Source organism: Acanthopagrus latus, chromosome 11 (genome assembly GCF_904848185.1).
Source record: "Acanthopagrus latus isolate v.2019 chromosome 11, fAcaLat1.1, whole genome shotgun sequence".
NCBI lineage: Eukaryota > Metazoa > Chordata > Actinopteri > Spariformes > Sparidae > Acanthopagrus > Acanthopagrus latus.
This window is the reverse complement of record NC_051049.1, coordinates 17,306,697-17,428,199: the sequence shown is the minus strand read 5'-3', so window position 1 is coordinate 17,428,199 and position 121,503 is coordinate 17,306,697. Positions and strand designations below refer to the sequence as shown.

The following is a 121,503-nucleotide window of genomic DNA, read 5'->3' as shown; positions in this document are numbered from 1 at the left end:
AAGCTGCACTATAAGACTGTAGAGTCATGGATAAACCCACCACTTCAAAAAGAACAATTTAAAACTATTTGCACACTTGAATTACCCACTCACAGCAGGCTAAGGAGACACAAACCACACCAGAAAACACACATGTAACATTTATTGAAAAAAAAAAAAGTTTTGTTTTCAAGTCTGTTTGCTAGAATACTGTTAAAATACAGTTGTGGGATTCAGCACACAACAACACTTTACATCATTACACACAGCGTAACATATAGTAAGTGGTACGGTAATACTCTGATAGCCTGTTGCAAGTTCTCAAGATTACAGTACATGAAGATCTATGTTATTAAAACTCTTAGGGAATGTAAGGGGAACATGTCTTTATGTGTACATTTTAATTTTCATTTAATTTCCATTACATTTGTTTGCTCAAGTTTAATGACAACATGTTCCAGTAATTGGATCTTCATCAGGTTATCAGGCTTTAGTCTTCTCCTATGCACCTGTGGATCTTAACGTGTGCAAAAGCTGAACTCTCAGAAAAATGAAGAATAAAAGCACTATTCAAATAACAGAATAAAAAAAACCTCTGGACTTGAACAGACTCAAAATTAATAGTTTAGGGTGGTAAAAAGTAGCAGGAGTGCCCTGCTACAACAATATACTGTAAAGTCGGTATGCCTCTCTTGTTTTTCTGTTAATAGATTACACAACATTCATCTACATTTCTTCATTTAGAGTTCATTTGTGTTCCCACTTGTGCAAGAAAAAACTAATCATCACAACTTGTGGGCCTTGAACCTTAACAAGTGAGCCACTGTTTACTCTGAACCAAGACTGAACACAAAAAACATGTGACAGCTTCAGACTTTAAAAAGGCCAAATGCAAATTAGCAGACCTCTGTAAAACTTTCAAAGAACATTTCAAATTGTTGCACTGCTCCTTCAACACAGTGTGAAAATGGTGGGTAGTCCTTTTGTTCCTTAATGAAAGGCAGAGCGTAGAGTTGACGTAGGACTGTGCTGGGGTCGGGCCACGTTTCCAACCTAGGTCACAAATAAAACTGTTTTAGCACTGTGTTGTATTGCTGTGTAATGTCTCTTTCAGATAAGAAGTTTATAGCTACATTTGAATTTGTGACTATTCAAGGCACGTGTAGTGAAAACAGGGTGTTACATGTCTACAGACGCTGAGATGACTTTCTTCTTTCTGGGTTACAATGTAGACTGAGAAACTGACACTGTGTGATTTCTGCTATGATTTTTGCATATTTTTTCTGTCTCTAAAAAGTCATTTGAGACTTTTTTTTTTTTTTTTTTTTTACATTTTTTAACCTATTTTGTCCTCATTTCTTGCACAATGAATATATTTTCCTATTAATATAATTTGAATGAATCTCAGCTTATCTACTGGATAAAGAGACTCTTTCAAAGGTTGATCAATTTCTGTGATCGAATGATTTACATTTCATAGCCTTTTTTTCATTTGTTGTGAGATACCACTTTGCAGAGTTTTGTGCATTCACAAACCCTCCCCACTCAGCTCCTGCCGCCCTCTCAACAATGACTTTGCTTCTGGAGAAACACCACACACTCACTTCCCTATCCAACCAGAGCGCCACAGAGGAGCCAAACAGACGGAGGACGGATGTCCTGACCATGAGAGTCCTCATCTGCTTCGAGGGCTCCTGTGAGCCTTTTGACGTCCCTCCTGATCTGACTGTGGGGGCCGTAAAGCAGATGGTAAAGGTAATTAAAAAAGCAGCAACATGTTTTGGACCAGGACCATCGCTGTTAATGGACGTTGATTCCTTGACAAGTTTTTACAGCGTTTTGAAAAAAGAGACAGGTTGATGGATTTATCACATCTTTGGCATCTTGTTTGGTATTTGGAATTGCAAAATAATTTGTCATGCTGTATGTATTTGTGTGTGCATGCACTAAAAATAGAAGTGATCAGTTATATGTTAGATATTATCTTACATGTCCAGAAATGATTGCAGATGACAGACACTGAACATCATTTATCCCTGCTTAGCCGCTTGGTCAGAACTCGGCTCCATACTGTCACCTCTGCAGGAAACTTTTCTTGTGCAACTCTCTGAAGACAAGCAGATCTGGCAGTACCTGGAGCTGAGCTACGGGGGTGCAGCGCTGCAGGACCACTGGGCTCTGTGCGACGTGGGCATCACAAGGGGTAGTGCCATCCGATGCCTGATAAAGGTATTATAACATCAAAGGGGTTTGGAGATTTGGAGCTGAGTTGGGATTTGCAGAAAAACACAATCAGCTTACAACGATGCATATTGAGAGAGGATGCTGAAGTGCATCCTTGCTTAAGGCCTAAAACAATGGAAGCAATCTTTTTAAAATGCTTTACATAAACAGATGATCGCATTGCAGTATTGGCAATAAAATATACTTTTATTTGCAAAAAAAACCCAAAATGTTACAGAGTAGATTTTAAAGACAACTTCTCCCTCCTGAAATGGTACAAACATTTGCTGTGACAGGAATGTATGCTGGGACTATATGGTGTAATCCAGTCACTCACCACGTAAAGTACATCAGTGACAATTCACTTCCAAAATACATCATCTTTTATCTCTCCACTTCAGGGCAGCTAAAATGAGTCTTTTACTGCATGCATATTCATTACTTGGGATTATTTCTCATCAAAGACATCCTTTTTACAGTGAGGGAATTTTGTCTCAGACTGCTGCGATAATAGAGAACAAGATGTTCCCATGCGAGCGGCAGCTTGGAGGGAAATGAGTTTATGGCAGCCTGAGATCTTTAGTTTGTCCCCATTACTCAGTTTTTAGTATTGGGACACATTCCAGCGTCATCACCAGGCAACCTTGTGTAAAAGTTGACAGTGGTAAGTGTGTGTGTGTGTGTGTGTGTGTGTGTGTGTGTGTGTGTGTGTGTGTGTGTGTGTGTGTGTGTGTGTGTCCCTTTCCAGCTTTTGTTATCATTTAACACCCTCTCATAAAAATAGTTGTGTTTTAAAGGCTGTATAGTGTTTTGGCCCACTTTCACTCGGTGGACTTTTGTCTTCAATCTGAGCCACTTTGACATTTCACATCTTTTAGACATGTTTTTGTCCACCTTAACAGGTCACCATTGGTTCTCAAATGTGTTCTTATAAACAAGTATTCAGTCAAAAATCATGGTAAATTAAGTACAGACTTTTTGCTGATATCCGCATTGCAAAAATCTCTCCAGGCTCTGGATTTTCCCCAGCAGTTATCTCCACAATTCACTGCATTCGCCTCATTTCAGTCATTTCAACAATAAAATGTGGCACTTGATTTTATGTGATAAATAATGTCAACCACGAGATGGCAGCAAAGTCCTCTTTGCTCTTTGCTTGTGTAGTGCTTACTTTTGCTATATTTCCATTACAGAAAAGCAGAGATTATTGTTATAAAGTGAAATTTTAAAAAAACCCAACTTTTTATTGCAAAATGATTTTATTGTGAGTTAATTGTTACTACAAATCTTGGTGCTAGTTAACAAATTAAATGCATTTAATGAACTAAAATGTCAAATGTGAAATTGACTTGTACTTCTGACTTGATCATAGCATTTTAAAGTTGTTTTTAAGATGATGTCACAGACTCTGGTTGGTCAATGCTCCTTCAGCAGGATGTGATCCTTTCTTTGTTAAAGAAAGCACACATCTCAGCTCAGCTCGTGTGACCTCAGTTGGTCTTTTATCATTTCAACAGCTACACCATTGTGCCATCATAACTATTTTTCAGACGGAACGAAGGCCTGTGATGTGTGTGTTCAATGCTGTGACCGGAGAAACCTTACCGATCATGGGAAGTAAAGCTCTTCTGCATACATCCGTTGCTCGATTAAAAACTTTGGTGTCGTTACAAAGTGGCTTCCCTGTCAGCGCCTTCAGACTGAGCACATCCACCGGTGTGCAGCTCTATGACTGCAACCAACTACAAGACTATGACATCAAAATAGGTATGATCTGCTTTGTCTCTTTTACTGCTATATGATTGATGTATGAAACGCAACAGTAAGTGCTGTGTGGTTAATGGCTCCAAAAAAATCTAGTAATACTTTGATATTTTGGTTCAGTGAAAGCTTTAATATCATGTTTTTCTATTTTTGCTTCAAAATGACTAAATAACTTGAAGTTGTATAAAGTATACCTCATCTAATGTGTGCTGAATGGTGTTGGTACAAACATGGTATTAGAGAGTTTCGTATATCTGTCTCTGTTCCACTTGCCTCTGTAACTCAGAGGGTTTTCTCAGAGTTGGTGTCTCTAATAAGACTTTTTTTTCAAAGTCTGAACCCAGTCAAAGTCTTTTTAAATGGCCAAATTTGAGCATCTTGTCAAGCTACAGTCATGGTCGACATGCTTCATCTGCTGCACAGCCAGTCTTAATGACGTATAAACCTAAAAGCTTCAATATGACAGACAAACCACTTTTCACATGAACAAAGTAAGAAGTTGTGGTTTTGCATTTCAACACGATTCTTAGTTTTTGCCTCATCTAAAGCCATGCACAGACAAATCTGATAAATAAATAAAATAGAACCCATTTTTTTTGAAATACCAACCTTTTCCTTGTATTCTTTTTTAAACAAAGGCATCACTCTCCGTTTGGACACGTGGGACGGGTGGGTGGAGTTCCTCCAGGGTTGCCTCCGGGGCCACAGATACACAGTCCAGAGCCACCTATCAGAGAAGAAGGCAGTGATGAGGTCAGATATTCCCTTCATGAATAACACTCTGACTCAGAATCCTGCTCTTAAATGTGACTCTTTCCTGTCCTGCTTTCCAGGTTTCAGCTGCAGGTCGCTCTGTACATTGCTGCCTCGTTAGGCCACCTTGATCTCGCAGACTGGCTGATAGAGAGGGGGATGCATGCTGAGGAACCAGTGGGAGTCCATCCATACCGCCAGTGGTGCCACCAAACCGCCCACCCAGACACTGGAAAGTGTCCCATCCACATAGCTGCAGAGAGCAGTCAGCTCCTCATCCTCAAACTCTTCATCACTAAAAACCCTCTGATGCTGGCTTGTCGGGACCCTGCAGGTCGTGACCCTTTGAAAGTTGCTCTTCAGCATGGTCACAGGGACTGTGTGCGCTACTTAGCCAACAAGCTGTGCTCGGTAGTATCCCTGCCAAACGTGTCCCTGCCCATGCGTATCTACCTCCAGGTTAAACTCTGGGTGAGTTTGGCCCAGAGAAGGGCAGCTTCCATTCGATGCCAGGGCACCTGCGCTGCATTCAAAGCCACGGTGGGAGATACTCTGCTGGTGGATGGCTTCGACCAGCCAAACATGTCTTCAAAATTGAGGAGGGCTGCGACCAAACATAGCAGAGGGCCCAAGGCTAAAGCTTTGCAGCCCTTACCTCCCATCAGCAACTTACTTTCACCACCATACCTCCCCTTCAAAACAGCATCACCACGAATACCCCGCCTGCAGTCTGTGAAACCTGGTTACTTTAAAGAGATGATGGAAAAGAGGAATCAAGACTTAAAACGTGGAGAGGATGCCCTCATGGAGGAAAACAGCAGGGGAAAGCTTACACTTCCACCAATCACTGGTAGAAAAACTATTCCCAGGCCGGCATTTGTTGATGTGTCACCAAAACCTCCCCATATTCCGGAGTCCGACTTTCTCCACTGTGGCCGGACACCGAGAGAAAACGCAGTACACTGCTTGACTATTGCCAGGTCTCTAAGCTTTTTGTACAGGCTTATTCATCACGCCTGCTAAGCAGGGTAGATGCATTTACTTTTGAACTTTGTGGCTCAACAGAAGATTTCTTTACCTTACAAAACAGGAAGATGTAGCTCTGAGGTAATGCGTATGACAGAAACACCTGCGCTAACTAAACTACTGACTTGAAACAGTCAATGTGTCATTGCTTCATCTGTTTCTGTAGTTATATCCATAGACTGTTAATAAGTATCATAATTAACTGATTAATGATTGATAAGGACTTATAGATGTTGATCAATGTTATAAATGACAGCTTTAGTTTACTGTGTATGATACATGTTTCTCTTACACAGTGCCTTCACAGAGAAGCCCTGGTTGAAGCAGCTGAGCATAGCACGGACCATGATCAGGAAGCATGTCCACACCATAGCCTGATACTCACAGCTCCTGGTGTCAGAGGCAAGTCCCTCCCAGATCCGTCGCCACTCACCCCAGCTGCACATGGATCTCGCATCAGCCACCTGAAATTGACAACGAAGAATCCTTCAGACTGACAACTGAGGAGTGTATCTCAGGCTTAGTGTGTCACTGAAAACTAAACCTGTCTGCCTTTATGTGCTCAGACTAATTTCTGCCTTTTATCACTCTTCACTGAATGAGAGAGACATAGGAAGATGTTGCGGATATATAGTTTTAGTTTTGGGAAATGACAGGATTAAAGAATGCAATTTTGTGTTTGACAAAGGTCCAATTATGGACTGGCCTTATAGCTGAAATTTGAGGCTGAGAGCATTAACATAGTCCCCTGCTCTGAATATGTGTTGGTGCAAAGCTATGCAGCAAAACAAACTTCCAATAAAGGTTGAAGACAAGAGATGACCTTTGAGGTTTGTACTGTGAAACTGTGTAGACAATTTCTGGATAACAAATTAAATGATAGTGCTTTGAAATCAGAAAACGACAAGAGTTCAGAAACATGAGTGAGATCAAAAGCATTGTAAAAAATAATTGAGGGGAGACAAGAAAGCTGTCCAACACAGGCTGCTTGTAATGTTCTCATTGGGCTGTTTACTACTGAATTAGTCAGCTCAGGTCACTCAAGACACGATGTACATAATGCAATTTATAGATTAAGGTACTGGCACCAAAAACTTACAGGATAGATATAGAGTGATGGCCTGGATGTACTCTATACTCTGCTACTCACCCAGATGTTCTTTTCCTGGGAAAAAAAAAATCTGTCATGGAAGTGCCCTTAAGCTAAGCAGACACTGTGATGCAAGGGGAATTCAATTAACATTAATTAGGCTGATGTTCTACCCTCCAACTCATCTGTCTGCTCATTCAGTTTTATGATGCCTTCTGTAGGAGATATAAAGCCACGATGAGTGCAAATAAATGGTCAAACAATATCTAACTGCAAGGTTGCATAGATATGACCAGGTTTAGAGCATAAAATGAAAGATGGCATACAAAGGATGAATTGCAGTATATACTTTAAAGGGACAGTTAAAAGTGATACAGTCCCATTCATGCAGACTTTTGGGGATGGACACAGTGGAGGGAGGGACACAGCAGTGAGATCAGAACAAAAGAAAAACAGGCATGAAAAAAAGACATTTTTTGAGAAGGCAGTCTACATGAAGTACCCTTTTCACCAAGAAACCTAACCAAGTAGTTCTGGTGCCCAAACCTAACTGTGGTAGACGTGTCCTTGTTGCTGTGAGGCTGTAGATAGGCCCACTAAAAAACTTTGAATGATAGTTAATAGAGCAAGACAAATAACGTTTTGATCCCATTTGATTTGTGAACTAAAAGATCATTTTTCAAGTCAAGAAAGTCACAGTCTGTCGTGATTAAAGTAAAATAACATCTAGCTTTATGTTCAGTGTGACTGAATGTGACTCATGACCATTCAAGCAGGTTCATAAAATAATAAGGTCCCAACAAAATCAGAAAGTATAAAGATTACAATGACAACATATCTGATAAAGGTAGATTATTAACTTTATGTAAAAAAAAGAAGAAGAAGAAGAAGAAGAATCCAGGAAATATGCTACTGTTTCGCAGTCTATACTACAGAAAGCGAATGGTGTCCGAGATTTCTGAGCACTGAAAGGCAGCATTTGCAAATCTCACAGGACCGCATGAACTCACGTTTTAGAACCTCGCGATGTTTTGTGAGCCGTAGCCGACCCGCGAGGAGTGCTGTTCCCTCGCCAGTCGGTGAACAAGCAGAGAGCAGACATGCTGGACTGCGGCTGCACGTAGGATTCTGCCCGGGTTTCTCCTGACTTCATGGATCCGCACTGAGTTATGACGGGAAGCATGTTTAAAACCGAACCTGGGTTTTGGTAACCGAGTCGCGGAAATCACAGCATCAGAATACCAGCGGAATAGAAATAGTTGAGGCAGCCCGGTGTGACAGTCTGACAGCGTGTGGGAATGGCAGCTCCCCGGCCGATAAAAGGCATCCTGAAAAACAAGAACAGCGGGACAAATGTCAAATCTCTGCCCGACGACGTGCAGGCAGAGATCCCCGAACAAGCCCCTGGACTCTCGGAGGATGACCAACAGTAAGTTCTCTGTTACACTAGCTGTCGTTAGGGTGGTAGCCGGGTAATGTTAGCTAGCTAAACACTTGTTAGCCTCTAACGATACTCCCGGTTACTCCCCAGTCAGGCTGTCACGTAAAAAAGTCGCCTCCTTGGCTGTCAGGGCTAGTCTCTATGGAAACTTTCTGCTTCTGTGTCCTCGCCGATAACATCTTGATGATATGTGTAAATAGAGGCTAACGTTTACACCCAAGAGCCGCTTGGCAGGTTAGCTTGTTCGCTAGCCAATAATGTCAGCGTCACGACAGGTAGTGCGGTTGTAATGGTTGTTAAAGATGTTCACAGTGTTAGTTTTAGACACCTTGTCACAGAAAACTCGAAGCACCGATTTACTTAAGTCAATTTAGTGATAAGTACTAAAAAACATGGATACCAATAACCGTTAAACAGTGGCAACCCGAAGCCAACTATGCCCATATTAGGACAAATTTACAAACAGAAGTCGTGCTATAATCCATTTATTGTACGTATTGTTTACACTGTTGTTATATCCTCTAATAACCAAAGTCAGCTGTCTTTCTGGTTGGCACCAAGTTGAGTTAAAAGGGCAGTTAAGGTAAACACCAATTTATTTGAATGATAAGCTCAATAATACAAAATAAAGACTCTTAATTGCAGAGCTCCCGTTTGTCACAGCTCAATAAACGGCCCGACAAAATCCTAAACACACTGGAGGTACTGAATGGCTAAAATGTACTAATAGTTTTGATTTTGCTTTTATAAGAAAGTATTTGAAATTTGTAACGAGACGTAAGAGGGTACATGGTCTGCTACATGTTACATTAGTAATAAAGATGTAAGTTATTTCCAAAGCACACATATTGGTATACTTGCTGTGTATTGGTTATACTTTAGATTAAAGCTGTATATTGTGTGTGTGTGTGTGTGTGTGTGTGTGTGTGTGTGTGTGTGTGTGTGTGTGTGTGTGTGTTATGTGTTGCTTCTAAGCTTGGAGACTTGAAACCAGTCTAAACCAGAGGGTGGACAGAGCAGGGCTGGGTGAACCTCAAGTTGTGTTTCTGGCAACAAACACCTGATATTACATCTGACACTGACAGTTGTGTAACAGACCCACTCTGGGTCAAAAGCGACAGAAATCCATGTGAAACAGCACTATTCTGGTCTGATAATCTTACACCCACCTCTGCTCAGGCTGCTGTTGAATAATCAACATTATCATTGTAACTGCTGTCGAGCCCCTTGTTTCCTGTACACTGATGTCCAGGCACCTATTAGGTGTATTGTCAGAGGGCATCTCATATTGCCCTACATGACTTCCACCCTGATGTTGGCTGGGATGGTCTTCTGGCTCTTTCATACTCTCACTTTAGAGGACGCCTGACTAAAATATCAAGTGTATTTGATAGCAACGAGGACACCTCAGATGAGGCCAAGAACATTGTAGGGCAAATCTAAAAGGTTTAGGGTCACGCTCCAGGTGAAAACTCATCTGAAACCCTGTTTGCATAGGACTAGTGTTGCCGGCGGACCTCATGTGAAGTAGAAATGACCACCCTAAGCTCCTTTTCACATCAACTTTTCCGTTCTTCAGCCAACAAATTGTTATATAGGATTCAGCTGTCAACGGTTCAAATGTAAAATGATTCTCAATGCATCTTGCCACATTTCAGTGTATGGCATCCTCAATAATCTATGTTACTACACATGGCTTATTTTTCATTATTTAACTTCCCCTTTTATTCAGAAAGTCCTTTCAATAATCATACTGCAGCAGTCTACCAAATAAAAGCTGGGTTTTTTCAATACAGAAACATTACATAAACAAAACTTCTCTATCTGCAGTGCCTTCTACATTTGTTCTAATCTATGATAATACTGTTTTTATATGGCAGCTTTAAAATAAGGCTTTTATTGACTCTGCTGCACACACCTCTCCCAGTGTTGGATGGCAAAGTTGCCAGCACCTCCTCAGATCTTGGCTGATTAGCTTGGCTTGCTGTAACACTTATTATTTATGGCCACAGATGCTATCTTCAGGTGAAAATGGCTAACAGTAATTGTAATTGTTGTGAAGCAGAAATCACTTAGCCTGGGTTGTGTCCCGGCCCGTTCTTAATCACATAGTTCATCTTTTTATCACTGGCTGCTGATCTCTGCCTCCCTCCGACATACCTCCTACATAAGTGCTTCGGAGCAACGTTGCAACATAACGTAGTTGTCCAGCTGAGGCTGGACAATCAACAATCAACATAAGCTGCAGAATTTTGATTGTGCTCCTTCTCTACATTGTTGCAGAATCTTCCATGTCTGCATTGTGATGTTTCTTATAATTGAGAAATGTCTACAGCACTTATTATTGATATAGTTAAGAGTTGATTTGCCCACTTTCTGTATGGGTTCTATTTACAGCTCATTTAGTTCAATTAAAAGATTCTTTGAGACTGTTCCTTAATTTGATAAGCTTTTGTTGCCCCAGATCTCTCTGTCATCACTTTTGAATGTTGATATAGCTGATCTTACATAAGTGGCTTACTGATGAGATAGAATTCCCTACTTATTCAGTTGTGTGACAACAGAAAACAGATTTGTAAAAGAAATACAACTCCAAATTAAGGACATGTCAATTTGCATGGGAGCAATTATGACCTCATTATTTGGTGAAATATGGTAGATATGCAATGGAATTTTACTTCACAAATTATGGACATGGCAGAATAGCTCAGGAGTAAGATCACAGCTGTCCTCCACAGTTACAAATTACTACTATTAAGTCCCTAGGTAATACTAGTCCTGTGCAAAAAGGTCTCAGGACTGCTAAATCAGATGTTGTCTACTAGGTGCTTGGCCTCAGGGTCAGGTTGGCAAGAGTTGGTTTTTCCTCTCGGGAGACTTGGCTTCTCCTATGCATTGATATCATTGACACTGACATTTTCACTGTGGCAGCGAGACATAACGGCCCAGATCACCAGCCCCTGTTAAGTCACTTCACTGCTCTGCTTTTCTGCAGCCACCCCCCAGTCTTTTCTTCGCCTGCAGGAAATTGTGGGCATGCAGAATTCCGTGATTGATGCTCTTAAATTGGGCTGTATTATTTCCGGTGAAGGTGGCATTATAATTGAAATAATTAAATTTCAAAGCAGCCACTGCCACGTCAGGGTACAAACAAGTGCCCTTGAGCAAGACTTGGCGTACCTCACTGCAGAGCACAGCTGACATTCTGCTTCAAAACACACCCTGAAAAAGAAAGCATCATTGTAAATGCATTGCCAGTAAACTGGGCTTAAAATATGTTCATGTGATTAAGTGTAGAAAATAAAAACACAAACATATGAGGTCTTTGCCTTTGCATTACTTTAATTCTGTGTGATTTACTGTCAATGCGATGAAATAACACCACCCACATTCCAAATGCTACTAAATTTCTGGCACTAGAGAGTCTGCCCACTGTCACAGTAGGGTTTGACGGTGTCATCAGTTGAGTCATTCATTAGAGTCAAAATGAGATTTTGATCCCTTTAAAATGTTTTCTAATTCAAATTAGGAGTCATTAGAGGAAATACATGGGAGTAATGCTACTGATTATTTAGATCGACTTGCGCGATACAGCAAATATTAAGATGTATTATCTTCAGGGTTATTTTCTCTTGGGTACTGTTGTGCCCAGTCATTCCTAAATTAAAGTTGAATGTTGAATATGTAATTCACATTCCTCCTGCTTCTTCCATGCAGGCGGCAGGTCTAGACATTAGTACCAGTCCTCTCTGAGCTGCAGCATGAGAAATTAGGCCATCGAAGGATAGCAGTTATTAGTGAATTCCATTCCCAGCTGTGAACCAAGCCTTTTCTGTGTTGATACAAAAATAGTCCCTTTTTGACTGATGAGGAAGTAGAGGAAAAATACTTTTTCTGGAAGGATCCTGTGTGCAGCCATGCACCAAATCCGCAGAGAAGAACAAGAGCTGACCGAGCTGTACCATGCTGCCAATGTCAGCTCCGACATTAAAGCAAACTGATTTTTATTTGATCAGATGATTTAATAATTTCTTGCTGTAATGTTTTATTTACTTTTTTTTTCTCCTATCATACTTTTGTTCTTTAGTCAGAGTAAGTTGGCATTTTCTTGACCACTCAGGCTCTGTGCATACTAATGATCTTTTCTGAAGTGGTCTTTTTTGACAGAAAACTAAAGATTGGCAAGCTTTATTTATCTGCCATTGTTCAGGACAGCAGTGCTAACTTGACACCTGACAGCCTGACAACAGCGCAAACATGTTTCCTTCTTATCTCCTTCAATTGTGTGGAAAGTATCGCTTTGCCTTTCTCACCAATTCTACAGCACCTACAGAGGATATCCTCAACTAGCTCTACAAATACCTACCACCCAGCACTGATTCGTTCGACCACCTGTTCATGTTTAAACAATTCGGCTTCCCTCCATAGATTTGTAGGAAGAACGAGGACTCAAATGAGGTAACAATCAGTTGTTGCTGTTGGTAACTATCACTGTTTTTAAAAAATGAATTTTATCGCTTGTTGGTCGAGACCGCCACAGTCTGTAGAAGTCAACTTAACTACAGACATTGAAAGTGTGGATTAAATAGGAACCAACTTGTTCCATTTATTTATTTCCTTTGTACCTCTGGTTAATTTGCTTGAGCTACTTTTTAGAGTCACTTTTGTCATCCCATCAATCACCCACTATTATTTAGTTAATAGTGATGTATGTGCCTCACATGCAGTCATGTATAATTCATGGATGCTTCCATGAAACTTAATCTCCCCTTCACTGTCTTGTGAGCCTCATCCTGACTGTGTGACGGACAGTTTAACTGGCAGGCAAGTGAATAACTGACTTTGCATAAACTACCACTCACACCACTGAGACATTTTACCCTCCTGTGTGCAGGCCAGTGGAGGTAAACTGTGGGGATAGAAAATTAATACAGTTTCTGTGCTGGTATGAAATGTCTGGAGCTGATCAAGTCTGAATCGACAGGTGTCTGAACATCTCTGGTCTACAGTGATATTGAGCAAAAATGGCTTTGGGACGAGGATACAACTGAGGAAAAATAACTTATCTCTCTTTATTACAATCCTGTATTCTTGGTATGGCGATGGGTGATATATTTAGTTTAACAGCACCTCAAGATCTATATTTATTAAAAAGAAATCAAATGCTTAAAATCCTAGAAATCGTAAAGTGTTGTTGGTGCACTTATTGTGGCCTTGTTTCAGTTTAGTGTCATTTAGTGTCATTCCACCCAACACTTACTTTGTTTTCTCGTCAGTATAACAATGAAAATCCTGTTGCGCATTTTGTAGAGAACATGGCCTGTCTCCACACCATGACCTTAATGTGACCACCCACTGATGTGCAAGTGAATTCATTACTTTGCTTCTCCTCTGAGGCAATTTTTTTCTTGTCTGGATAGATGCCGCTTAAGAGACTGTTTTAGTCCTAAATCTAGTTGGCAATCCATCAAACTTTCTGTAATCTTTAATTGTGCTTACTGCTGCCTGAGGAAGGATCCAAAGGAGAAGCACTAGTGTTGAGTGTACCCTGGAAACAACCATAGAAAAGGGCAGAAACGCACGCCATACTTTCCAAAATAATCATGCTGTTATACCAAAATATATAGCCCATCACTACATTGTTACTCTCAGGGCTCTGAAATAGATTGTTTGTCAAATTATGGATCAATGAAGGTGTCACTAACAATGTCTGTGTTGTAGCGAAGGTGGGCTACAGTATTTTGAAAGAGAATTGTAAAAGCACATGGAGTCGTTTTAAAAATGAATCATTTAGATTTGGTGAAATCCATGTCATTCAACCGATGCTATTTAAATGAAGAGAAACATATATTGTCAACTTTTACGTGCTGGTGCACCTAAATGGAAAAATCAGGCAGTGTGAAAAATATGTCCAGCCCTTGAGCTGGATCTTTTCCGTTGTTTCTACTGTATCCCAGCATTGAACAAATCAAACATTTATTTTAGAGAGAGCGTTTTATATGCAACAACACTGCTAGAGGCCAATACACACTGGACCTTTAATTTAGTCATGTCAATAATCAGATGACGTTTGTTTGTTGGCTGGGAAATGGAAACAGATAACATTGATGAATTCTTCCGCCATTACTGCTTCTCTTGTCACGAAACAGTATTTGTAAGCGTCATATTCTGAACACTTTGACCAGCTACTTGTCTTCACTGTGTAGCAAACGACTGCTATTGTTACTATTGGTGGGTTCAGTGAGTAGCAGAGGGCACAGGGCTGGACCTTTCCTCACTACCCTCTGCTACCTGATAGCACAGCTCAGCTCTCCATGATGACTCACTCTATTTAATGAGTTTTCCTGAAGCATTATGTCGCCAGCTGTTGGCCACCCTCGAGAGATAGTCATCATCACATAAGAGATACAGCTCTATATTTAGTGTGTGCTAGTAGTCGGTGCGGTCGTTCTGTTTTTTTTTTTTTTTTTCCCCTCTTGCAGAAGCAGGTGCATCATCGTTGTATTACATTTGTTTTGATGAATGAGTGAGTAGACTGGAGTGGATTTAAGAGCTGCAGTGGTTTGATGGGAATAGAACTTGGTTGGCTGCTTCTGGGATGTGTTGCGTAACTCTGTGCACTCTCTCCCCAGATTTGGAGCTTTTTTGCGTGGTGCTCACTTTTCAGATCTGAAATCTCCCTGTCATGAGGTGATGATGATGATGATGTTACCTCTTCCCAAAAGATTGTTGCTGGCTTGTCAAGTAACAGAATGTGAAAATTGTCATCATTTTAATGGTATCATGATCCTTAGAATTTAGATATTCTCTCAAAGAATCTGATTGTTAATTCCTGACTTTACTTTATATAGACACAGCTCTGGACACATATTCAAATATATAAATAAAAAATATATATATAGGATATATGTATGTAGCGATTGTTGAGGTCTTCAGGCTTCCTACTTTGGCATGCTTTACAGGAACAAAAACCCATCCAACAAAGTAGCTACAGGGTAGGTACAGAGTGGAGTGGTAGGCCTAGTCATTCATATAAATTTGGTGGAAAATGTAGACAAGTAACAGTTGTCAGTGTAGTGCTATACAGTTCAACAGCGCCACAAACGGCAGCCTCCAAAATGATCGTAGAGTTGAAACAGGTTCAAAACAGGACAGTTAAGCTGCATTAGTTTAAGCTAGGTCTACCTAATGAAGGCAGCTTATGGTAAGTCTGCATTTCCATCCACTCATTTAGATCTTAAGGCACAGGATGGCTTGTTAAGTAAGGCTGAGCACCAAAGCAGTGAGAACTGAGAATTAGAGCTAGTGCAGCATCCAGGGAAAAAGTGACTGGGCTCGGTGTCCACAAACAAATTGATTTCCTTTTTGACAAACAACTGTGTGTGTCCTTTCAGTCCACAGCACCCCTATACATCATTGTTTTACTGCATTGGTTGATTTCTGTGGATTGTAAAAAAAAAAAACTCTGTGATGTGCCGATGAGATGCTGGGTTTGCCACATATACTAAATGGGAAAGAATATAAAAATTGATTTCTTACAACTCCTCTGATTTGCAGCTCATCTTAGGAGAACTCTTCTTCTCTTATTTTCTCTTTAGGGTTTTGAGATTGAGAATATGATGTGGTGCAACTGCACAGCCTGCTTGGCTCGGGTCTGTTTTTGAGTGAAAGTCATAGGGGAGCTGTGCAGCAGCAGGGAGCAGATTTAGCATCTCTCTGTCTCTGCCTGTCTCCCATGATAGCTGACCTTTTGTTCCATGAACAAGGTCGGGACTGATGTACAGTTCCCTGACAGGAGAGGTGAGGGGGAGCAAAGGTGGTTTCACCCGAGCTGGATAGTTCCTAGAGGCGCCTGTATTTATTAGCTGTAGGTTGCATCTTAGTTTGTTTAGAAATTAAAGGGATTAACAATAAATGTGAAAGAAGAAGTAAACATTGTGCGAAGGACAATAAAAAGTGCACAGGCTTTTCTGGAAACCGAAAAGAGGCCCTCAAGTGTGAGCTGCAGAAATGGATGACATCAATGACTGAAAAGATGTCAAATGCTGTATAACAAAGTACATAATAAAGCACTAATTGGCTGTAGAATAATGCATTTTTATCTGAGCGAAACAAATGTTTGAACTTTCTCTCTCCTTGACTACAATGGCAGGTGTTCTCTCTTTATCCTCTTGGGCAAAATTTCTCATTTTGGGCATATTTGGTCTTTGTTTCTGTTCATTTCCCTTAAGGATTTGAAAGGGAAGCAAGGATTAAAGTAATTTTGAACAAAAAGCCCCAATGGCGCATGCAGAGGTGACATCCTTTATTCCCCAGATGAGAATGGAACTATTGTGGGGATTAGGAACAGGTGGGTTTCAGGGTAGGTGGAACAGAAATCAACTCCAGAAAAAACAATTGTATCAAATGAGACTGCTGTTTCACTTTTGACCCTGTTGACTCAGTTTATATCAGCCGTAGCGCTCACTCAGACCTGGATTACCTTGACACAAAAGCAAAAGATGCCATGTCACTTCCTGACAGTCATCAGCCACAAATTGGGGCGATGACATTCAGGGGCCTTTTTGTCGATGCAGTCCCAAAATATGCAGTCTGAGAGAGAACTGGGGCACATTCAGTCCTAGATTAAATCTGGTCACTCTTCTCCCAGTGGAGGAGTCTGTGCGCTGCAATGGTGGGTGGGTTGACGGTGCGTGTCCGTCATTTTCTTCTCACTGTTTTTTTTTTTCCCTTACAGGAAGAAATCCCAGAAATGGGATGAGATGAACATCCTGGCCACGTACCATCCGGCTGACAAAGACTATGGCCTGATGAAGATAGACGAACCCAGCACACCTTACAACAGGTCAGAGGCTCCTGAGAAACTTTGACTTTTTCTGTTTCTATCAGTAACACTGTTAATTTTTGTTTTGGTCGATCCTTAGTGTTTTTTTGAAAGCATTTTAATTGCTTCATTTGAAATAAGCCATGCTTTTAGAAATGCATATCAGTGTAGTGCTCTAACCAGGGCGACTGGAGGGAATTGATTTGTTCTGTGTGTTGGTGTTACGGGGATGTCTCAGCAGGTTTGTAATCCAACACGTCAGACTGCTGCAGGGAAGGTCACCCTTGTCACAGACCTTTCCTCTTTCTCTCCTCATGGTCTTTCTGTGCTCCTCTTCCTCTACCCCTTATCCCCTCTGTCAGCTCTTCTCTGTGGCGTCTGCCTGTCTTTGTGTCTGCCCACCCTCTTCCTCCTCAGTCCTCCCTCCCTCCCTCCCTCCCTCGTCTCATTTTTGGCTTATCTTTACTCAGTTAATTTCCCTCTTTCAGGATGGTGGGGGACGACGAAGACGAGGGGGCGCTGAGTGACTCGGAAGGCCACAGTGGACTCGCAGCCGATGACCTGGCATCAAAGTAAGAATTGCATGAGTTTGGAGGCGAGTGCAGACCGAGTGGGAGAAAGCAGGCGGTGAAAGGGGGGATGATGAAGTTGGCGGCTGTAATGGCTCCACTACCTTTGATTTACTGTATATTTGTTTGCTCTTTGATAAGCCACACCTAAAAGCACTCACCAGTGTCCTTGTCGTCCTACTAGAATGTAGAATTAACTGATAAGAGTGCATTTACTGTACAGCCTCTGACGTCTTTAAGACACTAAGTGACCACTTTACTGCAGCATTACACACCTAAACATTTTGGACAACACATTAAAAGACAACAGTGCCAAAGAACTTACAACTCTTTTGTTGTGGACACATTTTCCTCCCCTGAAATCATGTGAATGTGAGCATCAGGTCGTAACCTTCCGGTTAGTGGTGTTGTAATAGAGCAGCTGCTCAGGTGCAGCCTTCAGGACAGAAGTGTACAGGTAGAAAGTCGGGCAGTGTAGTTTATACAAACACATACAGCATGCAGACACATGAGGCTGTACACTCACTCCCAGACTGCACTGCTGCCTTTGACAGCACTCCAGGCTGGGTTTACTAAATGCACCTTGACAAACGTCCTCCTTTTTCCACCAAAGGAGGACAGAGCAGTGACAACGATAGTAAAGGTCAGTGTACCCCAGACTGAGTCCTCGGACTGCTCACTGAGCCGAGAGAAGTATATTTCACTGCAGGTCTGTTCAGTGACTTGACATACTCAGTGGAAGAAGAAGTAAACATAAACTTGTGTTGCAAATCTTCTATCCTTTGACAACAAATATATGTAATCTTGAATTACTGCCCCATTAAAGAGGTCGTGTCAGACTGTTGGGACACAATATGATTGTTCTAGTTTGTACTAATATGTTGAAAAAGTTTTCATACAGAAATAATCTGTATGTTAATATGTTAACATAACTGTAATAGCACATCTACAAGATATGTTCTGCTTAATACACACAAACATTGGAACAAATCATAAACCAAACACAATAACTGATGTTACTGTGTTGATGTTAGCACTGTGCTGTTGGTTTAACATCAAACAACAGAGTTTCTTTGTGTTCATAGAACTGCTTCCAACATTTTTATCCTCAAGCTGCTCATCAATAAACAATGGGCCTACGGGTGTTTCCCATCAGCCTTGAAGTTTACAGGATAAAAACGTTATGCATTGAAAGAAATGCCTCTAAATCACACCAGTTGTTAGTTCTAAAACACGAGACAGTTTTGTGTGATACAGTTATCACGGTCTTATAATGAAACAATGCCTTTGAAAGAGTCAAAAGCTGACAAAAAAATACTTTACTCTATGCCAGCTGTGTTTAAACATATTTATTTTTAATAGTGTTTTCTTTTTAGTCCAGAGCCTCTTGGAAAGAATTTGAGTTCATCAGTTTGTGTCAATTGAGTGCAAAGGATCAGAGCCACAAAACGTTAGAAATACATGGAACAAATAAAAATGACAGCATTGCAAAAATATTATTGTTAACAGCAATTTTAGTTTGTCTTTACCAAGAAATGTTTGTGTGACAATTCATCAATAACCAATAAGATTTTGGTGTTCATGCCTCAGACTTGGAGGGCAAAAACCACTTTCTAATGCTGCCAAGATACGTAGCACCAGCAGGCCAGAATATTGCTCCAACTATTTTGTGCTTTGCACATTATCTGCAGAATCCTTTCATGAATATTTTTTTGTATAAATGTCTGAAATGACGTCTTCGAATGGCTTCTTCTGGTCAATCAACAATCCAGAACACTCCAAAAGATTTTTCATTCATGGTCATAAATGATAAATAATTAACAAATCCTTAGCTGGAAAGAGCAAAAGCCATAAACCCACAATCATATCTGTATAACCCCAAAAAACTCAATGTATGTTTGTACTGTATGTAGGACTATATGTATGTAAAATTGAGTTTTTGATTGAGAAATTCTGGACTAAAACTTGAGGGATCTTGGAGGATCTCCTCGACGAGCAGAAGCTAACCGGAAACATAAAGGCGATGAACAATGTGTCCAATGGGGGGCAACTTGACCCTAAAAAAAGCCCTCCTTTCTTAAGAAGTGTATATCTGCCACTCAGAGCTTCTTCTCCTGGATGGCTTGAGAAGTGTATGTGCTGTGGGCCATCGCGCTTACATAAGTGCATCGATGCAGGGACGGGATGAGCTAGTTTGTGCGTGTGCCACAAAGAGGAAAGTGATTAGCTGCAGGCTTGCAAGTCAGTTAGCCGCCTTTGTTTACTTCCACACAAGAGTGCCTTCCATTGCTTTACGCTAAACCCTCCAGATAGTACAACAGCTGCTCTTTTCCTCCGTTCTCTTGTTGTTTCATCTCTCCAACATCCACTCTCCATCTCTTCTCTCATCCATCACGTATCCAACCGGGCTTTTCTTAACTGACAACCCTCATCTCCAATTCACACCACCACCTACTTCTCTCTTCCTTCCTGTCTCTGTCTTTATCTCCCACCCGCTTTGGAGATCTACTGCCATTGTTGATGCATTTTGCAAACTCTAGGGACATTGACTGTCTTCTTTCTGGCTTATTCAGGTCAGTTTGTTTGAGAACAGTAGTACAGTAAATGGTTAGCTTCCCCGGGGCAGTAGCCCTGATTCACCACCATCCGTTGAGCCGTGAACCATTATTCATTTTGTCCTCCGCATTAAAGCTCTCTGTAAGTGTGAGAGACGAGGATAGTTTCTCTTGTTATTTCTGTCTCATGCTCGAGTACTCAAACACGCTCACATCTCTTCGCTCACTTCACTGTGCCTACTCTCTCCTCCCCCTCGCCTAGCATCTCTCCATCCAGTTCATCCCGTGTCTCTCCATAGAAAGCCTCTTCAGAAGTTTTTTAATCTATCCACACTGACTTTAGTGGAAGGGATTGATGGTTTGCTCTTTGTTACTGTTTAATATGATCAGAAAACAACAGAGGAATGGCAAAATGGGAATGAAAACACTCTAATTGAATTGTCTTTTTATCTATTTTTTTAAGGCTGGTGGCGGCAGAGGGCACAGAGCCTCGCTTCATGAAGGAGGAAGAAGAAGAAGAAGAAGAAGAAGAGAGCAGCGAGGAGGAGGAAGAGGAGCTCAGTCCTGAAGAACAAGGTAAACATGGACAGTCTTTATGTTTTTTTATTTGGTCACATACACACCTTCATTTATCAAGTTTAAGTGGAACATATGATGATAAAATTATCATGTTGCGTGTTATGTGCAGCACAGTCATAACTTGATAGCAGAATGACAGAGCTGTATTTCAGTATCCATGGTAATGGCTGTTTATTGCTGAAGATTGGTGAGGGCATCGCACAGTTCACCTGTTTATTTATACCCCCCACCTTAATACAAAGTGTCCTCTGCAGCTGACAGGGAGACTAAATGCAGAGTGACAGCGGAGGGGGATCAGTTTGGGAGAAGACTCGAATGTTCTGTGTGTTACTGACCTTTAGCTTACTTCCCTCAAGACACACACACAGAGGCACAAACTCTGTATCTGTGTGCTTTTGACCGTTGCCTGTCCTTGGCCTCTTGCGTGCATCTCCAATACAGAGTTGAGCTGCACACACTTACACATGCGCAGTAGAACAACAACAGAGTAGATTCTGGAATCTCTCCATTCTTGACTGTCGTTCTACATTTATGTTGGATGTTTGTAGGTAAAAGCAAGAGAAGGGTCTGGAAACTGCAAACCTAATCGATTTAAATACGACCGCATAGCTGTAGACTCAGCAGTTTTTGACACACAGTTGTAGACGTGCCAACTTGTGCCACCTAGAGGAAAGGTCTGTGTTAGAGCTGCAGATGAAAACATGCTGATTCAGGCTGAAGAAGATGCAGGGGTTATTATAGTTTTGTGTTTTTCATTCATCATTGTTTTCCTGTTAAAGTCAGATTTTATTTTAGCTAAAATGTTATTTTGTTTGTCTTTACTTTTAGTTAAATTTTAAATAATATAACCTTCGGAGGGATGAAAATATGTTTTTTTTAAAAATATTTAGTTCTGTGAGCAGATGCATGTTAGTACAACAATTTACAGATAAACACGGACAAAAACAGATATGTTTCTTGACTGAAGTCTGTTTATGTGTTTAACTTCCTTCCAAAGAGCTGCACTGCAGCACTGGGATAAAATGACCTCCACACCACCTTCACTATTTGCTTTGCATCTCCACCTGTCACGGGTGTACGCACATTTAAATGCTAGTTGCCTAATTTGACCATTGCACATCACTTTCACTTACACACAGAGCCTGAGCACAATATAAAGTCTGTGTTGCACCTTTCTTTTGAACTTATTTCTGTGCAGTCACCATCTACCTCAAGTTTGCAGTGAACACTTGAATGTTTAATAAAATAAGTTGCTTCACTGTGTCCTATATGAAATTTAACCTCTATTAAGATTAAAACAATAGAGACACACCAAGATTTCACTGAGCAACCATGTGTGAATGCTCAAAAATGTTTTTGTGGATAATGTTTGTACTGTGGCCCATGTGCTGTGCCAGCAGTCTAATTCATCTCCCTGAATTCTGCAGCCAAAAAGAAGCATTTTCAGATGATGAGGAAGATGCACTACAACGAGGGCATGAACATCAAACTGGCTCGCCAGCTCATCGCCAGCGAGCTAGAAGATGATGATGAAGACGCGGACGAAGAGATGAGGGACGACACAGAAGAGGCGAGGGAGGACGCGGAGGAGATCAGTGTTGACCCACCACAGGAAGGTAAGGAGATAGAGGAGGCGTAGCGGTTTAGTGCACCTTGCAAAATGTAGCCCAAGTGAAGAGGTTCAGAAATGATGGCTTTGCCAGTGATGCACGCTGTCACTGTGGCCATCATTAGATCAGACTGCTGGCTGCTGTTTGTTTGTGCCACCCTGTGGTTCATTGACCCCCAAAGCTGCGCATCAGGGTTGGAACTTACAAAAAAAAACAGACCTCCCAGCTCCTAAATGACTGCATGAGATCGTTTTTTCCATCATTCTATTTCAATCGATCAGAAACATTAGGGTTAGGGTTAGGGCGAAAAAAATAGAAATTTAATATAGGCACTGCTGGACCATGTCTGAGGTTTAGGTGAAGTGCCATTTCAACCCACTGTTGGAGGTTGGGCTTTATTAACCACATGATAATCTGATTCCCCCGCGCCCACCCCTACTGTAGTGAAAATCACTTGAGGATAGGGATGTAACGATGCATCGTGACGCGATTAAGAATCGGTAAAAATGCGTGACGATTTGCACTGGTTGACAGAAAAAATGAATCGCGAATCAAGTCACGTGACACACGTCGCTACTTAGGTACGGGGCACAGAATGAGGGAAGACATGGCGACGGTAGGCAACAACTTTGAAATTGAGGATGCGGTTTTAAATCACCTGTGGCGGCATTTTGGATTCCCCATATACACAAATACAACCAGTGAGAAACGGACAGACAAAACCAAAACAGGATGTAAATATTGCAAGAGACTGCTAACATATACCGGCAACATGAGCAACATGCAGCAGCATATAAGCCGCCACCACAGTGAGAAACAAAGTAACGTTACGCCACCTCCTGAGCGAAAATTGCCGAAGGGGCAAACCACCCTGACGAGAGGCTTTGCATCTCCTCTCCCCCATAACAACGCAAGGGCGCAAGCAATTACCGTCATAGAAAATGAGGGCTTTCGGCTGTTGATGAACACGCTGGAGCCAAGATAGAGCCAGATATATATATATATATATATATATATATATATATATATATATATATATATATATATATATATATATATATATATATATATATATAATATTTAGAATGTTGACATGTTGAAAGTTTCAAGCTACACAAGCCAGTCTTACTTTATTTGAAGAGATTTTATGTTTTGATATTATTTTGATGTGGATTTGTTTTTAAAAATCCAGTTTTTCTTTGTTATTTAAGTTAATAACTACTTCAGTTGCACTTTTTTATAAGACAAAAATAGTGTGTAATAATTCTGTAAAGAAAGGACCTCTTTTTTTGGTCAAGATTTTATATTCTTTTGTTTTTGGAGGTACTGAATTACACCAGTTTACTTGTGAGAAGAAAGGATATTTTTTTCATATTTTGTTGTTTAAGGTGACCATTTAAGTTGCACTTTTTATAAGAGGACACAAACTGTTTTACAGAGTTCCTGTAAAGAAAGCACCTCTAAGATTTTTTTTCTCCTAAGAATAAAAGATCATTTTATTTGGTCATAATTTGTCTGTAGCTCATTTTGATTAAAAATAAAATAAAATCGTGAGAAAATCGTATCGTGAACAAAAAATCGTGAACCGTATCGAATCGTGAGTTGAGTGTATCGTTACATCCCTACTTGAGGATAAAAACAAACTGCAGACTAATTAAACTGAAGATATGAAACAAGATGTGGAGTTTTTTGTGGGAGAGATTTGACCCATTTTTTATCATGAATCAATTTCCGCTGGCGGTTCTGTTCCAAGGATCAAAGTACGAGGAGCAGAAAACTAAATCTTCTAGCTCTGTCCGTCTATTTTCTTGTTCTCATGTCTGTCTGCCTGTTTGTCTCTCATTCGTTCTCCAGCTGAATCTCTGGACTCCTAGACGAGGCCTCTCTCCCACCTTGTGTGTCGGCTGAAGATCCAGACGAACATTGCCACTGCGCTCTGTGTTTTAATGCTGGGCCGTACAGCAGACACCGCTTCACCACCAATATAACAACTGTTAACAGCCAATAACCTCCCGGTCACCTGTCTGTCTCTACTGTTCCTTAGAACTGTGCAATACAACATTCAAACACTCTGTTTTGAACTCCCAGTGTCAGTACAACACAAAAGAAGACTGTTGCTCCCTCCTCCTGCTCCTCTTCCTTCTTCCTCTCCTGTTGCCAAGAATTCCCCCCTCCCACCTCGTCTGGACCGACTGAAGTATATGCGATTCTGACCCTGAAAGGAGGATCAAGGCCTTTTTTTAAAAAAGAAAAAAAGAACAAAAATGTTGGATGGCCAGGACTCCCGTCTGGCTGCTCCTCAGTCCCCAGGCCACAGAGCCAGTACGTCAGCCCTGGAGGAAGCCAGGGGAAACCCCACGGCCTCAGTAAAGGCATATCTGAGACATGACGACGGCGCTTATACTGGGCGCACTTCAGACGGCTTTTATTTTTGTTTTGCTTTGTGACCCGACTCTCTGTTGCATTTTCTGTCCTCTTTCATTACTTTTTAGTGACGATAAACCACTTTGGTTGTTTCTGCTGGCTTACCTGGTGACTCAGGTAAGCTATGCATATTTGCATAGGAGTGATGTGAAAATTCAGAAGCTTTATATTCGTCTAACTATACAAGACAACATCAGGACACCGTAAAAAAAAAATCATTATTAAAAAGAAATCCAAATTTGACATCATACTGTTAATGGAGACATGTATGCTTAGTGTCTTTATATCAAGTTAAACAACACAGATTGTAATTGTTAAATTGGCACTTTGCCCCAGAACGTCTTATTTTATGTTTTCTCTTTACAAGCAAGAACACCACACAAAACCTCATTTCAAATTCAATTTTAAAAAAACATGTATACCTCATGGAAACCTGACTGTGGGCCTTTTTTCCCCAAACTGAATCCACTGATAAATTTGGCTATTGATTATCTATCGAGAGGCAGTAAAAACTCTGCATTTGAATTAATATTTCACTCCCTGCACATCAATTTCATTTGTGGAAGAAGATTAGAGAACAAGCCAGTAATTGTTTTTAACATTTTTCAGATTGAGTCAGGCTTGTGGCCCCTGTGTTTATAAGGTAATGAGATTGGCTCTTAAGACATGTTATCTCTAACATAATAGGAGGGACAGTATATAAAGTCTCACGTCTGAGGTATAGCACGTGCTACTGATAAAAAAGGAAGTGTCCCGTCTTCAGGCTCTGATGTAGATCTGACAATGAAGAAACCAACACTCACTGTGCTCTTGCTTTAACGACTCGTGTGTTCAACTTTTCATTGCATGGGAGCTTCACCAGACTGAATCTGAGGAAGTTACATCCCACTAGTTTGTGTTTTTCTTCATCACACTTTATTTAATGTTGTCTGATCTACTTAAGTGTCTTGTACAATGCAGCTTGGGAATGTCATAGAAAGAGTTGATGCTACTGACTTTTAAGTTAAAGGAGGTGTCAGCGGTGTAGTTGACCACTAAGGCTTAATGGAGGCATTTGTTTGTAATGTCCTGGGTTTCTTCAAGCGAAGAAAGTCTTAAAAAAATGTTGGATAGCAGTTCGAAGTATTGAAGATAAAAGTCGATGTTCACGACTTGTCAGTTTCTGGGGGGGTTTCCCCAGTGTACCCTTACTGTTGAGGCTTTTCCACCAGCACAAACCAGTTTGGTTCTGGTTTGCGTACCTAATTTTAAGCTGTTTGGAGCATTTCGACCAAATTTCCTTTTTCCTTGACTGGAAGTTGAAGTGCTAGCCCGAGTAGACATGTGCATTGCCCTCCCCTGATTACTCATCCTTGATTACAATGGATCTGCTCAAAACAGGTGGCAACATGAACGGCACCTAGGGTCCCTGAATCTAGAGCAGAACCAGTTCGAGAACCAGAGCAGATTTGGTGGAAAATGGGCATGCATGTGTCGAACGAAGAAGGAAAAGTATGTAAGAACCCCGAGTATTTCAAGTGTTGTGATCTCTTAATTTTCTTCGGACCCTTTAATTCCTCATTGTGACTGAAAGTGTTGAGCTCTGTATTATGGGAACAGAAAACGTCAAAGACCAGCGGTGTGACTTCTGCAAACAGTTTTGTTCTCGTATTGTAGTATTTGGTGGCGTTTTCACTCCCCCAAGATTAAAGCGACTCCCTTTGAACCACCAACCAACAAAATCTATATGGACTCGAAAAAAACATATAAGCAGTAAATTATCACATGATTTTGTAGAGAAACAGGAACACGTCTGTACATCCAGATTCTAATAAAGACAACTGGAGAGAAGCTGATACGATTTGTTTATTTTCTCACTTGAGACAGAGGGACAAGATCGTCCGAAACATGTCTGACATGATCACCCAGTCGGTGGTTAGTACCTGTCAAATGTGCCTCTTATGTATTTATGTACATGTGTGTAAAATGAACAGGCTATGCTCCATGTTGCTGTTTTGTGCCGGGTTTCTTTTGTCTCATTGTCTCGCTTTTTGTTTTTCTCGCCACTTCCGCCCTGTTTGGTTCGTTTTCTAACGTTGACAGACTGTTAAGCAGTCCCAGGAACTCTGCACTCTGTGTGTCTGTCTCAAAATGACTTGGATGTGGAATCCATGACTTTTTTTTTGTATTTCTAGTTGGCATGTTCTTAAGCATCAGATTGTGTGTATTCTGTTCTGTTATTGTCTCCTACCATTAAACAAATGTTTAGGAACTGCTGTCTGTTGTGGCTGATGTTTTGATATAAAGATGAAGACGCCTTAAAGCTGAGTGAGGCAGAAAATCAGGTCCAACTTTCACACTGATTAAAGCCTCTAGGAGACTTGGTCCTGCAAAAATTGTAAACTTTTTGTCTTAATCCTGGCTTTTATGTTGTTCTTTCTTCCCCGTGTTTCTTGTCATCCACTGAAGAAAATGACAAGCTACAGAAAGTTAAGTTGACCTCCCAGGCTGTGACCACCATGTGGCAAAAAGAACATAAAAAGTCTGAGTCAAATCCATAAACATGACGTTTTTGTCCAATTTAGCTTCAAAATCTAATTTAGCAATGATGTAAAAAAAATGTGTTAAATAGAGGTACAATACCAAAATTGTGAAAACATAAACCATCACAACAAACTTCAGGCAATCTTGTGACGGTAGTGATTTAGTGAAGTACTTCGCCACTTTGAAAGTGACATCATGCTGGTTACTTATGTCAGTTCAGATTCAGTAAAAGGTCACTCGACTATGTACCTTTGCTGGCAACAGAAGCAGATAATCTTTCTGGTGATGGTTTATCTACTGTTTGTTAATCACGTTTCAGGTCTTTACCTCAGTCATTTTGTTTTTATTTCAACCATTAGCTTCTCCTTCCCAGGCTGTTGGGAAGGCCGGGTGGAGTTTTGTGGTCCACATAACATTTTGGAGCTTCACATCAAAACATTATGACAGCATTCTGCTACAGAGCTGAAGTAGATGGGGACTTTAAATGTAATAAGACAACTGAAAGAAAGAATTAGCTGCTGGTCGGGTTGTGATCCAAGTCTGGAAGCCCTGACATCACAAGTTGATGAAAGCCATTATTTACACCCTCAATGTGCAGTCAGAACACACTTTTGACGGCAATGCCTTTAACTTAGCAGCGACAGTGAAGGTTTCTGTGTTAAAAGGGGTGTAAATAATATCAGTTTGGGGATCAACGCTTCCATATACATTAATTATGCTGGGTAAGCTGTATGGTGCCATTTCATGTTTTCTTTCAGCTGTTTTTTATGCTTTCAAACAAATCCACATCTACCTTCTTTGACCATTGTCATATTTACACTTTTACGTTAATACAATCAGTTTTTGGAACATTTGCCTTGTGATGAGTGAAAGAAGTTTGCCGTTCTCCAGGAGAATAAATAACAAAACACACTGCAGCACATAAATGGGGAATTACATCATTTTAATTTTTTGTGTGTGAACCTATCCTTCAAATAAACATTAAATATTGTAATGTGTGTATTGTCTACCTAAAAATGTGAGGATTTCATTTATAGACTGAAAACCTTGTTGTGATTCCGTTACTTAACGCCACACGAGATTGCCCACTGATCACTGCAGGTGTCTGGGTGTGTACTCCATCTGCCACCAGATGGCGCTGTCCCACGACACATCCTCCACTCCCGTTGGATTTCTAGTAATCCTAATAGGATGAAGCAGGGGACCGCGTTCGTGGAGGGATTAGCCCGCATGCTTGGTGGTTCAGAGTGGGTTTACAGCGAAGACTGAACACGGCTTCTGCTGTTTCATTCAACCGCGAAACAGCGTTTCAACGCAATTGGCCGGAAAACTTTGTGTCATCCTTGGAAAAAGAAAAGCCGAGTGTTTGACGTATTGGTCTCTTTTACAGGTTTTAGTGGTTGGAGAATGTGTATTTGAGCGGTGACTGATGATTAAATGAACTGTGTACGACAGTGAGGGTGGGAGTAAGGCGCGAGGAGGCCGTCCTGACGCGCTCTCTCTCCTGGCGGCGTCAACGGTTCATTCCAATGGATCAGGAAGCGCCTGTCAACTCCTACGAAGATCGTGTAGGCGGATACAGAGGGATCGCTCTTGACTAGTTTTCAGAGTGATTATTTTTCACGTGATTGCAAAGCATGGAAGTTAAGATACCTATTAATGTAGTAGTAATAATAATTGAGAGCCTAATTCCCATTTCCCCCTCTAGATTAACTTGTGTTTCACCATCTTTCATCTTTCAACAGACATGATTAATTACATAAAACATAAAACAAAAAATCTACCACACAAGCGCCCATAAAAAAAGATAACATTCACATCAACGGCTGCCAACAGAACATAAATCTTTGTGAACATCCAGCCATCATCAGCGTCTCCAACTATCAGTAGTTAAAAAAATCATAAAGATATATAGTTGAGTGATCATCAGATGACTCATCCTAAACATTGAAGAGTCAGGACTGTGTCAAAGCCTCCTCCTGACTGCCAAGAATGAATCTCAGCATTCAGCCTTAATTAAAAAAAAATAAAAAATAAAAAATAAAAAATCAGTAAGACTAAAAATGAAATACTAAGTACTAAGTCTGAAAATATTTGTCTAAGCTTGAAAAATCGGCAACATGTATGTGTAAGTTTTTAATCATAGAACTCTTCCAGATGTTTTTCCTTGGTTAAAATTGAATTACTTTTGTCACCTTGCTAAAAAAGACAATTGATACTGTACATCCAATAATCCTCCTCCTCTTTTGTGTTGGATCATGGATGTTCTTCATTTTTGGAAATGGCATTTGTAATAAATGGACCCACATATTAAAATACATCCAGTTTTTAAAAATATGCCAGAAGGGTTCCTCATAATTCTGACTGACGGTCTTTTATTTTCTATTTTATTTTAATTTTGATTCAAGATATGATTTCAGTGTACAATCTTGGCTGCACATGCTGCTGACTGACACTTTCCTTCTTTTTATTGCCTTACTTTGTAATTTATCTGTATCAATGGAGACCACTTTCTCTTTCTTTTTCTGGTCCTGTCAGACCAAAGTTCAGCCAATTTCCATAAACTGGATCGCAGATGCGGAGTGATCCATCTGTTCCCGGTGTAGACGATCTGCGTGTGGGTTCTGTAGTATGTGCGTTGAAGAAAAGCTCCTCTCCCACTGGCTGCTATGACCTAGCTACCCGGACGACACTTTCTGTTTTCGGGACTGACCGCTGCGTCTCAAACAGTTTTGTAGCGTTTTTTGCCGATCATACATTCAGCACACAGTCGTTTATGGGTCGCATTGCCGCGACTTTTTAATCGAAGCTGCTGGCCCCTTAGGCTAGCTGGCTAGCAGAGCGGTGACAGAGTGGAGCCAGCTGGTCGGACAGAGGTACAGTAACGTTAGCAAACAAGCTAATTAGCCCCGTAAGACTGAGCCTGGATTACTGTCTTTATTCAAAGAGAACGCAAGTCTGCGGGTTTGACTCACTGCGGCAAAATGAAGATAACTGTGGATTTCGAGGAATGTTTGAAGGACTCCCCGCGGTTCAGGTGCGTGCTGACAACCAGGCTTTTGTTCTTCTTAATTGTTATTTATTTATCAGAGGGAAAAGTATCCAGCTAGCTGCCCTGCTAACCTTCGTTAATCAGCAGTAACGAGCTAGCTGTTTGCTGCCTGCCACTTTTCTATTTTCGTCTCGAAGAAAGCTGGGGCCAGCCGGGGAGGCTGCCTGATGGGGCAGGAAACCAAACACAAACTCACTGACGAGTGTGTTAGGCATACATGAGCAGTGGCAAGCTGTTCCACTGCCTGTTTTCTGCATATGAATTATGGAAGGATGGTAATATGTGTTAAATATGAATGCAGAAATTCACAGTCTGTGCCAGTGGCATTTATATGCCATTGTTAAAAACGTCAAGCCGACTGTACTAAACTGTATGACACCCCAGCTTTGGTTTGCTCCTTGTGTGCAGAATATCACAATTTACTATAACTACTATTCAGCTGAGATTTTATGCATTTTTTTTCCTAATAACACTAGGGCTACAACTGCAATTACATTATTTTAACCATGGGTTAATCTGTTAGTTAATGGTTTTGTCAGTAATGTGTAAGAAAATGTTTAGAAAAATGTCAATTACAATATCCAAAAGATCAAGATCGTCCAACAACACAAAACCATTATGTTTAATGCTGTAGAAGACACCAAAAATCAGCAAATAGTCATGATTTCTGTTTGAATCAATCACTGCACAGCCAAGTTGCTGATTCATTTTCTATTAATCGACTTCTCTATATGCTCATGCTCACGCTCTCTTTTGATCAGCCTATTTGGGCTGAAAAATGCAGGAAAATAGTGATAAAAATGTTCATTACAATTTCCCAAATTTTACTGGACTTGCTAGGACAGTCCAACACCCCCAAATCATTGAGTTCAACACTGTAAAAGGCAAATAAAACAAGCAAACAGTCACATTTAAGTAGCTGTAATCAATGAGTTGCTGTCTTTCTTTCCTAAACCATGACTTCGGCAGTGTAGTTACTGATTCATTTTCTGTTCATCGTCTACTCTGTTAATCATTTCAGCTGTACAGAGCTCTTACCTCCTCTCCCACCACCCACATTAGGTTGTTTGAGCTATAACATGCAAGAAAATTACTGTTGCGTGTATTACTGCAGAAGGCAAAGAAAACCAGGGAAAGATCACATTGAAGTAGCTGTATTCAGTGATTTTTTGGCATTCATTGCTTAAAACATGACTTTAATTGTTGCTGATTCATATTCTGTCACTCGACTACTCAAATCATTGCTTCAACTGTCCTTTCCCACCAGCCACTTCAGGCTGTACAGCCTAAAACTGTTATCTATTTTTATGAATACACATATTATTCAATATTTGTATGACAAGTCCACTCCAAATTCTAAATGAGCTCTTCAGCAGTTTTGTCATGTGATGTTTTCCTGGCAGCAGAGTCACTTCTGACATCATAACTCAGTAACAACTTCTTCTTTCCTCTCAGTTCGTCAGCCTGAATGTTGTGAAAAATGGGATGTTTGCTCTCGACTTCCTCCTCACTCTTGCTCTGCGTTTGTCCAGAGTTTTGAGAAAGCGCCTCCCTCCCTCACCCCTTCCTCCCTCAGCCCCCGCTCCCTTTGCTGCTGCTGCTGCAGAAACATCCTCTCACAGAAAAACGAGGAACAGATGTTAGAAAGTTGTTTGCAGAAGAATGGAAGATCTTTTTTTTTTTTTAATCATAGCATTTCCTTTAGGATCACATTCAGAAGGAAAACTTTCCAGTCAGCTGTGTTATTTGATTTTGGCTGGTCCAACACACTAGTGACATACATCCCAGTGTATTGCCAAAACTGCTGGAATAATAGGACCTATGTCATTATTATACCCAATATAAATATGAAAGTGTTGAGCCAAGCAGTGTGATTGGTCCTGAATTAACTAGTATTTATTTAAAGCTGGCAGTTCTAGTCAAGTCTTGCTAACCTATTCTGTCAACTTTTTCTCTCCTCCTGTGTATTATCATCATCATCATGAACCCTAATCGTCATCATTCATACTTGTTTGCCAAAATGAGTCTTCTTCCCTGACAGAAGTCAGTCATTTTTTCATTAGTAAGTCAATAACAGCCAGCCAAAAAAACTGTATTTAGTTGAGAAATTTGTGACTTTGTAGACTAGATGGATAAGTCAGCTAGAGCTGCTGGGGTTGGTCAATCTAAAGAAAGTTGATCACCAACCATTGTTATGATTCATTTTATCATTTCAGTTATTTTTCAAACAAAAATGTAAAAATTTACAGGCTCCCGCTTCTTAAATGTGACAAAATTGCTTCTTTTCTTTGTGATTTTTTTATCCTTAGGACTTGGACTTAGGACTGCTGGGTTAAAGAAGCAGTCTAAAGATGTCACGATCATGTAAGCGTAGCTCCACCTGTTCACCCTGAGCAGACGGTCTAATTAGCTTGAATAAACAAACACGTACTGTTGTGCAGCTAGGCATGTTAAAAGTGCTGGTCAGGTTTTTGTAAACAACCTAAAGCTAAAACAGTTAATTGGCAACTACTTTATAAGGAATGAATCACTAACTCATTTTTTTAAAGCAAAAATCACAAATGTAAGCAGGTAACCGCTTCTCTTGTAAGGATTTTTGGATTTACTCAATGTCTTTGGATTATGATCTGATGAGACAACACGGGCAATTTAAACACTGTTTTTGGATATTCATGTATCAATGATTATGTGAGACACTAAGTGACAGGTTAATCTATAATGACAGTATTTGTTTTGTCTCTTCACATATAATTTCCTTCGTGTGTCACCTGGTCACACGACTCCTGTTGGATGAGATGAAGATTTTCCAAGAGTCAACAGGCTCCATTTCCCAACTACATGTATTTTCCCACACACTCCATGGACAGTCCAGACTTTAACACCCCCAGACTCTTACTTATCTCAAGCCAGATAAAAAGCGACAGAATTGCGGCTTCCAAATGTAGATTCTCAAGACTTTGGCACCACCTGAGTATCAAAATTACTGACAATCTCTCAGCTGTGTTAAATCATGTTACTCTGATAAGAAACCACTTCCTATCATCCTTTGCAGCTATGCGTTCAGCTAAGCACATAACCTGATCTTTGTCTATATTTTTAGTGCCCTCGGACCTTTGAGAGAGTCATCTCACAAAGTTTCCTGACGGCCGTCCACTGCAGGTTCATGGTGATGGGTTGGGTCTGATCAGAGACTTGACAGCACAGTGTGACCACTGTTTTACTCTTATTTTTCCATCCCCCACTCATTATGTTTGGCCAGCAAAGAGGATGGAGCAGGAGAGAACGAGAGAATAGATGAAAACATGGAATATACAGCCGTGCTGAGCAGCTCTTGCTCGTTTCAACATCTGTTTCCATTTTGGTGTTTGCTTTCAACTTTGTGCCAGAGAATATGGAGCCCCCAAATGTAGAGAGGGTTGTTTTCAAGTGGTAATTTGGCACACCCCACATATTTTTTTCACTCTCATCCTCATTTTAGTTGGGAAGCTGTCTTTGGTCGTAAACCATGCTTTCAGCCTGGAGGAGAGATCCACTAGTGCAAAAATTATGTATTTTTGGCAGTAACCCTAGTAGCCTACTTTTCCACTTGAGAATAGACATTAGACTCAGCCTTTCCTGGCTCCTCTTCAACTATGAGAGTTGAAAATTCCCTTCAGAGGACCGAGGCCTTTCTCCCCACATGTATGGGAGTAAATGTTTTATATAGCTAGTGTGCCTTTTTAATCCTGCAAGATCCCCAAGGAGACTAAAGTTTGCTTTTATTGGTAGTTAAACAACAATAATTTTGACAGTTGGTTTAGCCTGAGTCCCATATGATGGAACAACACTTGGCACATCTGTGGAGCTGAAATGTGATGCTGCAATTAATTGTTTAGTGGTTAACTGTTAAATAAATTTCCATCTATTTTCATATTGACTTATTGGCTTGAGTAATCTTTCTAAGGTATAAAAGTCATAATTCTCTGATTCCACTTTCTTAAATGTGAACATATTCTGGTTTCTTTACTCCTCCGTGACAGTAAACTGATTATCTTTGGGTTGTGGACAAAACAAGACCTTTGAGGACATCACCTAGGACTGAGCAAAGTTTCTCACCATTATCTGACATTTTATAGACCAAACAAGAAACCACTTCAATTGAGTACATAATTGACAATAAAAAGTAGTGTTGGTTGTAGCCTGACTGAAATGTTACAATATCAGTTTCTAATTGGGCAACACAAGAAAGAAGAAGTTGAAGAGACTGATAAATAAAATGTCACTTGAGTAGAGAGAAAAAAAATCGTGATTATTTTGACAGCAATATAATTCTCGGTAATCTTTGCTTCACACTGTTCATATTCACATTTATTGGGGTCTGTACCAATTTGGAGAGCAAGATTTGTAAGCCAAGACATCTGTCTGTGCAGGACATCATTTTAATGCTGTTTTGTCAATCAAATAATTGCAGCTGTTGCAATGTGGATATACGACTTCGCTATATTGTATTTTTGATAATATTTTGGAACCTGGTGCAACCCTTAATGGAGACACAAACTGCCCAGAAGTGAGCTCAATTCTGTCAGTAGCAGCAACCATTTTCCCTGTCTTCACTCCCTTCTCGACCATGATAACATGATTGCTTACTTCTAATCAGTGTTGCTGACTGACCTTGGCCCAGTGCCATGATATGAAGTCACTGGTTGAACAGCTCCGGTTGCAGTTTCCCCTGAGTCATAGACAGCAGCTGTAGAGGCAGCAGATCACTGTCAGTCTTCTGTAATTCAGAACCCAGAGTCTGATGAGGAGGATGCTCATCCTGAAATACTCCCTGGTTAGTTTCCCATAGGAGTCCAGCTACAGGCTTGTTAACATGCTGGCCTTGTTGCAGTTTTATTTAATTGAGCTTGGGTCCATTTCCTTTTAATGGTATTAATTAAGGCAATTAACAGCTAATGGATTGTGAGGGCTGACTGTACACCTGCTGTAGTGGTACTGCTGGGCACCGCTGTATTTCAGAAAATATGGAGCAGCATAGTAAATAAAATAAAGCCAATATAATATCCTGAGACTTCTTATTGTACAATTATTTTATTAGAGCGCTGCCAGCTTAAAAATATGTTGTTTATTATGCTTGACTTATTTGAAGTAGAGCTGAAACAGTCAGTTGATTAATGGATTAGTTTGATTCCAGCTACTTAAATTTGACATTTCTTCTGTTTTTAGTGAACTAAATATATTTCTTTTTTTTTTTTTTTAATCTGTTGGTTGGACAAAACAATTTGAAGACCTCCATTTGACCCTTGAGTTTTTCCCCAACTTCTGACTTTTACAGGCCAAACAAATAATCAATTAATTTTTAAAATATTTGGTGGATTAAGCAACAATTTAAATAGTGGTTACTTTCACAACAATTATCTATCAAAGAAATGATTTCTGTTTAATATTTTCAATAATAAATGAGCTAACTGAAACATTTTAGCCTGCCATTCACTCCTAAATCTTGACTGTACATCCTGAAAATGTTATAGCAGTGACATCTACCATCTCCTCACTCTGTGTTTCCTTCCTGCACCTTGTAACAATGACATAGGAGGACTGAGGATGTACAGTTAACATGAAATTGGCCTTAATGTGCATTCATTACAACAACAGGCAGAACATCCCCAGAGCCTGTGTACCGGTAACTGTTTATCTTTCAGTAATGACCTCATCTTGTTGATGTTGTCCAAACTCGTGCATCTAATGGTGGGTTTTACCACAGCGGGGCCCCACCACCACCTCTCCATAGCACCACTCCTCCGTTCCCGAACAATTACAGGATCTACGTCACAGCACTGAAGCTCACCCCATTCTTCATGTTTCCATCCACACTAACAGATTCCAAGTGTTGAACTGTTTGCCACTAATGACACCACTGTCATTTCAGTCCAGTAGAAAACCCTATACACAAAATGAAAGCAAACACCATGTGCAAGCTTCTTTCTATACCTTCAAACATTATTGACTTCAGCGGCACCAGAGGGAAGAAGAGATTACAAAATGCTACCAGTCACTATACGAGATATAATTAGAAAACATCAAGGGAAAGTTGTAACACAGAGCTTTTCAACTGTCAGACATATCTAAATTGGATTAGTTACAGTCATGTTGAAGTAAGCCTGCTTCCGGCTAACTGTGGAGTTAGCAGCTCTATTGGGAAAGGAAAATATGAGTTTGGACTCTGTACTGCGGATACTTGACATTAAATGACTCTGTTTAGGACTGGCGAATGTATCATGATGTTAGGGCTGCAACTAACAATTGTTTTATTTCTCAGTTAATTGGGCATTATTATCATGACGATTTGATTAATTGTTTGGTTTTTAAATTCTCAGAAAGTGGTGGAAAATGACCACTGAAGTCTTTATTTTGATGGTTTTGCAGCAAAATCCTCACAATTGAGGAGCTGGAACCAGGTTACATTTTTTTTTCTGAAAAATGCAGATTAATATCTGTCTGATCGCCTAATTAATTAATCAACTAATGATTTTAACTTTTTATATGACGTTAAAAAGCAGCGAAGTATTGTAAGATAGAAACAGATTTTGAGTCAAACAAGCCAACATCTGCATTCAAAGATATATTCCAGTGAGCAGGAAAGTGCAAATAGGTGAAGAGCAGATGGTCTCAGAGGGTCGGCTTGTGTCTTTTGAAGTGCCGAGGTCTAAGCCACAGAAGACTCTATTGTGTTGGCAGCGTGGACGACAAACCTGTTCAACCGCCTCAATCCTGCATGCAGAGTGCTGGCCTGCTGCCAACAGCCACACTGAGCAAGAGAGGCTGCGGCGCTCTTTCTTTCAAATCAGGGTCACTGAATCACTGGAAAAGAATTAGGTGTCTCCGTCTTCACAGGAGATGTTACTACAGTATGTAGTCATAGCTCTGAGTAACAGGTGGAGGGCAAGTAGTAACACAGATGGGGATTTCAGGCTTTGTTTGTTTCTGTTGTTTATTTTGGTTGGTTGCTGGCAGTGAAAAAATTGTAGTCACCCGCTGCGAAAATAACACCATTTTATGTAGATGTTTACTCAAAGTAGCTACAATAAAACATGTGCACAGATTTTAGTGGATTCCAGGGCCGGCCAGTGAGGGTTGGTTCCATCTCCACCGGATACAATTTAAAGTAGTATTTGTGCTAATGTCCAAACTTTTTTCCTTGGCGTGCCAAAACTGAAACTTCATAGAGGGCCATGGGACAAAAGCTAACCCCCAAGTCAGAGAAGCATCCCAAGTTCCCTTTCTTGAGTAATTTCCTGTGCAGTTTCGCTTTTAAGAGCATTTTACCTTTCAAAAAAGGAACAGCAGGAACATTTATATAATGTTTTTTTTTTTTATTTAGAATTGGTTCATTTTATTTTTGGTTTGATTCATATGGTGGGACAACTTTGACAGTCCTGGTCATCGCGGCTCCCTGACCTGAATGTTTTAGATGATACTCTGCTCCAACACACCCTGATTCAAATGAATGGGTCATTACTGGGCTTCAGCAGAGCATGATGACAAGCTGATCATTTGAATCAGGTATGTGTGAGCAGGAAAACACAGAAACCATGCAGGTCAGGGAGCCTTGAGGACCAGGATTAAGAAGGTCTGGGCACTGGTATAGATCATACAGTGCCTATAATTAGAATTAGAATTGTAGTATATTTTATAGTTTGATTACTTTTAGTGCTGAAAGATTGAATTCCCATTTTAGGGTAATCCTAATTTAAAGTAACTTGCTCATTGAAAAACAGTGATCTCAAACTCATGCCTCTTTGCTGCTGGAAACTTGCTACAAGAAAAGAGTCATGGTGGAGAGTAAGAAACGTTAAAAAGCCTGGCTTCATTTCATAAAGAGAGATGACCAGAGTTTTAGTTGATACATCTGTAAAATGGTTATTTGAAGTAGGGTGGAAACATCAGCCAAATGTTGAAACATCTTTGTATACAACAGGACCATGAATTTCCTTTAATGCCATGTACTTGATGCTCTTTACAGGAGCGCCTCTGCTTCCCAGCAGGCTCGTCTGTTACCTCAGAAAAATCTCCCACAACAGCGCCACACAGACAGGCTGAGCAGGTTTTTTATTTGACTTAGAAAACTAAAAATGAAAAAAAATCACAAATGTTCTCTCATATAATCGATTTTAGATCTCGTTGCTAAACCGAATTCTCAGGCTAAAGCTAGCATGACTAAAATTGTCTAGGAATCATAAAGAGAAATGATATGAACAATAAGCTGAATACATAATACCATTGCTATTAGTCAGATCTTATTAATTCCCATCCCTAAAACTTAACCAAATAGTTGTTGGTTCCAACTTATCATCTGTGAACATTCCCTTTGAAAATGCTTTTCTCTTTGTTATATTTTTTGTAAATGAACTATATCTGATTGTTTTGTACCAATTTGACAAAAAAACTAAACAAATTAAAAATATATCTATGAGGAAACCTGAACTGAGATGACAGCAGTTATAAGTTACTTCTATGATAATGTACAGGGAATTAGGCAGAGGTGTGGTCGTAATTTGAAGATATATTGCCACTCATGAAAATACTATCAGCTAATTATGGTACAAAGATCAACAGTAAATTCTGAAATCATTAGTTATTTACCAGACCGGTAAACAAATAGGTGGCTTCTCCTCTAGACGTACAGTTTTGGGGAAGTCTGTCTGGCATATACTGTGGATCCTTTGCGTGATCTTGGTCAACTTAAAGCGAAATAAGACCCAAACGTTCCCTCAGTGATGCTGAATTGGCCTCTTTCTCACTGATGTGGTTTACAAGGCAGGCTTTTTTTCCTTCCTCTCTTTATGGGCTGTAGTCTCCTTCATACCACACGTCTCTCTTTATTTAGCCCCAGCTTCACCCTCACACCCAAACAGCACTTAAACCAGGATGTCTTAGTTTCCTAATTTATATTGTTCCATTTGGTGAAAAAAGCTAGTAATCATATGTTTCTTTTTTCTTTTCCTCTGGATTTTACTCCTTCCAGCCCAGCTTTGTAACAGAGGGAGAGTCCTCTCTTAGCTGTAAAGGTCAACAAATGCGGTGGATATGATTTCTCTGTGGTGCTGAATGAGTAAAACTAGACACTGTGTAGTCACAGCAAATATACTGGACGCTGACCACATGAACTCTGGAGCATTTACTTCTCTAACACAATTTATTAGGCATTAGAACTGAATAGACTCCAAAAGACAATGTTTAAATGGTACAAAAAGGAGATGAGAACTTAAATGAATATAAAACAGAAAAGAATCAACTGCTGTTTTGATATAAACCTTAATTAGTAGTCTGAGGTATTTTTTCAGTAAAATTGTCATTGATATCAGCAACAGCCCACTTTGTTCACAATTGGGAGTGCTGGTCGCACAAAACAAGCAACTTAAAGATATCAACTTTGGTTCTAGGAAAATGGGATTGGCTTTTTATAAACAAAACAATTTGCACATGATTCAGTGAAATAATAGATGGATTATCATGTAATGATCTTTAATTACATGATCTGTACTCAGCTGTTTATTCATGTACTTGTAACTCATGAAAACATCACAGATTTAAGATAACATTTCAAAATCCATAGTTATGTAGAGCAACTAGAATATTTTATTCAGTTCAGTTCACAAATTCCACCAATCCTATCAAGTATCTAAAACCTGAGAAACCTAATTAAATGACACAAAAACACAACACATGGATGAACCTTTAGCCATTGTATTTTTGATAAAACCTTGATACTGCCAGGATGTCTTCATCCAGTGACTTAAAACAAAATGCATTAATGATGCTACTACGATATATTGTGGCGCATATTTTGACGTTTGTCTCGTTTATGGGAATTTAGTTCAGTGAGACAGGATTGTTCACTGATTACATCTTCACCACAAAAAAGACCTCCTTATGTGTACCTGGACGACAGCTGCTGCTTCTTCCGAGTTATCAGATGTCAGATGTTTTTCCAGAATCCCTTTGCTGCACTGAGAATACCTGCATCATCTAGGCAGTCTGCTTATCACCCAGACGACTTTATCACACCGTGTGTGCTGTTGAGAGATGAAAACTTTGATGCTACAATTCAATATTGAGATAATATTGTGTCACTACATTGAGGAGGTAGAAGTGTGTCTGTATGTTCCAGGTAAATATATGATTGTTGCGTCTTTATTTTCTGAGACTTTCAGATGTCAGTTTTCAGATACTCTCTGCCTGACTGACTTAATTGAGAGCATTAAGATGTTATATCATGACCATCAGCAGACACATGCATGTGGTGTAGAGCTGCACAATTGATAGAAAAAGATCAAAATCACAATATGGTCAAGTGCAGCGTCAAAATGGCCCTCCTGCGGAGATGTTTGGCAGTGCCACCTTTTATCATTTAAAAGATCAGGTGTTTCATGGTCCAGAACCTTTTACTTCAGTATTTACCTTGTAATTAATTAAATGGAGATACATTTAGAAAATGTGTGACCCCATATAGGAAGTACATATTAAGACTATGAATTTGTGCACTGTTACAACACATACAACAATAGGGGCCCATAGGCAGCTGTTGAATTGCTAGGCTAAGGACTGCTGGTGTTTCTCTGAATTCCCTCTCTTTGGCCTCTTCTCCTCTATGTATGTTCATATTGTGTGTAGATGATTTGCACTGTAGATTTATGTAAATGCTGTGTATTTTAGTCTTTTACCAGAGCCTTTTCCTAGCATCTGTAACACCACATATTCTACAGCAAAAAAGAGGTGCGTGTTGATGTTGGAATTAAAAGTCTGTGTCTCTCATTCTCGCAAGCTGTCTTCTTCTGCTCATTATCCAGACTCAGGCTGGACATGCTCCAAGGTCAGAGCTGTGAGGCAATGGCCCAGATTTTCATTTGCCAGGGCCCCTCCTTTTTCTTATCCTCTGTCAGCACTTTCACAAGTTCACCCTGCAGGCTCAAGTTACGAGATTAAAAGGAAATAGTCGTGTTCTCGTGGTTGCATACAACGCCAGAGAGCAACTGGCTGACAAAGGACGGAGTTAGATTTCCAAGGCAGTGTTTTTCTAAACCATTATATTTCCAGGGAAAGATGACTGCAGTTGCCTAACATTTTCAGGCCATCCTGCTTTGTTGAGAGACTAAAAAATATTGCTGGATTTAAGATTCATAGAGCTGCTTACAGCATGTATTTAAACATACAATTGAAAATTAAAAAAGAATTGGCATGCCCATGCTTTAATTCCTCAATCAAAGAGCCTTTGATGGATTAGTAAAGGTATTCTTGTGGTGGCTTTTGTGAGGGGGTGATATTGGTGTTAATACCCTATTCTGTCATCATTTTTGTGAAGATTTCACCAAGATCTTCCAGTGATGTCTAATCTGGGACATGCTGCTCTGTGAATACTTTGCCCCTTGACTGCTGATAATACTGGTGAGCCAAAGATTGAAGCTTGTACTTGCTGCATTTGTATGAGCAGAATGCCCAGTGTATAAATAGAGAACAATATAAGAAGAGGACAAATCTTCTTGAAGTGAGACACTGGTGTCTTTCAGCAGTCACGATTCTGGATGATTCACCAAAGAAATGGACTTCGCCTGTAGCAACTTACAAAGGCAAACAGGGCTTGTAACATGCTCTTTAGCTTTTGACCAGGATTAATGTCTCCATCAGAGGGGGAAGCTCTTTATTGCTTTTGACCCTTTTTTGCCCTCCCGGTCTACTTAAGTCCTTAGTTCATACCACTGTGTTTGGTTTGTTAACAAAATCTCATAAAAATGAAAACTACAGTGATGCAGCTCTGTGTCAGTTCCCATGTTCCGTGGCTATTTCTCTCAGACTAGTTTTGTTCAATCATTTAGTACAGAAGAGTTCATAAAACAGATACTAGTTCAAGTTTAGGTTTATTGTATATTTTCTTTTATACAGTTATTCAGTGTTGGTTTTACACCTACGAAGACTTAAAAGATTCAGCAGAATTGGGCCTAGTCAGTTTCTGCCTTCTCAACAGTTTGGTTTTGGCATCGTGTTTCTGCCTGTGCATGCTTTTCTGATTCATAAGCCTTAGCTGCAACACCAGTTTATTTCTGTCTCCTGGTGAACATCATAGATCCACTTGGTCATGGCAAGAGTTGACCAGTCTGCTATGTTTGAGCTCAGGTTCAGCAGTGGAGCACCACTCTTGAAGATAGTGGGATTTATTCTCTTGAAGGTAAGATCTTTGGCAGTAAGGAGGTCAGACTGTCATGCAGCCAGATTTTGGTTTGTCATCAATCAGCCTTTTGCCCTAGTATTTATCTTGGATTCATCTAAGACTGCAGCACGATACTGGTCTCAAGACACACTGTGGGATGTACATTGGATATCTACAGTATTTACCCCTACCATATTAATATTATTAATAGATGTATGCATATTTCATGTTTATGTCAAGTCTCATGTCCGTCAGAACATAATATTTTTGCTTATATTATTAGAATAAAGTGTTTCTTTAACCAAATAACACTTCCATATTAATTCCAGTAAAGGCCCCATTAAAAAGAATTCCCAACACCTCAAATACTGACACTTTGGGATGGCTTCTGACCCGACCTACAATCCCAAAGCATCAGTATTTGACAGGTCAGAAAACTCAAAGCATCAGTATTTGAACCAATTGAGAATGAGACTTAAACATCAACTGTCTTACAGATTGGACCTTTTATGGGTCATGTAACTAATAGTCATAAAATATGATAATTGTGTAATACCATATTAGGGTTGGGCAGTTGGATCTATATATCCTCGATGGGCTCAACTCATTTACTTTTGGTTTGTTGGAGCTGATATTTTGGTGTAATTTTGGCATTTTATCCTTCTGGTGCACCTCCTTGAAAATTTTACTCCAAAAATGATTAACCTGTAAGTGCCAAAAAAACGTTTCTTACCATGATTAGAGAAGAGTCAAGGAGGAGCAGAAGTGACCAGCACAAAGAAATGCCAGCAGCGGGAGCAGTGCAGGTTCACCACTCGCACTGAAGTGTTTGGAATGAATTAAATTTATGCACACTTCAAAAACAGTTTGAAAAATGCAACTTGCAGCATTTTGTATTGATATTTTTCCACCACAAATCCAGTTAATCTCTTTGCATTGAGGAGTGCAGGGATGAAGAGCTTGTCTGGCGGGAGCCGAGTGTCTCTCGGAGATGGCAGATTGCTTCACTTGGATCCTTTGGCTTGATCGCTGACGTTTCCTCAGTTAAATCAGTTATTTGCTGTAGCAGAAGTACATCCAAATGGGTGACGTTTTTGTTTTTATCAGCGTTGTTACTTGCAAATAAAGCGGTATCAAACATCAACATTTTCAAGGTACATTGTTGAAGTTAGAAATTCCAGATTTGTGACAACATTATGTACTTGAACACAGCAATCCTTGATCGCAGCTGGCGCAGTCAGCCTCCTGTTTTTCCCCTGACAGTGACCACATGTTGGCAGCTGTCAATGTGACACCATACGGTAGAACAAACAGCTGGAGGGTCTTTGGGGAACATCACCCGCTGCTACTGCGAGGTGTCACTCTTAATCCCTTTGCAAAAAGTGACGTACGTCGCACACACGCTCGCACACTCACAGTGCTGCATGATATCTTGAATGAAAGGAAGACGTCTGCATTAAAGCATCAAATTCATGTTCTTTCAAGTGTTTAACACAGGGGGAAAACACATAATTAGCCTGAAATCTAGATCATCCCTTTCACTACAGTTATGAAACATTTGCAGTGGTCTTTTGTGTGAAAGTAAAGTTTTTTTCCGCATATTATTAGTGCTAAACTGAGCAAGAGTCTCCTAGAAGTCACATGAGAGGTGTAGGACATAACTGATGATGTAAGACTTTACACCATAGAGAAGTAGTGCTGTTTCATTTCTTCTCTGGTTCCATCATTCACTCACTGCTGTGAGGTCTTAATCTGAACAACCCTTTTATCTAATTTCATTTATTCATCTTGTCGTTATACCTTTTTGTGTTTTCCTTAAGTTTACCATGTACTATAGTGGAGCCACTAATCAGCTGCTTATGTACGTTTCCTACACTGACGTAAGGTCACAGTAACGTGCTTTAACACGGATCGTTATCAAAACTGAGGAGAGATTAATTCATCAAGCCTGTGCTGGGTGTTTCTCTTTTGCCTGCTCACATACTCAGAGGCTGTCGATCCTGTGGAGAACCAAGCTGTGCTTCGTCACGTTTTAAAGGGCCGAGTGCCAGACCCGACTCCAGCCCTGTGGTATTACCCAAAATGGCAGTTCTCAGTTTGGCTGCCTCTAATGGTGTATGTTTCTTATGTACTTGTGTCGCTCGTGGATATATTATCATGTATTGCAATTGTAGTATTCAGAGGCTGTAATTGTATGGGTATGTTGTTGAAATGTTAATTGTTACATTTAATTTGAAATATCAACCGTATTTAAAAATGGTCAAGAAGATGTGTGCGCATATGCAACATTGGGGCAAATAATTGGCCCAGTGTTGCATTGGCCCCCAATTACAGTGTGACAGGACACGCAGGACAGGTGGAAATAGGTAATAATGTGGCAAAGATCGTATTCCAGACTAGCAGTGAGGGAGATCAAGTTCTTTGAATATGGACTGCAGTTTGTTTTTTTTATCATCTTCTTTTCAAGATCTCAGTCAACTTCAATGCCTCTCTGTGTCTGTGAAGTTGATAGTATTGAGTCATGGTTCCATGTGATTTCAAATGCTTTTTTTCTTTCTCCACAGAGCAACCATAGAGGAAGTGGAGGGGGATGTGTGTGAGTTGGAATCTAAGCTTGACAAAGTGAGTACCACCCATGGAAAACATTGCTTAATTGTTCATTTGTTCTACTGTGTGTGAACTGGCAGCTGCAGAGGAGATTCTGTATGTGGAAAGTTTCAGGTTTGTCCCTGGCCTGTCCCTAGTATATCCCCAGACAGATTACCTTTGAAGTTAGACTCTAATATAGACTCTGAAGAAGATGACGACACCCATTAAACTGTAATACACATACTGTAATAAACATTTACTTCTGTAATCCCTCTGTATCACAAATTTTGGACCAGATCACATCACTGTTCATTGCCAACACAGTGGGCAAATTAACACCAACTGCCAGGCAAAAGGTGCTTCACCTGAGCCTGATTAATTATCGCTTTGAGTCCTTTTGCCAAGTAGCATGTGGCGAAAACAATCACATTTTTTTTATCAATGTCATAAAACATTTGGAATCCATTTGTCCATGACAGTGGGAGAGAAAGTTTTTAAGTGCCATGATACTCGTTATGGTTTGGATTTTTCCCAAACAATGATGGGAAAACGTAATGGGCTACTTATCGCTAGTTATATTCTGCGATGATGTCATAACAATCCCTCTTTTCAGTGGATCCCTGCTGAGCAGAGAGTATGTTCCCTAGCTGAGGGCGAGACTTCGAGCTTGGAAGATCCCAGTTCATTGTTCCTGGACTTACAGTCTTGCAGAGTACCACCCTCCTCCTCACTCCACCTCTGTGACTCAGCCCCGGCCTCACTTCCCCTCTTGCTCTGGAGAGGAAGGATCTGCAGGGGAGTGGGTGTGTTGGTGTATATGAGTATGGTTGCGATACCATGAGTGGTTGCGATACCATGAGTGATTACGTATGTGTTGATGGGTGGAGTCGAAATGGTCCAGAGTTTAGCCTTTTATTGAGCTTCCTACAGACAAGTTCATGCACAGCCACGTTGTCAAAAATAAACACACCTTAACTGTGCCAGTATTACATTGCTATTTTTGATAAGAGACTGATAAGAGACTGTAGCTGTGGCTGGTATCTTACAGCTGAGGTTTCAGATGTACTTCCAGATGATGCTGAGGTCAGATTTTATTGTTACAGCTGCTTTTGTTTCAAAGAATTTGAACCACAGTTCAGTGTTCATAGTTCCTTTTTTATTTTGAAATGTAATTTCCTTACAGAGAAAAAAATGGAAATACCTAAGCAAAAGATTTTTGAGATCACTATTAAAGGTGCAAAGTGTAAGAATTTTGTTTGAAAACATTCAAAATGTAATAAAAATGATCAACAGAATGTGAAGGAATAACATTTTTTGGTGATGCTATGGGTTGCAAAGCTTGTGTAGCATGCTAACCTGCTAGCCCCACCCTGACCCAGTTCAAAGTTCCTCTGCTAGCAGTGAAGTCATGGACTGCTAGCTGCATGGCAAACTGAGCTAACTAGATAATGGCAGCTTTAGTTGGTAGCAGTTAGTGGGTACTCTCCTGAAATGTTGCCACCAGTTTGTTTGGGTATGAATTGAACAGGTGACCAAGTCTTACATATTTTGCCTTTTAAACAAAAAAGAAAAAACAACAACAACAGAAAAACAGTAAACAATACATTACTGAACTCATAAACTGTACTATAAACTATACCCTCAGGCCCTTCTAAAATGACTATCCAGTTGAACATTTACACCTTGATGTAAATGTTCAACTGGATAGTCATTTTAGAAGGGCCAGTTTGGGATGCTGTTTCATTATATTGAGAGCTGTTTCTGACCCACCTCATTTGTGTAAATGTGGTCAAGATAAGGGCTGTTTTATTAGACAGGATTAGTTCTGCGCAAGATGTGCTTAACAAACTGCTAACTGTGTGTATCCAGGTGGATCAGAGCAAAAATACAGTAGAGAAAAGCAGTGGTAGTTGAGTCTTAATGAACCAGCAGGTAGGATTTAGTGGCATCTGGGTAATTGTAATCAGCTGATTACTCCTCAGTACTAATGTTACATCTAAAGCCTTAATGAACAAGAAATGAGCATTTTGGCTTTAATTTATTAACTGCGTGTTGATCATTCACTCTTCTTCTAAGGAAACTGCTTAAAATCACCATTTTTAGTTCTGTTATTTAGCAGCTTGAGCTGCGGTGGCAAATTCAGACTGTGTGTCATCTCCTGTGTGGGAGTGGATGGAGACCGGCCAGCGTTTGTTGTGAGTTTACATAACCTGGAATTATCTTTGCCCCCAATGAGTCAGAAGGGAAAGAAGTGCCTGTTGTTAATTACCAAGAAAATAAGCAGTATCATGCTTTTCAGCATTGGTCTCATGCTCTGCAGCACCAAGTTCCACCAGTTCTACCATTTCTGAATCTGTTTTTGGGAGCAAATTTCAAATGTATTTCATAAGAGAAAATACCCTGAAGAAATTACTACATCCTCGCTCTTTTTCTGTGTATAACTGCATTTCTTGATTTCCCTTTTGCCCTGTAAGCATTTGTCTCTTTCCCTTTCTCTCTGCAGTTGGTGAAGTTATGTATTGGGATGATTGATGCTGGAAAAGCCTACAATGCAGCCAACAAGCAGTTTGTTAGCGGAATCCGGGAGCTAGCCCAGCAGTCCACCAAAGATGAGGTCATCGAGGTAAACAAACAAACAACCTGGCTTGACCTGAATCGTAGAACCTCACTATCATTAATGTAATTGAAGTGAAGGAGAGCACACCTCTTTTGACATTTAATAGAATTATGGAATATTTAATGTCATTTAAAGGCATACTATGCAGGACCTTTGGGTTGCTGTTTGTAAACACAGCATTCATTCAAATCTGGAGAAGGTAGTTTATTGACCAGATTATTACCAACAGCATACACATTTCTCTAGGGTCACAAGTGATGACTAAAAGGGATAATTTTTGTAGAAGTCAGTTTTCGTAGAAGAAGCACACCTTAAAATGTTTCTAGTAAGATAATAATTAGGGTTAAAATCAGTACAGTGTATAACTATGACTGACATATTTCTAGTTCCTAGTTTGCATGCACTACTGTCTTTCAGCCAATAGGAAAGTTGTGCCAAAATAAATTTAGATTAAGAACAAAAATTAGGCTAAAGGAAACCTTGTACTGTCCGTTGGGTCTTCCCAAGGTCAGATGTTTTGTTTGGCTTTTTTTAATCACGTATGAATTTTGCATGTCGCAGCACGCACTTCCTGTTTGCCTTTGTGTGTCTTGCTCTTTCCTTTCCCTTGGGTTTGAAGTTCAGCCGCTGCATGCATTTGTAGGGAGTTACTTAGCCAAAAGAATTCTTTAATTGTGCCTCCAAAAGGACAGACAGTCTAGCCTAACCTGTCTGACAGAAGGGTTTGTGTCTGCACAGACCTGTCTGTGATGTAGCAAGTGTTCATTTGCATTTCATCCCATTTTATTATTTGTGGAACCTTGTTTTAATACAGACTGTTTATTGTTTGTCCCGTGAGATTATCTATATTTCACTGTGATGCTGATTATCTGTCTGTCTCCTTTTCTCTCTACAGTCCAGTCTCACAAAGTTTGCTGAGAGCCTGCAGGAGATGATCAACTATCACACGGTATGCTTTGACTGCCATGTGAAACCGGATGTATTGTCCCTCTTCTGTCTTTTCTTCCCCTTTTTACAGCTGGGTGATGACGAAACTCAGCTGGGACAACTGTCTGGAACAGCTCTTTAACTGTCAGAGTTTTTATTTACTGCTGGGAAGGACCGCAGCAGACTATAAGACAGAGGAAGTGGGTCTGTGAGAGGATGGCCATTGGCTGGAGAAGGGGAACCAGAACGTGAACAAGAACATTTTATAGAGCATTAGCAATAAAGTTTGGGTGCGTTTGAGCCAGACACTTAACATTCAGCTGCACTCATGGGGCTATTTAGAAGTAGAAGAAAGTAGCTAAGCAGTTTCTGGGTGGGATGCTGTAAAAATGTGCCTGCATGCTCAGCAGACACAGCCCTAAACAAAAAGCGAATAACCTTTGAAAAATTACTAAAATGTCAACATCGAGGTGAACATGGTCAGCTTTTTACAATGAAGATGTCCTTGAGATAGATGAACTACAAGAACCATACTAGGCTTCATAAGTATTCTGTTGGGCCACCAGATTTTACAGCAAATAAAACACCCCACTCCCAACCACTAGATCCTGCAAGATAAATTGTTTTATCCTTTCTGTCCCCCACTGACCTCTCTGAGGAGCTCAGTATGATGATCTAATTACGTGGCTGTTCTTTCCCCAGTGTCCCCTCGTTAGGAGGCATGACACTGACATTAAGAGATGGAGACAGACATTTCTGTTTGTCCTCTCATTTATAGTCAGAGAGGAGGCGCAGGGCATGCTAGAGGCTTTTGTCCTACAGTGAAAGTTTTTTTCTTGTTCTCCCCGTCATGTCTTGTTTCTAGTAACTCTGCATAACATGTTCAGAGTGAGTTCCCCAGTCAGCATCACACTGTCCGAGGCATGTTCGAACAAACAAGCATGCTGTGGCAGGGGGGCTGCTACAGGGAACTGAACCTGTGCAATCTTTGTGGTTGTGGATGGGAATGGGTCATTTTATGATTACCACACTCCTGATAAAGTTTGCTGTTGCAGTCATTTTAGAAAGTTTATATCCATAATATGTATTTTTCATCTTTTGTATTTGATAACCACATTTGAGGGATAGTTGAAAGAAACATGTGTCCATCTGCTGATAAATCGATTATTGGAATTTTATGCTCCCTAATATCAGTATTTGATTCCAAACCCTTCAAGATACTCTAAAATCTAAAGTATATTCTAAGTATAAACCGGAAAATTAGAATAAAATGGTATCTTAAATGTTGAGCAATCAACCTTTGATTTAAAGGCTTTATGATTATTATTCATCATCATAGCAGGGCAAGGCTTGTATCCCAACATAGGATGGCAGAATACTGTACGTCTAATACTAAGAATACAAGAATACTAAGTCTGTTTTCTCTCATTAGCCTCCTTGATTAGACCCCTAACTGCCTCCAGGAGACACAATGTAGGCCTGCGACTGTGACTCAACAGTGGAAACTGTGGTCATGTCAGCTGACTGTCAGATAGGTTTTTGCCACTCAGCGATCTTTCAGCGCATGATCCACTCAAACACAGTGCTCAATCTGTTTGTCTTTAGTAGCCTCTTCCAGTCACACTGCTCGTATTGTCTTGTCCGGCCATGAAATCACACTGAAGCCCGGTTTAGAGAGTGTGTTTGTCAGATTTTTTTTCCTTGGCATCACATTTTTAAGGAAGCATGCAGGTTAATGAGGGCATGACTCATTACCAAGAATAAGCAAATTGCGTCATTTCTCGTGTTTATGAGGGGAGTTTGCAAAGTCAGCTTGTTTGTGTAAATGTAGCTGCTTAATTGCAGCCTGTGATGTTAACAAAAATCCTCCTAAACAGAGGTGCTGAATGCTGACTTGCAATAACATCCCGTGACCTAGAAAGTGAATACATTTATCTGTTGTTGTTGTTTTTTTTAAAGAAGTGCCTTGGAGATGTTTTATGCTTAAATTGTTCAGTTAACCAGAGCAATTTTGCCCAATAGGAGTATTTACTCTGTCTTTCTTGCTTTCTTCCCTCACAGATATTATTCGATCAGGCCCAGAGATCAATCAAGACCCAGCTTCAAACATTTGTGAAAGAGTAAGTATTAATTGAATAAAGATGGATGAAACTGGTTGAATTTCTGACCTGTTTTATTGTTTGAGGAATGGCATGAAATTCTGAAGTTAAAGCAGAAGCTGGAGGGATGTTACCCAGTATATCTGATCGGGAAGAAACAGGGCAACTAAGGACACTCAATTATATTAGTGTGTCTAATAATATTTTCTAGTCAAATCAAGACCTCATGTCACCCTCCTACGACTGAACTTGATTCCAGACTGCTTATATAAATACAGAAAACACAAGTGCAGAAAACGATAGGGCCTTCTGGTTTATTTCATTATGAAGATTAGCAGCTTTTGCCCCTGGCACACAGGGCTTAACACCTACATCAGCAGCACCCATACCTCTCAGAGAAAGCTGGAAAACACATTCTATCATAATTACTCATTACCTTGCATAACTAAAAATGTGGGGGAGCACAGTCTGATCATCCTCATCCTCCATAAGATAAGTGATACTGGCTGGTCAATTACACAGCACACGAACTAGGTCAAATAGTTTAGTCAATAATTTTCTGTGTTTCAACTTTCCAGCTGACCAAAGATTAATGAAATCACCATTAACCTTTATGTGTCATGTTGCCAGACTGTGTTGTGTTTCTTCATATTTATAGATTATACATTTGACCTTTCCCCTCACAAGACTGTTGACAACAGAGACCGCTGTTGTATGTTTTTGTAGCATCATCTAAGAGTATTTTCACCTAGCTCAATAAAAAGACATAGTTAGTGAACAACTGCAAACGAAAGACTTTATCTGACAAACAAATTTGTTAAACCTTTACTCTGACTGTACTTATTTATCAATCACTGAATTTATTGTCTGACTTTAATAACCTCTGTCCCGTTTCATCCTTTGTCAGTGACTTACGCAAGTTCAAAGAAGCCAAGAAGCAATTTGACAAAGTGAGTGAAGAAAAGGAGGCGGCCCTGATCAAGAATGCCCAGGCTCCCCGTAACAAACAGCATGAGGTGGAGGAGGCCACCAACATCCTCACTGCCACACGCAAGTGCTTCCGACACATCGTCCTCGACTACGTCTTACAGGTACAGCAACTCACTTAGGGATTTGAGTTGTAGGTAATAAGCAAAAGTGAGGTCAATTTGCTCTTTAAGAGAAAGGTGTTGGAAGTCTTGTGCTGCACAGAAGTAGAGGAGTATCAGTATCAGTGGAGTGACTATGCATTTCTTCATACTTGGGCTGTGTCCATATTATAACATTACATGCTTTAATCATGAAACTCTTTTAATGTTGAGGTTACTTTTTTCCACAGGAAGCAATCCATTGGCGTCCTCTAAATTGATACAGTATTCAACAGAACTATATATAGCAATAGATTGCTGACATGCAGCTTTTAACAGAGAAGCTCAAAACCACACACCATCATGTAGGATGTTTCTCTGTGCACACGAGCCAAAAAGGACTTTTTGGGTATGGAACTTATTATGCTGAGTTAGGTTGAAAAGATGCTGATGTGGCACAGAGAAGGATGAAAAGCAGCTGTGTTGGATTCTATTACATCCAAAGTGAAGCTTCTCCACCTGTCATGTTCCAGTCCACTACATCAGGGTGGATTTGGCTCAAAAGGAGAAGTTGCAGAGGACACAGAGAACAGCAGCTGAATTAGTTGCAGCAGCGTCAACGGGACAAACAGAAGAAGGTTCCTGACCTGTTGCCCATAAATAATGTTACACAGTGGCATACTACATAGTTATGGTCAGTAACAAAAAGATTGCTTAATGTTCTTGTGAATAATAAACAATCATGTTGGATGCAAAATAGTGGAGAAATTATTCATATTTTTAGGTAAACTAATTTAGGAACTTGCATAAGAGTACACAAGTACACAAAAAAATGAGATCAGAACATCTAGAAGATTGCTGCTCTGTTATTACCAACATTTGAGGAAAAACAACTGGTATCAAAATGAGTCAGGTTTTACAGTTTTACTAATGAGATACTTTAAGACCCTCGCTTTCCAAACCGTTGACTTTTAGAAGCTGAATCATCTGAGGGAAATTACTTTCAGATATGTTCCTTGTGATTAAGTTGTTTATCTGTTAAGTTTTCTTTGACCAGGCCATTTTAAATGTGTGAAAATAATGCCCTTTTTATTTTATTTTCTCTGCTTTCTTTGTTTTCACATAAGAAAAAGAACATTACATATACAAAAGTACAAGAAAAACACCTTTCCTAATTTGTTTTTAATCCTGTAGTAGTTTGAGTTAGATTCTTTTAAATTCCCTCCCCTGAAACAGCCCGGTTTAAAACGTTTTGATAACATCAGGTTTTCTGTGCTGAGCAACAGACATAACTAATGACACACCTGCTAATTAAATGATTAAGGGCCCAGAATGAGGTTGTCAAAGGACAGTATTTGGCCCACGGGCTGCCAGTTGAATAGGTCTGTCTTGGACTCTTGTATCACAGATGTTTTGTGGTCTGACCTTTTGCAGAAAACTGCTCATGCTCATTGAAAACATCAGCTGGCCTCTCCTCCAGGCCATAGTAACACAGATGAATGCTTCTTGCTTTCTGATAAGGCAGCTGCCAGCCCTGCCATTGAATCTCACTCCAAAGGAACAGACAATGCAATACATGCACAGTTTGCTCCAAAATTAGATTTTGAAAAGAAACCCGAAAAGAGAGGGTTTCAAAATAGGTCTGGCAGGCTACTCCAGTGGCCCACTGCATAATCACTTCCCCATAAAATGAAGCCTTGCTATGAGAAATTATTTGGGTTTTTATCTTGCCTGTCAGCCTGCTTATAGGAAATCTATAAACCCAGCAGCTAGCACAGCTGATTTAAATGGGCCTCCTTTAAAGTTTCACATTCGGGTGTTCTGTCAGCACTTTAAAAATGCTGCAGCTGTGCTTGCAGGAAACATTTGAGACAGATTTTCGCTATACTTTTTTGTTCCTTTTAGATTGTTTTTGTGGCATTTTTTGCTTAATTATACAGTGCGCAGTTTACAGTGACATGCAAGATGGTAGAGGGGGAGGAGGAAAATATACGAGAAGTTGTAAGCCAGACTTGCATTCATGACAGCTTAAGAGTGGAGCAGGTTTCTTTTGCCCTGCTGTGCCACGTAGAGCTGGATCATGAAATACCGAACTTTAAACTTTATTGACTGTTGGTCAAGCCTACACAACACAACATGTAAATGTTAAAAGATGAAAAATACAATATGTAAAACGGCCATCTCACTGCATCCTGATATACAAACCAATGCATACAATTTAAATACGCGTATAAAACAGAAAAGTAAAGCACTGTAAAGTTGGATTTATATGTTAACAAAACTTAATGAACCTGAAATTTCACACGCCTGAATAATCTACTTAAAGTTTGTGTCTGTGCAGGCCTACATATGTGGAATCACCACAGCTTACCAACCAATTACCATCCAAATGCTCATAAACTTTACGTGTGGCAGAGGTACTGCGACAGTCAAAACTACAAACTAACTGTAATTGAGGGAAGGAGGAAGGCTTGTAAAAGTTGTGATGCACCAGCCACTGTGGCTAGGAGATGGAAAAATAAGCTTCCTTCCCTGGGTGGGAATGAACATCTGTGTGTTAACAAGTGTGGTTTGTGTTGCTAAGGAGAGGGTTTTTTTACAAATATCGCTAGCCACAAGGAAGATTTGAAAACTTGTTTAGTGATGTCCCTGGTTTCATGACCGCAACAAAGGAAAACCACTGGACCCAGGAAAATCAGAGGCAGAGTTTAAAAACTGATTCAGAAGCTGCTCCACCTTCCGTAGTAGCAAAATGTATTGACTACGCCCAGTCGTTGACCCCTAGGTCACACAACAGTCATTAGTTTCTGTCAGTTGTAGCTAGCATCACCATCAGCATTTACTACCCACCATAATTTACCTCTACTCTGCAACATTGTCCTAAGAAAACCTCCAAGGCCAGACGAGCAGTTTGTTAGTAATTACCTTAAGATGAGGAAGAGTCTGCCAGGCCGAAAGAGACAGACAGGAGGCCATGATGAATGCATCAGTGTAATATAGATGATATCTGAAAGCCTGCAACAGCTTCCCTGTTAAACATGAGACATAGAGCTCCCCCTGGTGCCAGTATGTGGTACTACTGTCTAGTTCTGCTTCAGGGTGATGGTGTGATTTTATTCTTGAATTCGGCTCATTTCATGCGTGTCTGCTTTCCTTCATTCCCGCTTTTCTTAAGTTCTATTTTTGTTTTCATCTCCCGTACCTTACCTAATTTCCCCTTCTGTCTCATGTATCTTTTTTAATCTCCCCACTGCCACTTCCTCTTTCTGTGATTTTTTTTCTCTCAGATATCATATTGTCACTATATAGTTTGTTAGTTGCTGCTTATCTCTTGTATTTGTAAGTGTTTTGCTTAATCAAGCCTTGTGGAAAATAATTGATGATCGAACTTCAACTTCTCACTCATTTTCATTCATTACAGATCAATGTGCTACAATCCAAGAGAAGATCAGAAATTCTGAAATCGGCAAGTATACTTATCTATCTTATCTATCAAATGATCATTGCGGCTGCTGCCCATATGGCTTACTGAATATTCACTGTCTTCTTCACAGATGCTGTCCTTCATGTACGCCCACCTGACGTTCTTCCACCAAGGTTACGACCTCTTCAGTGAACTTCAACCTCTAATGAAACTGCTTGGAGGACAGGTACAGACTATTGGCTACTCACAATTTGGTAATATCACACACACAAAGCAGTATCTGTGCAGCAAGACATTCTCAAATCTTCAGCAGTAGTAGTTTTTCTCAAAGGAATTTATTTGTTTGTTGTCTTTATTTCTTTATTTGATAGGAACACAGCACATATTAAGATAAGTTTAAAATAACAAATAACAAAAACTTGTGTTTTGTCATTTTATTACAACATGTAATGATATGTTACAGGTTTTATCAACATTTTGAAACATTCAGACATTTCTATCAGATTTTCCTAGCCATATCAGTGTCATGTCCGGTATTACATTCATTTGTTGACATAAGAAAATAAGCTCTGCCTGAACTTTGTCATCTGAGAAATTCATTTGTGTGGCTCACAACTTATGTAACACTGCTTTCCTTAAATTTAGATTTTAATGCATAAAAATAAACACCAAGTGGGTCCTGGGCAACATTAGCAGTGTTATTAGAACACACAGTATAAACTCTACCAACATAAGCAAACATGAATCTATTTTGAGCAGAGTAGCGGAATAAATGTTAGCTATGTTTACATACCAGTGCAGTATCATACGTAAACACTTTTTATTATGTAGATGGGGGCATTATTGTTTGTTACTGAAATGGCGTTCCTGTTCAGATGCTTATTTAGAGCTTGGAGGTTGTGTTTTATGTGAACAATCTGAAATGTAACTGTAACTTGGGTTAACACTGGCATCATTTAGGGAGCTGCACAACTACATTTTGACCTTCTGCCATCACCTCTGGACGACCTCTCTCTTTCTCCATGTGTGTCCGCTGCTAGCTTTTTGTAATAGCTCAGCTCTGTGTGTGTCTGTGTGCATCCTCTGATAAACAGAGCCTTCCCTCTGAGCCAGAGGATGGCCCGAATGTGACTTTAAGATTATTATCACAGTTGAGCTGCTGTTACAGTGAACTGGAATGAGGAAGAAAGCAGCCAGAGGGCTGGAAAAGGGTTTTCCCACAGTCAGTTTCATAGGGTTGACAGTCAACTGAGCAAAAACAGCAAAGAATCCCAAGATTGATGCAGAAGGTTGTGGAATATAAATTCTGAGGCTGGAGCAAAGGAAGAACTAAATGAGAGGACGATATTTCTCAAACTTGGAATGCAAGACCAAGGAAGAAAGGAGTCCAGCCATGGAGTGAGGAGTTGGAGGCGCAAGAGAATAGAGGGCAGCACTGAGCACTTTTTATGTTTGGACCAACAGGAAAATGATGAAATTAAACAAAATAGTGTTTTTTGTTTTAGAAACAGAGAGAAATACCATTTTAGAAGCCAGATCTAAAGAGAGAGTGGTCCTTTAAATTGGATTGGCGGGAAGAGTGTGGTTTCTAACCCTCATGCTCTGAAGTTGGATCCATCTGACATTGGTACTATAAAGTAACTGACAGAGCGGACCAAAGGGTGCTGGAAAAGTAAAGGGGGAAGTCAGGACCCACTTTGAAAAGCGGATAAGAGGCAGAATGTAATCTTCTCAGAGCAAAAAGTGATTGAACTAGAATGGAAAGGCATGGGCTGTAAGCCCTCAACACTCAGGAAAAAGAGGAGAGAAGTGCAAAAGACTGTTTTAGAAACCACATCATGGAGAGGGGGAGGGAAAAAGAGAGAGAGGGTTGGTTTCAAGCCGATGAATAACTGAAGTATAACTGCGCTGTGTGGATTGTAAGCCTGTCGCACCGAATTTGGAACAGTGCAAAACTGAAAGGAGAGGAAGATCAGAGGCTGAGCAGTGGGAAGCAGCGACAAGAGGATTGTGGATTATTTCTTTTCTCCTCTCCGTCATGAAGCTGAAGAAGGTGGAGAGGCTGTGCAGGGAGGTGTGGAGGAGCTGTCAACAGGTCGGATAATATGACTTGATGCCTGTAACCAATGAGGAAGGGAGCAAGGATCAGAAATGAATGCTAGTACACTTTGCTCTCTACTTTATAAATAAAGTTTGGTCAGAGGTAATGATAGAAGTAGGAGGTGGGGAAATAAATCTGTTTTCATACATGAGTAAAAGCAGTGTATTGCTACCAGTGTTGTTTTCGCTTGGGAACAGGAACCAAAATTATAAACTGGAAGATAATTGTAGTTCATTAGCCAGGTGTGTAGGAGAAGGACGGGTGGACCAGAAGTTACAAGCAACTCTCGCAAACTGTTTAATATGCAATAATGCATTTACAGTGGCAGTGTGACGTTTTGATTCCTGATGAAGATGATACTTTCATCAGGACAAAAATCTGAACATTTTGCGGGATGAGGCTCTCGTGTTGAAACGTTGATTTTTTTTTTTATTTTTTTTTTTAAATGAAAGTTAAACAGTGTGGGGGAGTTTGCTTGCAACTTTAGAATCCAAAATTATACAAATAAATTATAAAAATATATCCAGAAAATGGAAAATGTTTTACACAGTCTTACAATTGTCACAGTAACATTCCTAAAGTTGTTTGTGAATGAGTTACTGATCTTAGATATAAACAGAAGCTCAGTAACTGATACAGAAGGTCAGAGTCAGAAAAACATCAAGACACTGAAACCTGTAAATATTATCTGGGAGCAAATATCTTAAAATTATATTGCAATAATTTCAGGCTATATCGTGATGCACAATATGTGACTTGATATCTGGAATCTTCTTGAAGAATCAAGTATCGCTCAATTTTTTTACTAAATATCTCATATTGATATATGACAATATTTTGTACTCTCATAAAATATTAATGATATTTAATATTTGATGATAACCCTAACCCAGTGATTAAGCCAATGATATTTTTAATAAAGAATCATCAGTAATTTTGGATTTAATGACTAAGTGGGTAAGTAAGTGTCAGGACAAGTAGAACAGTCTGGTGGGTTCGGAAAATACATCGAATTAATTTAATGTAGCTTTTCAATCCAGGAAAAGTAAACACTTGCATGTTACACATCACAATATAAAGATATATAAAAACTAGATGATGTATAGTCTCATATCAGGATAATGATAGATCAATATGTTCTTCAGCTCTAGTTTGAATGAAAACTGTATCTTTCTTGTCAAATTTGCCACTTTTTGCCTGAGGCTGCCTCTAAATATAAATCTGCTGGTTGCATCTTTCCATGACACATGCCTCAGGGTTGAACACGTGTCGCATGAATATTTTCATTCAAAAGGATGTTTTGTATCTTTTCCATGAATCATGCGGCGTGTGATCATAGTTGCATGTCAGGGCAGATCAGAGCGGAGGGCTGAGTGACCAAAATCCTTCAGTTTGTTTGGCAGAATGAAACATTTGATGTGACTGTCTATGAGGACATTGTCAGTGGTAGCTGCATTGTAAGAAAGATGAGATGTTAAAGTTAAGGTGAGTCACTGTCACAAAATATGTGCTTCACACACAAGCACACATACATCTGCCTCTGCTGATAAAGCAGATAGATGGCATGGACTCGACTGGGCTAGTTGTTATGGTGAGACAAGGGAAAATATTTCCCATCTGATGTTATCAGCCTGCCGCTCTGCCGGCGTCCACCCATTTCCTCTCTAAACAAAACAAAAGACCTGGATCCCTCAGATGCTGTCTTTTCTTGAATTATTAGATGGCTGCTTTTTTCACATTTTCCACAAAGGTGATATATTTTGTGTAAAATTGCACAGTTAATTAAGCAGAGATTAAGTGAAATGGTATTTTAATGTAAATTTTAACAAAAGAAAACTTTACAGTGTCAGAAAGGAAGTAAAATATTTGTTCCACCCCTCTCTCATTTAGGTCACTGGCATTTCTGTAACCCATTAGTGTGAATTACCATTTAGCTTGAAGTTGTGGTAGAGTAACCAGTGTCTGTAGAGACACCACAGGAATTAAAAAAGCAGTAAACACCCATGTTTAACATGCCATTCACGTCTGTTTCCTTGTTTTCTTTCCCTTCCTTCTGTCCTTATTCTTCGTGATTGCACGTGACTTATTAGCCCACATCAGATAAATATAGCCAAACAACTACTGTATCCTTACTCGTAACATATCAAGGCTTTAAAGGCATAGGTTACATTAAAGTGGTCACAAAGACAATGATAATTTTTAACAAATCAAAATAAGATTTTTGGCAAATGTTGATAATCTTTAGCATATCTTTAAGGTGAATAATTAAGAGGACTGGGTTGGCTCCATGACATGAAAATCAAGTCAGATTTCAAGAGTAAAGACCAGAAACAAGTTGATCATGTGTGATTCTAGGCAATCTGTGGTAAAATTATAATTCTGTCACTTGTCCCAATTACAGCACTAACACTAAATCTGCCTTACTGAATTTGAACCCTACTCTCTCTTTATTCACACATACTATTCTGACCTATAGTCAGATACTAATCCTTTTGTGTTTGAGGCCGGACGCATGCTGATTTAGGTCACATTGTGGCAAGAGGCACAGAGTAGAATTTCACTGCTGTAAGGCAAACTGGCACATTTTCAGCATTGCACTTTGACCTCCAGCAGTTGAAGCCTTTTTTTTTAAATTTGTTGCTCTCTTCTCTGCTCAAAAGATCCTCTGTTTTCCTGTTTTCCTCTCTACACGCGATGGTTACTCGTGGGGATGGGGAGAATCTATCATCCCCCCCATCCAATTTCACACATGGTGAAGCCACCACAGAATGGCCTGTTTAGGGGAGAAGGCTGGTCTTGTCTCAATGTGGCCTGTGGACAAGTTGTTTGCCTGAGCCATTTATACTCTCTAGATTGGAAAGTGAAATAAAACAGGGTCATGCACACACATGCGCACACACACTGAATTTGAAAGACAAGTCTCTTACCTGTGATGACTGTTTTGTGAGAAAAAGTCTAAGAAAGAATGTGATGCATTCATATTTTGCTTTCAAAATGAGTTCCAGTAGAGTGAATGTACCCAGTACAGGAATTGGCATATCTCAAAAGAAAAACTCTGAAAATGTACCTTAAATGTTTGTGCATGCTGTTTTTGAATTAGGTATGTGTGACCAGGTGGTTTTTTTAAGCTTGTCTAATCAGTTGTTCTGTCTCTTGCAGTTGGACCAGCTGGTGGTGGATGCTGCCAAAGAGAAGAGGGACATGGAGCAGAAACACTCCACCATCCAGCAAAAGGTACACTCACACTCAGTCAGTAGGTTCCCATCTTCACTCAGATTTAAACACAAATATGCAAAGCACAAAAACAACATCCCATTTTTAGTACTTGACACATAAATCACAATACAACATAATGACAACATAAAACCATTCTGTCTGCCAAGCTACGTGAAAAATACAGATATGTAAACACACTTACTCAGTGTGTGTTGTGAGGTTATGGCTGGTCTTCAGTCACAAAGCCTTTCTTATTGCACTCAGGCCTCCTCCCATTAAAAGTAAACCCACAGCACTAAGCTGGGATCTTGTAGAACTTTACCTTTCTACCTCATGGCCAGGTCATCTTCCCCCCTCTTTGTTTGGTTAAATCAAAAATGAAATGATGAGCAATGTTGTTGCAATTTAAAGAAATATTGCATTAAAGCAAGCTTTTATACGTTACATTTATTTTCTGGAGGTTTGTCATTTGAGTGAATGGAGGTAGTACTCCACCCTCAGGTGTAAGGTGATCCCTACAGATGAGCTCAGCCACACACCCATGCATTATTGAAGGAAACCCATTTCCAAACAAACATGGTTGGGTTTCAGTGCGTTAACCTCTCGGGTCAGCACCCAACCAAACCTTTATATCCTTAGTGAGTCATACTTCTTGATGTAGTTCCTTCTAGAAGTTTTGACAAATAGGATAGAACATTTTTTTTTGCCCTTAAACTTATAATTTTGCATTTCTTGCAACATTTCTTGTGGATCTGTTCATTTTGGATATTGGAATATATATGAACCCACACCAGAATTAAAGTTGAGCAGGATTTGGGGTGGCAAGCTACAGTATGTGGTGCTGATTAATTACCCTTAGCTTTAATTGTACATCACACAGCATCATTAACAGACAACATCTGTCAGTTCTTTACCCAGCTGTTTCCTGCTGGGCATCTGTTAATTTGTCTGTCTATTAATGACATTCATTTCAGTCTCTAACTGTGTGTAAATAGTTACTCCTCTGAGATGTCTTTCTTTTCTTTGTCTCCCCTGTTGTCGCTTCGTAATTTTTTTGTGTGTCTCTGTCCTCTCCCGCTGTTTTCTTTTGCCTTTTCTGTCCTCTGTCTCGCTCTTACCTCTTGCTCGGTCAGTGATGGTACGTCTGCCAACTTCCCCCTGTCCTTGAGCGCCTATCGTCCACCTCCCCTCCCTCAATTTATCTAGATGCTATTTATACATTGCCTCGCTCCCACTGCTCTCTCTCGTCTGGCTGTTTATACACAGACGCTCCTAACCAACTGTCTCCTCTTTTTTTCTACTACTGCTCTTTTTTTCCCATCTCTTCGTCTTCTACTCACTTCAGGCTGCACTGCAGGTAAGCTGTGTGTTACTCCTACCACTTCCTATTTCTTCCCCTCACTGCCATTTCTGTGTCATGTTTGCATGGTTGGATAGATACTATCCACGGAGCTGGAACAGCTTGGACTCCACCTCTGAGGCTTACGTCATTTGTACTGAGACGATCAAGCTTTTTCATCACGAGGTCACACTGGCAACATGCATGATATGATGCCATTTAATATATCTTAGTTGTCACATGTGTCCTTGTACCTTCTGCGGATAATGTATGTATATGTCATCCTCAGTTCATTTATCAAATTAAGACTGTTTTGATGCCATTCTGTCTCATTGCACATGGCTCACTGCTGCTTGTTTTGTGCTCAGTTGGCTTCAGTTGTTTGCAGTTGTTTAACCAACGACTGTGTTTGGTTTTGGCTTACCTAAGACAAGGGTGGTCTTTACAACATTATAACATTTCTTTTCAGTATTCTGTCAAAGGATTTCAGCTGAAAGAAGTGAAGCATGCAAATAGTACTTATTATGGGTGTGAAATTCTACAAGTGCAGTCGAAAGGAAATGTGTTGCACTGGTGTGGAAATAGGCAAAAGTGAGATTTCCTGTCAAAAGGATGGTTTCCCTCTGGTATTTTTCAAGTAATATCCCATAGAATTATCCCATATTTCACTGAAGATGCAGGTCTGTGTGCGCAAATGTTATTTAATATAATATCAGTCTGACACCATGAATGCTTGATTTTGCAATTTTGCAGATATATTACAGCTCATTTGGTCTGACTGAGGATACCGGCACTTTTGTTTTTCCACCTAATTGCTAAGAACATGAAGTCTCTCTTGAAGTGGGATTAAAAGCATCATTCCTACTCATTTTCTGGCTTGAGATGAAGACATAGAGTGCTTTTCAAAATATACACATTAATTAGGCAAAATAACAAAACTAATTCATCAATTGCATCACATGTATATAATTGGAAGTATCATCTGCCAGAAATGTTATTTTTGGAGAATATTTGGATCTTCTTATCAAACTGATACTCTTCCCCAGGCTGACATATAGCAAGTGACCTAGTGTGGGTTTAGCATCTAATGTCTTGGAACTTCAGCAGGTTGCATGTACGTATTTAGACTGTCATTGTGTAGAGTACTAACTGTGGCAGGGACAGTTTCTGTGACCTTTCAGGACAGGTTCTTAATTGCAGTAAACTACTTTATCAAATCAGACCTGTATGTTCAGTTGCAAAGTGAAGTATAATTAGTACAAACTGATCTATTATCTGCATTGGTCTTGTGAAGAGGGTCATTTGCACTGACATTAAGAAAACAGACTTCTTCACATTTCTGTCGGCTCCTCCCTATCTTGTTGTAGTTGATTTACCATTTAAAAAATGTGTGAATGCTGGACACACTAGAAGTGTAGTGAAACTCCATTTGGGGAGGCCAGAAAGTGAGTTTTAAGTTAAGAGTCCTGTTAATAATTGGTAAACAATCTGGTCATTTATCAATACTAACAATTTACTATTTTTTGTCCGGCATTTGACAACAAAACCTTTACTTGTTGCCTGCTTTAGGATAGTATTTGTGTCTTTCCATCCCTGTTCATACTATTCACAGTATTTTCACTTGCATAAAAAACCTTTCCCATTATTGTTGTATTGATTAAACCTTCCATCCTCATGAGAGTTGAAGGTGTCTTGAGGTTGTGTTTAGTATGCCGCCTCCTGTCTGCATGTGTGCATAACTCAACAGCAGCAATGTGGCCACAGGACATGACAGTGTCACAATGGTGCTACAGGAAAGAAAAAAGGGCTTTTTTTAAGCATCGATGTTATTGTTATAGTCTGATTTTTCTCATTCATAGACACTAAACATACACATTTTAAAGGCTCAGACATTGAAGACATCCATCATGGTTACTAGCTACTTTATTTACACACTCGTGAGTGAGGGGAAAAGCTGTGTGCACGTCTATTAAGCTGATGTCAGTATAAATGTTTGATACCCGAGCTCCTCTGCACGGTCCACCTGATAATTCTAACCCAGCAGTCACAGCAGCATCACACACACTTATACACACACACGCAGGTGACCTTAGCTTGGCGCATGAGGCCTCGGGAGGAGGAGCAGCGGTGACGAAAGTTTTGATAGACTTACACAGCCACAGGAGAGGAGGAGGTGACAGGCTGCGCTGCCTAGAGACTCAGCAGAGATGCTACACGGGGAGACTTTGAGATAGCGTAGATCCATTGGTCTCACGGGGCAATACACACACTCACACACATTCACTCCATGAAAGCAGTGAAAAATGAAGATTTTCAGCCGTTTTCACTACGTGTGGTATCTGGTGAGTCCACCTTAAGGGGGGAGATCGAGTTGGAGTACTTATTTGTCTATGCACGTGACAGTGATGCTGTTCAAATGGCTATTTATAGTCTGTGTTTATGATTGTGCTTCTTTAGCCTCAGTGTTTTCTCTTTTCTGTACGCCATTCATTTGTTTGATAAATCCGTGACGTCTACAATTTTTCTGTTTTAGTGTAAGGAAATACATTTTCTTTTCTCTGTGTACCGTTCTCTTGCTGTGTGTGATATTTTAGGAGGTGACTGAGCTCCACTCTGTACCAGACTGCCGCAACTTTTGCGCTTGGAGGTCGTCCTCTGTACGTAGAGTCACCGCTATCATCGATATCCATCTGACTTCCGTTCTGTAACCCTACCTGCCCTGTCTGTCATCTCCTCTGCTGTCCTGCACACGCTAAGAGACTGCATTGCAGTGTTTGTGTAGCTGTTTGATCCTTTGTCTGTATCCTCATTTGAGAGTGTTACACATGCATTTGTGTTGATGTGTCTTGTTTATTCAGCATGTTTATTTTGATGCCTTGTTGTTGGTGCCAGTGTCTGCTACAGTCATTCAGATTGCTGCTCGTTTGAAGTCAGTGAGTGGTTTGTTGTTTGTTGGACAATAACTGAACATTCCTCTGCTGTCAGGAAAAAATGTTGCATCTTTTAAAAGCGTTTCCGGAACTACAGACAATGGCCTTGCTCAAAGTCTGACCACTACCTGTTTCTAAATGTATGTTACAGGGTTGACAATCACTTCCAGCCGCAAGTGGTCAGACAAATTTCTCAACCTATAGCTGAAACGAGAACCAGAACCTGTCTCGTGACAGCAACAGTGTTGCACTATGTGTGTTTTACTTATAGTTAAAGGGAAATTTGTGCTTTTGTGTTTACATGTGATAGGATAGAGAATGCACACATGTATAAACATTGTCAGTGTTGGTGTCATTTTATCCCTGGCCTAAGCTGTTATGGGTAGTTTTCTTATTCAGTGATGCTTCACACTACTGCAGCTGAGTTATGCAGTATGCATTTGTTGTACTTCTCTAAAGATCGTCAGTACGCTTGTTGCAAAAGTCTGTGTAATTATTTAGATTTAAGCCCAGTGCTAACAGTGAACCTGATAACGCTTAAGAAGGAAAAGGGTTGGTTACCTCACTAAGAAGTTGGAGGTCTGTGACCTGTCAAGTTAAGCTGTTCATCTAACGGCTCCGTCTTGTTCCAATACTTCCACAAGCTGTGTAAAGTAATCTCTTACATATTTCAAACTGAAAAATTGCTGAAAATGACCATTGTTTTGTCATGTAGTTGCATTTTTCATTAATAATAGTGGTCTCTAAACTCACAGAACACATTTTTTCTCATGTGATTAGCCTACTTCAGAGTTAAAATCAATTTGCATTTCACCAGTTGAATGCTCTTAATGTTTTTCTAGTAAACAGCCCCGTATTCCGGGTAACATCAGGTTTGTCAAAAGCTTAGTAGTTGGTGGGAAAATCTCACCACTGCGGTGACCTTAATTGTCAGCTTTCCATTGTAGTTATTTGGCAGACTGTCCGGTTTGCCCCTACCTCAGAGGTTAATTTCATTCCACCACTTGGAAATGTTGATTTGTTGAAAGCCTGAACCGGTACGTTCCATTGTCTTCCATTCAGAAGCTTAATACAGACACGGTTTGTTCCCCTTGTATACCCAGAATAACTTCAGTTGTCCCAGTGAATGTCATAATGGAAATGTGTGTGTGCGTGTGTGTGTGTGTGTGTGTGTGTGTGTATTAAACCATCTGATACACCATGGTGTCATAGGGCAGATGGGTTTAACTGAAGCTTTTGCTCAAGTTACAGATCCAAGCAATGACAAGTAACATTTATCCACAGGTAGATAACATGCAGTCATATTGTAGAAGTAAACAGAGGCTAAGAAAAGTGACATTGCTACTATATCAAACACACTTTCAGTATATACATCCGTATGTTTTTTTTTGGCCTTTGGCTTTATTGACAGAAAAGCTGAAGACATGACAGGAAACGGGTTGAGAGAGAGGGAGTGACACGCAGCAAAGGGCCCCAGGCCAGGACTCTAAATCTGGGCCGCTGCAGCGAAGACAAAGCCTCTGGACATGGGACGCCTGCTCTACCCACTGAGCTAATGGTGTCCCATCTGTATCTCCCCTTTAGTTCAGATGCTTTTCAGGAAGCTAACAGAAAATAGTGGTCATTGTCTCCACCGGCTGAATGACTGAGGTCATTTCCACTCAGCACACAGAATTTTCAATATTGACATGTTTTATTCAATGAGTGCAGTGTTCAGTTTGTTTGGTATATTTGTTTATTTTGTAGTCAAAGTTTTGACAGTTTTTGCTTTTAAAAAATACATTAGAATCCATGCTAGTATTGCAGCCTTGAAGCTTACTGTGCCCATAAATCTGCATGGCATTTATCTTCGTCTTCCATTATGGCTACATAATGGAGGACATCAAGGTGAATCAGACACATGTGTCAGAGAATGTTTCTAGAAAGACACAGAGAAGATGATCTACAGCTCGTTACAGTAACAGATCTAAAGCTGTAATTGGTTGTGGAGGTGGTGTAAATTGACTCCACAAGGAGACACACACAAATGCATGCATTGTGGTGTTCAGTGTCACTTGAAGCTGAGAAAGCATGGAGGGTGTCAGGAAAGTGTGGCTGCAGCTCAGGTACTTAAAGCTGGACTGGCCACAGGGACCGCCCCATGACAAGACACTGGATTAGGTTACAGCACCAGCAGAGTTCTTGAGAGAAAGGATGCATGAAAGCTCAATTTGCATGTTTACTTTTGGAAAATACAATAACTAACTCAGTGTTTCTCAAAGTGGGGTCCTTGAGGTTTCACTGGGTCACAGCTGAAAGAGTTCCATCCATATGTAAATACAATGACAGAATGTATGACTAATTTGCTGGTAGGTTGATACTAAAAAAGAGTGATCAGATGTCAAAAGTCTAATCAAATGAGGGTCTATGGTCTAATTTGTCTCATTCTGGAGTCCTTGATGTGAGAAGTTTGAGAACCACTTAACTAACTCACTAAAAACCCTCATGTAGCAAAATATTTAGGTAATTAAAACAGTTCTTTCTGTTTCTGGTGTTTTTAATTCAGCTTTAATTTGCTGCCTTGATTTAAAGATGGTTGGCTTGTGTGTGAATGTTGCAAACTATTACTTTCTGGAATATGTTGACTTGTCAAATCAGCAACAAATTAAAACAGTCAAAAATGTCTATACTCTGGTGTAGCCTCACTTTAATGGTCTTTTAGCATTTTCTAGGCCTTCGTATACCTAACCTTTTATCTCAAAGTAATAGTAATAAATTGTCTGTAAGCATTAAGTAAAGCTGTTTCTGTCTCATCTGGTTCATAGTAGTACCTAGTTCTTTCATGTCGATGTGAGCAGTGCTGCTTTGTTCAGATGAAACTCTTAGTCCTTGTTTGTGACTCTGCAAAGACTGCAGATTGACTCTACAACAGAAAATGCTACTAGTTTGAAACCAAAAGAGGAGATGATCAATATTGTAAATTCTGATTGCGTGGAATTTTTTAACCGCCATCGTTTGATGTCTTTCTTCATCGTTTCTCCTCTCTCTCACCTTCTTTTAATCGTCTTCAGGACTTCTCGAATGACGACACCAAGCTGGAGTACAATGTGGACGCAGACAATGGCATCGCCATGGAGGGTTATCTCTTTAAGAGGGCCAGCAATGCCTTCAAGACATGGAATAGGTACGGCAGACACGGTTCACTTAGCATCTTAATCAACACAGTGGAAATTCAATTTTATGATAAGGAGGGAAGCTCTCATGGGCTGAGCGTGGATTTAGGAGAGCAAGTACTGATAAAAGAATGTAGAGATATTAAAGGTGCTTTACATTTTAATACCTCAGCAAGTACTTTGAAATTATATTTTACACAGTCACTGGATTGTGGTGGATGTAGAGGGAAGATGGCAATACAGTACATTATTTGAATTACTCATACCACTCTGTGGGCTATTTCTTTTACATGAACCCCTTCAACTCATATGTTTTCACACAGCAAACTTCTAGAGAGAATGTAGAGACGCGGCTTTTCCTCTTAGAATGTTATTCCAAAGTGAATATCTGCAAAACTACTGTTTTTGACACCTTTTAGAACTGACTGTTTTCTTCAGACTGTATTATTTTTTTCTCCAAAATACAGAATATACTCTGTTCAAACATGAGTTGTCTCACTGACCCTCTGAATAAATGTATCTACTGATCCGCTCTCTCTTAAGGCATTGCCATCGCTCTCATCCACACTAAACTATGTGTGATATTGGAGCAGCGTCACTGGCACCTGCATGTGACTTTGTTTTTCTCGTGGTCTCCTTTCAGGCGTTGGTTCTCCATCCAGAACAATCAGCTAGTTTACCAGAAGAAATTTAAGGTACGTCAAGTGACTCCCTGCATGCCGACCACGATCAAATATTCATGTGTTTGACTTCCAGCACAAGATCCCCCCCCATGTATTTTTAAAAGGATGCCCTTGCTCCATTTAAGAGCTGTAGTAGGCAATTCAAAACAGGTATTTAGTGTTGGTTTTAGATATATTTTTGTGTATTATAAAGCTTAATATATACCAGCAAAATCACACCCAACCAACGCTATAGTTCTAAACTTTTTAGTTTACATTTAATGTCCATGTGAAGATCAACACATGTATTTGCCCTCTGAAGAACTAAATAAATTACGGTGTGTCTTATTTTATTACCTAAATCAAGCAGGTAAAAGTGCAAAATGTGTTTAACAATGCCACAAGCTGTTAATGTCCAATACTCCAGCAAAAATGTTTAAGTGAAATATGGAAAACAGCTGTTAAAGCTGTTGCATTAATCATATATTGTCGAAGGTGTTATTATTTGTCCAAATCAACACCCTGACATCAACCAATGATATAGTCAACATTGACAAACACTTACATTTGTATATTTTAGTGCTTTATTTGTTCTTGAGTCTGTTTTTAAATAGAGAGAGATTTCACTACATCCTCTACAATGGTATAACCAAAGTTGCTGTGCTGTTCCTTCAGGACAACCCTACAGTGGTGGTAGAAGACCTGAGACTATGTACAGTCAAACACTGTGAGGACATAGAGCGTCGCTTCTGTTTTGAAGTGGTGTCACCCACCAAGTAAGTTTGAGTCATCAGTCAAATGTTGTTTTTCCTCAGCCTAATGAGCACTTGAATATGTTACTAAAGATGGGAAGGTGGAGTAGCAGTGTACCTACCTCCTGCCACATACACACGCACATGCGCACACACACACACACACCCACACATGCACACACACACACAGCAGTTGTGTGATGCTCATGTGTCCCAACAGGAGCTGTATGATGCAGGCTGACTCAGAGAAACTGCGACAGGCCTGGATCAAAGCCGTCCAGAACAGCATCGCCACCGCCTTCCGTGACAAGGGAGAAGAGGGCGAGGTAAAAAAAACCCACTGACAGGATAGCTGTTGGGATTCACGTACACAACCATAAGTATTTTGTTGTGTTTATGTATATAACATCAGTTTCCTGTACCCTGTTTATTTTCTGTTTTTTAATAATTTTTTCCATGTGTAGTCTGTTAGTTTGCTCCTACTGTTGCTTAATTACACCACAGGGATAAAGTTTCATTTGATTTAATTAATCTCTTTAGAAGCTGGATAGGAAGTCATCCACATCAACAGGGAGCCTGGACTCTGGCGGGGAGCCGAAGGAGAGATCGCTGAAGGGAGAGAGTGCCCTGCAGAAGGTCCTGGCGATCCCAGGCAATGCCTGCTGCTGCGACTGTGGCCAGCCAGACCCCCGCTGGGCCAGCATCAATCTGGGAATCACCCTGTGTATACAGTGCTCTGGAATCCACAGGTAAAGTACCAGGCTTAGGTTGTTGTTTTTTAAAAGTGAATCCTCATACAGTAGTAATTCTTTTTAAGCTGAGATTAGAACATCTAGACACATAAGAATGGATGCTATGGAGGACCTAATACAAAGGACTGATATATATAAAGAGTCCCTGATGAGATCAAGAAAATGTCAAACTTAAAGGAAAAACTAAAGAAAGATACAAAGTCCTAAAACTAACAAAAAATAAATAACTTATATTTACATGCTATGAAAATATAGTGGAAACTGCAGGAAAATAATACACTGCGGGAACTAATATTGCACACTTTATCTACCACCTGCAGGAATATAGTTCATTATTTTGGTTTGTTGAAAACTGTAAAAGATTGAAATAGTTGTTGCATATTGGCTCAGTTATGGGAAATCTTTTCCCTCAGGGTGCCATGGTGTGAATGTTTTGTCACAAGTATTTATGGAATGTAAATTTGCTGTTATATAAACCCAGCCCATGTGGGAGTTGTGATGACCTTGAATTGCTTGCCAGGTTAAAATGTTAAAATTGACATTCAGTCCAGATTTTGATTTGTGTCCAGTCCCCATGCTGTCCAGCTGTCCATATAAAACTGTAGTCACCAGGGATCTGTGTTATCTTCAACAATACAACCTAAAGAAGTAACAGATCTTCACTGTGATTTCTTTACAAGAGGGGGTTTAGAAATTAGAAAACATTCATTTTAGGGGTTTACTTAAAGGTCACATTTGAGACCTTTTTGTAAACTTTACCTCACTCTAATTGTAGAACTGTGAACATAAAAATACATGTCCAACAATGACAAAGAGCTGTGTTCTACATCAAACTACATAGTTTATAGACTTTGTTTTTGTGATTAACGCCATCATGGCCATAAATTTGCAGACACTTTCCACTTTGTGGCTAAAAGTTAAACTGCACTCATCCACATGTGGTGAAATAATACTTTTTACAGCATGTACCCCTTTATCCGTTCACAATTAAAACATAATAAGTAATGTTGTGGTTTTTTTTAATGCTTCTTTTCGCTGCAGGAGTCTGGGAGTGCATTTCTCTAAGGTTCGGTCTTTGACTTTGGATACATGGGAGCCAGAGCTACTAAAGGTGAGTAAGGAAAAACTGATACACACATAGATACACATGAACGTCCAGTCTTACTTTTAATCAATTGCTTATAAGAGAATCCCTGTTTCTTATTACCAACTTGATTACTAACTTTTAATGTGCATCTTTTACAGCTGATGTGTGAACTGGGAAATGGAGTGATCAACCAGATCTATGAGGCTCGGCGAGAAGAGCTAGGAGCCAGAAAACCACAGCCGGGAGATCCAAGGTATATAGTTGATAAGAAAGTGTATTTTATTTATTTTATTTTATTTTGCTTTCAGACCAGAAAATCAGTTTTGAAGTTCAGCAAGCTTATTTCCTTCTTCTGTTAATTTCTAACTTCATTTTATTTCTGGCATTGACTGTTTTTTGTCTTTATAGGCAAAACTGAATTTTTATATTTGATCGTTTTTGGAAGATAATGAATAAGAATAGAGGCATTTTAGTTATTCTAGTTAAATTATAAAGTGTGTTTCTTCTTCCTGTCAGACATGAGGTAGAGGCCTACATCAAAGCCAAATATGTGGACCGCCGGTTTGTACGCCGGCCGTCAGATGAGGAGCTTCGCAACAAAGTTGTTTCTCTGAGCAAACAGGAGAAAAGGCTGAGCAGCAGCTCAGAGCATCTGCCTCCAAGACCGCCACCACCCACCCCGAAACTCCGACCTGGCTCAAACGTCTCTGGACAGTCAGGTCAGTTTAAAAAAGCAATCATGACACACCTTCCACTCCAGAGTTTGTGTTTTCTCTGAACTTAATGAATGACAGATTCATTCAAGTGTAATGATCCTAAAACAAAGGTGTACTAGCTCGAGGAATCACCAACAATTTGTTCGTACCAAATTTTAAATGTATTTACTTTTAAGGCATAAAAATAATGCTATTAGTAGTTGGGATAAGTCACGGTGGATATTGAAAACTACACTAATCAGTTGATGATGGTTTGGGTGTCTGTGGATCTGTAGGCTTTGGCCCTGGGATTTAGTGGGAATTGTCCCATAACTCTCCAAGATATAAAAATGGGCTACTATAATTTCCTATTCATGAATTAAGAACAATATGATATAAACTTGCACTTAAAAGTTGGAAGTTTTCTCAGTGTCTTCCAAATCCAAATTACCTGGTTCTGTTTTACCACCTCAGAAACAGAACTTTTAGTGCTTTAGTGTCATTTGTGATGGTGGCAACATTTTGTATTGTATGCTCTGTATGATTTTTGCACTGCCGTGGAGACGTGTCCACCCATTGGCATACTGCATGTTCTCTGTGAACAGCATATGTCTAAGCCCTCTCTGCCTCCCATTGCTTCTCGTAGTCTGTCTCTTCCAGTGTCGACCAAGCTGGTAGTCTAACTATCTCTGCTTCAACCCTGCTGTTCTCTCTCTCTTCTTCCTCAATCTCTTTCTTTCTTTTCCTCCCCTGGCTGTTCTGTGCTTCGGGACTAATCCCTGCTCCCCCCGCCTGCCCTAAAACTTCCCCACCCTGCCACTCAATTTACACCCTTCGCCTCCCAAACTCCCATCATCCCTAACGTAGCAGTTGCCAGCGGCTCGGAGGCCCGCCGCGACTCTCTCTTCTGTCCTGACGAGCTTGACTCGCTCTTCTCCTACTTTGACAACTCAGCCAAGCTCAGGAGCAGTAAGTACTAAATGCTTAGTGTTTCGCTTGCTTCTCCATCCCCACTGTCCATCTGTAGTCACTGCTTCGGGGCTGGGGACTAACAACCCTTCATGCACTCCTCTGTTTCTCCCTCATTCAGACCTCATCATGGACCATCCCATCATGTTAACAGCATTGCAGAGTGTACCGTGTTTTGTTTTTCCCGGGGGTGGGGAGTGTTTCTGTCACACATGATTTTGTTCAGTGTTTGTGTCTATCTCATCATATTTTCTTGCTATTTAGGGACCTGAAACATAAGGTGATGGTGGGGATCTGTCATCCAGTTCTCTTTCTGTTGATTTTAGCCGGCAACTTGTGTACAAAATATTAGGACCACCTGCTGTTTCTGGTTATTATTGTGGAGAAAAGAAATTACAATAGCACCTGTTACAAAACAGTAGATGTTCAAATATTCAATAAACACTATTTATCAAGGGGCTTCCTGAGGAGGCTATGTTATGATCCTTTCACAACCAAAACAGTCAATGGGAAGGTGTTCTTTTTATTTGGTACACTCACACTGTCAATGACATCTGTGTTGTTCCACAAGTAGTGATTCGGAATTGTTTTACAGTAAAGAGTGCAGACAGCGGCATCCAGAACAGTGCTGATGGGAGCAGGGAAATGCTGGCCAACACCGCGTCCAATAACAGCTTGGCAGATGCAGGTAAGATTCAAAGACACACCTCTGTCATTACATACTTACCCTGCCTTTTTATATCTGGAACTGCTACCATAGAATTATTTATTTATTTTTTATTTTTTGGAAAAAAGAAAACATATTGTGCAAGCATCAAGGGAAGAAGAATGACCTAGGAGAAAGGAAAAAAATGGCAATTTGAAGAACCAAGTTTTAAAGCAAACGTCTAAAACACATAATCATAACAACCGATGCCTTCCTCTGAGCTGCTGTTAAGATTGAACGATAATGGGTCATTATACAAACCTATACCTGCAAATGAGCTTATGTCTAACTTGGGTTGTTGTAAACAGCAAAGACGTCCCTGCAGAAACAGTTCAGAAATAACAAAACAGTTAACAGTTAAACACAGTTAAACACAGTTATTCACTAAAAGTCTTCACAACTCATAGGACAATTATGGAAGTTTTCTTAAGTTAAGAGATCTGGAAAACCTGACAAAGGAACACAATACTTTTAGTAATGCATTATGATATTGGCATGTCATCAGCATTGGTCAAAAATGAATCTTTTAGCCGATATAGCAGACTGTTGAGATCACGTTTAAATTTTGTTTAAATAAAGCAAACTGATGACTAATTAGTTCTTACTATTCCCAGTGACTGCGTACATTTTGAAAAGCATTGTAGGTCTGAATCTGCCAGTGGGCAGTGATGAAGATAGTAGGGATACTATGTTAATTCTACCACCAGAGTGACTATATTTTCTGCAATCAGATAGAAAAAATATGTTGCATCAGCAATCATCCATATTTAGTATGTATAGTAAAATATCAGCATGTCGGCATATCACATTGTTGTTGAGAAAAAGTAATTGTTTCCACTCACTTAGCTCACATCTCTAACCTCCCATTTTTCAGAGGCTGCTGAGGCTCCGCCCATGGCCATGCCCGCCACACTGCCTCCGCCGTCACCCTGTAAGGAGATGGTTTTCTACGAGCCCAAAGAGTACAGCCAGGGTCTTCAGCTCTACTGGGCCTCATGTGCCCGCAGCCTGCCGGACATGGCGGAGGCACTGGCCCATGGAGCCGAGGTCAACTGGGTCAACACGGAGGACGACAAGAGGACGCCGCTAATCATGGCAGTGCAAGGGGTTAGCATCGCTACAGATAATAACAGAGTCAGGAAAACATGTATACTAATTTATTTGATTTAGTTTTGTTAATGTTGTTCACATATTTGGTAGCAAACAGGCATTTAAGTGATACGTATCTCTGATAGACATCCAGGAAATGAGTGTTTGTATGTTTTGAGTTTTGCAAAATAAAGAATTTGATCATTTAGACAAGGAAAATGATAACTAGTTGAAGGTAGTAATAACACTTGAAAGTATTATAATGTGTTTCATTAATGTATAATTTCAGGGTTCGCTGGTCACCTGCGAGTTTCTGCTCCAAAATGCAGCTAATGTGAACCAGCAGGACGCTCAGGGCCGAGGACCCCTCCACCACGCCACCATGCTGGGACACACAGGGTTTGTTTTCCACATTTCATCATCACTACCACACCAAACTCCAACTCCAGCTGCAACCTGGATCATGTTTTACCCTCCAAAACTGAAAAAAGAACTCATCTTTCTGTTTCAGACAAGTGTGTTTATTCTTAAAAAGAGGAGCAAATCAAAATGCTGCAGACATCGATGAGAAAACACCTTTGACAATAGCGGTGGAGGCGGCCAATGCAGACATCGTCACACTGTAAGTCCTATTATTGTTGTTATTGGTATAATAATTTTTACTCTGGGAGACTTGTCTGAGCTCTCAACACAACCAACCACATTTGGGTTTTGGTGCTCAAAAAAGAACTGAGCACTGATACTTTATCAAGTTAAACATGGATGATTCAATATAATTGCTTCAGAAACTCAATGTAATAGTTAATATATGAATAGTTGTAACCGTTAAGATGAAAAATACTGTACAGTTACCTGGTCTTTGTCACTAAATTGAGCCTGACAAGATGGAGCCACATACAGAGCTCGTATTACCCTGTAACTAACAAACTAAAACTAACTAGACTTTTACGTCCATTCAAAACATATTACAAAAGGCATTATTTCTTTAGTGTTGCCTGTTTTGTGTGTAACTACAAGAAAAAATGTTGTTGATCCTAACCAAACCAAAAGGTTTAACAACTTTCTCCACAAGGTGTCACTACTCACCCAGTTTTCAGATGGTTTCCCTCTAGATGTAATGCAGTGGACTGTAACTGTGCTATTATTTATCAGAGTTTAGTATATCTGTGAGAACTTCAGTGCTCTTCAGTGGAAGAAAACTGATCGTGTTTCATTGTTGGTTTTATCTCTTAACTGTGGCTAATCTGTCACTTCCTGTTCCTTTACCTTCTGCCCAGGTTGCGACTGGCCAAGATGAACGAGGAGATGCGAGAGGCGGAGGGGCCCTACAGCCAGTCAGGTCAATATAACACCAACAGTCCCACCGAGATGCAGTACAGGAAGTGCATGCAGGAGTTTATTAGCCTGCAGCTGGATGAAACTTAATAACTGTCCGCTCTCGTAAACATAGGGGCAACATACTGTAAAATCAGAGGAAATGTAAAGCCCAGGTTTCAGAGTTGGGGTCAGTTGACTGAAAAAATGCTAATTAACCCAGACAACCCATTCTCAGTAATGTCTAATTGTAGACCTCCAGTTCAAGGGACTTTTGGTCTACTTGGGTGTGGTTAAGTGAACTGAGCCAAACTCTGTCAGTTGTGCTCCTGTGTGCTGCTGTACTGTGAGTGCAACTACTCTAAACCTCCCAGCTGCACCTTGGTGTGGTGTAACGTCAGGTGCTAGACTGTGTCAGTGTGACAGGGTTAAAGCCATCGACTCTGGACATTACTGAAGAGTTTTGTTCCAAAGTGGAACATCCACATTTTAGATTTAGTGACTGTTACTGATGTAAAATTATTGATAGCACAAAATTAAATTCAAAGAAAACTGTCACTTTTTACTTACTTATAGTCTTCCTCCCTTTAAGTTTAGATTGTATCACTTCTACTGATTCCCTCTATTTTAGAGGTGTTCAGGAAATTATAGCAGCCAATGAGAAATTAGTTTTTGGGGCTGAAATAATTGGTAATGTTTCTATGAAGGTTATAATAAACAAATTCAGAAGACATGCATTTATAAGGCTCTATAAAGCTGGTGGAGTAACTTAATATAAGTTTAGCTTTTCTAATGTTTTATACCTCTATGCTTAGTTGAGAGAAGAGTCTAATTCCTGGGTTAACAGAACAGATTAGAAATTCTGTTGCATCTTTGAAATGAAGGTTTTATTTAAACAGCAACATGGGACAGTAAAAAGCAGCAGAGGATCTACTTCATCGGACCACATCCAGATGAGGGTTAGGGTTTACCACCGATGAGCGTCTTACTACATAATTACTATACATATGTCTATGAACTAATAAATCTATGAACTGTAAAGTTAGACGGACTAGTGAATAGATGAGTCTCTGTGTTCGGTGTGATGACATCTTCTGTAGTCTCAATTAACCACTTGTTAGCAACTACTGTTGCTAATAATTAATTTTTGGGACAGTTAATTATTTGAATGACCAATTCAATAACCTCATAGTCTTTGAGACGAGGGAAACAGATATGCAAAATTGCTAACTGATTTCTGGGTTTAAAGACTACAAACTGCACCACTCTATTGTAACTCGGGACTACTTCGAACAGTGCTGTCACTTTGGCATGGAGGTATAAACCATTGAATGCTACACTTATTATACATTATGTCCACCACTTCTAATACTTCATAAGCCTCGTCATATAGTTATGTATGTGCTTATGAAGCATTATAGACATTACCTTCATAGAAAGTTTTACCAAATACTTTGTTTCATTAGTATCGTGTCTCTGCTGCCAGTCACAGTATCTTAGCAAAAAAAAAGCTACCCAGTAACTGCCACCAGTATCCAGTGACCTCAAACAGACGGCAGTTTTCACTATCTGGCAATAATCGTGACGTTTGAATGATGTTTTTTATCATCTGACCAGTCTGCTGAGGAGTAGTAGTGTGTGTCTTTAAATCACCAGGTTTCATTTTAAGTTGACCTTACAGAAGAAATTTATGCACATTCCTATCAATGGTTATGCAACGACTGTAACTTTTTCCTGCCATTGTATGGTTCCCATTTGAAGTCTTAACCATTTTCAAGGCCTGTTTACTTATTTGAACTGTTTGTTGTCCAAACATATTGCATCTTGCTGTTGTGACATGCCTGGTCAGAAAAAAAACCCCTATATTTTAGAGCAGTTTTCTTTTATAAAGATAGTATACATACTGTACATGTTGTAAATGATGTGCAAACATACATTTCTGTATAGTCTGCGAGAAAAAAGCAAAGTCGAGTGTGACTCTGGTTGCGCAGGGGTGAGTGCCACGAGACGGGCTCTTTGTTCACACCCTTGCTTTTCTTTTTCTGATTGTGTGGTATTTACTTCCTGTGATGACAATATTGTGTCTTGGTTATTAGTCTGTAAAGTGTGCTCGCTCATTGCCTGTAATAATCACAGGAAATCCTGAATTGTAAAATGATGAAGGCCTTTTAGTGCCATTGCATTGATTGTATCAAATCTTAGTGGGTTTTTGCTCAAATATAGACAAACCATGTGAGGATGGATCGTCGAGCGAAAAGTGCAATAGAGTAGAAAAAATATCCACGTGTACCCACGTATAGATTTTTATCACCTGCTCGTCCTAGCGTATACTTATCTCAGACATATAGCTGTTCAGTGAGAGTTGGGCTACAGAGCTTGTGAATGAATAAACAAAATGTACCCCAGTTTCATACCACGTCTTTGCTCCATCTAGCACCAAAGCACTTTGATTAAAAGCTCATTTCGTCTGACTCACCTCAGTCGAGCCCCGTTGTTCTACCCCCTGGTGCTGGCAGAGCAATAAGTGAGGTTTTGAATGGCTGACTAGTGTGGGGATGTGTTCGGTTGTTAGACTAAGGATTTCTGATTATGTTGTGATTGTGTTCCCAGGTAAAAGAAGTTCTTGTGTCCTGTAGAGTAGATGCTGAGGGTTCTTAGATTGTAGGGAAAAGGGACTCGTGCATTTATATGTGTTGACCACCGGAGGGAGGAAGCGCTTCCATTTCTTTTAGAAGAATAAAGCATCTTCTACTGAGTGAGGGCTCGATGTGCCGCTTTTGTTAGCCAGACTGTTATTATTCTGAATGCTGCTTTTTTTTTTTTCTTTTTTTTTTTTGAAGTGGAATATCCTCTGTGGTGATTTTTCACTTTTCAAAAGTAAGTCAGGAATGTTTTGGACCTGAATGACAAAGAATGACAAATATTTTTTTTCTGTTTATTTTAGTTAGCATGTGCAGTGGTTGTTAATGAGGAACGGAACAGAAGCTGTTCGTGGCTTTTTGTTGCCTTAAAGGTCAACCGCAGGCAGACGAACACTGATCATGAGAGGAACAGAAAGACAAAAGTAGAATCTGACGTACGAGCTCCCGTTGGTTTGGTCTTTGATATCCAGCGGCCTCTTCATCAGCGCCTCCAATCAGCTGATGAATGATGGCACTGATGAAGGACATTCAGGGGTAAAGAATGTGAGGGAGAGCTCGCCTCATCAATCCTCCCGGTCACCTTTTATTAAAATTACAGCTCCCTTGATTCAAGTGTGTCTACCTGATTGAGTGTATAGAAGTGCAGAGCAGTTCTTCTCAGTCTGTGATTTCTTTCTTTCTTTTTTTTTTCTTTTTGGTTGGCAGTTAAACATTGATTTCATGAAATCTACGGTGAACTATCTTTATATCTGAAGACAAAATGATTATTCTTTTTGTATTTTTATAAACAACTCTGTCTTTAATCCATATTTGCTTTGTGTAGTCTTAAAAAAATTTATAAAACCCTGAATAGGGAAGATTTGAACTACAGATTGAGAACCGCTGCTCTGCTGTACTAGGAGGCTCTCTCTCTTCTTTATTGCTCTCATCCTCCTCTCCCTGTAAATTCGCTCTCTGTTCTGTATTATGCTTTTTGTTTTCTCACTCTCCTCCCCAGAGTTTGTGCCTTTCTTCTGTTCTCTTTTTTGTTGTTGTTTCTTTGGGGTGCTGAGGCCAACACAACTGTATTTTTGTACATAAACTCCTGCACTTTAAACACAATACAGTTGTTAACAAATCTTAATCTCTGTGGGCTGGTCTTTTCTTTCCGAGTTGATCTCCAGTTGCTAACGAAAAAGGCTCTCTGGCTGTTTTTTCTCTCAAACATTCGCCTTTTTTTGCTTCCTCTGTTCTTTCCCATCTTTTCTGGCTCTCTGCGTTGTTCTGTTTCATATTTCGAGCCACGCTGACGCTCTTACAGGTACGGCCGACTTTTCCTTTTTCATTCTTGTTGTGATGATGCTGCCAGCTGCTGTACACCTGCATGATGAGGCATTAATGATTATTTACGTTTTCCCGTGCGTGACACAGTCAAGTCTTAATGACTTGAGCGATATTTTATTTCACTATGTCTTATTTATTTTATTTGCAGTTGGTCAATGTGGCTCAATCCTCATGAGCTGTTTAAGGGGAAAGTGTAAAGGGTTTATTTTAGAGCTTCAACAATTAGTCGATTAACTCATCCTCTTTTTCCATTTGCTGTTTCGGGCTACCAGCTAATGACTGATTAATGAATTGATAGCAAAAATAACTGGCAGATCAATTAATTAGTTCTAGTTTGCTCAGAGAAATCCTTTTAGATTTTACCACCACAGCTGCCTCACAGCTTCTTGTCCAGTTCTGCCTGACAAATGCGAACCACTGTATTATTCTTGTTTTAGACGTCAGACTTCTCTAACAAAAGTCAAACTAGTTTGATATTGAATTATACTTCTTCTCCCTTTGTGCAGAGGACACTGTGTAATGCTCCTGTGCCACAGCTGGAGATAAACTTTGAGTTATTTTTGCACTGCTCTGAGACGTAGTTACTGTTGTTAAGTTGGCTTAAATAGTAGAGCACTGTTCTCTCTCTCAGTGGTTCCCAATCTTTTTATAGCTCCTTCAAAATGAAGTAGTACCTGTTTCTTAGAACATAAGGTGTGCACCTTTTTCACAATCAGATTGTTTATTAAGAATAGTTTTTTACAAATGTGAACGTATACATTTTTTTCTTTGTAGTTGAAGTCTTGTGTCTTTCTTCCTCTTGCAGGAGATGAAACGTACCAGGACATTTTCCAGGATTTCACCCACATGGCCTCCAACGACCCGGACAAGCTGAACCGATACCAGCAGTACGATCCGCAAAAGCCCTGACAGAACAGGAATGCCGTCCACTAGCACTCAGAGACTAGAACCAATGAGCGACAAGATCGTGTCTGGAAAGACATTGTCCAGTTTCCCTCCAACACCATCGAGCGTTGATGCCGGTTAGTGCTGCCACAGCTGAACTAACGTCACTATATCTGACGTGGCCGAAGCTTTCATCACATTTATTTCATTAGACATGTCGCTCAAGTGAAGGGGAACCTTTGTGAACGGCAACCCTCTTTTAAAACTGTGCTTCCCAGTAGGACCTATTACATTAAGTGAATGGTACAGTGTTAAGTCCTAAAAAGAAAATCAATTGATAGTTGAACTTGGTCTGAATGTAGAGTCACTTATTTTGACCAAGGTTGATTTGTTTTGTGTCACACCTCCTGGCAGAAGAAAATGTCTTTCTTTCTTTTTTAAACAGGTGAGTGTTTGACATACTGTAAAATACTCATTCAACATTTTTAAGTGCTTCCTTTTCTTCAATAGGACTCTTGATGAGCATAGGCAAACGCTACAGGATCTTTTTGTATCAAAGTTCTGCTTTAGTGAACTCTCAGCAGTGTATTCACGGCAATATGCTTTTACTTATTTGCACAAGTCCGTTTGTCTTAAATTGCCACTGATGTTTACCAGTTTTGATGGTAAGACTTTGACGTGTTATACTATGTACAGTGATTATAGAAGTCAACATGTTATTGATGCATCTGAAATGTTAAATAGATAGTAGTTTTTGTGATTTTTTTTTAATTTTTTTTTTTTTAATGCTAATTATTTTTTAACTTGGAATGATTTTACATTTTCCACTGTTGTTACCACATCAGTACCTGCAGCTCGTGACAGTGAGGCAATCAGCCCTTCAGTTATGTGGAATCAAAATAGTTTCAGTCTTTTTAAGACTATTCATTTGTTGATTCAGTCTCATGCTGATATGAGATTAAAAAGTTAAGACATAACGTTGAAGAGCCTTACATTAGTATGGACCCAAAGCAAATAGAGGCTATTTTATTTGTTGATTCTAGAAATACAAATAATATTTTTACAGGTTAGTAACAATTTCCTGAGAAGTTTCTTTTCTTCACAACTGTGTAGCAGCTTCATTAACCCAGATAATAGTTTGTTTAATATTCTCAACTTCAATTTGAAATCCTTAAGATTTCAGTCCTGATTGATTTGGTGAAAAATGGTGGTTACCATGGTAACAGCAAGTTCTCATACTATAGAAAACATGAGATGAGCAGCTACACTGTCGTGAATAGAGACATGTAAATAGTGTATCTATTCACAGCGCAGCCAAACAAACTCAAGAGAGTCGGTCTGTGATCTGTCTGTGGTGACACGATCACATTTCGTTCTGCACATGGTGCTTGTAGTTTACAATAACGGACGCAGTGGAGTTGGTCATGGAGTCGCCTGCAGCTCGTCATCTCAGCGCTCACTGTGGCTGCTCCTACCTGGCATACTTAATGCCGACTGACTAGAAAAAAACAATCGCTGGATGACATGTATGAAACGTCTCCGGCGAATCTTTGTTTGTGGATAAGCAATTTGAATGGAGTGCACATTTGGCGCACCCTGCCGCTAACAATGAAAAAAAAAATACACTATAAACCAATGATCGCAGGATGTTGATACATGGAATGACTGTTGCTGAACAACGCAGAGCACAAATTGCATCAAAATTGAGTTTGATTCCATGAAACTTGAGGATTATAACTGTAGTTCTCCATATATGTTGAATTTATTGATTCCTCTTGACAAACTTGAATTTTTTTGCATGTTCTGCTGACCTGCTGTGCACTAATTGAAAGACTCTGTTATGAAGGCAGATAAATGAATTGAATCAAATGGAAGTGTAGCAATAAAACAGCGTCTGTGTTTCCCTATCAGGAGAAAATTACAGGACTTCCAAGGAAACTTTCCAGGAAACAATTAAAGAAATTACTGACCTGTAAAATAAAGTGTTAGAGAAATACTGCACATACAGATATGTTTGGAAATATCATAAAACTGGAAATTCAGTTTTAATTTAATCATTAGAGAAACATTTTCTTGATAGAATAATCGATCGACATCCGGCGACTTCATTGAAATAAATCCTGCAGTTTTCATGACAGAGTTCATGTACTGTATTGTCGGGTCTGTGATTTTGTTTTTTTTGCCTTGTAAAATCTTCACTTCTCTTTAACAGTAAGATATGATATGGAGCACACAGGAAACATTTAGCCAATGAAACATGGGATACAATTCTTGTACATTTTGTACAGATGCTTTTGAACTCTGCAGAGAAGTGAAGTATAAAGTTAGTGGTACTTGAATCATTGAATAAGCTTTTGTATATGCTGTTCTTTGTATCCTTTGGTAATTTTAGCCCATTTTATATTGCCTGTCTGTATACCACTATACATGTACTGTATATTCTACCTGTAATATGTAAGAACTTCAATACACATGGTCAGAGGATTCATCATGAATGTCGATTCTTTTTTTGATTCATCCCGAGGTTGAATTTTTCAACCACTTCGCATCATTTAGCTAATTTCTTTTCTTCTGTCAGTCAGTTTGTTTTGAAGTATTCATTATAATCCTGTACTTATATTTTAGTGTCTGTAAGGCTGTGTAAAATGATATCAAAGAAGGAATAAAGAAAATAAAAACTGTATACACACAAATACACACAAGTAGCTACAAGTAAAACAAAGACAAGTTTCTTCTGCTTTTAAAAAGGTCATAGAAACAGTCCCACATCCTCTTTGAGACGGAGCGTTTCCTTCTAATCAGAAATGAGATTCTCAAGGCAAACCATTGTTTATTTACAGAATTACAGATTCATTCTATTAAGTTTTGCTTTTTGTAAACAAGTACATTTTCCAATTTCAGGCAGTAATGTAATGTGTTGTAAAAACACATTCTTGTCTTCAACTTGTCTGTTTTTGTTGCTCATAATGTACCATTTGCCTTTTTAAATGATACTGAATGAGGGCTATGAAAATAACTGTGTTATAAAAAGTACCTAAAACTCATACGTTAAGATGCTGTGTTGAAATATTACTTTGGTAAAAGTGAAAGTCAACCGTAGAAATAAGTATACCATAAGTATATCATAATAAATATAATGATAATAATACTTATATAAATATACTTATGTATCAAAATACATTTTGTGAATAAATGTACTTTTTTAAATCATTCCACAGATTGAATTAATTCATTTAAAAATCCACTTTTTTGACTCTTGCAGCATTCAATCTGCAAAGGAACTAGTAACTAAAGTATTCAATGAAATGTAGCTGACTAAAAACCATATCATATAATATTTAACTCCAAACTGCAGTGATGGAAGTATGAAGTAAAACAAAAAATTGATTATGCCATCACTAGGAAGGACTAAAATTAAATACTAAAATTTAGGATCTTGATTTTTTTATACATAGTTTAATGACTTAGAAACATGATTTTGATTCCAGTTGCACATTTTGTCATGAAACTGTATCTGAAAAATCCAAAGTTTTTCAGAGGGACAACCTGTTGAAAAATTTAGATTTAATTTATACTCACAGGCCTGTATGTGATATAGAAGAGAGTTCATCGTCATTATCGAGGTTTTACACCGAATGACTTTTTTGACTACTTCGTGCTTTATTTCTGGCCATTACCGAGTCCCTGAGTTCAGCTGAAACGTCGGTGTTATCTGATCGCCCAGCAGGGGGAGGGCTGCGCTCAGACTTTCATATTCAGAGGGCAGATTCTTGATCTTTGCAGCCTGAAAAACTCAGCGGGGACCCTGAATGGAAACTGTGTAAGTCTGTGTTTCATCAAGGTTGTTTGATTCATTTACTTTGTTTTTCTCCAAGAAGTTAGTTATAAATCTCACTTTTATCCTTTCATGAAGCCCTCAGAAATCTGTTTACAGTTGATGGAAGTTTATCGTTTTTAATCACTCTCAAATAAACTTCACCTACGAAGCTCTAATGGTAAACACCAACTGAGACTTTGTGATTATTCCTAAACTGGGATGGAAAGTATTTTAGGTTTCATTCATGATCACATAAAACGTCTGTGCCATTCTTGATACACATCTGTAGATGTATTATCTCGTCCCATTCCACCTTTAATAATTACAGTGCGTTTACTCCCGCCGCTGTATAAATGAGAGGCATGCAGGCCAGTAGTGCCCTCCACTTCACATGAATTATAGTCGCCTGTGTGTGTGTGTGTACAGGAGGCCAACGCGTGTGTTTAGTCTGCCTCAAACTAATGTTCCTGAAAACACATCGCATTTTCAACAACGATAGCACGATCATAACTCATCTGGATACTACCGGACACGTTAAATACACAAAACACCTCTTGAAGCAGCGAGAAGAGAGTCTGTTTCTTTTCCCCCACATCAGGCCTAAATAAAAAATATTAATTTGTTGTGTGAGCAGTGTGTCACCTCTTGTTTTGTTTTGTTTTTTTCTATTTGTATGTGACAAAGATGGGTGGCGCTGGACCAGGGTGACACAAAATAGACCAAAGACTGGAGTGTTTGGAGAGTCGCAGTGAGCAGGCGTTAGACTCTGTTACCCTGGTCGCCATTTTGAAACTTGAATTTACTGGCAGCAGGGCGAATCAGCAGTCTCCTCCCAACTACATGCTGTCAAGTTCTAGTGCAATACAGGCAACGCAAATGAATGCAGACGTATACAAATCTGTTTTAGCAGAACAAAAATCAGTTGTTAAGCAAAAAGTCACGGTACGTTCCATTGCACTCGGAAACACAATCTCCAACATGGCCAAAGGCGATTGAGCGGCCATCCAAGTCGGAAACTCGGGAAAGATCCACGCAGCGAGATCAGAAGTTATTTTTATCAATATGCCGAAATAACAAGATCATTTCCATGAGAAAAAAAGAAAAAAAAATAGCTTTTATATCCAGAGAGATAACAAAAATGGTTCCATTTTATTCCTTAATGCTCAGCGCCTATGAGACCAGCAGTGCCTGGCTGCCATGCACTGATGGCATCTTAACAAGTGTAGCAACTGTTTTAAACTGAAAATGTCGGATCAAGGAGAAGGCCTCCCTGTTGTTAATGGCAAAAATTCATAAAAATGCTCATGTGGTTGATTGTTCAAAGCAGTGTGTCGCCTCTTGTTTTTTTTCTTTTTCCACTCTTTGGAAATGTTTTTCTTCCACTCCTTGACATCTTAAGTCCTTTTCTCATGAGAAATTAACTCGTAATCTTGTGATTATGACATAAACAAAATTCCTTTTCTCAAGATCCCAAAACTTCTCTCGGGGGGGAAACAACATTTGATGTTCCGTTATAAAGACAAGTAACCAGTGATCCCGAGAAAACAAATTAAATTCAACTTGTTACCACGGGAAAACCAGATGATGGACTTAAGTCCCGGAACTATGGAAGCCCTGTCCAGTCATGTTTAAAAGCAATAAAGGATAAAAGACTCATGAAATGACACTTTCGATGCTCGGTCAAGGTTGCGCGCCCGCTTCAGACAGGGTGCCACGCTAATGCACTTAGCTCAGCAGATACGGTGAAGATTTGGCTCAAAAAAATTGGTGAAAATAACAGCGGAAACTTCACCCGACTTTACATCGGCATGGGTGGGAATAGATAATGACTGAATGTTCATTTGGGGAGTAAACTTTTCATTTAACTTCTACTGCTTAGGTTAAACTCTAGCCGTCATTTTCTTGTGGTCCAGCCTAATCTTAATTAAACTGATGTCACTGATGAGATATGAAATCTTCAGACACAGGTCAGGTGAATGAGACGTGTACACTTCGAACTCACATCATGAAAAAAGAAAAGTGAATTGTAGAAATGCGACCTGACGCAGGGGTTCTCTAGCTGGAAGATAAGACGGTAAAAGATTCAACCTTTAACAAGATACTTGATCCATCTTCATATGTCAGTTTATATTAAAGTTTTAAAGATCACCTGATGCGTGTCGGTCCGTCTGCGCCCGTCTCGTGGGCTTTGCTCTGTGAATCGGCCACCGGGCCTTTTCCAGGAAGTCTGTGGTCTGCCTGCCTGTGGAGAAATGAAGGGCCGCCGCTGGAGACGTTTCCCTCCATAAAAACACCATGTGAACAAACGCACGAGAGGGCCAAGCCCCATTAATGCCGCTCAGACTGCCACGAGACAACATACTCATGTTAACAAGTCACTGAGTCCAGCAGTGACTGAAGTCACCGCCAGTGATGAGATCACCTCGATTGAAAATCCAGCGCTGAATCTTCTGGAATCAGGCGACAGCTTTTTTATTATACAACAGCAGGAACAATAGTCATTTTCTGGCAATAAAGTAAAATTACAAGCAAAAGTAAATGATATATACATTTACAACTTGCAGTTTTACACTATGAATTGAATTATTATCACCATGGCTCATTATCAGATCTGACATTCAGCAGTTTTGTGATCAGTGGAATCATTTTTTTTGTTTTCATCATTTTAAAATCCACTTTTTTGGCTCGGACATGTAAGTGTTAACTTACCAAAAACAAAAAGTCCAATATTTTTACACACATTTGACATCACGGCCCTTTTCCTGATTATTCCGAGAGCCACATGAATGCACCACAAGTCCAGTACTTGACAAAATCCTCTTAGACACTTAATGTTCACAGCAGAGCAAGATCCAACACATCGGCCTGAGGCAGCTCATCAGCAGATCTGGCTGAGTCAGAGCATCAAGCTTCATTAAAGTTTCTGAGTAAACGTTGTGTTTCTCAGACTCACGTCTGTACAAGACAAACCGCCGTCCTGCCAAGAACTCAGCTGCATTCAAGCATTCGCGCTACGCAGCACGGCCTCGCCGTCCACATCTTCGGCCATGAGTGCTAATATTTACTCCGGCCGTGTTCACACTGAAGAGTGCAGCTCAGGTTTCATATTTTGGAGCGGCCTTGTGCCGAGAATCCAAACAGCTCTGCCCGTAGTCTGTGACTGCTGGTGATGACTGGACAGACGGCATGAATAGCTGCTGTGTTGAGAACACATTTTCATACCACGATATCCTCCACCACACTCAGACTGATGGGGGGGGGGAGAAGGTGAAGGTGTTAGACTACATGTTGTACCATGCACCACCTTCACCTGGACGCAGATCTTCATCCTCCTGAACTCGGGGCTTGTTTAGTTTGTCTCCAGCCGACTTCCCAGAATAGGCAGACCCAGAATCTGGCTGCCTCCAGATTTTTTTTTTTTCTTTTCTTCCTTCTTGCGGAGAGTTCTTTTCAGAGCTTCTCTCCCCAGAGAGCCGTGCTCCACGCCGCGGTGGGCTGTCAACCGTAAGCCTTTCCAACAGGTCTCCCCAGCTGTGGAGGTCTGGTGTCCAGCTGTGCAGAGGACGGAAACCTGCTCTCAGCCAGCTGCAGGGAACTGAAGGAGCACACTGCTCCTCTTATCCAGAGAGGGGTTTCGAACAGCGCTTGAAGGTCAGACGAACGACCTCCGTAACCAGGAGCGTGATGGTTAAATACCCCAGAACAGCTGGGAACATGTGGAAGAGTAAATTACCCGAACGCTTCGCTAAACAACTTCTGTTAGGAGATCTTTGAGCGAGGCATCTTAAATATGAGCCTGGTGATGTTGCAGATGTGTCTCCCTGTCAGCACATCTCGCTAGAAGACCGAAAAACTAACAATGAATTGTTCCTACAAGTGCTGTCTTTGTATCCAAAGCCGGACATAGCTTATTCATTTGTGTCATAGAGATTTATTGTTTCCCAAAAACTATTAAAAACACATCAAGCCAGCAAGCGAGCAGATCGGAGAGGTTTTAAAAGATCCTCTCCAGAGCCGTCTGAAAGAGAGGAGCCGTCTCACGTTGTTCCCCCTCATTCAAAAATCCACCATGAATATGCAGATGTGTTTGTCTGAGCACTGGAGGCTTCAAGTTTCCACATCACTCTTGTCATGAAGTGCCGAGCTTTAAGGTGACGGCAGAGAAACTTTCCACTTCAGTCGATGAAAACAAACTCTGCACATACAAAGTGAGGCAACAATGAGAAGAACACATTTTTGAGTGGAGGGGAACATTTAATCTAGATAACTAATACACTGGAAAATAAATCAGTGTATCATTCGGTAAGGCTTTTATCAGAAACGGATATTAAAAAATGAAAATTGATTTTGTTTGTGTTTGCTCCAATAACTCGTCCACTCATCGACTGATCGTACAGTGACCCGTGCTGAGGCGCTCTCTCTGCTGGAGGGAGGATCATCTTAAAATCCAACGGCAGCGATTCGTATCTTTTTGAACCCAGATGAGACTGTGACAGCTCATAAAAAGCGAACCTGTGGCATGTGAACGCTGACTAAAAAAGGAATAAGTAAACACAATTACAAAAAAAAACTTTGAATGCGCGTACAAAAGCTGGGATCATTATCGCAGGAAATGTTTATGTTAACTCTGCGCTTCAAAGTTCGCCGCTTCCCCGAGGGAGGTCTCTGGCCTGTCAGCGACACAGATAGAGGGGTAATTTTAAGTCCCGCTGATGCCAGAATCCACAACCTCCTCAGTTTTTTCAGGTTGGACCTCCATCCAGAGGAGACGGAACAGCCCGCCCAGCTCCGGAGATCTATCACGGACCACAGGCACATCACTCGCTGGTCCTCCAGTCCAGCCAAATCCTCTCTGAGATCTCAGCCCCCCGGTCTGCGGGGCCACACACTCCCTGACCTGACCGACGAGCTCTGCGGTGGGTCCGCTTGTTTGCTTTAGCAGCGCTGCCGACCCGCCATCCTTTCATCAACACCGTCACCGCAATCGCCTGCATCCGCAGACGGTGACTACACGCTCCGTCTGCTCGCGCAAACCTTCGCCCTCCTCCTCTCTTGATGTTGGGTTTGTCAGTTTACTGACAGACGTTAGTCGCTGCTGGTTGGCCGCCTGCATGAATGCATGCAGCCAAGGATCCTTTTGCCATGTATGGTGCTTCTTGTTGGGGAATTTAGAGCTGCAACCTTCCCTTCACACTTCCTTAAAAAGCACAAGTCCGAGCTTAGAGGTTGGGGTCGGGGTGCCATCTGGGCGTCCTGTTGCCACGTCGAGTGTCAGGAACCCAAGGTTTCCCAGCAGCGCACTGCACTGCAACGAGATGGTCGATGATTTTTCACTTGAAATGTCGGTGGTTTTAATGTTGTGGCTGATGGAAGGAGCGTTTCGTATAGAACAGGTCAAGAGAATACTCGTAATAATTCACAGAGACACGATGCCCCATGAGCTAGCACTTGGCGACGGTGGCGAGCAAAACGGGAAAACTTGCCTCTAAACAGGCAGAAATCTTGGAGCGTGTTCCGGGGGTCTAATGGTGCAGCCAGGACAGCAAACAGACATGGTTTTGTTGAGCAGTAGCTGGCCCCACTTGTAGCGATGGAGTGGCAGAGAGTGGTATCACCAAAGTCCTTGGGGATCATCCTCTGGGCACCATTGATATATGTGCCAAATTTAGGATGAATCCTTCCTGTTATTGTTGAGTTATTTCAGTTTGTGGCCAGGTCAGCATGATGACATCGTCAGAAGCAGAGCCAGCAGACACTAAAACATCCAGGACTGCCATGTAAAATGTAGAGGTACAGTTTGGAAGAAAGCTCCAGCACATGTTCGGCTGTTAGAAAAGTGGAACTGACTCACATCAAGTGTTGGTTTGCCCAGCAGAGCAACAAGAAGTACAGTACGAGGGCGAAGTCTACACCATCGCAGAAATATGTAGAAGTACGGGTGTTTGAGAGGTCTGAAGAATGAGACGTGGCCGTGCACAGTGGCAGATTTTACACACACACACACACACACACACACACACACACACACTGGCAAATCTGCCTCTCATCTCACCCGAGCTTCACCGGGACGTACGGGAAGAGAGGCTGCAGCAGACCCCCGGCTCATCTCAGCTGGAAGAGATCATGGAAACAAGGAGATGTGGATCAGAGCGAGGGGGAGGAGGAGGAGGAGGAGGAGGAGGAGGGAGGAGGTTATACAGTGACTAAACATTCCCTCCTGTGGGGACTACATGGTGTTACCACATCTACAGGAATGCGATCCTCTAATAGAAAAGTCATCCCTCAGCTGTGGACTCGCAGGCCTCTATATTTAGGATGTGTCCGACCGGACGAGGACCCATCGCATCCGTCAAACAGCAGATGGTGCTTCTTTCACCTCACTGGGATCACATGCCGAGTGATAATGATGATGGATGCGGTTGTTAAGGTCGAAGTCAGACAGCCAGCGGTGAAGAGTGTGTGTCTGCGTGTGTTCAGCATCGCAGTTTCGTCTCCCGGTGATGAGGAAAGATTGGGAAAGACTGCGGAGTCGATAAAGTCAGCCCATGACCAGGTATGTGGGAATGTGCAGGGAGGAGTTGATTAGACTGAACGTCTGGCCAGTGTGTACATACTCTGGTTCAGTGACGGGAGCACAAATCACCTCTGACGTCCACCGATTTGCGCATTAAAAGAATCAAACAAGTGGCGATCCAATGCGCTTTCAGGCAGAAAACACCTGCCTGTGTTGTCGTTTACTGGACCGCTCCTCAAACCAATTTTCCACATGAAGCTTCATTAACCAAATATAAACTTGATCTTCGGCTGAAGACCAGGAACCACCAGAAAGAAACAGTTACGGCCTCGAGTCTTTCACAAGGTGGACGGTTGGTTTCTTGGTTAATAATCTGATGGGCTCCAGGGCGCCCTGGTGGCTCAGTCGGTGGAGCAGTGGCCCCGTCGCAGTGGCCCCGTCGCAGTGGCCCAGGGTTCAAGTCCGACCTGCGGCCCCTTGCTGCCGGTCATCTCCCTCCTCTCTCACATTGTTTCATGTCGTCTCTCTAAGCTGTCCCGTCACAAAAAGCTTTGAAAAGGCCACACATAAAAATCTGATGGCTTCACTTTCTATGAAACAAAACAGTAAAAGTTCCTCAGAATTACAGGATCACAGTGTGGAAGCTCACTTACGCCAGTGCGATGAATAACGACCATCTAGAGGCCTTTGAGAAAAACATCACCAGACGATTCTGATGTTACTTAAAATGAAACGGTGTTCTCTACGTACCGAAAATGAGCAGACATTATTTTCCCTTTGTGATAAAATAATCTGATGTGAGAATTAAGTGGAGCCCTACCAGCAGTTGCCTTATAACGACGGTTTGGATTCAGGCCCTCCCTGGATCTGTTTCCCGTGAGCCTGTTTGGTAAATTCATCCCATCTTGGTTGGTTATCGCTAAACACCCGCAGCTGTTTAATTAAATGTGATGTTGATACCAGTTCACATCTCGGTGCCTCATCCAGATGTTTGGATGTGGATGGATGTCCCCAGGAGCTTCAGCCTCTCCCCCTTCTCTCCCTGGTCTGTGCTCTTCACTTATGTTTTAAAATCGAGTTATATCTGTGGGTTTTTTTGGGCTTTTATTTTGATTTTGTGCAGATCTGTACACGCAATTCTGATTGCATGTCTGTCCGTCGTGGGAGAGCAAGTGTTCCTCTGTGGATCAGAGGTTTCTTTGTTTTCCCCGGGTTAAACAGGCATTGTGGGGGAGTTTTTCCTTGTCTGAATGGAGAGTCTGTGGCCAGGCGGGTGTCTTTTGCTGTACAGATGAAAAGCTCCTTTAAGCAGATTGTGATTTGTGATTCTGGGCTATATAAATAAAATTAACTTGACACTGTAACTGGTGTATTACAACTGATCTGCTGACAAAAACACAACATCCTGGATTATGTGTGTGTGTGTGTATTGTTTCAAGCAACTCCTTTGTGTTTAGGTAAGACATCAGAATCCAGTGTGTGGATGGCGGACCCTGCCACCAACAGTAAAAAACTACTGTCTGAACAGATTAAATACAAAATGTAAATGCTTTTGGTGACTATTGCTAAAACATGCAGAGCATAAATCATATACACCTTCATAAATAATTAACTTAGATAATTGGTACAAATTAATTCAAAGATGTTATTTGTAGGCAATGTTGATGTCTGAGTCTCTTTTCCAACTTCCTCACTGTTCCCATCAGGTTGACAGCCATCCTAAAGCGTTCAAGAGAACGTTCCAGGAAATCATTTAGCAAAACACTGACCTGTGAAATAAAGTGTGACAGAAATATTCCACATTGTTTACAGTGTTTTCAAAATTTTTCATTTTCAGACTTTATTCTTTTTGAGGAATGATTTGTGACTCCCATTTCTTATACCCAGTCGAAGAGTACGAGTCGACAGCCTAAGGTGACACAACATGATTTTTGGGGATGTTTGTTTTGATGTGGTGGTTCGCTCATCTCCATCATCGACATGGTGGAGTAAATCACGTCAGCTCTTGTTCCACGCTTCTCCAAATGTGCCAAACCAAGCTCAATTAAAAAAGGCCAGAAACCCACGATTGACTTTGTATTCTTAGAATTCCTTGAACTGCAAAAAATAAATGTTTATTTCAGTGGACGGAAAGTCTAAATTAACACAACCAACTCTAAATTAATCTGAAGTAGAAATAAACAAAGTTAAAAGGGATCAAACAGAAACACAGCTCAAGTTTCCCCTTAATGTACACATTTAAGTGTCACTTATAGGCAGATTTATTTAGTTTTCCTGACGCTTGATCTTCAAGACAACCAGAAAGTTATTTCCCCTCCCCACTGCCACCCAGAGACGCTTCAGTATATAGTAGACGCAGCTCACTGTACGGAGACAAACTGCTGAGAATGTAAACCAGTCTAAATGTATGGGATTAGAGACACTCCCTCCACCCATGGCTGCTGAAATACCCACTGAATCACACACACAGTCTCCAATATACATTGTTTTTATTGTACGGACAGAAATTATACAATATCAGAATGTAAAACGTTTCCCGTCTGGCCAATAAGGAGTCAGAGCAGGAAAAGAAACGTGTAAAAGAGGAAGTGGAGTGGGGAGGTGGATGGATAGATGGATGCACAGAGAGGGGGGGACGCTGGGCCAACATGCTGGGTACTCGATTCTCCTGCGACCTGGAGAAGAAAACAACACATTAGTTAGAGGTGATTTACTTTATCTGATTAATATAAATTTGCCAAATAAGAAGTGCATACATATCAGGAAATGAAGCAAGAATCTGATTATCAAGGATGATTAAAAACATGCATTTCATAAAGGACGGTAGAGACGAAACATTCCCGTGTTTACAACTACTGAAAATCCACAAAACTGCAGTGTGCAATGCACATATATTAAATCTGCTCAACAAACTGACTGATATGAGAAATCCATGTTTAGGTTTGTTTTTCTTTTTGGACACTTGCAGTGACGTCAGAACTCTTAGGGGGGGAAACATGGATTTCCTGTTTTATATAAACATATATTATAGTCCCAACCATGTTTTACATGATGAAAGAGTGACAAATACATTTAAAGACAGAACATTTTAAGTGAACTTGGTGTAAAAATAATGTCAACAGTAAAATATGTTCTGAGTAGGATTTGAACCATGGTCTCCTCAGTTCAGAGATGTTACAACTTTGATCTACAAAAGACAACTTACTATCTAACATGTCTTGGCTTGAAAAACCAAACAAACCAAATACTGCAACCCTTATTCGTAGGAATTATTTACATTTGTACTTTTCCTGCGATGACATGATGAGATGTCTGCTGCAAAATAAATAAATAAATAATCCATGTGTATCATTACACTATCGTTCTAAATACTATTTAAAAGGATGAGCTGACAGGAGCTCTTATCAGGTTGATAGAGTGAAAACACACGGTGGTGAAGCGTGACATCTTGTCATGTCGGGGGCATAAGGATGAGAAAACATGAACAAGTTCTTCTCCGAGTATGAAAACTGTGACCTTACGTGAGGATTTGGTGACTCTAAACACTCGGCTGCCGTGCTGACTGCTGGCACACACACACCTCGGCCATGGAGTCAGCCTGACAATGATCTCTGCTGTGTTTAATCTGTCACACAGCACTTGAACCTCATAAAGGGATGACATAGTATGAACAGAGGCCCTAATTTGGTCATTGACACCTCATCGGTCTCATCACACGCAACAGAGAGGCTTCTACATGGGAGGCGGGCTGCAGCCACTCCAACACAAACACAACGAGCAGCCAGGAATCATTAGGCATCCTGAATTGTTGGCGTGCGCAGCGAGAATGTTTGCCCTCTGAGATGGCAGCGGTGTGTACATTCCTCAGTGTCAGTGACGGGTGAAACTGGGTTAGGCGGGGAAACAACAGCGCAGACCTGCATTGTGTGCTATCACATAATGATAATTCCAATGAAAACTGCCCGACAGTCATGTGGGAGTGTGTTAAATCCAGGGGAATCCCACGGTGTTGCACGTAACCTTACCTTGATTTTCAGAATGCAAGCTGCAACACGACCACACTTCTGTTTGATCTGGTGTGAGGCTAAAGCGGTTCTAGTCTCTGTGTCTAAAAGTCATACATCTAAGTTGAAATTTCAAAGACCTTCCAGCAGAAAATGAAGAATAAATGAATAAATAAATAACTAAATAAATAAAGGCTGGCTCAGCTCTCCAAACCTGTTTAAGATGCAACAAGATTGAGGAATGTTTTCTGTGATCGTACCTTTTCTGTGAGGGCGCTTTCTACTCGTCGATGTACTCGAAGGGCTCGGGGGGCTCTGGTTCCTGCTCTTCTTCCTCGATTTTTGGGCCGTGAGCTGAGACGGGCTCCACCAGCTCCTCCTCCTCCTCGCTGGTGTCCTTCATGATGATGATCCCGCCTGTGTGGAGCTGGTGACAGACAAAAATCAGGCTCAGCGTCAAGACTTGCTGATATTCAACAGGAGTGTCCTTGCTCAAAATCGAGAGAACAAGCTGCTCTGTGTTTGTTTACACATCACTCTTCACTGTTGACATGGAGCCATAACAGTTGTGTAACAGCTGGACAGAAACTGGACTCAGCATTTACAGAGTTCTACAGTCTGACTGAAGCAGAAAGCAGGCGAAGCAGCACGCTCACAGGTTAAGTGAGGATATTTGTCATCACTGTAAGAATTTCTTCTGTAAGTACTTTAATCTTGCTGGAACCAAAAAACTTTGTGTAATAATAAATTAACGCTCTAGGGGCAAAAAATTAACTGACGACCCTCCACTAACCGTGACATTCCTCCATTATTTACCAATTATTCTGCTCGAACTTGATTAGGATAATTTAAAGGCATTACAATTTTTGGGTACAGTACAGGCAAAAGTTTCATGTAAGTCGTGCATGTAAGTCCTTTATCGTTACAGTTTGTTATGTGCTCCAAGTGGTGCGTGCAGTATTACCACTAACACCACATGGTGAACGTGAAGCCATCAGTTCCCTCGAGAATCTAATGGAGCTTTGCCACACATGAGCTGACTCGGCAGAGGGCTTCATGCTTGAAAGTGTGTCTTTAACTAATGGCCCAACTGTCCCGAGTCGAAGACATTTAAAACCAGCCGGCTGACACGTGGCTGTGTCTTGTATGAGGGTAAATACTCGCAGTCTATCAAAGAACAGCTGCTAAGAAAGCTTTGTTATAAATTAACAATTAATTCTTAGAAATGTTAACACCACTCTGGTCCTGGCACTGTTCAGGATTTAACAATAAAATAAAGCCGATCACTGAAATTAAAAACAGACGCAAAAAAGACACACACTCACACACGAGTGAAGTCTCGCAAAACACACTTGATTGAGGGAGAGACGGGGGTCAGTGCTGGCCGGTCGCAGTCGAGAAATCACTGCAGCCCATGCTTGGCAAAACTTGGCACACTTAAACTGGTAATTGAAACTCAAAATTTCCATGGTTTGACGTGCTGTGGCTGAGAGAGCAAGAAGAAAAGCCCCAAATGTCTGAGTGCTGTGGGGATGTGACTACAGAATTGTATTTTAAATAAGGCACTGCGAGATATAGCATATGTCAAGCTAAGACACAAAATAGGTTAATGATGCACAATTCACAATATATAAAATATTTCATGGTGATATCATTATACATCCATATACTTGAGTAAACAATGTGGACAAGTAAGACATTTTGGGGGGGAAAGTTATTTAGGTGGGTTAATTCTTAATAACAAAACAAGAGTTTAAATAATCATTGTGTGGAATCATTCAGGTCTGCTGATAAAGACAAGAAACTTCATATTAAAGTAAGTTGACCCACATAATCGTCTTTCAATACAGCTCCCAACACTGACCAGATTTCAAGACACGACTGTAAAACCTCTTCACTTCCTAAACTCGTCTTTGAATGTAAAAACAAACCCTTAAAAGGAAAGCGGCATTACAAAACTTGAGACAAGCCGAGACAACATTTTGGCACTTGATACAAGAAGTCGTATGGTGTGATACTCTCAGCTCAGCTTGCTAGACACAAAATCAAACAGTACTTCCTCTTTACAGGACTGGGGTGAGTGCTCAGTGGGAGAGTGCACGCCGTCCTGCCGTTTACTGCGGAAAACTGTCAACATTTACAGCAGGACTGCAGCCGTCTGGTTTATAGACCAGAGGAAAGGAGAGTTTCTGGACTTGGAGATGTTCGACAGAAGCCAAAATCAACCAACAAGCTGCATCCGTATTTCAACGATTTATTTTCAAGGAAAAAACTCCTCTGTAAGATACATTTCTACATTGTTAAATATCATTAAAGTCATGTTTGTTACGTTCTAAATGTTATTGTGAATGTAAATGTAGTAATTCTTTGATGAGACCTCTTGAATTATTTCAACAACAAACACACACACATAGACAGACAGGAGGTAGAAGTGTGTGATTACCGGTTTGAAGGGCTGGTAGCGGCAGGTCTCCGGCATGTTGAGGACCTTGAGCTGAGCTGGCATCACTCTAGCCGGGTTCTCCAGCAGCTGGAAGTTTGGCTCGGCCTCTTTCTTCTTCTCTTTCTCCTTTTCCTCATCCTTCTTCTCCTTCTCACCCTCCTGGACCTCCTGTGACATAGAAGCAGCATTTTCTGCATCAGGACCACTGGGATTACTTTCCTAAATACGCCACGATCGTTTGTATGTATTGTATCTGTTCTGCTCTCATCCAAGTTTGTATTTATTGATCACTTCTCTTATATTGCTTATACACTTATATCAAGTATTTAACAATTTATCTCTAAATAAAAAAACAGGCATATATTCTCCACGTTCTGAACCAACCAAACATAGACAGTGAAGGACAGATGTGCCAAGGGAGCTGGCACTTTTTTAACTGTATTTCAACACCAAACTAAATCATCTCCTGCAGATGCTCTGAAAGACAGTTTTTCTCCGCTGACCCAGTTTCTAATCTGCGCTTCAACTGGCCTGTTTAGCTTTTTATTAAAAGGTAATGTATGCATCTATCAAATTGAAACTGAAACAGTATTTCAAGGGTTGCAATGAACAACAAAAATATTATTCATTATCAATCATTAAATTAATAAATGATCATCTATAATACATCAGATAATATTGGAAAATGCACAAAAACGTTTATAGTGATTCCTTAAAGTGTGTGTGTTTTGTTCAACCAACATGTATAGAAGAATATTATTTATTTAACTATTTATTTATGTATTTATTTATTTATTTTCTTATATTCCATTACCATTCAACAAATTTCAGTGTTTACATGTGCAGTTTTCCCAATAATTTAATAGGGTGAATAAAAATCAAAGATTTAGGGGTTTTGCGTTTCTGAAGGATAACTTAGTAAGAAATGAAATACATATAAAAATTACAGATACTTTCAGTGGCATTGCCATTTTTACAAGCCTTGTTGCAGGACCATTTTTAGTTTGTCCATAGTTGTCGTTAATGTTTTCCCGTCATTGTTTTATTTGATTCAATGGCACTGAAATTAAGGAAACTAAGGAGTTTGATTTATTCATTGATTTATTGAGTTCAGACATAAAATGACACCAATCTGTTTGCGTTTAGCTCATCTATTTTGGCTTAAAAGCAACAGAGGGGCCAAAACCAAAGTCAGCTCCATAAAACTGTCCAGAAAATGGCAAATGGTGAATTTTGAACCGTCTGACCCCAGTGTGAGTGGAGACCTCGCCTGCAACTGCCTTCTTTATAAGTTAAACCAAGGACAATCAAAAACCTGAGATGTGAGCGGGCTGGACATTTCCAAGCTCGTCTCTCAGCACCAGAGCTGAGACGTAACATGGCAGGATGGATCAAACATCCTGCTAACGCTGGGAGAAAATCCCAATGAAAGTTATACTGGCTCTCGACTGACAGACTCTGTCCGTGAACACTGGGTGTGGGTGAGTGAAAGTGTTAAGACAGACTTTAAGAAAAGAAATAAAAGGTAGATATGTGTATGGGTGCACTGTTCTGCTTCAGACATCCTTTGTTTTAACTTGATTTTTGCAATCAAGAAAAGTCACATGTGGTAAGAAAACAAGGCTTTGGCATGAAATGTTTAAACTAAAAACACCAGGACACAAGCTGTGGCTGCATTGCCATGTGGTCTGCTTCAAAGAAGTACACCACATGGAATATTACTGCATCTCTCCACCTTCAAAGCAGTTCATGAGTCCACACATGAAATGTATATTTGAAAAGGTTACTTCTAAATAAACCGGGAAGATGAAAGAGTCCATTTATTCTAATTTAGGCAAAACAACGGCTGTAAAAGGCTTAACTTAGGGTAGATCTTTCTGTTTAAGTAGATAAAACTCCCTACTTCAATCTGTAATTGTTAAATTTGCAATTGAAATATTTAAAGACCTTTTAAGTGGAAGGAGTGAGAGCAGACGAGAAACTAAAATAAGGCCATTAGTAATAAAGCAGTAGAGGGTTTTCGAGGGCTGAGCATTTCTCACCACTTCCATCTTCTCCTCCTCCTTTTCTTTCTTTTCCTTCTCCTTCTTCTTGGCTTTGGCTGTGATGGAGAGAACAGCGGTGGAAACCTGACATGCAGAGAGAGAGTACAGACATTTGCACAATGTAAGATAATACCAATACACACTCAGACCTTCTACAAACCAGTCAACCACAACATAAACGCTGCTGGGTCTCTTCATTACATTCTCTAAGAGCATCTAGGATCGTGAAGTGAAGCAACTGTGAAAAATAGGCCAGAGATGATAGAATAATAAATATAATGTGAAAGAAAATGGTGAGTCTTACAGGGAGGGTTCAAAATTATTCACAAATCAAAACGAAGCGAGGTCAGCTTTCCTCAACTAATCATTTCAGAAAAGGGAAAGCAAAACAAGCTGATGTGATTTGGCGCCTCAGTTCATCAGTTCTCACCTTCTCCTTCTCTTTCTCTTTGGGAACCTCCAGAGCTGGTGGGTAGGCGAAGGTGGAGGGCTTGCAGTTGGAGCGGTACTGCACCTTAGGCATCTGAAGAGGACGACAGAAGAACAGCCGGTGTTTGGTAACATCACTTTGTTGTTGATGGGTTAGGGTTAGGGCAAGTTTAAAAAAAAAAAAATGGCAGAACTTTTTGAGAATAGGTCATGCAGGTCAGTGACAAATTTTAAGAAGTTACAGTTACTTTGCCTGCGCACAGAGACAAACAGTTAACCCAGAACTGCTGCGATGGCAATTAAATGCAAGTCGGATGGTGGCAAAGGAAATGTCGAGGTCTGTGCGAGACCAATTCGACTCTGAGCGGCAATCTTATTCCTTAACAGCCATGCCAACGTGAAAGACGCACGGAGGTGATGTTCATATTGTTTGAAACGGATGTACCCATTTCTGTATTCAAGGAAGTATAAATGAGTCTTTAGACAGTGATTATACCTGCTAAATGTCAGCATGTTAACTAGGGCCGTTTTTCACTTTCTATTAATATGCTTATTTCCTTTTGGGAAATAAAATGTCAGAAAGTTGTCTGGACAACATTTCAGAAATCATAGTTTACTCTCACATAAGATGGATAAAAAGAAAAAAATCTTGTTTCAAAGTACAGCCTCAAAGAGCTGCTAGTATGTCTTATGTAAAATCAATCAGTATTTGTGCTAGAAACAATTCATCTTTTACTATGTGTTTAAGGTGTTCTCCCTGACCTAATTTTTAAGGACAGCTTGAACGATGACAGAGGTAATGATCAGTGAGACAATCATGAAAATCAACCTCTTGCTCCACTGAGTTGAAATTGGTTTGGTAAATTGTTCTAATATTGTGCTAATATTCTGACTTTGTTAAACCGAAACACATCATGTAATGTTGAAGTACCGCTCCGTCCCTTAGATTTGTTTTGCTAACATTTTAACCTTGTCCAGTTTCCTAATTTGAAAAGATGAAGAATTACAATTTAACCAGTCAGTGATGTAGTAAACACTAATTTATCTCAGCATATGCACAGAAAACTCATGAACATGTTTCTCAACCTTACAGAAAGACTGATGACTAGATTTGAATACTTAATGAATAATACTTGCTAGTGAAACAGTTAGATTTCATCTTTTCATTACAGAAGAGCAGATTCAACCTGAATAATGAAGTGAAGTGTGAATTGAGGAAAATCACAAGTTAAACTTTGTTAGACAGCAGCTCGTATCGGTTTCCGTGAAGGAAAATGTCACATCAAATCCTTCTCTAAAATCTGGCATCGTAAATGTCAATATTTCTACAGTGATTTTAGATTATACTGGCTGACAAGCATTGCATTATCTGACTTAGTTTCAATTTCTGTTAATTGCTTCTCACAAAAACACAATATGTGTATCCTTGAGCTCTACAAAACACGTTGACTGCATTTCATTCTCAGTAAAACATTTTAACACATTTTAACAGGAACACTTTTTAACAGTACTTTGAATCCTATTATTATTTAACTTGCTAGTTGTTGTCTGCTTCTACCCTGTCGTTGCAGTTGCAGTGCTTATTTTCTTTGTGCTTTCAAACCACCTGTTGGTCAATGGACAGGTGTGAAAGAACTGGCAGGGCTGTATATCTTGTCAACTGCAGGTACATGAGCATGTGCATCCTCATGCACCTGAAAAACAAAAAGGGCAGCCTCTCAACGAAAAACAGCTCCATTGGGAACCTTTGATGACTCCTGTTTCAGTGATTGAGAGGAAAGTGTTACAGAGTGTGCTAGTACTCCATTCAACTTGGTTTAATCAGGTTAGTTAAGTTTTAAAGCAAAGTTCCCCTACTACTGATACAGACAAAAGAATAAGCACTTATTAAAAAAACCTATTAGCTGCAGGCTTACAAATGAAGAAGAGCTCTGTCAGCTTTACCTAGACAAACATAAAAAAAGATCTCCAGCCAGAGCAGCACCATGTGACTTCTGTTTAGTGTGAGCTCTCATATTATAACAGTGTTCTGAAACCAAATTATTAAACAGGCTCTATGGTCCAACAGAGCAGCACAACAGCACAAGATGTGTGCAGGAGGACTTTTATCACCTCATAATTCAGTCGTTCCACTGCAGTATGGAGGCAGACAGAGAAGCAGTGAGAAAGTGAAGTGACTTTCTAAAAGTCTACCTAAAGTTTGTTGCTAAAAAAGAACAATCTGTAAATGATAAGGAGGATATCTGTCGAAGACTTGGGCTGAGCAATGTAACCGATGTTGACGAGCCTTGGCAGGGTGCAGCACAGAGTCTGTTAAACCCTGCGGTCACCAACCTTTGGTCTCTATCCCTTGTGTATTATTTTGGGGCTTTACACCATTATTACGCCTTTATTCTTAAGGGCCGTGTACAGCTGGAGCTTCACAATACGCAAAAGTGTGTGGGTATCAATGAAGAGATAATGCCCATTTAATGTCGGTTTAAGACCCCAATATGTCACAGTGATCCTCTGGCATCAGTGTGCGAGTGGCAGAGGGCCAGAACAGGCCCATAGTCAGGTGGGCCTCGATATGGATCAGCTGCTGGCAACAGTTGTTACCACGGCAAGAAACTAAATCCTCTCTGTATCAAACATTGTGCCTATGACAAATTCAGCAGCCATACTTTTGTCCAATTATATTTCAACATCGACACAAAAATGGACTTGCATTGAATTCACATGACTGCAATGCGAAAAAGCTATATGAAGGACAGTTTTTAATTAAAAAGTAAATCATTCAGATGTAGTGGTTTACCTTTTTTGAGTGCTTGTCCTCTGAAATGACATAGGATGTAACCCATTTAAGGGAATTGTGCTTGATGTTTTTGAACATCTGAAAGTAATTTTCTTCTTGTTTATTTAATTTTTTAAAAACCTGTGTTGGAAAAAGTTCTATTCTACACATTCCTTCCCACACACGTCACAGTACGTCTGGTGACTGCAGTACCTTGAGGTCCTTGTTGAGGCCGATTATAGCTGTTGGTGTGAAGGCCAATGACAGGAAGTGGGAAAGGGGGAACCAGAACCAGAACTGGGTGAAGACCAACAGGCCGACCATCGATGGCATATGAGTGTGACCCGTCCTGGACTGCAGAGAGATGGTCACATTACGTCCACCTGAACGAAAGAGGGAAGAGGAGTTTGGGACGGTTTGACCATTATGGCACAGACCTATATGATGTTGGTCATCAACCAGATGACACGTCAGGTGAAAAGAGATTTTATGTGAAATACCTTTTAGTATGACAGCAAAAATATTACCAACATTCAGAGCAAACACAAAGAAAAATATGCAGATTTTCAAGTGTAGGCAAACAGCATGCCAACATTTTGTATTTCTTAAAGACTCATGCTTATAGAATGTTTTAGTCTGTCGAGGCATGTCTTCAGCTTAATTCAACCGGCCTCAAGCGAATCGACGCCTGCTTGTCGCCACAAGCCTGTTTTACTTGCTATGCAACATAAACCACTAGGTCTTAATCCTCTCTCTCTCTCATTACAGGTGTGTTGCAGGAGGAGGGAGGCTGCGCTGGCCTCACAGTCTTATGTTGTTTTCTACTTTGTGGTTGATTTGAGTTTGGGTTCAGTTCCCTGGCCTGTTAGAGTGCCAGGGCTTTGTTGTTTTAATTTGGGTTTGAGTTCCTGGTAGTCCTGTTTTCGTATCTTTTGTTTTCTTTCTTTAAGTAGGTTTAGTATTGATTAGGCAGCTTTAGTTGGGAGGATTCCCCAGATGCGACGGTCATGGCTGGTCTGGGGTCTCCTCTCTCTTTTTTTCAGTTTGGCCAGGAACTCTTGCCCTTTTTCTTTTGTTAAATAAAGAACATTTAATCTTGACTGTGTTGAGTCGGCGTCCTTTATATGTTACTGGCCTCTTTTTGTTCGAGTCTTTGGTTGTGTTCAGTTTGGGGCCGTAACATATTTGGGGGCTCGTCTGTTCCATGTTGGGTCTTCTTTTGTGGAGTCCAATTGAGTGCCAGTGTTTTTTTTGTACAGGTTGTGCAGGCAATATCTGGGTGACTTTGTGGTGTGCCTTTGTTGTCACTGACACATGTTTTTTTGGCTTGTTCTTGGTTATGTGATTGTTCAAGCTGTGTCATGGTAACGTGTGTGTCGGCACTATCATTCATAGTACGGCTTGGTTTGCAGAGTGTTTACAACCTGTGCTTTGGTGTGTTTGTCAAACTGTGCACTCGTGCACCGTGGTTTTTTTTGTTTTTTTGGTGCGGTTCTTTTTTCTCTGTTTGGCCGGTGTGTGTTTTTCTCCTCACGTCATTATGGAGTTTAATGCCGAGAAATTTGTCACACATCCGACACTAGAGGAGTTTAACTCTTGTACAAAAGAGCATTTAATTTCTCTGGCCAGTTTCCTTGAAATCCCTGTGTCTAAGCAGATGAAGAAACAATCTATTAAAGCTGAAATATCATCTGTATTGTCAAAAAAAGGTCTTCTGCTGAGTGAAGTGAATGTGCAGGGTGCAGGTTCAGATGTGGGTGAAACGGTCCGCCTCAAAGAGCTGGAAATTGAGATGCGCCGTTTAGACTTGAGAGAGAAGGAGTTGAGTTATGAGATGGAGGTGCGGAAGATGGAAGAAGAAACAAAAAGGCAGATTCGACTGAAAGAATTGGAACTGCAGCAGTCCCCCCCATCTCCGTTTCACTCCTCATCCAGTGGTTTTGACATCAGCAAATGCATCCGTTTCGTTCCGTCTTTTAATGATAAAGATGTTGATAAATATTTTACTTTGTTTGAACGTGTTGCTAATACCTTGCAGTGGCCCAAACATGTCTGGACCTTACTCTTACAGTGTGTGTTCACAGGTAAAGCTCAGGATGCCTATGCATCTTTGTCATCAGAGCTGAGTCTGGATTATGAGCATGTCAAAAAGGCGGTGCTGAGGGCATATGAGTTGGTGCCCGAGGACCGAAAGTTCCTGTTGTTGTTTTGAGGGACAGTGCAGCTTCTCAGTCTGTCATTTTGAAAGGAGTGTTGCCTCTGTCTGAGAAATCTTCAACTGAGTCATCTGCGCTTGTTTGTGGGTTTGATATGCAGGTTGTGGGGGTTCCTTTACACACTGTGTACCTGGACTCGGAGTTAGTTACGGGGCTTGTTGTTGTCGGGGTCAGTGATGAGTTTCCTGTGAGAGGGGTGTCTTTGATCCTGGGGAACGATTTGGCGGGTGGGAAGGTCCTACTTAATCCTGAAGTGACAGCAGTGCCCCAGTCTGAGTGTTCAGATAACTTAGTGGAAAAGTTTCCAGGGGTGTTTTCCATCTGTGCTATTACCCACGCTATGGCAAAGAAGCAATGTAAATCGCTGTCTGGGTCTGGTGATGGGGAAGTGGAGCTGGGTGACATTATAGCTGACGGCGATTTGTCTGTTTGGCCTGCCTTTTCCTCCCTGAGCCCGGTTTCTCCCCCTCGTCCATCTCCCCCTACTCCAGTGGAGGAGTCGGAAAGTACGTTTTCTATGTCACGTGGACAGCTTATTGTTGAGCAGCAGTGTGATCCCACTCTGACTTCTCCTTTTGGGGGTGTGGGGTCTGGTGATGAGAGTGGAGGTGGGTCTCCCAGTTATTTTTTGAAAGAGGGTGTGCTCATGCATAAGTGGGCACCGCCGCAGCTTGATCCTCAAGATGACTGGGGGGTTGTGAAGCCAGCTGAAGGCCCGCAGCGGTTTTGCCACTGTTGGACCTGTCGTGTGTCAGCTGTCCGGTAAGCCAAATCAGCTGATTCACCTTCTTCCGCTTTACCCGATTCCTATTGTAGGAGAACCCTTTGAAAGGGGTGGGGCAGCGTCCTGGCCAACACGTTGATGCACTGTTAGGCTTGTGAACACTTTTTTTGTGTTTTTTTTTTTTTCCTCATGTTTGTCTCCCTGGTATTCACAAGCTTAGGGTGGGGGTGTTATGTGTGGCCAAGTTAATGCCCTATGTGTGTGTGTGTCCTCTGTCTCCGCCCTGCTCTGCCTTCCTGAGCTCAGGTGTGGGCAATCACCTGAGCAGTTAAAAGGAGGCAGTATCAGGGCGTCGCTCTCTCTCTCTCTCTCTCTCTCATTACAGGTGTGTTGCAGGAGGAGGGAGGCTGCGCTGGCCTCACAGTCTTTTGTTGTTTTCTACTTTGTGGTTGATTTGAGTTTGGGTTCAGTTCCCTGGCCTGTTAGAGTGCCAGGGCTTTGTTGTTTTAATTTGGGTTTGAGTTCCTGGTAGTCCTGTTTTCGTATCTTTTGTTTTCTTTCTTTAAGTAGGTTTAGTATTGATTAGGCAGCTTTAGTTGGGAGGATTCCCCAGATGCGACGGTCATGGCTGGCCTGGGGTCTCCTCTCTCTTTTTTTCAGTTTGGCCAGGAACTCTTGCCCTTTTTCTTTTGTTAAATAAAGAACATTTAATCTTGACTGTGTTGAGTCGGCGTCCTTTATATGTTACTGGCCTCTTTTTGTTCGAGTCTTTGGTTGTGTTCAGTTTGGGGCCGTAACAAAGACATCTCTGTGAATGAAGGCACTCTCACAGCCTAAAGTGAGTTGAAGTAGTTGCTAAAAGCAAACCAAAGAAGATAGTGACTTTTAACTTTAAAAGACAAGGTGTTTTGTTTCCAAAAGCTACAGAGGTAGATGTCTGCAGAATATAGATTAAATATACTAGTTTCATGTTTCGACTTTCTAGAAAGATCAATTAAGGAGACCAGGACACTGGAACAGATCGAACATACACACATTACAGCCCAGTTTCATAAAATCAAATCAACAATTTTAAATACAACAGTAATAAACAGTACTGTCACAACTCTGAAATAGAACTGACAGAGTTCTGATTTTAAATAGCAGCGTTCTGTATCAAATCTGAGTCAGGACAAGGATGAGAAGGAATGCCTGCTCAGCAAAACAGCAGATGCTGAAAAGGAGAAGGCATCAACAAGCCCTGATAAGTTAAAGTTAAAAATACATACTTCCCAGTAGAGGACAATTGCACCATAAATAGAAAATGTCCTCCATTTTAGTTTGGTCTCGTGAGAGCTGTAGGTGAAACCATTGCAGGAGAATCCTTGATTAGTACATTCGACACGTTTAATAGACCTCGCAGTCTATAGACTTAACTGGGTAAGTGCAAATAAGAACTGCATCTTTTGAAATATTACATTCCTTTGTATTGTTAAGTTTTTTGGGAGGATTCTTTTAGGGTCATCCTGATAACTGATTGTGAAACATTCTTGGCAAACTTGGCAGAATACTGTAAGATGAAAGAGTGTAAGGTTAATGAGGGCACAAACCAGGATGGTCACCACCCCGAGACGGTTGTCTTTTTGGCATCAACTGTTCTGATATGAAGGATTTATATGACGGGGGACAAACCGGCCAGCTAGTTAAACCCAGGAATGCATTGTCTGTAGCATCCTGCATTTTAATCTAAAAATTGAGTTCAGTCATTGTCATTAGACCTGAGATACACAGGAGATTAATAATTCATCTGCCTCACACGAGAAGTCTCAGTGGCCATTCATGGTGAACGTGCGTGCTCTCGCAAAAACCCCCCAAAACTGTAATTTGTCTGGAGCTGGAAAAACAGAAGGGGATGAACAGTGGCCAAGGGTGCTCCTTGGAGCAGTACCAGGGATTAACAGACCTCCCTCTGCCTCCCTGGCACAAACAGTAGGGAGGAATCGCAATTGGGAAGACAGAGGGTGGCAACCAAGGTCAATCTTCACCTCTGTAGGGACAGAGAAAAACCTTCCTGTAAAACAGGTTGGTTACTAGGGAGTAGCCTTTCCAAAGAAAAGCGGGCTCGACTCAAACAATACCAGTACAGTAATCTGATACTTTTTCAGATGTCACAAATGATTTAGTAATGGGACCTTCTTGACATCTGCATCAGTGTTGAAACAAGTCCAGTCCCAGGTTGAACGTTGGCCAAAATGAGTCACGAGGTCTGCTCACTTCACCACGACTGGATGCTTAAGAGTCTCTTAAAAACTTGAGAAGAGGTTGAGAGCACTTGACTAGCACCACTGTTTTTGCCAACTCTTTGTTTTGTGGGCCAATTTTCATTCCAAGGAGCTGGTGAAGGAGGCACAGGGATAGTGATTTCTCAAAAGGAGTTTTATGACCAACAACGAACCTGATGGCTGCAACAACACAATCAAGCAGATAGGATATGTTCTGTTACATGTATGAGGAAGAAACCATTAGCTAATTAATGGACTGCATCAATTACTTACATGAAGTCTCTAATGGGGCTGATCATGCAGGAGTCAGAGAGTGAGAGAACAAGCAAAAGGGACTGACATTTCCTGTGTAATGAGCACCAATGATCATGAAACTGAGGTCTAATCACTTCCGCCCATCAAATTAAACAGAATTACAGTGCGCCTCGAAAAACGCCTTACCCGCTAGAAGAACCAGGATACTAAAACATTCACACCGCACGAGTTTAGCATGTCTAAAATTCAAACAGAAGTGTTGTGTTTCCTAACCGAAACTGTTTAAACTGTAAGCACACTAAAGTTGAGTTTTGCATGAAGTGTGTGTGCATGTGGGGTGGTGTGTGTCAGGAGAGTGTCTGGTGTATGAAAAATGACACCGGTGTGGTCAGGATTTGTCTGGATGGTCTCACGCAGGGTCATCTTGGCATGTCTGCTGAGTTTATTACTGTTAATGTGGCTGATTTGATACGCGATTGAGGTCCTCTCTGTCATCACGATGGCTAATCCACTCAGAACAAAATAATAATAGTGCAGCCGCAGGCGTCGAGTAAATCAAGGTGCACTTTGATGACTGATGAAAAACATTCATGAGTCAAAGAGCTCAAAAACACATATGAGGCAGTTATCCTTTGAACTAACGGTGCAAATACTTGAGATAGGCTTCACTTTGTGTAAGCTGCAACACCTGATAGTGTATTTAGACAGCAGTGTGTAAACAGAGCTGGTTTCTTTCTGGCGCAGCACACTGAGTTTTATGTTAGTGCGAGAAAATGGGTTTCTGCTCCTGGCTGTATGAGGCTTTGTGTATATAGGGGAATATGGGTGTGCTCTGCCTGTGTAGCTCTACATGTGATGATGTGCAGCACTCTAGGACCTCACACACACAAACACACGCCGCATGCTTGTGTCCACAAACAGCTGCACAGACACACAAACACAGAGACTATCGGACAAACAGTAATCACCAGGGGGAGACCAACAGGCCATGTGGCTGAGAGCTGAGCTGAGCAGGGCTAAGCTGAGGTAGGAACGCCAGGCGCTAATGCACCTTGGCATGATTTGTTCCAGAGACACAGTGCACGGGTGGTCAAGCGAAGAGGGTTACTCTGTGTTTGCTTGAGCGTAAAGGAACTGATTTAGGGTGAACACACAAAACCATAAATACACATTACAGTTAGAGAAGTTCACTTGTTTTACAGTGCAATTAAACATTACACTAAGGAAGAACTGGTTTGATCTCTCGCTCAATGCCTACAGATTAGATCAAGCTGGTGTCATTTCAGGTAACACATTGAATTAACAGCCAGTATAAAAAGGTACTGTTTTGTTGTTTTGACTTGTGTTCTTCTGTTTAGACACTAACCTGCATCGAGGATTCCCTGGGCCAGGATGGCGCCAAACTTGGCCATGACATCATCGTGTTTGTCATTGATCACCTTCGCATAAAGCTGCCTGAACTGGTTCACCTAAAACAGTGAGGGGAGGAAAATGTGTTATTTTCTAGACCAACAGCAATGGCCCAACCACATTTGTTACTTTGGATCGACAATGGGTAATTTCTTTAAATAATTTTTTAAAAAAAGGGGGGGGGCAGAAAGTCCTTGTTCGCATGGACAATTTTGTATGGTTTACAGAAAGACAAAATGATTGCAACATCTTAACCTCTCTTACCCTCAAGCGTGAAATGTTTACCTTATTGTACTTGTTTTTTTTGGGTTTTTTTTTAAAATATGATGAGGACTAAGTCTAGTCTGTGATTCCTTACTCTCAAAGGTATGAGTGAGGTATGTGTTTGAACGTGGCTGTCACAGGCTGTAATGCAATTCGTCATACTTGCACTCCGCCACACCCATGAGGATAGTGTAGTACATGTGGGAGTCCCAGCTCTAACAGCATCTCTCTCTTGCCAGGGTGAAACCTTAAGTAAACACTCTGCTGGGTAGTTCTGTACCAATTTAGGCCAATTTACCGCTCTAAAACCTGAGGCCTAAGACTGAAGCAAAGGTGGAAATTACAAAGACAGGGACTTTGAAATAAACAGACAAAGATATAATGCCTCCTGACGTTCCACTGTTTGAAGAAGAAAAAAACTGCCTCTTGCACAATCCCGGATACTGCCTGGAGGTTTGAGCACTGTTGCTGTGCAGACAGGGTCTTGATCATTGATAGTTTAGATGGCCAGGCACATTTTAGAAGTGCAATGTGTTCTGAGGGTGAGTACGTGCAGCAACCCTTGCCTGGGTCACTCACGTTCCACTCTTTGATGACACAGATTTTTTTTCCCCCTTTCTTAACAGTTCTGACGCTATTGCCTTTTGTTCAAGTCTTCCCCTTTCCTTTCTTCCTACTCTTTACTCAGTGCAAAGCTCTGGTCTAAGTAAGCATTATTTTAAGAGTGACGGAAGCGTGTTGTTATTTCACAGATTAACAGGCCACCCCGACAAGAAACAGAGCAGCATTTTCTTTGTGCTTCATGCATTTTTATGAACTGGTACACCCCAAAAAGGTATCAAATCTTAGATGGAGGTTGTTAAACATGTCTATCAACCTGCATCATTAATGATAGTTGAGAAGTATAAAACAAATCTTGAAATATGGCCCAAAACATTTTGTACTTACTTTGGGACAGGTGACTTCGGTCTGCTGGATCATGATGAGGGCAGAGGCAATGAGGGCGCCCTGTCTCACATAATTTACTGGGTCATTGGTCATGGGCTCCAACAGATTGATGGCCTCCTGAGGTGGGAAAGGCATAAATAGAAGAAGCTGTCAGTGTTGCCTAGTGTATATCATGTGTGTTCATCATATAGGTGGGTTAGGGTAAACTGGCAGCAGTTTTATTAATCTGTCATTTAGCAGCTGTACATCTCTTATTAGGCATCCATTTTCGTTTAATACCATATGTATGACTTATTAGGTAGCAATAAATGTCTGATCATATCAAAATGAAATGGTATCTTTCTGGTATCTTTGCAGCATTACGTTCACTTGGCACAAGTTTTCAGATTCTGAGACGAGGCAATTTTACATTAGCCAAAGTTTCACTAGGCTGCTGTTCATTCGTTCAGAATTTACTGTATAGGTTGCTTCAGCCTTGCAAGTATACTTAGCTTAACAAAATACAAAACAGGCACAGATTAGCCAAATATAAAGTAGTAAAGACATATCTTTACATCTAGACATTGTAGGAGCTGGCAACTAGCGCTATCTAGCCTTTAGCCTCAAGTTTCTCAGTAAGTTTTAAAACTGGCTGTCTGGCAGAACTGTTAGCTGGTTGCTGAAGTTGGCAGAATGGTGAAGATATTTTAAATTGGGATTGATAGATGGCAAAGCAATTTCAAATTTGTTTCCATCTCTCTCTCAAAAAAAATAATAAAGGAATCCGCTCTGAAGCAGATGGCAAGCAGATAAAAATAGAAAAAAAAAAAAAACAATGGACGGCCTAACACTTCATTTTGAATACATATTTGCATTATTATTTGTTGAGCATAGCTTTTCTAAATATGTAATAAGTACCCCTTTAAATTCTGCCATAGTCCTATAGTAGGGGTAGAAGTGAAATCTGTAGTGGGACATGAAAATATCACATTTTGTCATTCCCAGAGATCAGTGCAACAGGGACACTTTTGTTTGGTTATATACAGGAAAAGGGATATCAAGAGATGCAACCAGACCACACAAATTAATGAAATTAGTGTCGTCCATATCTGGTTGCCTGGGACAACTGAGTAATGGTCACAATAAGCCCCGCCTCCTTCAGTTTCCTGCCATTATCACTGAATGAAAAATGAGGCAGGACCACCTCTTTTCTCCTGCACTCGCCTCTGTTCTCAGCTGAGCAGTAATGGCTGTAACTCACACCACCAGACTCGGAGGGAGGCGTCAGCTCCGCCGAAGAAAGAGAAACAAACTAGGATGATGACAGTGGAGGTAAAATAAACCATGTTTCATCAGTGCTCTCAGCTCAGCTGGCTGAGACAGTCATGCACCAGGATGATAAGTAAAGAGTGTAAAGCCAACACCAGTCGACCACATCCTGTCCGTGATAGGCTGTCGGGGGGTTTAATTGCGGGTATTTACTGTCAAGCCCAATCAGCAGAGCACATAATGTGGTTGCTTAAGATCCTCTTAATTCATGTACAGAGGTGGAGTGTTTTCTTCAGGCATGTGCCTCAGTGTGAGTTAAACTTGTTCAGAGCCGCTAAAAACTGGCTAGAAGCTTGTTCAAATAAATGACTGTGCAGAACACAATTTAGAACGACACAATTTCCATTTTCATACATATTTATAAAACTGTATCATATATCAATACTCTAAACTCTGAAATGGTTCTTGTGAGTCTGTTTGGTATTTCACATCATAATTCTTGTTGAACTGTGCTCTCATTCAAATAATTAAAACAAGCTGAACTGTATTTAAGATTTTCATAATGACACTGAAAACTACAGAAAAAAGTCAAAACAGCTTTCCTATGCAGTTTTGTCTTTAGGTATAAAATAGATTTGGAACACAAGTCAAGTAAAAATATCTTAAGTCCAAAGGTGGGAAGAGAATGTGCTCCCGCTAAATAGGTGACCCACTTCTCTTGCCACAACATCATTACTCTCACTAAGGACCTAATGTGCTCGAGGTTTTATTCTGAAAAAAATCAAGTTGAAGAGTTTTGGAGCTTATCAGCTCTGTAGCAGCCCTTGGCTGATCAGGTTCAAAACGTTCACTTTGGTGCTTCCAGGCTCAGGACTCAATGAGCAAGGACTCTGCTTGGGCTGTGCCACCTGAGACTGATCAGTCCACATAGTTGGACAACTCAGGATCTGGCAGCTGCTCCCAATTCTGTCTTCTTCACTCGCCTTTTAAGATTTAACAAACCCAAAACAAGATGACAGGGTACATCCTGGCCCCGACCCATTTTATCAGCAGATATCCCAAGAACATTTTAAAAATGTATGAGCTTTCCAGTGCTAACCCTCCATGAAAATTAAATCAAATGTCAATAGATTGCAAGCAAAATAGCATTTTACTTTATGATTTAATCTTTGTATAAGCAAGCTAGTGATTAAAGCACTTCGATCAAAGTGTATTTGAAAATTGTAATGAAGCATGTGAGGAGCTGAAGAAGTCCTGTAAGCATCCATTTTATAAATTAGATCTAGCAAAGCAACATTTGCTTTGGCAGGATCATTACCAAACAAGAAAAAAAAACCTTTTCTCAGCAACTTCTGCAGGTGCTACAGAGTGCGAGCCTGTAATCATTAATCTAAGATGAGCCTCACAAATTGATTACCTTAAGGAAAACCCTTGGTGTAACATTTGCGTCACTGATGCAAAGACTGCATAGGCTGCACCAAGACTCAAAGAAAGGACACAGGATGAATAAGGACAGAAGGTCTAATGGTGCCTTATTTTCAGCTTTACTGCAATCTAAGCTTTTCTTGTACATAGCCTTCAGAGGAATTAATTCCAGTCATGACCACGTATTCCAACAGGGGTAAAGCACTTGTGCAGACATCTCATTTAACAAGGACTCATTATTTATATCTTGGAAGTATTAAGTAAAAAAAAGATCTGAAGCCATCTGTGTGGTAATTTGATGTAAGGTTTGTTACATACAGTTCACCCTTGCATCTCGTATGTTTACTGGAACAAGAAGGTGAGACATTGTAAATCATCAGATAGTGGTCTGGCGTGTAATTACCCCTAACACAAGCTATTATAAATTTCTCTCCTTTTTACAAATCAGAGTTAAGGCTCTGTTGATAGATTTCAGTGTTCCACATGCTTCACATCAAAAGCTTACACTCAGTTCAGATGTCAAAATTCCTACACTTTCTGGTGGGCTTTTATTTCATTTCACTGAACAAACTAACCCATGAACAAATAAAGCTTTAAGTTTAAAAGGAGGGGAATTGAGGTGGAGACACTCACCTTGTTGCCTGTCCCTGCACAGCAGATGCCCAGAGCCATGGCAGCCCCACAACGCACATGAGGGTTGTAGCTCTCTGACAAAAGAGACACCACACTAGGGCACTGCTCAGGGGTTCTGAAGAGAGACAGAAAGAAAGAGAGAGAAATTCAGAGGGAGTCAGGAAGAGGCTCTGGAAGTTGAACATTAAACAGATTATCTTATTAAACATCTTATCCATTTGTGATCATTAGACAGAACTACAAAAAGAAAGATAAATCCTGTCTAGACAGCTTGGGTTATGATTAAAAAAAAAGCAACGTGTTCATTTCTAATTAAATATAATAGCGAGGTGGAGGATAAATGTCACCAAGTAGTTTAGGTGTTAAGATAATCTTTATTTAAACCATACTATTGTTTGACTTACTGAATTTTACAGTCTATGGTCACAAGATTATCAAAGCTGGTCCACTGAAGTGATGGATGAGATGATTTGTTTGATATGATGTCAAAGTGCTGAGCCCTTGACCAAAAGACCATTACCACAGTCTTATGACGCTTGCTTGGGCCATCTTTCAAAACAGTATGAGCTGTTTCAATATGGTGTTAGTTTGTACAACATGGCACAAATACCCAAGAAATACCACTCTGTTAAACCATTAAGACATTGATTTTGAAGCCACAGGTGAATATAATTTGTTTTGAGGGGAACTGTATGAGACAACTAGAAGTTTCTGAGACAGAGCTAGACAAATTGTAGTGAGAAAAGAGAGCAATTGGGTATGAAATGCTAGGATTTGATTCATGTCTCTAAATACTCTCCAAGTCCTTATGCCTTTTCTCCCAGTGGTGTTGTTGTGGACTAGAGAGAATAGAATTCACAGCGCCAAACCATCCAAGCCAAATCTTTTGTTCAAGGTAGAATTGGCGGTTTATGATTTTCTTTCCACCTCTTTGACTAACAAACAAGTCTTGCAAAATAAAAGGGAACAATAAAGGGAGACATTATGCTCATTATCAGGTTCATAATTGTAATTTGGGTTACTACTAAAATGGATTTACATGCCTTTGTGCTCTAAAAACGCATCAGTTTTCTCATTCTGTGCACCGTATTCTCCCTGTCTGAAACACTCTGTTTTAGCTCCTGTCACTTTAAGAGCCCACTTCTGAATTCCCAGTCTGCTCTGATTGGTCAGCTCAAACACACTTGAGCCAGGTCTACTAACATCAGCAGAATAGCCATGCTAAATTAATTCCTATGTAACAAAATAGATTATGCAAATATGTGACATGGCTGTGTAATGTTACGAAGTCACGGTATTAAAAGGTGGTACTACTGACTACGTATTTCAGGAGCAGTGTTCTCTGTAGGAGAGGGAATCTTCTGTTGGTGCGGAACTTTCTAGACCTTTCACATGCAAAAGAACCCAAATAAAACACTGAGGAATAAGAAAAAGAGAGCAGATCTAGGATTCCACTTCAAATGCGTAAAAAAGGAGAAGAAAAAACTAATTCAACTGAAAGAATCAAGATCATGTGTTTGTAGTAAAAAGAAAAAAACACTTAAAAACAGCATGCAGTTATGAGTCAGACCACTCCACTTGCACTGCTGACTAAATGACAAAGTCAAAGGGTTGCCAAGATAAAGACAACACAGTTATTAAGCACTTCAAGTGAATTTGATCAAGCCTAAATGAAAAGCCTTTAGTAGGAGGAAAACACTTCTTCGCATTTACAGTGCACCCTTGCTTGCTGCCCTGTTGCAATGAGATACTCGACCTAAACCTAATGAGAGAAGACTCTACATTAGTGCATGAGTTAAAAATGCCACCACCAATGTGATGGTTCAAAACATTTAATAGTTATGTTTCGTGTTGTGAGAAATGATAGTCTTGGATTTGTTTAAGAGAGAAATCTAGCTGAACATGAAAGAAGAAAAAATATGTACACGCTTGAAGTAATTTGTTTTATATCTGTGTTTTGCTCATGTATGGTGGTGTTGATAACATGAGCGCTGCCTGGATGGTGGATCAGTGAAAAAAAAAGTTAAGTACAAAATCTATCTGTAGAGAGTCTTGTTTGTATACAACAAATTGTCCAAACAACGCTTGACTGCAACTGAACAGACTACTGCAGTTTCATTCAATGAACTAGAAGATCACTGATTAGACAAAAGGGGAATAAAAGAGAAGGTGCTATCGACTTATCTGTGCTTGGCCCTCAGCTTTTAGTTTATGTATTTGTGAAAAGTTAATTAAAACAGACCAACACAACATAAAATATGAATACAAAAATTAAGTCAGAAATAAATTAAAGGACTTTGGGCCTGACAGCTTCAGCAAAGACAACTGCTGTTATTAACTCCAATTTCATTGGACTGAGGTTAATAGTACTGCAAAATTACGTAAAAAAAAGGGTGTGAAATACAAAAAACAAGGATTCAGGTTAAGTTTCATTTGAACCAAAATGGCCTGGACACAGTCTTGAAAATAATGTCTAAATGAGTAGCTTGAGCTTCCCTGTGTTTTGTCTATAGTCCTGTGCATCAATATAGTTTTATCTCCACCTGTTTGTTTGAAATTAGAAGCTCAGCTCCAACATCACGTGAGAATTATCGGGATCATAAATGACAATCATAGTGCGATCTAGATCACCTATCAATTACATCTACCAGGATTAAGTTTAGTCTATTCTTGTGGTCTGATTAGGCCCCTCAATCCCTTCTTGGATGGGGACCAGATTTCAAACCCCTCTGAAACAAATCTAAGATTGAAGGCCAAATAATTAAAGCTAACCTGACCTTAGCAAAGTTTTTCAAAAAGTTCAATCTAAAGACTTTTCAAAGTTTAAAAAAGGCTAACTGCATTCAACAACTGGCAAAGTGAAACAACTCAGTTGGAAAGAAGAAATTGATAACCAGCATTTGTTTGGCCTGAAAATGCAGTGAAGCAATGATGTCTGTATTTCAAGCTTGACTTTAATATTATCCTCATAATGTGTGATTGCAACCTGAAATACCTAAAAACAATCAGTGAGATGAGAAAGAATAATAAAATGCTGATAACTTGTGAAGGCTTGCAAACACATTCCATCCTCGCTGTAAGACTTTAGTGCTCATACGTGCCAGATAAGGAATGTTCATTTTGAGTTTACAAAGATGACCAAGGCTTTTATGCTACTTGTTAATGTACTGCATGTACTGCATCCCAGATGTTGCCCAGGGAAGTAACACAAACAGTGAAACGTCAGCGACGGCAGGAATACAGTGTAGCTAACACATTGTAGATGGATTTTGACACATTAAATGTGATTGTGACATTGACTAATGTAGATGAATTGTAAGAGGGCAGATCTCATTAGCTTGCTTCCTGTCTGTTACAACAAATCACCCAAACACATCATGAAAGTACCTGGACAATGTTGTATTAAACAAGTCCAGAGGCTACATGGCTTTAACATTAAAATTCAATTTAAATAATGTCTGGCAAAGGTGGAACGAGATAGGAGCTGTAAGTGGCAACAAGTGAACACTTTTTTTAATGATGCAATTTCCAGATGAACAAAACATCATACAACCTGATAATAATACACTTTTCACAATTACAATAACTGCAGATTGCTCCAGCAAAACGTGTCGATTGGACAACTAAAGCTGCAATTTGAGCTACATTGCATATCACTCAAAGTTTGCGTGTGTTTGCAGAAGTCAGCCTACTGTTAACAGCACATCTTCAGCTGTTCCCTCATCAAAAAAAAGGAAATCAAGGGAATCTTTTGTAAGAAAATGAGACAGAGACTGTGGAGGTTGGTTGCATGACCTTAACTTTCTTCTTTAGTGGCTATGTTTTTCACATTTTCTTGTATAGGGAAGAATCACTCATCATCGTCATGTTGCTCTAAACTCCAGGGATTGCTTGTTTCTACATCTTTTGATGCCTTGCATTTGCCTTTAAAAAGCAAAACTAAGAGTGCACACAGAGAAAACATTTGGACTTGAGGCGTGGCGATCAGATGAAAAAACAAATATGGTCTTAATTTTAAACTTAATTATCAAAAAGAAAATAAGATTGTATTTAAATTACTTTCTCATTCTGAAGATGTGAAGTCACAGGACGGAATGAAAATCTGTGGGGTACAAGTAAAACTATCAAGCATTGTAACACACAGAGCCCCTAAAACCCCCACCCCTGCTACCTTCGAATGGAGGGGAGAACAGAAAGTGACAAATGTAAACAGTGGGACGGCTGTGTTGAGGGAAATTACCTCCCAGAACCACTGGCATGTTGCCACGACGAAGACATTCATCTGTTTTCTACAGAATCTGACTCATTGGCAAGATGAAGGGGAGGGAGTAGAGAGCGAGAGAGCGAACAGAAGGGAGAGGGTGAGCGCTGATCGCAGCCTGTGAACGTGAGGCACAGAGTGGGAATGAGAGAGAGGCAGAGGAGCCACAACATCTGAAAGTTTTAAACCTGTGATCGTGGTAGGTGATGCGGAGCAAGACTGGGGGTTCCTCCAACATGTGGAAGCAAAACAAATTCCACTTCATGGACTGTTTCAGACAGAGACAGATTTAAGATTTGCCGCTGAGGGGAGGGAATTCTCTGTCACGCTCTTATTTGGCGAGGGTAGAAATATAAAGAAGAGATAGCGGTGTTTTAAAAGATGTTAAACTAAGAGATGTACAAAGATTGTAATGCAGTGGACCTTAGGCTGCACGGTTTTCCCAGCAAAAAATACTGCTGAAGTGTTTATGAAAGTGAAGACGCAGCAGCTTGGAAAAAATACTCAAGGAGTTGACGCGTCAAGGCGGAACTTAAACTTTTGCTACCTTCAGGAGCAGGTAAGAAATTTTAAATAAATTACATTAATGCTTGTTAACACTTATTTATTTTGCTTTGTACTGGAAATGTTAAATAAAGGACATAATGTGCTCAAGTCACAATTGGACTGGAAGGCTGGTTGTTGAATCCTTCAAAATAATCAGAAAAAAAAGGCTAGAACAGCATTCCAATTTCATCACAGCCGAGGCAATATTAAATTGGAGTGCCGTTCTAGTGTTTGTTTTATATCAATCAAGTTAGTCTGAATTTAGTCTACAAACAAATATGCTTTGACTGTAAAAACTAATGTAGTCTTTCATCTAAAGGTTCATCAAGGAGGTTTTCAAAACCCTACCTAATACCGATCCCTTGTTTTAAGTTGTCAAAATTGTATTTTTGAAATACCTCTATCAAAACTGGTCACACATTAATCTACTAGTTTTGCAAAAACATGATTGTGCAAGCTATTTTCCGCAAGTTTTCCAGTTTGGAAAATGTCTTTGCTATAATGTGGAAACAATTGTCACCACACAGGAAAGACCCTCTTCATTTGTTTCAATAAATGTCTCTCATTGTTATGCCATCATTCAGACAAAGCAAAGCATATGGGTAACACGATATCCCTGTTCTTTTTAACAGACTTGTATCTTTTAAGAAGATGCAGTGGATGAGAAGAGTATCAACTCCCTGGGACAATAACAACCCCTGCTAACATCTCACAGTGGAAGTACTGATCGTGTTGGGATTATTGTCAGCATTGGATTTTGTAGAGTTGGACCTGTAATCTTGCAGTGGATCTAGCAGATATTCCTTTTGAATTGTACACTGCAAGGGCGATGAGGCATCCTGTACACTGACCTACCCTACCCTGTGTCCTTGCCTGAAGGACCTAGTGACCATGCTGACCGAGTGTCAAACACCAGACAGATCACAGCCCCAACCCACACTGAAGCCTGCTGTAATCTCTGCAGCACCATGTCTCAGTCAGGAGACATGTCCGAGGATCAGCTGAAGTGGGCTGCCCTGGTTATCGTCATGGTCATCATCCCGACTATTGGAGGGAATATCCTGGTCATTCTTGCTGTGTCACTTGAAAGAAAGCTGCAAAACGCCACAAACTACTTTCTGATGTCGCTCGCTGTGGCTGATCTGTTGGTGGGACTCATTGTGATGCCCATTGCCCTGGTCACTGTTCTCAACAGTAAGTTTAGCATGGGGCTGTGTTTTTGAAAAATTTACAGTCCATTATATCCATATCTCTACTGAAAAAACATGCCCTTGTCAATGCACAAATTAATTCCTTGACACCATCCTGATTAAATGTTGAGACAAATGATGAATGACATTACCCTTTTACATAGCTAGATGTTTAACCCCTACGTGCTGATCAGTTCTAAAAGAACCTTGGATAAAAAAAGACCTATAAAACTCTGTACCATTACTAAAAAATGTGTCCAAAGGCAACAACAATTCATAGTTTGTGTGTGTCTGAAGGGTGGGGGCATCCTGTAGCCAGTTACAGGCATTTCCCCATTTCAATGGAAAATGGTATTAAAACTTTATTAGCCTTATTAATAAACACAGAATAAATAACAGCCAGTTTAATTTATGGGCAGCAAAGGGGGATAAAAATAGTTTGTGAGCAACACTCGATACAATCACAACCATCTATAAACAAATTATTCTAGAAATAAATGGTGGGTAATAAACATAAGACCTCCTCTTGCAGTGGTAGCAGTTGCACGGCTTGGACTAAAATACCGGTTAAGTGGATCATTACCCATAGGAATTAATGTTAACACAAAACAGTTTTATTTTAATTCCAGTGACAGTGATGTGCAAATACAGCTGTGTAGGAACTGATTTAATCCATTCTCTTTCACTACAAAACATAAAATCATGCAATGAATTTACTCTATATATGTAATAAATCCATTTCTGTCTGCATTGGGTTTTATCTCTTATCTCTTGCCCTGATGTGTACTAAGGCATGTCCTAATCCTTTGCTTGAGAACAGTTGCAGTAAGGTCTGAAAGCATTCATGTGTGCAAGTGCGTCATCTGGCAGAAAAATGTACCAGGTTTATTAAAAACAACTATTTCATTTTTAGGATTGGCATTTGTTGATTAAGAAAACAAAGTTTAGAAAGTCACTGTATTCTCTTAATTTGTAAATAATACAGCTGCACCCTAAACGATGATGATTCATATCATCATTTCAGAAGACCAAAAGTTGACTCAGTTTGTTAGCTGAAACTGTTGTTTCTGTTGTTAGATGTTACTATAAACAGACACATGCAGGAGTAACCGCATGGCAGGCTCAACTCTATACAAACCAAGTCTAGTCTCACAATGAACTTAC

The 121,503-nt window shown here is 40.3% G+C and overlaps 5 protein-coding genes across 10 annotated transcripts in view; 4 read left to right on the top strand and 1 right to left on the bottom strand.

Annotated features, from left to right (window-relative positions):
- The first annotated feature begins 1,619 nt into the window (after window positions 1–1,619).
- Window positions 1,620–6,123, top strand: LOC119028712 (protein ANKUB1-like). Its single transcript, XM_037114964.1, has 6 exons — window positions 1,620–1,734; window positions 2,065–2,208; window positions 3,753–3,969; window positions 4,605–4,719; window positions 4,800–5,699; window positions 6,042–6,123. The coding sequence occupies exons 1-6, from the start codon at window positions 1,645–1,647 to the stop codon at window positions 6,121–6,123; spliced, it is 1,548 nt and encodes a 515-aa protein (XP_036970859.1). The 5' UTR covers window positions 1,620–1,644.
- Window positions 6,124–7,874: 1,751 nt separating this feature from the next.
- ppp1r2 (protein phosphatase 1, regulatory (inhibitor) subunit 2) lies at window positions 7,875–27,088 on the top strand. The gene is made up of 6 exons (XM_037114901.1): window positions 7,875–8,264; window positions 17,014–17,121; window positions 17,589–17,672; window positions 20,688–20,800; window positions 22,231–22,419; window positions 24,268–27,088. The coding sequence occupies exons 1-6, from the start codon at window positions 8,134–8,136 to the stop codon at window positions 24,285–24,287; spliced, it is 645 nt and encodes a 214-aa protein (XP_036970796.1). The 5' UTR covers window positions 7,875–8,133; the 3' UTR covers window positions 24,288–27,088.
- A 2,882-nt stretch (window positions 27,089–29,970) lies between these two features.
- On the top strand, window positions 29,971–83,428 carry LOC119028421 (arf-GAP with coiled-coil, ANK repeat and PH domain-containing protein 2-like). 5 transcript variants are annotated; one of them, XM_037114374.1, is made up of 27 exons: window positions 29,971–30,397; window positions 45,161–45,218; window positions 45,799–45,988; window positions 47,689–47,808; window positions 48,698–48,751; window positions 50,791–50,849; window positions 51,736–51,919; window positions 55,317–55,361; window positions 55,450–55,545; window positions 60,580–60,654; window positions 61,982–61,993; window positions 64,570–64,632; window positions 67,956–68,068; window positions 68,701–68,752; window positions 69,395–69,495; window positions 69,692–69,797; window positions 70,012–70,220; window positions 71,265–71,334; window positions 71,469–71,563; window positions 71,827–72,029; window positions 72,873–72,974; window positions 73,570–73,662; window positions 74,555–74,787; window positions 75,059–75,168; window positions 75,281–75,391; window positions 76,047–76,108; window positions 80,854–83,428. In XM_037114374.1, exons 4-27 carry the CDS (start codon window positions 47,710–47,712, stop codon window positions 80,955–80,957), a joined length of 2,451 nt encoding a protein of 816 aa, XP_036970269.1. In that variant the 5' UTR covers window positions 29,971–30,397; window positions 45,161–45,218; window positions 45,799–45,988; window positions 47,689–47,709; the 3' UTR covers window positions 80,958–83,428. The 5 variants fall into 5 exon arrangements, with proteins under 5 accessions (XP_036970269.1, XP_036970264.1, XP_036970268.1 ...); XM_037114369.1 differs by lacking the exon at window positions 45,799–45,988; XM_037114373.1 differs by lacking the exons at window positions 45,799–45,988; window positions 72,873–72,974.
- A 10,308-nt stretch (window positions 83,429–93,736) lies between these two features.
- The window catches only part of psmd1 (proteasome 26S subunit, non-ATPase 1), a 41,294-nt gene continuing 13,527 nt past the window's right edge, over window positions 93,737–121,503 (bottom strand). The window contains exons 17-25 of the mRNA XM_037114833.1: window positions 114,343–114,457; window positions 111,037–111,153; window positions 109,781–109,883; window positions 103,172–103,341; window positions 100,187–100,279; window positions 99,754–99,840; window positions 97,712–97,879; window positions 95,529–95,695; window positions 93,737–93,939 (exon numbers count right to left, since the gene is read on the bottom strand). Coding sequence (XP_036970728.1) covers window positions 95,549–95,695; window positions 97,712–97,879; window positions 99,754–99,840; window positions 100,187–100,279; window positions 103,172–103,341; window positions 109,781–109,883; window positions 111,037–111,153; window positions 114,343–114,457 — 1,000 coding nt within the window. The 3' untranslated portion in view covers window positions 93,737–93,939; window positions 95,529–95,548. The remainder of the gene's footprint in view (window positions 93,940–95,528; window positions 95,696–97,711; window positions 97,880–99,753; window positions 99,841–100,186; window positions 100,280–103,171; window positions 103,342–109,780; window positions 109,884–111,036; window positions 111,154–114,342; window positions 114,458–121,503) is intronic.
- The window catches only part of htr2b (5-hydroxytryptamine (serotonin) receptor 2B, G protein-coupled), an 8,185-nt gene continuing 4,858 nt past the window's right edge, over window positions 118,177–121,503 (top strand). For both annotated transcript variants that reach the window (XM_037114834.1, XM_037114835.1), the window contains exons 1-2: window positions 118,177–119,162; window positions 119,782–120,343. In XM_037114834.1, the coding sequence (XP_036970729.1) occupies window positions 120,118–120,343 (226 nt within the window). In that variant the 5' untranslated portion in view covers window positions 118,177–119,162; window positions 119,782–120,117. The remainder of the gene's footprint in view (window positions 119,163–119,781; window positions 120,344–121,503) is intronic.

Bases quoted from the DNA above. Each gene is read 5' to 3' on its own strand.
- ppp1r2 (XM_037114901.1), top strand. From the start codon at position 8,134: ATGGCAGCTCCCCGGCCGATAAAAGGCATCCTGAAAAACAAGAACAGC. The intron at 8,265-17,013 runs GTAAGTTCTCTG...TTTCCCTTACAG, and splicing joins CTCTCGGAGGATGACCAACA to GAAGAAATCCCAGAAATGGG. The intron at 17,122-17,588 runs GTCAGAGGCTCC...TCCCTCTTTCAG, and splicing joins CCCAGCACACCTTACAACAG to GATGGTGGGGGACGACGAAG.
- LOC119028712 (XM_037114964.1), top strand. From the start codon at position 1,645: ATGAGAGTCCTCATCTGCTTCGAGGGCTCCTGTGAGCCTTTTGACGTC. The intron at 2,209-3,752 runs GTATTATAACAT...ACTATTTTTCAG, and splicing joins CCATCCGATGCCTGATAAAG to ACGGAACGAAGGCCTGTGAT. The intron at 3,970-4,604 runs GTATGATCTGCT...TTTTAAACAAAG, and splicing joins AGACTATGACATCAAAATAG to GCATCACTCTCCGTTTGGAC.
- LOC119028421 (XM_037114369.1), top strand. From the start codon at position 30,345: ATGAAGATAACTGTGGATTTCGAGGAATGTTTGAAGGACTCCCCGCGG. The intron at 55,362-55,449 runs GCAAGTATACTT...TCTTCTTCACAG, and splicing joins GATCAGAAATTCTGAAATCG to ATGCTGTCCTTCATGTACGC. The intron at 68,069-68,700 runs GTACGGCAGACA...GTCTCCTTTCAG, and splicing joins GCCTTCAAGACATGGAATAG to GCGTTGGTTCTCCATCCAGA.